Here is a 144,179-nt window from a genome sequence, read left to right as displayed (position 1 = left end):
TGGGAAAATGGAAAAAATACATTTTCTTTATTTTATTATTTTTCCCTAACTAAGGGGTTGATAGGGGGGGTATTTACTATTTTTCATATTTTGATCACTGTGATAGGGTCTATCACAGTGACCAAAATGAACCAATAGGAAAAATCTCGGCGAGCGCACTGCGCATGCACCCGCCATTTTCTTACTGGAAGAAGATGCTGGCGGCCATGGGGGGAGGCAGGAGGATCCAGGGACACAGGGAGGTATGGGGGAGGGATTGGGGACCCTATTTCTATGAGAAACTAAATGGAAAATCTGACTTTTTTTTTGCAGTTGACGTTATACAGCAGAGACCCTGGAAAAATTCCGACTCTGGGGTAGCTATACACTTTTTACACAGGGCTGTGAATTCACGGCGCTGTGGTTTAAGTACCCTTAACTGCCGCCATTAAAAGGCGAATCGGCGGTCATTAAGGGGTTAATATAGTCATGTGTGGATTACATGTGTAAAACCAAAATGTGTTTTATTATCTGCATATTTTCAGCATCTAATGTAATTCTTTTGGGAAAAACTGCACATAAAACTCAGTGTAACCGCAGGAAAAATTCACATGTTGCGGATTTCAAATGCCCACTGCAGGTCAGTTTAAGCAGCATTAAAAGAAAGTGTAAGACGATGCATTTATTTTGCAGCCAAAATATGCAGCCTAAAAAACGCACCAAAAACTCATCATGGGAACTTATCCTAAATCTCAAGCATCAAGACATTCATCTGCAAGTCTTACAAACAGCTAATCCATGAGAGTGCCCTTTTTACAATGAACACTTATGGTCACAAACACTTTGGTGCACAAGCTGAGATGGAATTCAGCTGCAGGACTGCTCAGTTAGTTCCCATAGGACACTATACACCATACTTACTAAATTCAGGAGCATATACACAGTGCTTTTTTTGTGCCGGTACACGACGGTACGGCGTACCAGAAATCTGAAGGTGCTGCCGCACACCATAAAATAATAAAGCATTCATTCTTACCCTCCGTTGCTCTGTCACCGCTGCCGTCCTTCAGTCCCTGCTTCTTCCTGCTTGTACCCGGCTATGACCGGCGCAGCAGCAATGATGTCATCGCTGCTGCGCCTGTCACATGACGCCGGCGAAAGCAGGAAGAAGCAGGGACTGGCAGCGGTGGCGGAGGGTAAGAATGAATGGTTCATTATTTTAAGGTGTGCGGCAGCATGGGGGGCTGTAACCTGTGATGGGGGGCTATATGCCACTGATGGGGGGGCTGTATACCACTGATGGGGGCCGGTCTGTTTTGGTTTGATTCGTTTAAATCATCGTTTATATTAATGTTTTAAGAAGTTTTGGACGAGTTCATTGAGTTTTTTTTCGTGAAACTTGTCTTAGATGGATAAAATAACGCACTATTTCTCGGGTGGTGCTGCTCTGGCACGCAAAAAAGACCCCGAACAGTCATGGAGACAGAAACAAATCAGATGATAGAGCAGAACGTGGCCACCGGTTCTTCAACTATCGAACCTGCATCTGCGCCGTGGCTGATGAAAATTTGGTTGAAATTTGGCGTTTCTTATTGAATACAGCCTAGGTAAATCGGTTAAGGAATACGAAAACCATAACCAAAAACGTTTATACAGTATTAGTCATTTTTTATTTTTCTTTTGCAATCTGAATTACATAGTTTTTGATTGAAATTAGCGTACAGACTACAGTGCTGAAAAATGAGAAATGAATGAGAAATGCGTACCGGCAAATATTTTTTTACAAAAAAGCCCTGCATATACATTAGGGAAAATAATTATTTGATACACTGCTCATTTAGCAAGTTTTCCCACCAACAAAGAATGGAGAGGTGTTGTGAGTTTATTTTCCCCTTCACTACTGAGGCCCGAGGAACTCCCTCTTCTGGTAAAGAAAGGTAGTGAGCCTGATTATCAAACACCTGAGTCTGATGATGATGACTGGCTGAGTGGAGTTACTGACTGGATATAAGGCTGCCGACGCCCTTCTGCCCTGCGGGTGATTTCTCTGTGGGATCCTTGGAGACCAGTCTGAATTCCAGCTCCTCTAAAGCTAAGTTTTCTGCTCGGCTTTTTGCATTTGTGCTTAGACTTTGTTTTGCTTTGTTTTTCTGGATTTCTGCCATTCCCTGCTGGGGTGTGCTGAATTCCTTTAGCTCTGTCTTCTGAAAATACCTGAGTGCTGATTTAGTTTTTGAAGCCTAGCTGCTTCAGGGTCTTTTTCATATCAGCTTGTTGGCTTATGTCTTTGATAGGGTTTTGGCAGATTGCAGACAGCAACCTTCCTTTCCTGTTCTGTTTAGCTAGCTTGGGCCCCATCGTTTGCTCAGCCTATCTTTCTATCTGTGTGAGTGTTTTTTCATCTTGCTTCACCATCATTATATGTTGGGGGCTGCCTTTTACTTTGGGGTCTGCTCTGGGGCAGTTAGATTTCCTTTTCTGTCTTTAGGCTATTTAGCACTCCGGCTGTGATCGAGGGGTCTAGGGCATCGTAGGAACCCCCCACGGCTACTGCTAGTTGTGTTGATAGGTTCAGGGGTCTGCAATCTGATAGTTGCCAACTTCTCTGGTTTTCTGGACGTAGCTTCTATTTTTGTGTCTGCCTCCTACGGTGACTCAATCATAACAGAGAGGTCTGTAATTTTTATCGTAGGTACACTTCAACTGTGAGAATCTAAAAATAAAAAACATAAAATCACATTGTATTATTTTTACATAATTAAATTGGATTTTATTGCATGAAATAAGTATTTGATCACCTACCAACCAGCAAGAATTCTGCCTCTCACTGACCTCTTAAGTTTTTCTTTAAGTATCCCTCCTACTCTGCACTCGTTACATGTAATAATTGCACCTGTTTGAACTTGTTACCTGTATAAAAGACACCTGTCCACACACTCAATCACACTTCAACCTCTCCACCATGGCCAAGACCAATGAGCTGTCTGACACCAGGGACAAAATTGTAGACGTGCGCAATGCTGGGATGGGCTCCAGGACAATATACAAGCAGCTTGGTAAGAAGGCAAAAACTGTTGACACAATTATTAGAAAATGGAAAAAACACAAGATGACTGTCATTCTTACTCGGTCTGGAGCTGCATGAAAGATTTCACCTTGTGGGGTAAGGATGATTCTGAGAAAAGTCAGGAATCAGCCCAGAACTACATGGGAGGACCGGGTCAATGACCTGAAGAGAGCTAGGACTTCAGTCTCAAGCATTATCGTTAGCAACACACTACATCATCATGGATTAAAATCCTGCAGGGCCCCCCAGAACCCTCTACCAACCCCAGCATGTCTAGGCCCTTTTGAAGTTCATCAATAACTATCGATCCAGATGAGGCATGGGAGAAGGACATGTGGTCAGATGAGACCAAAATAAAACTTTTTGGTATCAACTCCACTCGCCGTGTTGGGAAGAAGGATGAGTACAAGCCCAAGAACATCATCCCAACTGTGAAGCATGGTGGGGGAAAATCATACTTTGGGGGTGCTTCTCTGCAAAAGGGACAGGACAACTGCACCATATTAAAGGGAGGATGGATAGGGTCATGCATCGTGAGATTTTGGTCAACAACCTTCTTCCCTCAGTAAGAGGATTGAAGATCGGTCATGGCTGGGTCTTCCAGCTTGACAATGACCAGAAACACATAGCCAGGGCAACTAAGGAGTGGCTCCGTAAGAAGCATTTCAAGGTCCTGGAGTGGCCTAGCCAGTCTTAAGAAATGAACCCAATAGAAAATTTTGGGAGGGAAATGAAACTCAATGTTGCCCAGCAACAGTGCCAAAACCTGAAAGATCTGGAGATCTGTATGGGCTAAAATCCCTGCTGCAGTGTGTGCAAACTTCGTTAAAGGAAACCTGTCACCTGGTATGGCCGATATGAGATACGGACATCACCTTTTAGGGCTGATATACAGGATTCTATAGTGCACACAGCCCCCTGAGGAAGCCCACGTGAAATGCGTGTTGGGGCTGCACTCTTCTGACCGATCACTGGGACCAATTTGGGTGAGACTTCACTGTGTGCTGGGTGATTCTTTTGGCAAGTTTTAGGAGGTTTATGGTACCATATGTATGTTGTTATAGATTGAGCTGACTATATACACACTGGTATTTGTGAATACCCAGCACATTGATATTGTTAGTATGTGTCTATGTTTATGTGTAGATTATTGTTATGATTGAGTCACCGAGGAGGAAAAAACAAAACACAAGCTCAGCCCAGAAAATCAGAGAGGTTGGAAACTAGCGGATTGCAGACCCCTAATCCTATCACACAACTAGCAGTAGCCGTGGAGTGTTCCTACGGTGATCCTAGACACCTCATCACAGCCGGAGATCTACATAAGCCTAAAGAGAGAAAAGGGAAAAACTTAACTGCCCCAGAGCAGACCCCAAAGCAATAGGCAGCCCCCAACATATAATGACGGTGAAGCAAGATGAAAACACTATCACCGATAGAAAGATAGGTTGAGCAAACGATGGGGCCCAAGCTAACTAAAAAGGACAGGACAGAAAGGCTGCTGTCTGCAATCCGAGAAAACCCTGCTAAAAATATTACCAACACAACTGATAAGCAAAAAGGACCCTGAAGTCACTAGACTTCAAACCCTATATCAGCACTCAGAATATTCTGAAAGCAGAGCAAAAGAGAACACTGATCAAGGAAAAAGAATCCAGCACACCCCCAGCCGCGGATGGCTGAACTCAGAAAGCAAGGAAAACAAAACCAAAACTAATAAGTTCAATAGCAGAGCAAAAACTTATCTTTGGGAAGCAGGAATCAGACTGGTCTCCAAGAATCCAGCAGAGAAATCACCAGCCACTCAGAAGGGCGTTGGCTGCCTTATATCCAGTCTGAATTCCCATTACCCAGTCACAATCCACCTGATCCGGTGTTTGGTTTCTTTCATCCAAATCAGCCTCACTACCTTCCTTCACCAGAAGAGGGAGATCCTCGGACACAAAAGGTGAATGAACAGATGAGCTCACAACAGTACCTCCCCCTTGAGGAGGGGTCACTGAACCCTCATCCAAGCCACCAGGCCGATCAGGATGAGCCCGATGAAAAGCACGCACCAATCTTTCGGCATGAATATCAGAGGCAGAGACCCAGGAATTATCCTCCTGACCATAACCCTTCCACTTAACCAAATACTGGAGTCTCTGTCTAGCCAGACGGGAATCCAGTATCTTCCCTACCTCATATTCCATGTTACCTTCAACCAACACAGGGTCAGGAGGTGCCGCCATAGGAACCACTGGTTCAACAAACGTCTTCAACAAGGACTTATGAAACACATTATGAATCTTAAATGTGACAGGAAGAGCCAACCGAAAAGAGACCGGATTAATAATCTCCAAAATCTTGTAAGGTCCAATAAATCTAGGTTTAAACTTTGGAAAAGCCACTTTCATAGAGATATTCTTTGATGACAACCAGACCATATCACCCACCTTAAACCGGGGACCAATGGTCCTATGCCGGTTAGAAAACCGCTGAGCCTTTTCCTGGGAAAGAGACAACTTATAATAATAATAATAATAATTTTTATTTATATAGCGCCAACATATTCCGCAGCACTTTACAATTAAGCGGGGACATGTACAGACAAAAAATTCAATACAAGTTAAGACAATTCAAAAAGTGACATTAGGAGTGAGGTCCCTGCTCGCAAGCTTACAATCTACAAGGAAATGGGGGGACACAGTAGGTGAAAAATGCTTGTTAATTCAGGTCTGGCAATTATAATAGGGATTTTCATATAAAGCTGCATGATCCGGTCATCAGCCCGTGTGTTTAAGTGCAATAGACAAGTATCAAGTGCAGTTATCATGTGCATGAAGGGTGTGGAGACAGATGAATAGTAGGGTGCAGATTCAGAATAATATTTGGAAGGAGGGAACAGGGCAAAGTTAGCTTGCTGGGTAGTTGATGTGGTAGGCTTGTTTGAAGAGATGGGTTTTCAAAGCGCGCTTGAATAGGTCAGGGCTAGGTATCAGTCTGATCGCCTGGGGAAGTGCATTCCAGAGAGCTGGAGCAGCACGAGAGAAGTCTTGGAGGCGGAGGTGCGAGGTTCGGATTACGGGGGATGTTAGTCTTAGGTCATTTGTAGAACGGAGGGCACGTGTAGGGCGATAGACAGAGATGAGAGAGGAGATATAAGGCGGTGCAGAACAGTGGAGAGCTTTGTGGGTGAGAGAGATGAGTTTATACTGGACCCTGTAGCGAATAGGTAGCCAGTGTAATGACTGGCACAAGATGGAGGCATCGGTGAAGCGGCTGGACAGAAATATGACCCTGGCTGCCGCATTCAAGATGGATTGGAGAGGAGAAAGTTTGGTAAGAGGGAGACCGATCAGAAGAGAGTTGCAGTAGTCCAGGCGAGAATGAATAAGAGCGACAGTAAGAGTCTTAGCAGTTTCAAAGGTGAGAAAAGGTCAGATTCTGGAGATGTTTTTAAGATGCAGGTGACAAGAGCGACTGAGTGATCGGATGTACGGAGTAAAGGAAAGTTCAGTGTCGAATATGACCCCAAGACAGCGGGCATGCTGCTTGGGAGTTATGGTTGAACCCTCCAGGGTTATTTCGATGTTAGGTAGAGTGAGGTTAGTAGAGGGGAGAAACACAAGAAGTTCAGTTTTAGAGAGATTTAGTTTCAGATAGAGGGAGGACATGATGCTAGAGACAGCAGACAGACAATCCTTGGTATTTTGAATTAGGGTAGGGGTGATGTCAGGGGAAGAAGTGTATAATTGGGTGTCATCAGCATAGAGATGATACTGGAACCCAAATCTGCTGATTGTTTGTCCAATAGGGGCAGTGTATAAAGAGAAGAGGAGGGGGCCTAGGACTGAGCCCTGCGGGACCCCGATAGTCAGGGGACGAGAAGAGGAAGAGGAGCCGGAAAAAGATACAGTGAAGGAGCGGTCAGAGAGGTAGGAGGAGAACCAGGAGAGGGCTGTGTCCTTGAGGCCTATAGAGCGGAGCATAGTGAGGAGGAGCTGGTGATCCACAGTGTCAAATGCGGCAGAGAGATCCAGGAGAATCAGCAGGGAGCAATGACCTTTCGATTTAGCTGTTATTAAATCATTAGAGACTTTAGTGAGGGCAGTTTCAGTAGAGTGTAAAGAGCGGAAACCAGATTGTAAGGGGTCGAGAAGAGAGTTATCCGAGAGATAGCCGATTAGACGGGAGTGGACCAGGCGTTCCAGGAGTTTAGAGATGAAGGGAAGGTTAGAGACAGGTCTGTAGTTAGCAGTGCAGTTCTGGTCCAGGGATGGCTTTTTAAGTAAAGGGGTTATGATGGCATGTTTAAATGAGGAGGGAAATATACCTGAAGAAAGAGAGAGGTTAAATATTTTAGTCAGGTGAGTGGTGACCACTGGTGAGAGAGACTGCAGGAGCTGTGAAGGAATAGGGTCACTGTTGCAGGTTGTAGGCCGAGCAGAAGTGAGGAGCTTGGAAACTTCTTCTTCTGAAACAGGCTCAAAGATGTCTAGTGAGCTTGAGGTGCGGCAGGGAAGGGGATCCAGGCACTGAGGAGATAGGGCTGAGATATCCTGATGGATGTGGTTGATTTTTTCTAGGAAATAAGTGGCCAGATCCTCACCGCTGAGGTTGGTGATGGGGGCCTGTACTTTAGGTTTCAGGAGGGAGTTTAAGGTTTCAAAAAGTCGTCTTGGGTTGTTGGATAGTGAGGTGATGAGGGTGGTGAAGTAGGATTGTTTGGCCAGATGAAGGGCAGAGTTATAGGTTTTGAGCATGAACTTATAGTGGATGAAGTCTTCTGCTAAAAGAGATTTTCTCCACTGCCGCTCTGCACACCTCGAGCAGCGCTGAAGAAAGCGTGTTTGCGTTGTGTGCCAGGGCTGCCGTTGTCTGTGTCGGGTCTTTCTGCGTATAGAAGGTGCTGCTTCATCTAGGGCATTCTTCAGTGTATTATTGAAGTGTGACAATGCTATGTCTGGACAGGAGAGGGTGGAGATGGGGGCTAAAGATGTGTGGAGATTGTCCCTAAGCTGTTGGGTATTAATGGTACGTGTATTCCGATAAGTGTGGTAAGTGGGGGTGTTCCGGGTGAGGAGACAATTCTTGACAGAGAAGGAAAGAAGGTTGTGGTCCGAGAGCGGGAGGGGTGAATTAGTAAAGTCGTGCAGCGAGCCGGGACGGGAGAAAACCAGGTCCAGAGTATTCCCGTCCTCATGTGTAGGAGAATTAGTAAACTGTGAGAGGCCGAATGTAGAAGTTAGAGAAAGAAGATGAGAGGCAGACTGGGAGAGCGGATCATTGATGGGGATGTTAAAGTCTCCCATGATGAGGGTGGGGATGTCACAGGATAGAAAGTGAGTAAGCCAGGTGGTGAAGTGGTCTAGAAACTGGCGGGAGGAGCCTGGAGGGCGATAAACGACCGCCACTCATAAGGAGAAGGGCTTAAAGAGTCTGACGGCGTGGACTTCAAAGGAAGGAAATGTAAGTGAGGGAACCGGGGGGATGACCTGGAAAGCACATTGTGATGAAAGGAGCAAACCAACACCTCCACCCTGTCTGTTCTCAGGTCTGGGGGTATGTGAAAATTTTAGCCCACCAAACGAGAGAGCGGCAGCAGCGGTGGTGTCTGAATGCTGGATCCAGGTTTCTGTAATAGCCAGAAGGTTAAGGGAATTAGAGAGAAAAAGATCGTGAATGTAAGTCAGTTTGTTACACACAGACCGTGCATTCCAGAGAGCACATTGGAAAGTGAGAGGAGAAGGCATGCACTGAATGTTAATTCAGTTATCCACCACTTGGTCCCAAATCTGCTGCATTCTTTCCACCACAGTGTTAACCCCTGGACAGGCAGAAGACTCCACCTGCCCTGAAGAAAATCGAGGATGAAACCCAAAGTTACAGAAAAAGGGTGACATCAAAGTGGCAGAACTAGCTCTATTATTTAAAGCAAATTCGGCCAAAGGTAAAATGAGACCCAATCATCCTGATCAGCAGATATAAAACATCTCAAATAAGCCTCCAAAGTCTGGTTTGTTCTCTCCATCTGCCCATTGGTCTGAGGGAGAAATGCCAGAGGAGAAGGACAACTGAATTCCCAACTTGGAACAAAAGGTCCTCCAGAATCTAGAGACAAACTGAACTCCTCTGTCCGAGACAATGTTCTCAGGAATCCCGTGCAAGCGAACCACCTGTTGCAAAAACAAGGGCACCAACTCTGAGGAAGATGGCAACTTAGGGAGTGGCACAAGATGGACCATCTTAGAGAATATATCACAAATCACCCAGATAACAGTCATCCTCTGAGAGACAGGCAGATCAGAAATAAAATCCATTGAAATATGGGTCCATGGCTTCCTGGGCACCGGCAAGGGCATCAACAACCCACTAGAACGAGAACAAGGCTTAGATCGGGAGCAAGTCCCACAGGACTGCACAAAATTTCTGACATCACGAGACAAGGCAGGCCACCAAAAAGACCAACTCACCAAATCTCTAGTACCAAAAATACCTGGATGACCAGCCAACACGGAGCAATGAACCTCAGACATCACTTTCCTCCTCCACTGGTCAGGAACATGCAACCTACCACTGGGACAACGCTCAGGCTTATCCTCCTGAAACTTCTCCAGAGCACGTCTCAAATCGGGCGAGATGGCAGAAAGAACCACCCCCTCACCTAAGATGGTAGCAGGCTTGGTCACAATAGGAGAATCAGCCAAAAAATGTCATGATCCAGGACGGGATTTCGCTTTGACCCGTCCTGGTTAGACTATGTGTTAATTGTGCTGCCTCTCTCTGGCAGCAGGAGGCTATTTAGTGTTCACCAGACCTGGGTCTGGTGTCAGTTATACTCCTGCCCTCGGCTGAGTTAAGTGACCTCTTGTATACGTGTGCCTTGTGCCTGATATCTTGCTTGCTTGTTCGGATGTGATCTGGTTCTGTCCCTGTTACGAGTTCTGCCTGACCCTCTTGTACTGCGCTACCTCTCGTGTATGACTCTCTGCTTGTGACCCGACTTCTCTCTGCTTGTCCCCTTGGTACCACTGCGCCCTCTTGTGTATGACCTTTGGCTCTGTCTGACTACCCGTCTGCTTGTCCCTCCTGTACCTCGTTTGCCCGTACTGCTGTGACCTCTGTTTTGCCTGACTCTGAGTTGTTTGTGTGGTGTCCTGTCATATCTGAAAGCAGGACGCTAAGCCACGCCCCCTTGCAGTCACATGACCATAGGTCCCGTGCAGATTATTCAGTTTCAGTGTCCGCAGGTCCTATGCCTCTTTACTTTCCGGCACTGACTGGACCCTGATACTATTAGCCTGAAGCACGCATGGTCACCTCTGCTGCCCGTCTCCACAGGTATCTTTTAGCACTGCTTCTGCACTCAGGACACGCGCACTGGCTCTATGAACAAGTGCAGTGCGGTGTCTCTGACAAAAAACTCCTAGAGAGGGCATCAGCCTTAACGTTCTTAGTGCCCGGAAGAAAGGAGACCACAAAATCAAAACGTGTGAAAAACAAGGCCCATCTGGCCTGTCTCGGATTCAAGCGTTTAGCCGACTCAAGGTAGATCAAATTCTTGTGGTCATTGAGGACCACAACTTGATGTCTAGCTCCCTTCAACCAATGTCTCCACTCCTCAAATGCCCACTTCATGGCCAACAGTTCTCGATTCCCCACATCATAGTTGCGTTCCGAAGGAGAGAACTTTCGGGAAAAGAAGGCACAGGGGTTCATTTTAGATGTTACAGGATCCTTTTGGGACAAAACAGCTCCTACACCAGTCTCTGAAGCATCCACCTCCACCTGAAATGGAAGTGAGACATCGGGTTGTCGCAAAACCGGAGAAGAAGTGAACCTCCGCTTCAGCTCCTGAAAAGAAGAAACAGCCTCTGGAGACCAATTCAGCAAATCAGCGCCCTTCTTAGTCAAATCAGTCAATGGTTTGGCAATAACAGAAAAATTGGCTATAAACTTACGATAAAAATTAGCAAACCCCAAAAACTTCTGGAGAGCCTTCAAAGAAGTGGGCTGAACCCAATCATAAATGGCCTGTACCTTGGCCGGGTCCGTTTCAACAGTTGACGGAGACAAAATAAATCCCAAAAATGAAATCCTCTGTACCCCAAAAAGACATTTCGATCCCTTAACATACAGGGAGTTTTCCCTCAAAATCTGGAACACAGTCCGACCATGTTCCACATGAGAGTCCCAATCCCTGGAAAAGATCAAAATATCATCCAAATAGATGCTCAGAAACTTATCCACAAAGTCCCGGAAAATATCATTCATGAAGCACTGGAAGACAGAAGGGGCATTAGTGAGCCCAAAAGGCATCACCAGCTACTCAAAATGTCCCTCCGGAGTATTAAACGCTGTCTTCCATTCATCCCCATGCTTAATGCGAATAAGATTATACGCCCCCCTGAGGTCAAGCTTGGTAAACCACCTTCAACTCTAGAAAATAGGTCAGAAATCAGGGGTAACGTATACTGATATTTAACAGTAATTTTGTTAAGGGAGCGATAGTCAATACAGGGCCTTAATGAACCATCCTTCTTGGCCACAAAAAAACCCAGCACCCAAGGGTGAAGAGGATGGTCTAATGGTCTAATAAGACCCTTCTCCAACGACTCCTTAATCTAAGAACGCATAGCCTCATGTTCGGGTACAGATAAATTAAAAAGTCGACCCTTGGGAAATTTACACCCCGGACTCAGCTCAATTGCACAGTCATAACTCCTATGAGGAGGCAAAGACGCAGACTTACTCTCACTAAACACATAATAAAAATCAGCCAAATAGTCAGGAACCTCATGCGACTGGGGAGAGGTGGAGAAAACAGGAGTGTCACTAAGAGCACACCGACAACCCCAACTCACCACAGACACAGATTTCCAATCCAAAACTGGATTATGGATTTGCAACCAGGGGAACCCCAGAACGATGGTATCATGCAAATTATGCAACACCAAAAATCTGCAATTTTCTTGATGGTCTGGGGTGACCCGCATTACCACCTGGGTTCAAAACTGAGGTTTATTCTTCACCAACGGAGTAGCATCAATACCCCTCAAAGGAATAGGCGTCTGCAGGGGTGTCATAGGGAAACCACAACATTTAGCAAAATCCAAATCCATTAGGTTCAAGGCCGCTCCTGAGTCCACAAAGGCTTTAGCGGAAAATGTAGACAGGGAGCAGATCAGAGTAATTGCCAGAAGAAACTTAGGTTGTACACCACCTACAGCAAATGTGTGTGCAAAACGTTTCTCTCGTTTAGGGCAGACAGAAATAATATGAGAGGCATCTCCACAGAAAAAACACAGCTTATTAAGTCTTCTAAACTCCTGACGTTGCGCCCTAGACAAAACTCTATCACATTGCATAGGTTCAGACATTTGTTCAACAGGTGGCAGCATTTCCCGTGTAATTATACATTCACGTAAACGCCGATCAACCTGAATGGCTAATGACATAGAATCGCCAAGACCAGAGGGAACAGGAAATCCCACCATAGTATCTTTTACGGTTTCTGACAAACCCTTCCGAAAGAGAGCTGCCAAGGCACCATCATTCCAAGTGGTGAGGACCGCCCACTTTCGGAATTTTTGACAGTATAGTTCTGCAGAATCTTGACCCTGGCTCAATGCCAACAGGGTCTTTTCAGCTTGATCAATCGCATTAGGTTCATCATACAACAACCCCAAGGCCTGAAAAAATGCATCCACATTTGTTAGAATGGGATCATCTGGTACTAAAGAAAACGCCCAATCCTGGGGATCGCTGCGCAGCAAGGAGATGACAATTTTAACCTGCTGCGCAGAGTTCCCCGATGAGTTAGGCTTCAAGGCAAGAAATAATTTACAATTATTCTTAAAATTCAAAAATTTAGACCGATCCCCAAAAAACACATCAGGAGTGGGGATTTTTGGTTCAGCAGCGTGTGAATGAGCAAGATAGGTGGAAATTCCTCTCACTTCCGCAGCAAGCTTCTCCACACGATCAGACAATTGCTTAAACTCCATCAGAAAAAATATTCCTCCTACGGCCTCAAAGAAAAAGAGGAAAAAATATACACACAAAAAAAAAATTCTGACACTTTTTTTTCTTTTTTTTTTTTCCTTTTAACAATTCCTTCCTGCTTTTGAGTACCCTAGAATCTGCAGTATGGCTGGTGATTCTGTTATGATTGAGTCACCGAGGAGGAAAAAACAAAACACAAGCTCAGCCCAGAAAATCAGAGAGGTTGGAAACTAGCGGATTGCAGACCCCTAATCCTATCACACAACTAGCAGTAGCCGTGGAGTGTTCCTACGGTGATCCTAGACACCTCATCACAGCCGGAGATCTACATAAGCCTAAAGAGAGAAAAGGGAAAAACTGACTGCCCCAGAGCAGACCCCAAAGCAATAGGCAGCCCCCAACATATAATGATGGTGAAGCAAGATGAAAACACTAACACAGATAGAAAGATAGGTTGAGCAAACGATGGGGCCCAAGCTAACTAAAAAGGACAGGACAGAAAAGCTGCTGTCTGCAATCCGAGAAAACCCTGCTAAAAATATTACCAACACAACTGATAAGCAAAAAGGACCCTGAAGTCACTAGACTTCAAACCCTATATCAGCACTCAGAATATTCTGAAAGCAGAGCAAAAGAGAACACTGATCAAGGAAAAAGAATCCAGCACACCCCCAGCCGCGGATGGCTGAACTCAGAAAGCAAGGAAAACAAAACCAAAACTAATAAGGTCAATAACAGAGCAAAAACTTATCTTTGGGAAGCAGGAATCAGACTGGTCTCCAAGAATCCAGCAGAGAAATCACCAGCCACTCAGAAAGGCATCGGCTGCCTTATATCCAGTCTGAAGTTCCCGTTACCCAGTCACAATCCACCTGATCCGGTGTTTGGTTTTTTTCATCCAAATCAGCCTCACTACCTTCCTTCACCAGAAGAGGGAGATCCTCAGACACAAAAGGTGAATGAACAGATGAGCTCACAACAGATTATATTGTCATATATGCTTTATAGTCTCTGAAGCTTTGGTCTATACAATTTTGTGATTGTGTCAGTTATTCTGTCATGTATCCTTCATTTTTATAATTTTTAAGATGTTTCTATTCTTGGATTGAACATTTATTATTATGTAATAAAATTTATACTGATTTTATGGGTAATTGTACTCCTTCCTCTTTTGTTTACAGGATTCTATAGTGCTGTATATCTGACCTCAACCCAACCTGTAAAAGAAGAAAAATAACTTTTACTATACTCACCTGCGGGGCGGTCTAGTCCGAGGGGTGTCGCTCTTCTTGGTTCAGCGCCTCCCTTCTTCTTGCGATGCCGCCCTCCTGCTTACTTTGTGTGGATGACGCATCCCTGCATCATCCACACAGACTCCCTGGCACCGCACTCCTGAGCGGGTGTACTTCTCTGCCCTTTTGAGTTGTTTAGAGACACACTTGTGGATGTATTTTAATGCAGACCTGAAACACACTGCTTCTTTGTGTAGCATCATTGAAAAGTCTCAAGAAATCAGTCAAGATATCAGGAAGAGAATTGTGGACTTGCACAAGTCTGGCTCATCCTTAGGTACAATTTCAAGATACCTGAAGGTGCCTCATTCATCTTTACAAACAATTATATGGAAGTAAAAACAAGATGGGTATGTCCAGCCATCATACCGGCTCTTAAGGAAACGGGTTTTCTGTCCCAGAAGTGAAGGTGCTTTGGTCCGACAAGTGCATATCAACCCAAGGACAAAAGCAAAAGACCTTGTGAAAATTATGGCAGAAGCTGGTAAGATTGTGTCAATATCCACAGTGAAACGAGTACTGTATCAACATGGGCTGAAAGGCCACTCTGTCAGAAAGTAGCCATTACTCCAAAAGAAACATAAAAAAGTCAGATTAATGTTTGCAAATACACAGAGGAACACAAACCTTTATTTCTGTATACATGTCCTGGGGTCTGATGAAACCAAAATTGGATGTTTTGGGCATAATGACCATCGTCACACTTGGAGGAAAAAGGGAAAAGCTTGGAAGCCTAAGAACACCATCCCAACTGTGACACACGGGGTGGCAGCATCATGTTGTGGGTTTGTTTTCCTGTAGGAGGGACTGGTGCACTTCACAAAATAGATGGCATCATGATGAGAAAAGAAGATTAGTGGCAATACTGTAGCAACATCTCAAGACATCAGCTAGGAAGTTAAAGCTTGGGTGGAAATGGGTCTTCTAAATAGAAAATGACCTGAAGCATGCTGACAAAATGGTAACAAAGTGGTTTAAGGATAACAAAGTCAATGTTTTGGAGTGGCCACCACAAAGCCCTGATCTCAATCCTATTAAAAATTTATGGGCAAAGCTGAAAAGGAAGGTGCGAGCAAGGTGACCTGCAAACCTGGATCAGTTACGCCAGTTTTGTCAGTAGGAATGGGCCCAAATTCGAACCAACTATTGTGAGAAGCTTGTGGAAGGACATCCCAAACATTTGAACCAAGTCATTCAGTTTAAGTGCAATGGTATCAAATACTAATGAAATGTATGTACACTTTGGAGTTTGCAGTAAGTAATAAAAATGCCTTAAACATTCTCTCTCTCATTATTTTATATTTGGCATTATAAATATATATATATATACTGTATATCTCTATATATAAAAACGAATGTGTGTGTGTGTATCACCAACCAATCACGAAGCATCTTTCATTTCACCAGAGCTGTTCAAAAGAAGCTGAGCTGTGATTGGTGGTTGCTATGAGCAACAGTTTTCCTTGCAAACAATCACTAAGGCTATGTGCACACGGTGCAGAATTACCTGCGGGTTTTTCTGCGCGGAACCGCAGGTAAAACCGCAGGTAAAATGACCTGCGGTTTTCCTGTGGTTTGGTCTGCGGTTTCACACCTCTACTATGTTAAAGGTGTGAAACCGTTGCGGAAACTGCCCAAACAATTGACATGCTGCGGTTTGTAAACCGCAGCAAAACCGCGCGGAAAAAACTGCACCGTGAGCACAGCGTTTTTGAAACCCCATAGGGTTTCATTGTACTGTACAATGTCAGCGGAACTGCTGCGTTTCCGCAGGGGAAAAACCGCTGTGGAAACGCAGAAGAATCCGCACCGTGTGCACACAGCCTAAGCATCTCTCATTTCAACAGAGCTGGTTAAAAGTAGCTGAGCTGTGATTGGTTGCTATGACCAACAGTTTTCCCACTTGACAACACCTCAGCAGACACTGATATGGTGGGAGAAATATAGCATCCCTAGGAACATAAGCTCCCAGCCATTGTCTGCCCCCCTGAAAGGAGCAGAGATCACACGACAGAAATGAATCCCCCCTCCCTGTCCATATACCCATCACACATCCTCCATCCCGTAGGCACATCTTCCCTCTTATAGGGATCATTGGAATGGAAGTCAGAGTAAATCCATCCAGTGCTTTGGTACTGACCCCAGGGTCTCTTAAAGGGATCATTGGTATTGAATTTATAGCAAATCCACTATGCGCTTTGGTACTGACCCAAGGCCTTTCTTAAAGGGATCCCCGGTATGGAAGTCAGGGCAATTGCCTTCAAATGCTCTGGTACTGACCCCAGGCTCTCTTAAAGGGATCCCCAGTATGGCAGTTAGGACCGTTCCACTCAGCGCTCTGGTTCTGACTCCAGGCTGACGGGATGATGTGGGATATTAGTGGTAGTTGTCAGGTGGCTCTGGCTGATGGGATGATGTGGGATATTAGGAGTAGTAGTCCAGTGGCTCTGGCTGACAGGATGATGTGGGATATTATGGGTAGCAGTCCGATGGCTCTGGCTGACTGGATGATGTGGGATAATATGGGTAGTAGTCCGGTAGCTCTGGCTGACGGGATGATGTGGGATATTAGTGGTAGTAGTCCAGTGGCTCTGGCTGATGGGACTATGTGGGACATTATGGGTAGTAGTCCAGTGGCTCTGGCTGATGGGACGATGTGGGATGTTATGGGTAGTAGTCCGGTGGCTCTGGCTAGCGGGATGATGTAGGATATTAGGGATAGTAGTCCGGTGGCTCTGACGGGATAATGTGGGATATTAGTGGTAGTTGTTCGGTGGCTCTGGCTGATGGGATGATGTGGGATATTAGGTGTAGTAGTCCAGTGGCTCTGGCTGACAGGATGATGTGGGATATTATGGGTAGTAGTCCGGTAGCTCTGGCTGACGGGATGATGTGGGATATTATGGGTAGTAGTACGGTGGCTCTGGCTGACGAGATGATGTGGGATATTAGGGGTAGTAGTCCGGTAGCTCTGGCTGACGGGATGATGTGGGATATTATAGTGAATGTGGCTATGAGGAATGGGCGGGGCTCTACAATCAGCTTTATATATATAGATATAATCATTATAATTTGTTATAACTAACCGTAGTTACTATGCCCGGGCAGCGCCGGGCTCTTCAGCTAGTACTGTATAAATGTTCAAATTCAATGTTTTGAAATTTTGACTTTCAGACTAAATATCTCACCATCCACTACCACTTTGAATGTGAGACTACCATTATTCTATAGGCAATCATTTTGGCTCTCTCGTACATAAAAATGACTTGCAACTATTTAGCATATGATTATTTATGCAGATTCTTGTCATGTCACTGCATTGCTACTTTTTAACTCTTAAACATCTAAATTTTAATTATTATTTTGTTGATATGTTGGCTTTCAACACTGCCTGAATTCTTCTGGACATGCTCTCTAGCAGATTAAAGCACGCCTCAACCAAAATCCTATTCCAGGTCTCTTCTACCCGTTCTTAAAGTTGGTGCATACTGGTGGACTCACTTAGGCACTTATACAGCTTTTTCTTCAACTCTACCCACAAGTGTTCGACTGGGTTGAGGTCTAGAGACTGTTGGGTGTTGTGAATTCTCTCTCTGGCTTCCCTCTGGTGATTACTGAAGGTAGTGGAGCTGGTCAGATTGACAGAGGGGTTGCAAGTTCCCTTTCTGGGCTCCCTCTGATGGTTACTGGAGGTAGTGGAGCTGATCTGATTGACAGAGGCTTGCCACCTGATAATGAGGAAGACGATTGGAGATCTGGGGTTGGGGTTTCTGATTGGGATTTAAGACAGCTGACTCCCTATATCCCTGCTGGTGATTTTCTTCCTGTGCCTTCTAGGTCTGATGTCTCCTGCTCTTTCCCTGCATGGTTCAGCTAAGTGGTTCATTTGTTATTCTGTTTGCATTTGATCTTGTTTTGTTTATCTTTGCTTTGTGCGGGTCAGGCAGCTCCGGCTGGGGCTGTGCTGAATCACCGCCCATATGTTACTGCATGTGCCAGTTTGTTTTGTCCCCTGTTATATTGGTCTCTTTTTGCTTTGCTTTCAGAACATACCAGAGTGCTGATATTGTGGGGGCGAAGTCGTGCGACTTCAGTGTTTTTGTGCATCAGACGTGTTGGACTTTTTGCAGGGTTTTTTGTGTGATTGCAGACAGTGTCTTTCCTTTCCTGTCCTGTCTAGTCAGTTTGGGCCCCAATCGTTTGCTCAGTCTATTTTTCTGCCTGCGTTTGTGTTTTCATCTTGTCTCACCGACAATATATGTGTCACGCCACCTCTGCATACTTACCGGGCCTCCGCTCCCACGCCGCAGCCCCCCGCCGTCCGACAGCCATGGGGGTCCCTTCTAACAGGCTCGCGGCCGACGGGGTCTCTGCATGCAATGCGCATGCGCCATAGGCCGCGGCCGCGCCTCCCTCCTGTTACTTGTGCTCCGGCAATGCCCTGACCCGGAAGCACCTACAGACCAATGGCAGACCAGACAGGGCCATATCAGGCCATTCCCCCTTGAGGGAGGCGCCTGATCGTTGTGTTTGCTAGCACACTGGGCCCTGCTTCCTTGTGTGCTCTCTGCAGTCTCGCAGTCCTACTCCAGTCCTGCCTCCTGTGTTCCTGCTCCGTCCTGCTAGCCACGCTCCAGTCCTACAGTCCTACTCCAGTCCTGCCTCCTGTGTTCCTGCTCCATCCTGCTATCCACGCTCCAGTCCTACAGTCCTACTCCAGTCCTGCCTCCTGTGTTCCTGCTCCTTCCTGCTATCCACGCTCCAGTCCTACCGTCCTACTCCAGTTCTGCCTCCCGTGTTCCTGCTCTGTCCGGTTGTCTATGCTCCAGTCCAGCAGTCCTACTCCGGTCCAGTCTTCAGCGATCCTGCTCTGTCCTGTTGTCCATGCTTCAGTCCCGCACTCCTACTCCAGCCCATTCTGAGCCGCCCCTCTTGGTACCGGCTATCGTGGTACCCAAACCCCTGGGCCTGCGCCTAACGATCCCTGTATAGGGGTCGTCTCCACCTAGCAGCTCGCCCGGGGCCCCTCGGTGCCACGGTCCAGAGGGTCCACTCCTGGAGATTTGCCTCCTGACCAGCCGTGGTAACAGTACGATCAGGCCACGGACTCCGCCGGTACTACTGCTGCTACTCAAAAGGAGTTGCTCTTTTTGCGGGAGAATCAGGGACGCATCATGTCTGTCATGAAGTCTAAGGACACCCGTTTGTCTGCCCTGCAGGTGGCTGATCCTGGAAATGCCACTCAACTGGCCAGTCTTTAACAGGAGCTGTCAGCAACGAGATACTCAAGCCCATATTTTGAGTTACATGGCCTTCTTTGATAGCCGCTTGTCGACCCTCCAGTCTGCCGCCAGTATCCCTCTGACCGGCCCAAAGTGGCCTTCATTATGTCCCATCTGGAGGGAGAGGGCCTGTCTTGGCTGAATCCTCTCTGGGAATGTGACGACCCCGTTGTCTCGAGTCTTCCGGTCTTCTTGGATACTTTTCGCCGGGTTTTTGATGAGCCGGGTCGGTTAGCCTCTCTCACCGAGTCTCTTTTTAACCTACATCAGGGTTCTCTCACGTTCGGACAGTAAGCGATCCGCTTTCGCACTCTCTCCTCTGAGCTCGGCTGGAATGACGCGGCTTTGGTAGGGGCATTCTGGCGTGGCCTTTCGAGCAGAATAAAGGACGAACTCGCGGGTCGGAATACCCCGACCACCTTGGAGGACCTTATCTCGCTGGCCACCCGCATTGATCTACGTTTCCAGGAGCACACTCGGGAGTCAGCGAGAGACAGGAGGTCCACAAGGCCAGCTTCCCTTTCCACCCGGTATGCCAGTCCCCATCCTGCCGGGTCATCTTCTCCCTCCTCGGTCGAATCCATGCAGGTAGATCGCCTCAAGTTGGCCGAGTTGCGTCTGAGAGAGAGGCGGGCACAAGGTCTATGCCTCTATTGCGGAGGTTTGTCACACTTTGTCCGCACCTGTCCTGAGAGACAGGGAAACTACTCCACCTAGGTCAGGTAAGAGAGGCCTCCGTAGGTGCAAATGATTCCTCTCAACCTCTTACTATATCTGTTATTTTGGTTTCAGGGGAGAGACGTGGGTCCGAGGTGGCCTACGTGGATTTGGGCTTGGCAGGTAACTTCATCCGGCGTGAAGAAGTGGACAAATACCAAAATCCCGTGGTTACCCTATGTAATCCTCACCTGATTGCTGCAGTGGACGGCAAACCGCTACAGGAGACCGTCACCTTGGTCACTGAGGAAGTGGAGTTGCAAGTCGGAGCCTTACATCGAGAGAAGATAGCCTTTTACGTTTAGCCCAAGCTCTCCCATGCGATTCTACTCGGTCTTCCATGGTTAAGGACTCATCAGCCTGTTCTCGACTGGTCTTCAGGGGAGATAATCTGCTGGGGGCACCCATGCCAAGCTCGCTGTCTGACTCCTGTCCGTCTGGCGGCTGCTCCTCGGCCACCTCCAGACCTTCCGGGCCTTCCTTCAGCCTACAGTTCCTACATTGATGTCTTTGATAAGAAGGAAGCGGAGGTTCTTCCTCCACACCGGCCCTTTGACTGCCCAATTGAACTAGTCCCCGGTTCAACCCCCCCAAGGGGCAGAATCTACCCCCTGTCTCTCGCAGAGACCGTAGCCATGTCCGAGTACATCCAGGAGAACCTCGCCAAAGGCTTTAAACGGAAATCCTCCTCGCCCATGGGAGCCGGGTTTTTCTTCGTCAAGAAAAAGGACGGATCTCTACGGCCGTGCATTGACTATAGGAGCTTGAACGAGATTACCATCAAGAACAGGTACCCTCTTCCACTCATTCCGGACCTGTTTGACTGCCTCAGAGGGGCTCGGGTCTTCTCCAAGCTAGACCTCAGGGGAGCCTATAATCTGGTCTGTATCCGCGCGGGCGACGAGTGGAAGACGGCTTTCAACACTCGAGACCGCCACTACAAGTACCTGGTCATGCCCTTTGGTCTCTGCAATGCCCCTGCGGTGTTTCAAGAGTTCGTCAGTGAGATCTTCCTGGACCTCTTTTACTCCTGTGTGGTCGTGTACTCGGACGACATCCTCATCTTCTCTCTGGATCTTTCGTCCGACAGAAAGAGTGTCCGCATGGTGTTACAGCGTCTTCGGGAGAATCGCCTGTATGCTAAGATAGAGAAATGTCTCTTTGAACAAACCTCTCTGCTGTTTCTGGGATACATTATCTCCGACGCTGGATTAAGGATGGATCCCGAGAAGTTGACTGCCATTCTCAAATGGCCTCGCCCCGTCGGAGTAAGGGCAATACAACGGTTTCTCGGATTCGCCAGTTATTACCGGCAATTCATTTCTCACTTTTCTGCAATAACCAAACCTATTTCTGCTCTCACCCGTAAAGGGACCACTCCCAATGATTGGACTCCTGAGGCAGAGGAGGCCTTTCAGACCTTAAAACGGGCTTTCTCCACGGCCCTGGTGCTGCATTGTCCCGAGAGCAACCGACCCTTTGTACTCGAAGTGGACGCTTCCTCGACAGGTGCCCGGGCAGTATTGTCCCAGAGATCCGCCTCCGCACCCCTGTGGCTTCTTCTCTAAGGCCTTCTCTCCATCCGAGTGTAACTACTCGATCGGCGACCGGGAACTCCTGGCCATAAAGTTGGCCTTAGAAGAATGGCATCATCTCCTGGCGGGTGCTGTCCATCCCTTTGTAATCTTCTCGGATCACAAGAATCTGGCCTATCTCCAGTCTGCCCAGAGACTCAACCCTCGTCAGGCCAGATGGTTCTTATTTTTTGCCCGATTTGACTTCGAGCTCCATTTTCGCCCCGGCAGCAAGAATACCAAAGCCGATGCTCTGTCCAGGGTCTTCCAGCAAAACGAAACAGTGGAGGAACCTTCGCACATTATTGACCCCACTAGAATCATCACAGTGGCTCCAGTGAACTGGCTTTCTCCACCTCCTGGCAAGACTCTCGTGTCTGAAAACCTCAAGCGAAAGGTCCTTCTATGGGGGCACTCCTCCAGACTGGCCAGCCATGCCAGAACTAAGAAGACCCTTGCCCTTATCACACGTCACTACTGGTGGCCCTTGTCCCTCCTGTGCAAAAATCAAAGTGCCACGACGACCTCCATCTGGCTTGTTGCTTCTGTTGCCCGCACCTGCGGTTCCTTGGGAACACATTGCCATGGATTTCATCACCGACCTACCCTGTTCTTCTGGCTGTACAGTCATCTTGGTGGTGGTGGATCGTTTCTCCAAGATGGCCCACTTCATCCCTCTGCCCGGCCTCCCCTCGGCTCTTGAGTTGGCCAAGGTTTTCATCCATCAGATCTTCAGACTCCATGGGCTACCACAACGCATTGTGTCTGACCGAGGGGTTCAGTTCACCTCTAAGTTCTGGCAGGCACTTTGTAAGCTCATGGACGTTTCCCTCGACTTCTCCTCTGCCTACCATCCACAGTCCAACGGGCAGGTGGAGCGTACCAACCAGTTGTTGACTAGGTACCTATGTCATTTCTCCAACGCCCACCAGAACGACTGGGTTGACTTACTCCCCTGGACAGAGTTCACCTATCACAACCATGCTGGCGAGTCCTCGGCCAAGTCTCCGTTTTTCATTGTGTTTGGCAAGACATCCTGGTGTTCCCCTTCCGATAACCCCTGCCTCCGAGGTACCCGTGGCCAACGCCTTGTCCTCTGAATTTTCCAAGATCTGGGCTGAGACCAACACGTCACTCAAGAGGGCCGCTGATCAGATGAAGAATTATGCCAACAAGAAGAGATTGGATTCCCCACCGTATCGTATTGGGGACAAAGTCTGACTCTCATCCAAATTTATCCGGTTGAAACTGCCTTCTTACAAGTTGGGTCCACGCTACAGTCCTACTCCAGTCCTGCCTCCTGTGTTCCTGCTCCGTCCTGCTAGCCACGCTCCAGTCCTGCCTCCTGTGTTCCTGCTCCATCCTGCTATCCATGCTCCAGTCCTACAGTCCTACTCCAGTCCTGCCTCCTGTGTTCCTGCTCCTTCCTGCTATCCACGCTCCAGTCCTACAGTCCTACTCCAGTTCTGCCTCCCGTGTTACTGCTCTGTCCGGTTGTCTATGCTCCTGTCCTGCAGTCCTACACCGGTCCAGTCTCCAGCGATCCTGCTCTGTCCTGTTGTCTACGCTTCAGTCCCACTCTCCTACTCCAGTCCGTTCTGAGCCGTCCCTCTTGGTACCGGCTATCGTGGTACCCGAACCCCTGGACCTGCTCCTAACGATCCCTGTATAGGGGTCGTCTCCACCTGGCAGCTCGCCCAGGGCCCCTCGGTGCCATGGTCCAGAGGGTCCACTCCTGGAGATTTGCCTCCTGACCAGCCGTGGTAACAGTATGTTTGGGGGCTATCTATTCCTTTGGGGTCTGCTCCGGGGCAGTTTAGATTTCCCCTTTCTTGCTTTCGGCTTAGTTAGCTCTCCGGCTGTGCCGAGGCGTCTACGATCATCAGAGGCATGCTCCACGGCTACTGCTAGTTGTGTGGACAGAATCAGGGGTCTGCAATCCGCTTAGTTACCAACCTCTCTGGTTTTCTGTGGCTGAGCTTGGGCCTGCTATCCTCCTCGGTGTCCATTCATAACAGTTGGGCCAATCCAGCACCTCTACTTCAATGTTATTGAACTATTTCTTCGGCAATCTCTATATATGCTTCGGGTCATTGTCCTGCTGGAACACTACGCTATGGTACTTGAGTGTATTAACTCATCTTGTAGGATACTCACATGTAGCTCAGCATTGAGACCACCATCGATCCTGATCAAGTATCCAATGCTTTTGGCTGTGAAACAATCTCATATTATGAGATTTCCTCCACCGAACTTGACATTTCCTTCAAATTCTCGATCCTTTAGCCACTTTTTTCCTTGTTCCTTTCAGACTCATTTGCACCCATCAGAGCCTAGTCTATTGACTTTCGTCTTATTGCTCCAAATCACCCATTTCCAATCTTCTGCTGTCCACAATTTGTACTTTTTTGCAAATTTGAGCAGACGCTTCTTATGACGATACTGAATTTTAGGCTTCTTCACCTATTTTTGAGCCACCATTTCAGATTTGTGTGACGTGTGTCATGGGTCACCCTCCCAGGGCTGTGGGGTACTCAGTACCGGGCCAGTCTCTCAGAGGGGATTGTCACAGCAGCGGTGACCCGGTCTGTGGCCCTGGGCACCCATGTAAAAGGGATTGAGTTGGGAATAAAGTTTATAAGTGATTCGTGACGCCACCTGTGGTGTTCAGCAAGGGAGGTGTTAAGCCGACGCTGCAAGCAGATCCTCTGGGACAGATGGTGTAGTGCAGCAATGATGTTGTAGCCCTCCACAGGTAGGGCTGTTGGTCCCAGGGCAGTGTAGCGGAATGTTTAGGAAGAGGGTGCAGTGTTTGGCACGGAGATGTAGCAGTGCTGAGGATGTTGCAGGAAGGAGGCAAGGACACAACAGGGTGCAGTTTCTTTACCTTTACTTGGCAAATGCTGTCCAGGGTCCTGGTTACAGATGGCACAGGAGCAGGCTAGCCTGGAAGCAACTCAGGGATCGCTCTATCAGATGGGTTGTGTAGTCTCCTTCCTAGCGCTGGCTTGAGGTACATCCAGTACAGTGTTACACTGAAGTTCCTCCTTCTTTTCTTCTCTTAGAGCTACATCATATGGCAGACAGCTGTAGCCCTCTATCTCTCTTGGCTCACCCGCCGCTGTTGTGCCTCCGAGTCTTAGGTGGGAATAGAGCATTTACAGCTTCCTATTCCTCTGGTTTCTGTTGCAGGACCATCAATATCCATACAACCGTGGAGACCAGGCTCCAGATCATGCGCTATCACTGGGAGGGAGCTCTCTATCCTCAGCTCTACCTCCAGCTTCTCTTCACACGTCTACACTCTTTGCTCTCCTCACACTAACTGACTAATTTCCCCTCCTGGCCCTCAGAGAGCACTCCTCCCCCAATTCTGGTTCAGAGCTCCCTCTGCTGGCCTGGAGTGGGAACTGTGTTGCATGACATGGTTAACTGTTAGAGAGACCCTTCATTGCCTCCAAGCCTGACATCCCAGGAGGAAGGCAATGCCACTGTGGTGACCATACTCCTGGGGGTGCCACATTCCCCCCTAGTGCAAGTCAGTACTCCTGGACTGATAAAAGAAAACATGAAAAACATATAAACATGTAAACAATATGAAGATTACAAGATTTAAGAAAAATGAAAAATTTACAAAAGCCAAAGGCTCCAAAAATAGTCCTGTGATGATCAACGTCCATGGTCTATTCCTGGGCAAATGGTGAACTATGTACAAGTTGGTTTTTGACCACACAAGTCCTGTGGTCCAATGTCCATCAAAACATGAAACAAGAACTTCAAAAAGGCTTCTTACAGAGTCTCTGTAGGCACAAAGCTTGAGAAAAGTTACATATATACACAATTTCAACATTCACATAAACTTATCTATGCACGATATCTGATGGGCGGTATACCTTGTGTAGTACGGGTAGACCTGCGTAACTCTGGTGTGGGTAAACTAGGTAGTAGTCTCCTACCGACTCTTAGTCTCACCATGGGTATGACAGATTCACCACTGGCAGGGCGAGGGTTCTCTAGCTCCACTGCGGGTATGGCATCTGCTACCTGAACTTCCTGATTTTCAGAGTTCTCCTGAGTCACTTCTTCTTGTACTACCAGTAGGGGAAATGTCAACACTGGCACCACTATTGCAACATTTACTTTAGTCCAATAGGCAGGGAATTCTCCAAGTATAGTGATGACCTTTCCTTCTTCTATGGGTTGGATATTATTTTGTTCTTCCATTCTTTCCTTTAGCTGGTCAGGGCATAATTTCAAATGATCCCTTGATACTGCTGCTGAGGTTTCTCCTCCATCTTTACTAATAAGGCACACCTTGGTATTGTCAAAATTTGAGGGTAGAATGGTGTAGGGTTCAGCTTCCCATTGGTCATCCAATTTATGCAGTCTTCTTTCCCTCTTGAGGACTTGTTCTCCTGGTGACAAGGGAACTGCAGGTGCATGCTGATTGTAGTTCCTCTCTTGTTTTTGTCTTGCCTGAGCTAGACTCTTTTCCACACACTCTTGTACTCTTCTGTACTGTTGCTGCCTCTCTGTATCCCAGTCAGCATCTGGTGATGTCACTTCAGGGGTAAGGACTCCCATATCCAAATCAATAGGCAGTTTACCAGGCCTCGCTCTCATTAGGTAGGCTGGAGTGCAGTTGGTGGAATTCACAGGAATGTGGTTGTAGAAGTCTACAAGATCTGGCAACTTTTCTGGCCACAGATTCCTCTCGTCCAAAGGCAAGGTCTTCAGTAGGTCAATCACTACCTGGTTCATCTTTTCACACATGCCATTGGTCTGTGGATGGTATGGGGTTGTCCTGATCTTCTTGCAACCGTACAAGTTACAGAATTCCTGGAACACTTCTGCCTCAAAAGCTGGACCTTGATCTGTAAGCACTCGCTCGGGATATCCGTGTGGTTGACAAAAGCGCTGTTGAAAGCCTCTGGCTGCTGTCCTGGCTGTTTGATCTTTGACTGGCACAACTACCAGGAATCTTGAGTAGTGGTCCACGATGGTAAGAGCATAGATGTAGCCTGAACGGCTTGGGACCAGCTTCATATGGTTTAGGGCGACCAACTCAAGTGGCTGTTTGGTTATTATTGGCTGTAGAGGAGCTCTCTGGCTGTTTCGATCCTTTCTGCACAGGTTACATTGTCCACACTCCCGGCACCACTTTTCAATGGCTTTCCTCATACCAGCCCAGTAGAACCCCTCGCGGAGCGAAGCTTCCAACTTCTTCCATCCGAAGTGTCCAGCTCCATTGTGGTATGCTTCCAGGACCATTGATGCTTCTCTCTTTGGGACTACCACCTGCCAGACCAACTCATGAGTGCGGGCATTGATACTCCTCCGACACAGCTTTCCTTCATATATGAACAGCCGGCCTCCCTCCTTCCACAACTGCTGGGTTTTTTCTGGAGCATCCGACTCTGGGCCTGAGTCAGCTTGTGACAGTAGCTCCTTCACCAGGTGGACTGCGGGGTTGCTATCCTGCGTTTCTGCCCAGTCATGATGGGGCAATGGATTTAGGGTGACCTCTTTCAAGCCAGACTGTCTGTTTCTCACTCCTTGAGCACGTTGGGCCGCAATTGGCCGGTGGAAGGGAGGCAACTCTATTTCCTCAAGAGCCTCAGGGTCTTCTCCTGCATCTGGCAGATTAGGCATTCTGGAGAGCGCATCAGCATTAGCATTCTTATGCCCTGCCCGGCACTTGATGGTAAACTCATAGTTAGACAGCCGAGCCATTCATCGCTGTTCCAGGGCACCTAGTTTTGCAGTTTCCAAGTGAGTCAACGGGTTGTTGTCCGTGAAGATGGTAAACTTGGCTGAAGCTAGGTAATGCTTGAATCTTTCAGTCACAGCCCAGACTATGGCAAGGAATTCCAGCTTGAAGGAACTGTAGTTGTCAGAGTTCCTTTCAGTGGGACGAAGCTTCCTGCTGGCATAGGAAATCACTCTTTCTTTGCCATTCTGTACCTGTGACAGTACTGCTCCAAGTCCCACGTTGCTGGCATCAGTATAGAACACAAAGGGTTGGTCATAACTTCATCTCCTGTGAGAGCCATCTTCAGTCGGGTGAAGGACCTCTCCAACTCCTCTGTCCATTCAAATGTGGAACTTTTCTGTTTGGCCTTCTTGGACTGCCCCACCAGAAGATTTTGCATAGGAGTGGCTATTTCCGTGAAGCCCTTCCAATCCAAGAAATTGGCGTACCTCATGGAGGTTGCTGGGCTTTGGCCAGTCCCGGATGACTGTGACCTTGTCAGGGTCCGGTGCCACACCTTCTGCACTCACTACATGACCGAGGTACTGAACCTTTGGCTTCAGGAGGTGGCATTTGGAAGGCTTCACCTTCAGGCCAAAGTTGGACAGGGCTTCAAAGACCTCAGCCAGGTGCTTCAGATGGTCTTCATAAGTCTTGGAGAAAACAATGACATCATCAAGGTACAACAGGACTGTCTCGAAGTTCTTGTGCCCAAGACAGCACTCCATTAGCCGTTGGAATATCCCTGGAGCAGTGCAGAGCCTGAATGGCATGTAGTTGAACTCACAGAGACCCATTGGTGTTGTAAACGCTGTTTTCTCCTTGTCTGCCTCTGCCACGGGAACCTGCCAATATCCACTAGTGAGATCCAAGGTGGAGAAAGAGTTAGCAGTTTTAAGTGCAGCTAATGACTCCTCAATTCTGGGTAATGAGTAGGCATCCTTATGTGTAATGCTGTTAATTTTCCTGTAATCAACACACATTCTCATGGTACCATCCTTTTTCTTTACAAAAACTATTGGAGCTGCCCAGGGGCTACAACTGTCTCTGATAACCCCTGCTTCCTTCATCTCTCTCAACATACCTTTGGCACATTGGTATTGTGTTGGGGTATAGGCCGGTACCTTTCTTTTATGGGTGGATGATCTTCAGTGGGGATATGATGTTGAACCCCTTTTGCCTTCCCAAAATCTAGAGGGTGTTTGCTGAATACCCGCTCATACTCCTGGGTCACTCTGTAAACCCCATTCTTTTGGTATGAAGGGGTGGAGTCAGTTCCCACCTGCAGTTGCTGACACCACTCCTCCAGCTGCTTTACAGAGCCATTGTCCTCCACCTGGTCGGATGAGACCAAGGGCTCTGCTGCCTGCATTGCATTATTACTGACAGAGAGCAGCTTAGCAACTGTGACATATCGAGGTATTGTGGCCTCCTCCTCCCCACAATTCAAAAGGCGTACAGGTACTCTCCCTTTTCGTACATCAACTACCCCTCTGGCTGTCAGGACAGTGGGCCTCCTATCAGAGTACACTGGTTCTACCATTGCCTGGTAATCTTTTCCTCTGAGGCCTATGGTTGCCCGACACCAAATCAACATTTCACACCTGGGGGGTAGTGCAATGGGGAAAGCATCACTCACTCGGACACTGTCAATTTCTCCGCCAGAGAGTTCTACCTGCTGTCTTTGCATCAGGGCCTGGATCTCCTTCTGCAGGACTCGTTGTTCACTGGAACCAGCAGTCTCAGCCACCTGTTGCAGCAAGACAATAACCTCGGAAAGACAATTTTCAATTACATTTGTACGAAGAGTCATCATGGGATTACATTCTCGTCGATCAATATCCACAACTATCAGACCTTGAGATTTTAACTCCACCCTCCCCACTTTAAAAGTAATTTCTTTACATCCCACTTGTGGTAAAGACTGACCATTACTGGCAACTACTGTTAGTTCATCACTTGGGCCACGGGTGAGTTCAGAGTCAGCCCAATACCGCTTGTAGAGGATATAGGGCATAGTGGTCACCTGGGAGCCAGTGTCCAGCAAAGCGTTCATGGGGATGCCGTCAGTCACCACTGGAAGGATCGGTCTCCCTCCAACATACTTGGCTCGCCAGTTCCTTGGGCCTTGTAGTCCTGCTCCTGGGGGTTGGCCCTCTGCCCCAGGGGTTACTCGTTTAAAGGACAGAATCTTGCGAGGTGGCCTGCTTTGTGGCAGTTGTGGCGCCCCCAGGAGTATGGTCGCCACACTGGCTTTGCCTTCCTCCAGGGGAGGGTAATGCCAGGCTTGGAAGCAGTGATGGGTCTTTCCAGCAGTTAACCTAATGCATGCAACACAGTTCCACTCCGGGCCACAAGGGGGAGCTCTGAACCAGGATTGAGGAGCAGCGTACTCTCTGAGGGTCAGGAGAAAGGAATAGTTAGATAGTGTGAGGAGGTCCACGTGTGCAGACGTGTGGAGCGGGGTGGAGGTTGAGCTCCGGGAGGAGCGCTCCCTCACCGCTAGAGCGCAAAGACTGGAGCCTGGTCTCCACGGTGGTATGGATACTAACGGTCCTGCCACAGATACCAGAGGAGTAGGAGGCTGTAAATGCCCTGCTCTCACCAAAGACTTGGGACACAACAGCAATTGAATAGAGAGCCAGGACTCAGGAGAGGAGTCCCCAAGAGAGGCTACAGCTGTCTGTCATACAAGTAAAGTTCTAGGAACATCTGAGGAGAGGCATTTCAGAGTAACTAAGTACCGGAGTGCTTCACACTACAAAGCGCTAGGAAGGAGACTGCACAGCCCTTCTGCTGAGAGAGAATCCTGATCTGCTTCCAGGCTAACCTGCTCCAATACCATCTGTAATCAGGACTCTGGACTGCATATACTCAGTAAAGGTACAGAAACTACAACCGCTGTGTCTTGTCTGTTCTCTACGCTTCCAACACTGCTACATCCCCGTGCCAGCTACATCTACACTGCCCTGGGACTACAGCTTCACCTGTGGGGAGCTTTAACATCTAAGCTGCACATACCATCAGTCCCAGCGGATCTGTATGCAGCGTTGGCCTAACACCATATTTGTCAAACACCACGGGTGGCGTCACGAACTATTCTACCATTAACTACATCTCCCCATTGCTTGGGCGCCCAGGGCCACGGACCGGGTCACCGCTGCTGTGACACATCCCCCTGACACCGGCCCGGTACCGAGTACCCCACAGCCCTGGGAGGGCGACCCAGCAGTGATGACAGATGGGACGTCCGTCCTGGTCATAGCGATCGTTGTTCCTCCATCGGAGTGGCGGGGTTCTCCTCTTCCGTAGCCACGGGACATCCTCTGGACTGGAAGCAAGCTGGATCTTCTCTTTGGAGGACACCTGCAGGGACTGCACGGTTTTAGTAAGTGCAGCCACCCCTTTGGTCAACTCCTGGACCTGAAGACGCAGTTCTTCTGTCGGATCTTTATGCAGAGTCTGTGCATCAGCCTCCACAGGGATGGAAGGGAAAGATGTTGCTTCCTGGTGGTAGGTGATCGCTTGGCGCCTAGGGGGCGCTGGACGGCTGACAGTTGGTTCCTGCAGCACCCGGATAGCCCTGTCCTTGAAATCAGCAAAGTCTAGTTCAGGGTTCTGTAGGGCTATGATGCGCAGCTGTGCTCTGTGGGTGCTGGATAGGAGTCCCTCAATGAATTGCTCTTTAACAGTCCGTCTCCATCTTTCACACTGTCAGGGTCAATCTGCTTGATGGCTCGCAGCACCTCCTGCAGGTTAAGAGCATAGTCCCTTATATTGTCCTGCACTTTCTGTTTACATCCAAAGAACCTCATCTTGATTTCAGCTGCAGTGCGGATGTCAAAGATGCTTCTTAGCTTGGCCAAAATCTTTTTAACAGTCTCTTTGTCAGTGTCCTGCCAGGCTTTTACTTCTCTCTGTGCTGCACCTGTTAGCTGCCCAATCAGGATGTTCACCTTCTGGCTTTCAGATAGAGGATACACCTCAAACGGCACAGTCTCTCTTTAAATTCACTCAGGGTATGTGACTCCCCTGAATACTGCGGTAGCCAGGCTGCTCCCGGTATGTAAGGCATAGACAGCGGCATTATGGGGACCGCTGCGGTGGGCGCTGTTTCTTGCGGTGCCCTGGAAACAACACTGGCTGCTGGATTCTGCGGCGCTGTGGGGGCTGCGGGGGCGTCCGCTGCTGCATTGGCATTGTCCTCAGACATTTTCTCTCCCCCCTAGTTAACGATGGCCAGGCCGCAGGGTTGCGCTGTCTTACCGGATGCCGCTCCTCGGCTGTATCAGGGGACGCCGGAACTGCAGGCCTCAGCTTTTTCATTTCCCGCGCGCTCTTCTCCTTTTGCGCTTCTCGGCTGGCTCCGCCCACGAAGGCCTGCCCCCTTTTCTTCCCGCGCGCGCCAATCAGCGGGACAATGGCGGCAATGGCGCCAATGTCGCACACAGTCTATAGTACCAAACACAGTCTCTGGCACACAGGACCCGGGGACACCGGGCTCCGTAATCCTGTTCGTGATGCCAAAATGGGTCGCCCTCCCAGGGCTGTGGGGTACTTGGTACCAGGCCGGTCTCTCAGAGGGGATTGTCACAGCAGCCGTGACTCGGTCCGTGGTCCTGGGCGCCCATGTAAAAGGGATTGAGTTGGGAATTAAAATTTAAAAGTGATTCGTGATGCCACCAGTGGTGTTCGGCAAGGGAGGTGTTAAGCCGACGCTGCAAGCAGATCCTCTGGGACAGATGGTGTAGTGCAGCAATGATGTTGTAGCCCTCCACAGGTAGGGCTGTTGGTCCCAGGGCAGTGTAGCGAATGTTTAGGAAGAGGGTGCAGTGTTTGGCACGGAGATGTAGCAGTGCTGAGGATGTTGCAGGAAGGAGGCAAGGACACAACAGGTTGCAGTTTCTTTACCTTTACTTGGCAAACGCAGTCCAGAGTCCTGGTTACAGATGGCACAGGAGCAGGCTAGCCTGGAAGCAACTCAGGGATCTATCAGATGGGTTGTGTAGTCTCCTTCCTAGTGCTGGCTTGAGGTGCATCCAGTACAGTGTTACACTGAAGTTCCTCCTTATCTTCTCTTAGAGCTACCTCGCATGGCAGACAGCTCTATCTCTCTTGGCTCACCCGTCGCTGTTGTGCCTCCGAGTCTTAGGTGGGAATAGAGCATTTACAGCTTCCTATTCCTCTGGTTTCTGTTGTAGGACCTTCAGTATCCATACAACCGTGGAGACCAGGCTCCAGATCATGCGCTATCACTGGGAGGGAGCTCTCTATCCTCAGCTCTATCTCCAGCTTCTCTCCACACGTCTACACTCTTTACTCTCCTCACACTGACTAATTTCCCCTCCTGGCCCTCAAAGAGCACTCCTCCCCCAATTCTGGTTCAGAGCTCCCTCTGCTGGCCTGGAGTGGGAACTGTGTTGCATGACATGGTTAACTGTTAGAGAGACCCTTCATTGCCTCCAAGCCTGACATCACCCTCCCAGGAGGAAGGCAATGCCACTGTGGCGACCATACTCCTGGGGGCGCCACAGTCACACGGTGCTTGCAAGGACGTATGTTATCTCACTATTTCGAAGCATACAAGCCACTGCCATTGCTGTTTGTTGTGATAGAACTGATAGACCTTGTGATGAGCTACCATGTTGACTCAGATATATTGCCTGGACGTCCACCTCTTGGCTTTTGAATGGATGGACAGACTTTATTTCCATATTCTTCCAACTGTCATGGTGCTAACATGATGCAGTTTGGCAATTTTCTTGGTTGAGAGAAGTCGATGATGTTGTTTCTCTTGGGAAATCTTCTTCATGGATGCGCCTCGATTCGAACCAAGGATCTTTCGCATGGAACTCAACCTAAAAACACACTGAGCTATTAGGGAATCTGAGAACATGTAATTTTTATTATACAGGAAGAAGATTTTTCCACCACAGGAGAAAGAGTAACAATGCAGTGACAAGATAAGAATCTGCATAACTAATCATATGCTAAGTAGTTGCAAATCAAATTTATATATGAGATTACCAAGATGATTGTCTATAAAATGATGGTAGTCTCATGTTAGAAGCATTAGTGAATGGAGAGATATGATGAGCTTGAAAGTCAAAAGTTCAAAACATTGTTACTCTTTTGGTCGTCAGTGTATGGAGTTACAAAGTGATAGCCTAATAATTTAAAAAGGGCACAAAAGGAAGATCATTAATGTAAGGAGCATGATTGCTGTCTGGATGCATAGAGGGGGCACTATATGACACTGTGTTGAGGTAAAGAAGCACTTTTACTTGTGGAGGGCAAAAAACTAGTATCTGGCAAAGGGGGGTGGAATTATTAACAACTAGGTCGCTACTAAGATTGTTTAGAGATGGGTAAAAGTGAAGGGGGTACTGATACAATTATGAGCCAAAGATTTCTGTGTTATATTCTGCTGTAACAAGGAGAATTCATCGTGGCGTTCTGAGACAGATGGCGAACAAGGGCAATGAATGAGAATGATCGGAGAGAACATCACTAGTGAGTTACTGGATATATCTGTGGAGGAAACACATATATTTTATACAGTGTCGGTAAGCAAATGGCAGTTATTACCTTATAGCAGGGGTGGGGAACCTCAGGCCCCAGGGCCATTTACGGCCCTCGATGATCTTTTATCAGGCCCCCGAGCAGATTCTCAGGGACCGCATTCTTGAGCAGGGAGCTGTATTTTGATTGCCACAAGCTCATTAATTTCTTCTTGCTCTGTTAGCACACACACCAATGTTCACTAATGAACACTGAGGGGCATGCAATGAAAGATTAAGTCATGAGACCAGTGCCAGAGTCAGGATGTACTTTGTGGGCGGAGTTTGTACGGCCCCCGAAGGATGGTATAAATATCCAAATGGCCCTTGGCAGAAAAAAGATTCCCCACCCCTGCCTTATAGTCGCTGTATGATGACAATAAGGCTGACACAGTGTTTTCTTTGTTCATGATTAAAGATGGGAGAACTCAAACAGTAAAGTTCAGCGTCGGTGCTGAACACCTACTGTTCGGGCAAGGACACCGAACATGGACTTCACCAGGAAGTCTGTGTTAGGGTTCGGGTGTTTGTCACACTTTCATGTGCATGACAGCGAGGAAAACACAGCTTCTGATCGGCGGTAAAATCATCACCGTCAGTCAGACAGTGAGTAGCTGTGATTGGAGGTATAAAGTTTACCTCCGGTCACTGGCGTCGGCTGATGGGACTACTGATAGTATTCATCAGCTGGCGCCTGCGCTGTAAATAAATGATTTTTTTTTAAAAACGGCGTGGGTTCCTCTGTATTTTTGATAACCAGCTATGCAAAACTCACAGCTTGGGACTGCAACTCTAAGCTGTCAGCATTAGCAAGGCTGGTAATCAAGAATAGAGGGGTCCGCACGCCATAATTTATAACTACTTAAATAATTTAAATCATATATATCCCTACAAATTAACTTTATTGATTAAAAAACCATATACAATGGTTCACACCAAAAAAAATGTGCACAAACAAGAACAAACCGTGTTCCAAAATTACCAATTAAAAATGGGTAAGCTAGAAGTCCCTCTTACGTCAACTAGGCTGTTGCCTTCCTGGCTGCGGAGGTTGGCACCCTAGGAAACGTTGTGGCGCCCCTGCTCCACAATGGCTGACCCTGGGAGCCCTATATTCCCTGCAGCCACTTGGGGAACCCTCCTACCCGATGTCCTAAAGGAACCCCTATCAATAGACATAGACGATCCTATATCTAAGAGGACCCTAGACCCCAATTAAAACAAAAAAGAACACAATAGGCAATTGGTGACGATTGACATAATTTCACAATGTGGTCAAAGGATAACAATACTCCAGGGTTTTGGGCCCTTAGTTTGCTATAATAGACTGTAGTCTCTTAACATGCAGACTAAATTTCAAAAGCTGCTACAGAAATTAGATACTGCTTACACTAATAGCTGGCATAGATGAAAAAATGGTGCTCGGAAAACTATTCCAACCAACTCAGATGTGGTCACTGTAGGAAAAACCTAATGTTGGTTAAATCAGTGTTTTGTAAGCATGCAGTGTATGTTCACACTCTTTCCAATTGCAACAAAAAGACCAACAATGCCACATTTCAAATGTGACAAAAAATGCATGATATTGCCCAAAAGAAGTTATAACCCCATCATTAACCACATGTATAAAATGGAAGTGGTTTCTAAGCATGCAGACTGTGTTCAAAAAACTGCTGCAATAGATACTGCTTTTTAATGGTCACATCACACCAGAATCAGGACACAAGTCTTTGTTACATCAGGCCTCCTGATGAGCCCTAATGGGTGAAACGTGTCGAGGCACATAATTCTCTATGGCTGGTGGCAGTTAACCAGATGAGTACCATCATTCTTGTGGCAGCAATATTCAGCAGCACTCTTTATCATATCTGTTATATGTGGCTGTTTTTCTTTCCTGATTAACAGTTTTGGGGTTACACACAGTGTCAGGATATATTGGTATCTGTGCCACTACAATACAGAGTATAGATTGGATTATAGTCTGCAGTAAACCTGCTAATTATATCTACAGTATATGTGTGCAAACCACATTTTTTTTTCCTGCCATGAATGTGTTGTATCTCGGGTCCTCCATTGACCTCATTGTAGTTTTAAGTTGGTTTAGCATTGGTACTCATCTGTATCATTAACAATTGGCATTAAAAAGCAGTATCTATTGCAGCAGTTTTTTGAACACAGTCTGCATGCTTAGAAACCACTTCCATTTTATACACGTGGTTAATGATGGGGTTATAACTTCTTTTGGGCAATATCATGCAGCATTTTTTGTCACATTTGAAACGTGGCATTGTTGGTCTTTTTGCTGCTATTGGAAAGTGTCTGAACATACACTGCATGCTTAGAAAACACTGATTTAACCAACATTAGGTTTTTCCTACAGTGACCACATCTGAGTTGGTTCTAATAGTTGCACCACTAATCTAATCTAATCTAATCTAATCTAGTCTAACCACTTGCACCAGTGACCCATTTCCGTCACATCTACTCCAGACCCTTTCCCCTGCTGTCACCCCTCACCTAACTAAAATATTTAGCCTCTCTCTCTCTTCTGGTATCTTTCCCTCCTCATTTAAGCATGCCATCATACATCCACTACTTAAAAAACCATCCCTCGACCAAAACTGTGCCGCTAACTATAGACCTGTCTCTAATCGTCCCTTCATCTCTAAACTCCTGGAACGCCTGGTCCACTCCCGTCTTATCCACTATCTCTCAGAAAACTCTCTTCTCGTCCCTCTCCAATCCGGTTTCCGCACTTTACACTCTACTGAAACTGCCCTTATTAAAGTCTCTTTACACTCTACTGAAACTGCCCTCATTAAAGTCTCTTTACACTCTACTGAAACTGCCCTCATTAAAGTCTCTAATGATCTACTAACAGCTAAATCAAATGGTCATTACTCCATGCTAATTCTCTTGGATCTCTCTGCAGCATTCGACACTGTGGATCATCAGCTCCTCCTCACTATGCTCCGTTCCATTGGCCTCAAGGACACCATTCTCTCCTGGTTCTCCTATCTCTCTGACCGCTCCTTTACTGTATCTTTTGCTGGCTCCTCCTCCTCTCATCTTCCCCTTACTGTTGGGGTTCCTCAAGGATCAGTCCTAGGCCCCCTCCTCTTCTCTTTGTATACTGCCCCTATTGGTCAAACAATCAGTAGATTTGGTCTCCAGTACCATCTCTATGCTGACGACACCCAATTATACGCTTCTTCTCCTGACATCACGCCAGCCTTTCTAGAAAACACTGGCAAATGTCTAAACGCTGTGTCTAACATCATGTCCTCACTATATCTGAAACTGAACCTGTCAAATACTGAACTCCTTGTGTTTCCTCCCTCTACTAATGTAACTATACCCGACATTGCCATTTCCGTGTGTGGTTCCACTATTACTCCCCAGCAACATGCCCGCTGTCTTAGGGTCATACTTGACTCCGAGCTTTCCTTTGTCCCTCACATCCGATCACTGGCTCGCTCTTGTTATCTGCACCTCAAAAACATTTCTAGAATTCGACCTTTTCTTACTTTTGACTCTGCAAAAACTCTGACTGTTTCTCTTATTCATTCTCATCTCGACTATTGTAACTCCCTTCTAATCGGTCTCCCTCTTACCAAACTCTCCCCCCTCCAATCTGTCTTGAATGCAGCTGCCAGGATCATATTCCTCGCCAATCGTTACACCGATGACTCTACCTTGTGCCAGTCATTACACTGGCTACCCATCCACTCCAGAATCCAGTACAAACTTATTACCCTCACCCACAAAGCCCTCCATGGCTTAGCACCACCCTACATCTCCTCCCTTGTTTCAGTATACCATCCTACCCGCGCCCTCCGTTCTGCTGATGACCTGAGGTTAGCATCCTCAATAATCAGAACCTCCCACTCCCGTCTTCAAGACTATACACGTGCTGCGCCAATTCTTTGGAATGCACTTCCCAGGTCAATACGATTAGTCCCCAATCCCCACAATTTTAAGCGTGCCCTGAAAACTCATTTATTCAGACTGGCCTACCGCCTCAACACATTAACCTAATCTATCCCTATGTGGCACAGCCAAAAGTTTCTTACCATAACCAGGTTCCCCGCATCATGTTCCCACATGCTTTATGCATCCATTAGCCCTCTGTGTCCGTACTGTTACACACTTAACATTATGGCTGGTCCAAACAATCAGGGCAACTGTTACCACCCACCTTTCGTGTCTCCCCTTTTTTCCTCATAGATTGTAAGCTTGCGAGCAGGGCCCTCATTCCTCTTGGTATCTGTTATGATCTATGTGATTATTGTTATGCTGTAATGTATATTGTCTGTACAAGTCCCCTCTGAAATGTAAAGTGCTGCGGAATATGTCAGCGCTATAGAAATAAAATGTATTATTATTAATATTATAATAGTTTTCTGAGCACCATTTTTTCATCTATGCCAGCTATTAGTTGGCAGTGTAAGCAGTATCTAATTTCTGTAGCAACTTTTGAAATTTAGTCTGCATGTTAAGAGACTACAGTCTATTTTGGCAAACCAAGGGCCCAAACCCCTGGAGTATTGTTATCCTTTGACCACGTTGTGAAATTATGTCAATCGTCACCAATTGCCTATTGTGTTCTTTTTTGTTTTTAATTGGGGTCTAGGGTCCTCTTAGATATGGGATCGTCTATGTCTATTGATAGGGGTTCCTTTAGGACATCGGGTAGGAGGGTTCCCCAAGTGGCTGCAGGGAATATCAGCCATCGTGGAGCGGGGGCGCCACAACGTTCCCCCCTAGGGTGCCAACCTCCGCAGCTAGGAAGGTGACAGCCTAGTTGACGTAAGAGGGACTTCTAGCTTACCCATTTTTAATTGGTAATTTTGGAACACGGTTTGTTTTTGTTTGTGCATGTTTTTTTCGGTGTGAACCATTGTATATGGTTTTTTAATCAATAAAGATAATTTGTAGCGATATATATGATTTAACTGTTGGATACCCTTTTTGGATCAATTTTTGATAATTTTCTAGTTAAATAATTTAAAACAACGGTGTGTGGTCCCCCCCATTTTTAAGAACCAACCTTACTAAAGCTGACAGCTGGGGGCTGGTATTCTCAGATTGGTAAGGGGCCATGGATATTGCCCCCCCAGCCTAAAAATAGCCGCCCACAGACGCTCAGAAAAGGCACCAGTTCTGCCACTTTACCCGGCTCTCCCTACTTGCCCTGTAGCGGTGGCAAGTGGGGTTGATAATTGTGGGTTTTGCTTTTTATCTAGTAGTATTGGTGGCAGTACACTGGGCTTTGTAAAATGCTATTTGTTACTTGTATAGTAGTATTATATGCTAAGATTGTTGTCTGTAAGACTGTTATCTATATATATTTGTGTTATTTGGGGGGAAGAGAAATATATCGCTGTGTACACTAACAGAGTTATGAGTGCGCACGCATTACAATTACAAACTAATAGTTGTAGGGAGGCCTGGGTCCAAAAAGTTGACCTTGGGCCCATAGGACTCCAGTTCTGCCCCTAGTGTCTTAACATAACACAAATTGTGTATTCAATTAATGAACAATATATAATAATATATTTGCCCTGGGGTGGCCCTGCAGGGGGAATAGGACATTTTGATGGTCATAGCTCATGATATTTCAGTTGATCCCTAGTGGTCTCAAAAAGCGATAATAAAAGGCAGACAATGACTAATTACCTTAACCTTTTCAAACATTAACACCCAGAACCCTTACAACTAGCAACAGACAATATAGAGGCTTTTTATGATTGTATGAACATCATAACATGATGAACATTAAAGAGGTCCTCCAGGAATAGAAAAAAATAGATGAATAAAATATCATTAAAATTAAATTGCTAAGTACGTTTAATTAGCAAATTACATAAATTTTGTCTAAAAGAGAATCAGTCACCAGAAAAACTGCTATTAGCCTGCAGATATGTGATTAATATGCAGGTTAATAGTGTTATTATGCTGGCCGGCGCCTGCACACAGTCTAACACTGCAGGGAGAAAATGAACTTTATTTTCCCCAGCAGCTTTCACATTTCAGTCACGGGGTGGCGCCGGCGCTGGTTCAGTCACCACTCTGAGTATACAGAGCGGCAGCTGTATCCATGCTGCCAGTCCTTACTGACAGCCAGCCTTAAAGGGAATCTGTCACCTCAATTTGGTGCGGTATGCAAAATGAGTTGTGTTCGGTCCGATGGGCGATGTTTTGGCTCCTTCCCTCCACCCCTCTTTGGCCGCTGTAAGCAATCTTTCTGGGAATTTCCGTAGTTATCGTCCAGATTACGCGCGTGCGCACTGCAATATCCAATCGCGTGTGCGCAGTATTCTTTGCCCAACTGTGGGCAAAGCTGAAAAGCATTAGTGCGAGGCGCCTGTGAACTATGTCCCGGAAGTACTTGTTGCCCTTTCTGTGTTCCAGGACATAGTTCACCGGCGCCTGCGCACTAAATGCTTTTTGGCTTTGCCCGCAGTTGGGCAAAGCATACTGCACACACGCGATTGGATGTTACAATGCGCACAGGCGTAATCTGGCGACTACGGAAATTCCCAGAAAGATTACGTACAGCAGCCAAGGAGGGGTGGAGAAAAGGAGCCAAAACACCGCCCATCGGACCGGACACAACTCATTTACATACTGCGCCAAATTGAGATTCCCTTTAATGCAGAGCCAGTGTTAGTCAGGTTCGGGGGACCGGTTACAGCCGCCACTCTGTATTCTCAGAGTGCTGACTGAACCAGCAACGGCACCGTCCCCGTGACTGAAACGGGAATGTTGCCAGAGAGAGTAAAGTTAATTTTCTCCTCAAAGCGTTAGCCTTTGTGCATGCACTGGCTTGCATAATAACATTATTAACCTGCAGATTAACCCTATATCTGCAAGTTAATAGCATTTTTTTCTGGTGAGAGGTTCCCTTTAATTGCCTCTTCACAGAGGAAGAGGACCTGAACTCTTGTGGCACCTATTGGAAGGAGCAATCTTGAAAACTCAATATCGACCCCACTTTGCAGTCGCATGTTTCATCGTGTTGCCCTTCCTCAGTGCAAAGCATGAGATCTCATTTGGTTTTATAAAAGACCTCTGACTGGAGTCTAAGGGGTAACATCTCTTCTTGAGAAGAGTGACATGCCAGTTGAAGAAGACCATGCAATGCTCCTCTGGGAAAAAATATGACTGTGGCTTAAGGGGTAACATCTCTCCAAATCAGATATCATGCTTTGCACTGAAGAGGGTCAACACCCCTAAACGAGTGTGATTCTAACGATTGACATTGACTTTTAGGATTGCTACTTCCATTAGGTGGTACTAGAGTCCAAGTTCTCTTCCTCTCTGAAGAGGCAATTTGCATATTTAATTTCCCAAAGGAGCATTGCGCATCCTGAATAGTAAAATTTGCATTACATTAAAATGTCTGCCATCTTACAATACCAGAAACCTGTACTAGAATGCTAATAGGACTGATGCCTGTGAGAACGTTCAGTGGGAAACTCTGCAGATGTAACCTGGAGACAACCAATACTGCATGCTGTCAAGCTGCTAAGCATTCAGAAAGACAGGGTGGACCACAGTGTGTGCAGCCTCTTCTGACCTCAACACCCCTGGTAACTAAAGTGTTAGCTCAGAAAGACAGGGTGAACAGCAGTGTGAGCAGCTTCTTCTTACCTCACCTCTCCTGGTATCGTCAGTATTAGATCAGATAGATAGGGTGGACAGCAGTGTGAGCAGCCTCTTCTTACCTCAGCATCCATGGTATCTTCAGTATTAGATTAGACAGGTTGGACAGCAGTGTGAGCAGCCTCTTCTTACCTCAGTACTTCTGATATCTCCAGTATTAGATCAGAAAGACAGGGTAGACAGCAGTGTGAGCAGTCTCTTCTTACTTCAGCACCCCTGGTATCTCCACTATTAGATTAGACAGGGTGAGCAGCCTCTTATTACATCAGAAGCCCCAGTACCGCCAGGATTAGATTAGAATGTCCCCTGGGAGCACATCTATGCTACATGCTGACAAACACAAATCCTATTAACATTCTGTGAACGCTTTTTGCTTTGTAAGTGTAACAAGACGGCTGCCATTTTAGTTCACTTTAGTGATTCTCTTCTTAGACCAAAAGAGTATGATTTGCTAAGATATTTATAAATGTATTTGTACTGACATTTTTTTATTTATTTTTTAGCTTCCAGAGAACCCCTTTAAAAGGGGTTGTCCACTCTTAGCTATCACCTATTGTATATTCTAAAGGTCGCAGGGTGTTGTATAGCTGGGACCCTCAACAAACATCTATACATTGTGATGGCACCCACAGCAGGTGTTCCTTTGCAGTGCCCCTACAGGGAAAATGAAGCATGCCTCAGGTTTTTTTAAGGGGTAACGTTTCTCCTTATGGAGGGTGACATACTGCCTCTGGCATGCCAATGTAAGGAGGCTTATTCATCATGCAATGCCCCTCTGGAAATTAAATATGTAAATTGCCTTTTCAGAGAGCAAGAGGACTAGAACTTTATAGCCCCACCTGTACTTGTAGGATCGCTGCTTCCAACAGGTGGCGCTATAGAGCACTAGTCCTCCTCCTCTCTGAAGAAACAATTTGCATATCTCTTTTTCTTAGAAATCAATAGACAGTTGCAGTAAAGCATTGATGTGCCAGGTCCCAGTGGCGTAGCAACTGTTTGTGGCGCCCGGAGCGGTCGAAAAATTTGCCGTCCCTTTGGTCAATGATAATCCGGATTCCGGAAGCATCCGAAGAGCCCACACTACACTCAAAGATATAATTTTTAGTCTGCTACTAAAGGTACAGTCACACTTAGCGATCTACCAGTGATATGATGCGGTCAGGATCGCTGGTACATCGCTAAGTGGTCGCTAGTGAGCTGCCACACAGGCAGATCTCACCAGCGACATCGCTGGGGACGGGGGTCGCTACTTACCAGTCAGACGTGGCGATCCTACGTCCTCCCGCCCGGCTCCACGCTCGTCGCTCGTCTCGCCGCAGGAAGCTGACGACAAGAAACAGTCCTGGACGTTCTCGCGCGATCAGCGATAATCAGCGGGGGAGCGGGTCGTAGGTAAGTATCACACATAGCGATGTCGCTAGCAATATCGCTATATCGTCACAAGTTATAGCGATATTGCTAGCGATATCACTTAGTGTGACAGTACCTTTACTCTGCTGTTATTATTTCTAAATTTCTAGACTTTCATCTTCTTGCAGTTCTCTATATATACACGGGTATAGGATGTGTATGAAATCCAGCAGACCTGTGTATGCGGTCATACATGATGAGAGAGGAACCCCGGCCCCTGCACTCGGCTGGGGGCCACCGTACGGCTGTGTACTTAAGGAGCATCCCCAGAATGACAACCGATGGCGGCGGTGTGACATCACATCACTACGACCATTAGACAGGACGGCTAGATGAGGTCTCCACCATCATCATCTACGACGCAGGACAGAACACTGCAGATGATTGGTGGCATTGGACTGGCTGCAGCGGTCACGCGACACCCCTTCCAGACATTGATGACCATAGATTGCCCAAGACTCTGCTGTGAGCGTGATGAGCGGCGCTGATCCAGGGGGCAAGAATAGGATTTGGGGGTCTCGGCTTAATTATTCCACCTTGGACCCAACAATAAGTGATGGAAATCCCCTTAAACTGTGGTGTAGAGATGAGGAGACCACCCAGCACCGGCCTCACTATCAGGGGGCGCAGAGAATTGCCCCATTTATATCACATCAGGACTACAACCCCCAGCAGACACCCCCACAGTAATGTGCCTGCCCCACACCCCAGGACGCAAGTAATGAGGGGCAGAGAACTGGTGACAGTACAGACCCCAAGGAGCCCTTGTGGGGTCCCAGACGAGGACTGTGGGCTGCCAGTGTGTGCGCCCACCTCCACCTGCCCTGCTGTACTGGGCACAGGAATGGCGCTGGTGTCGGGCACTCACACACCACCGGAGACCTCTCACCTTGTCAGACGGCGGCTCCGCCATGAATGAATGGGGCCTCGGCCCATCCTCCCGGGAAGGCTGCCAGCGTCCCCACTTCCTCCACAGCCCCCAGCGCCGAAGCCGCCTCAGTACCGAGGAGCAAAGGCTGGAGGGGGCGGGACGCTGCTGAACAACGTCACAGCCCGCCCCTTCTATCGATGGCGAACAGGCCGCTCTGCTCAGCCTCATGTGCCCGCACACAGGCCGGCCCGATGCTGCTGCACTGTGCCTCCGCGCTTCTCCCACAGAGGAGATGAATTGCTGCTGCTGCCGCGCCGCCCCCACACACGTGCCGCCTGGGGCGGACCGCCCCCCCCACGCTACGCCACTGCCAGGTCCTCAAGAGTGGGAGATGTTCTTTGTAGTCAGAGTCATTTGTATGCCAAGGTGGCTCAGAACACTTTGAATGAATTACAAGGAATCTCCAGCCAAACAATATTTGCTCAATTTTAGAAACTGAACTGGGCCAATATCAATGTAGTTCGAATGTGAACTTGACACCTAACCTACTACTCATATTGGCCCAGTGATGAGCAGGGGGAATGCATATTATATTTTGGGTAATACCCCTTTCCCATGGAGATGTGAAGTTGCCGAGGGATCAATTCTCCTGAACTTCTGCTTAATAATTACTCCCAAATCTGTGCTAAACACTTGAGTGCAGGGATGATTTAGAGCAAATGTAATATAATATTACTAAAAAAAAGATCAGGCCACCGCAACTAAAGAAAATCGGAACTGACAGTTATATTTAGGGTTAAGTAAATTATGATGAAAGGTTTGGACTGGGCACATGCAGACAGGCTATAGGAGTGTGTTTGCCTATGAATTGTAGCTCATGGCTGCCACCTGCTGGCAGGCAAAATTTTGCACTAACTTCTGAACAGAGTCAGCCAATTTGGGGTTAAAAGCCAAAATATGAAACAGATTTCCTGAAGACTGTGAACTTAGTCGGATACATATATCAAAAAACCACAAAGTCACTTAGCTTGAATTGATTTATTAATATTAACATGCCAAGACCAACAAAAGATGAGAATTCAGGCCATCCAGCTGGAGCTTTCTGCCACTGAAATAGATATTTCCGACAGGTCAACTTTGTAAGTGGTGAGCAAGTGAGGACATATAAAGCAAAAGCTTCAACATTTCACGGAAGTGATTCTCTGTCTTGACGCATCTGTATAGGATTAAAATCACCTCGTGTCCACCCTGCAGAAGCAACATTTCACACTTTGAATCAAGATGAAAATAAGAGTAAAAAAAATGAAACTTATCCCGATGGTCTTCATGGCAAAGACAGATTCAGGGTCATTGAAGCGGCGTGCCCTGGTTGGATCTCTTTGCACAGCCAACCTAAAGCCGGCTTTCATCTTGCCCTGAAGCCAGCAATAGTAGGTTCCTTTGTCGTCGTACTGAACAGCCCGAAAGTTCAGATGGTTCCCATGATCGATAAAGACTCTCATAGATGTATTACGCCCAATTAGATACTGTGAGCGGTAAAGCCTATCTTCATCTTTGTCCCAGGCCACCGCATGCTCTGGTTTGGCCCCTGGGCACGCAAGGCTCAGCCTGCTGCCTATTTGGTGGGTATGTATCTGTGTGGGTATCTTGGGTACAAAAGGGATATAATCTTTCAAGCTCATTATACTATGCATTAAAGAGGTAAGTTTACCCAAAACTCCTTTCTTTTTCGTGTGGCATGGAGTCATGCAGCTCCGGATTATGATCTCAGGTCTTCGAGCGGAGGCATACGTTTTGAGCTTGGATGGAACAGCTTCCGAGCCGCAAGAAGTCACATTTCTCAGAGTCGTATGAAATCTGGCATTAAGGTAGTTAGTTTTTATATAGCACAAGCCTACTCTCCTCTGTTCCCCTCTAGCGTCACATCGGTCACACACTGTCCAATCCCAAAAAGTGGTAAAGGTCACAAAGTATTTGGTTATATGATCCGGTTGAGGGTGACTCCCTTCATCTGTAAAGGCTACATAAGCGTTACTGGAATCCTGAATATCAATATTGTATCCATAAAAGAAGTGTTGATCTTGTGAGCCACATATGTAATTTCCAGAATCTTCTAACTGTGCCTTAAATACAATTAGGCTGAACATCCGGATGGTAAACCTGAAGACAATTTCAAAACTGCCTTGAACGCTTTCAGCGTCAAATTGGACTGTGCCATTGAAGTCTGTGAGCACCCAGGTCTTGCTAGAACCAGTTCTCTTCTGATAGTACCACACCACAGACTTTGTTGCCTCAGGCTTGCAATGGCAAGGAAGCTCAAAGGTCATATCTTTAAGGTAGGCAGCTGTGTCAAATATTAGGAAGGCCGGGCACAGAGTCGATCTGTAGATGTCGTCTCTTTCGACAATCTCAAAAGTACTCACTGGAATTAGACAGAGCAGGAACGTAGCAGCAACATAAAGGCGGAGAGGGCAATAGGAAATCATTATCCTCTGCAAGGTAAATAGTTGGCTGACCCAATCTTAAAACCACATCAAATGAAAACTTCTACTGACTACTCTGTTGTAGGAAGTCACCTGAGAGACCCGACTGGCTCGGAATCCTCATTATGCTCTAACATTCCTTTGTTGGCAAGTAACTAGATTCTAAGTTCTAATGGACTTTAGAAATGTAGTATAGGTTCTTCTGATAAGCCCCATGTACAGGGCATTGCAGTTAGTTTAGGTATCTGTGGTTACAACCACTAACTGTCACTATGTGAGTGGTCGTAACCGTGGATACTGCCTAGACAACTGTAGCAAAACCACACCTGTGAGAAGTTTTAGGGTAGGACCACATAGGTCATATACAGATTCTTTGTTGGCAATTTTGGTATTGAAAATCTGCTGCGTATTACAGTTCTAGGCACTGTGGATGAGACTGTATGAAATCGTATCCACATGTGGCAGAGAAAATCCACAGGAAATTGACACCGATCTGATGCAGATTTTAACTTCTTGACAACATCCACCAGACATTTAGGGCAGATGTGTGCATTTATTACATGGAACAGGGTCAGCAGCTGAGCCCATTCCTTCCTGCGGGCTGAGGGTCACTTGCAATGACCATCAGCCTCACATGATGCAATCATGGGGTGCGTATCAGTTGTCACGGCAGCCAAGTGCCTACTGAAGACCCCTGTGTCTGCCACGTTAGTGTATATGCACACATCTTTTTCAGGAGGGCGAACCTGAAAGATTCTCAAAAGACTTGAACGTACAGTGTTTCGAGTCTATTGTGTATATGATTAAGACATTGCAAATTCAATATATACTCAATGTTGGGAAAATAAGTATTTGATACGCTGCTGATTTTTCAAGTTTTCCCACCTACAAAGAATGGAGAAGTCTGTAATTTTTTATCATAGGTTCACTTCAACTGTGAGAGACAAAATCTAAAAAAACAAAATCCAGAAAATCAAATTACCGTATTTTTCGGACTATAAGACACACCGGACCATAAAAAATTTAAAAAAAAATGAAGCAAAAATGTGTTCAATTCTGTACTTAATATCCCCCACCCTGGTATATACGGTCTCCTCATCCCTATCCTGGTATATATGGTCTCCTCATCCCTATCCTGGTATATATGGCATCCTCATCCCTATCCTGGTATGCATTGCCCTTTTCTTCCTCATCCTGGTAGGTATGGCCCCCTCATCCCTATCCTGGTAGGAATGGTCCCCCTCATCCCTATCCTGGTATGCAGAGCCCCCATCTCTGTCCTGGTATGCAGGGCCCCATCAGAAAAACATTAAAAAAAAATAAAAAACATTACTTACCTTCCTGCACTCCTTCGCACCATCTTGTTCCGGTGCCAGCAGCTGCTTTATGCCTTGTAAGCAGCGCATGGCAGGGACGTCATGTGCTGCTTACAAGCCGAAGGATAGCTGCTGGAATACTCACTGCTCCCCATGTGACTATGTGCGTGGAGGGCAGTGAGTATTCATTGCTCTTTAGTAGCGCGCACAGTGTTAGCCACGGGCTTCCTACAGCTGCCGGACGGTCAAGTGCATCTTATAGTCCAAAAAATACAGTAATTATGTAAAAATCATACAAATTGCATTTTATTGCTAGAAATAAGTATTTGACACAATAGAAAAACAGAACTTAATATTTGGTACAGCTGTCAGACAGATCCTGTAGTTCTTGCCCAAGTTTGCACACTGCCGCAAGGATTTTGGCCCACTCTTCCATACAGATTTTCTCCAGATCTTTCAGGTTTCGGGGCTGTCGCTGGGAAATATTGAGTTTCAGCTTCCTCCAAAGATTTTCTATAGGGTTCATGTCTGGAGACTGGCTGAAATGCTTTTTACGGAGCCACTCCTTATATGCCCTGGCAGTGTGTTTTGGGTCATTGTCATGCTGGACGACCCAGCCATGACCCATCTTAGACTTTCTCAGAACCATTCTTCCTTTACGAGGCAAGATCTTGCATGGAGCCCCAGACGGAGGAAGATTGGCAGTCTTCCATTTCCTAGTAATTGTGCCAACAGTTGTTGCCTTCTCACCAAGCTGCTTGCCTATTATCCTATAGCCCAACCCAGCCTTGTGCATGTCTACAATTTTGGAAAGGTGGTGGCTGTATCTCATATCGTTCAAAGTTGGTGACAGGTTCCCTTAAATTAACATTGGTGATATATGTAAATAATGAATCACCAAGGTTGTGCCGGCCTCCAGTTGATCTAACACCTTGCAACTTCTTTTTCTGGGGCTGCATCAAGGTCTCAATGTATCTGCTTCCCCCCAGCCACAGGATCTGATCGACCTGAGACAATGCATCACTGAAATAGTGGAGTTCATATCCAAGGATAAGTTGGAACGTGTCTGGACAGTACCGGACTGCCGCCTAGACATCTGCTTTGTCACCAGTAGAAAGCACTTTGAACATTTGTAGTGTATAGATAAAGCTTGGCTAGACAGTGACTTTTCAAGGTAATAAATCTTTGTTGCATGCTCTCCGTTATGAATACCAAGGCTAGAATTTTTTTGCAGCATCCTATTTTTGAGTCACCCATGTTATAAAATGAATGATGTCATTCAAAACTATAACCTGCCCTGCAATAACAAGCCATCATGACTCTTGGAAGGTAAGGAGGAAAAAAAAATCAAAAATGAAAAGTAACTGTGTCTCAAAAGGGGTTAAAGGTACGGTAATCTGTCCGAAGGTTTTTGCTGTGTAATCGGAGGGCAGCATGAGCCAGAGGCTGAGACACTGATTTCAAGAATGTGTCACTTATTAGGCAGCATGCTATTGTTTTAATACAATGAGTGTTTTGTCATCAGGAAATGATCACTGCCTGGACCAAGTGCCAGACTGTAGTCCAACCACACCACCACCACCACTGATTTGCAGCTTACTGTCATTATATAATGCACACAGAGAGCTGTGGTGTAGACGGTCCCTGATGAAGCTGCGGATGAAACGCGCGTAGGGGCCATTGGACCAGTGCACATTCATTTTCTCCCCATCTGGACACATCATTTAGATGTATGTATTACTTACCGTCATTGCATTACCAGATCCTCTATGGATAGTCATAGCGCTAAGCTTTTAGACTAGTGGTGGTCACCATATGTTTAAAACTTGTTTATTTCTTTTTTCAAGTTTATATACTTATCTACACTTCATGTGTGTACTGGACCATTTGTAGGACTACTCTGTTCTCTTTATGTATGCTTTTCATTTTTTACCTTTATATTAATAAAAGATGTTACATTTTATGAGACACTCTTGCTCCTTCTGCTGGTTGTGCTATTTATCCTACAGTGTGTCTCTAGAGTATTTCTTTATCTCTGCTCATTTTTTGTACGAGTTCAAATATATAATGTACACAGAGGGCTGTGGTGTAGACGGGGTCAGCTTTCTGAGCTCTGCTACACGCTACGTCTGAAAACTCTGATGGTATCACAACCGCTGCATCCAGTAAAATAAGTGATACATCACTGGAAACAAAATTTGCAGAAATTACGCAACTAAATCGGCAGCGATAGGTCAACAGCATATCAGTCCCATGTGGATATAAAGAATTTGAATGTGACAAGAATGGATCTAGAAAATGATAGATACATGAAACACAAAGTTCATTAGAAAGTTGCTTTTTTATATCTATATATACAGTATACAGAGGGAAAAGGAATGAAATCCTGTCTTTACACGGTTCTTGGTTGAAGATTTTACAGAGTAGGCCAGCTTAATACTATAAAATAAGTGAAGACATTGGGGATCAGAGGAATGGTAATTGCAGGTTATTACTCATCCAAATAACGATGACAGTAATTTGCAAGTTACTTTCTTGACTCATTGACCTTATACAGAGTTATTAATTTCTTTAATGCTGATTTCAATTTACCATCTGTTTCATTTTCATCATTTACTAAAGTCGTCAGCTTCATAAACAGCCTCTGGCAGCGGTCCATCTCGTTCTTGCTCAGGAAGACCAAGTTGAGGTTGAAGCGTTGAGTCTCTGCCAAACACTGCAATATTTCCATCACGTCACCCACCTGTCTGTCTTGGAGATGCTCCTCCAGCACATGGAGGAACTCTCCCAGCAGACCCGAGCACACTTCTGCACGGAAGATATGGGACAACTTCTCAGCGCCAATTTCCAAGAGGAAGTCATATCTTTTCTTCCCTTCTATCCTGCGCCAATCTCGGGTAAACTGAAAAGCATTTTTTGGCTCTGACAGTGATTCCTATAATAAAAAGAGTAAAAGACAAGGACAAATACAAGACTTGTTGATTTTCGGAAAAAAAAAAAAAAAAAAAAACAGATGACAAATTTCACAATTTATAATTCAGGATAATTAGTCTTTTTTTATTTAATTTTTTTGCGCCACCTTTACGTTGAAGGTGCGTGAGTGGCGGCACTTCCTGTAGATCAGCGCAGGATGGCATGAGTAGATCTCAGGACTACGACAAGGTAGTGCTACCTAGAGCTGTGACCAAGAGCCCAAAAATGGTCCAACCTCATTGGACCTTTTATCCTGCTGTCCAGACTCCCAAGCAAAGTCATTAAGGACAGCGCAGTGGCAACGACATCACCCATTCTTCTTCACTGTCACATCAATGTAGGAAAGGAAAATCTCAGTGCAGCTTCTTGCTACAAATCATCATAGGACCAAATATAAAGAATTTAGGGAGCGATATTACATTACAGTGACACTCTTTTAGACCAGCACCTGATAATCTAGAAAGTGTGATAAATCAGCATTTGTTCTCAGCACTAAATTGCTACATAATACAGATTTTCACAACACCAGAAGACAGGGAAAATTGAACTAGAAGGTTACTGTGAAAGCTGTATGGATTTGTATGATGTCTTATAATCTAGAATATTTGACAATATGGCACTAATTTGATCCCGCAGATGGCACAATTAAAGGACTTTTTTTTAAAACTACATTTATATATCCTTGCTTTAAAGGGACTCTGTCATCTCATTTTTGGCCTATGAGATGCGGCCACCGCCATCAGGGGCTTATCTACAGCATTCTGAAATGCTGTAGATAAGCCCCCGATGTAACCTGAAAGATAAGAAAAACAAGTTAGATTATACTCTCCAGGGAGCGGGGGCGGTGGGTGTCCCGGTCCGGTCCGACGCCTCCCATCTTCTAGCGATAACGTTCTCCTTCTTACTTCTGCCGCGCTCCAGCGCAGGCGCACTTTATCTGCCCTGTTGAGGGCAGAGGAAAGTACTGCAGTGCGCAGGTGCCGGACCTCTTTGACCTTTCCTGGCGCCTGCGCACTGCAGTACTTTACTCTGCCCTCAACAGAGCAGATAAAGTGCGCCTGCGCAGGAGCCACGGCAGAAGTAAGAAGGAGGATGTCATCGCTAGAAGATGGGAGGTGCCGGACCGGACCGCGACACCCATCGGACCGGACCCCTGGGTGAGTATAATCTAACTCGTTTTTCTTATCTTTCAGGTTACATCGGGGGGCTTATCTAAGCCCCTGATTGTGGTGGCTGCATCTCATAGGCCAAAAATGAGATGACAGAGTCCCTTTAATACTACAATAAATATTATTGGGTTAGCCATACAAGTTAGTGATCTGTATTTGGAATATTGACAAGATGGATCGTCAATGACGGTTTCCATTTTTATGTTTTTAAGTTTGGAGAGAACTGTGGTCCCAGCCAGCAGCATGGCTATATTCACACTGGTAAGTGCTGCAGATCCTAGCACAGGTGGTGATTGGGTAAAGCAGAGCAGGAAAAAACAGCACATTCTTAAAAGCACTGGGGTCCTAGATGCTGATCCCCCATAAATACTAATGTGTATATAGAATCACTTTATAAAATAGGAATAATCTTTTAAAGTGATCTTGTCATTTCATCAAATATACAGTTGTGGCCAAAAGTATTGACACCCCTGCAATTCTGTCAGATAATACTCAGTTTCTTCCTGAAAATGATTGCAATCACAAATTCTTTGGTATTATTATCTTCATTTAATTTGTCTTAAATGAAAAAACACAAAAGAGAATGAAGCAAAAAAGCAAAACATTGATCATTTCACACAAAACTCCAAAAATGGGCCAGACAAAAGTATTGGCACCCTAAGCCTAATACTTGGTTGCACAACCTTTAGCCAAAATAACTGCGACCAACCGCTTCCGGTAACCATCAATGAGTGTCTTACAATGCTCTGCTGGAATTTTAGACCATTCTTCTTTGGCAAACTGCTCCAGGTCCCTGATATTTGAAGGGTGCCTTCTCCAAACTGCTATTTTTAGATCTCTCCACAGGTGTTCTATGGGATTCAGGTCTGGACTCATTGCTGGCCACCTTAGAAGTCTCCAGTGCTTTCTCTCAAACCATTTTCTAGTGCTTTTTGAAGTGTGTTTTGGGTCATTGTCCTGCTGGAAGACCCATGACCTTTGAGGGAGACACAGCTTTCTCACACTGGGCCCTACATTATGCTGCAAAATTTGTTGATTTGGCTTGTATCCTAAGTCATACTACAAGACTCGTTAAAGGGTTGATTGTGACTTGTAGGATCGCTACTACCAATAGGTGGCGCTGTAGAGTAAAAGTCCTCTTTCTTTCTGAAGAGGCAATTTGCATATTATTTTCCCAGAGGAGCATTGCACGGCGAATAAGTCTCCTTACCTTGACAAGCCACAGCTGGCATGTCACTCTCCGCAAGGAGAAACCTTACTTCTTAGACCCTAGTCCAGAGCCTCTCACCTAGCCAAATCAGATCTCATACTTTGCACTGACGAGAGCCAACAGCTCGAAACACCGTGTCTGCAAATTGAGATTCTGATTTGGCTTGTATCCTAAGTCATACTACAAGACTCGTTAAAGGGTTGATTGTGACTTGTAGGATCGCTACTACCAATAGGTGGCGCTGTAGAGTAAAAGTCCTCTTTCTTTCTGAAGAGGCAATTTGCACATTGGTAGTCTTCAGACTTCATAATGCCAGGCACACGGTCAAGCAGTCCAGTGCCAGAGGCAGCAAAGAAACCCCAAAACATCAGGGAACCTCCGCCATGTTTGACTGTAGGGACCGTATATACATAGCCTTATAGCTCTGGTGCATCTCACTATGCACTTATTGAGCACATATCTATGTCATGTTCGTGCAGAGAGTGTCTGAGCAGTATTCCAGGAGTATACATGCTGCAACTTCTGCCCATCTTGCAGTGACCCATGGGAATGCGAGCCCTAAACTGAAAACCCTCCTTCTTCATGTTCCTTTAATTGCTGTGACAGAGGATAGCTGAAGTTTACACACATCAATACAGTGAGAGCCACAGAGATCGAGGGGACAGCACAAGAGTGAGAGCTAGAGAGGAGATTCAGGTGACAGAAGCACAGAGAGAGCTAGGGAAGGAAATCTAGGGGACAGCACAACAGTGACAGCTAGAGAAAGTCAGAAAGGAGATTGAGGTGACACCAGTACTGTGAGAACCAGAGAGGAGCTTGAGGTAACAGCAGGACAGTGAAAGCTAGAAAGGAGATTGAGGCGACAGCAGCAAAGAGAGAGCTAGAGAGGAGATTCAAGTGACAGCAGCACAGTAAGAGCTAGAGAGGAGATCAAAGGGACAGCACTACAGTGAGAGTTAAAGAGGAGTCAATGGGACAGCAGGGTAGTTAAAGCTAAAAAGGGAGATCGAGGTGACAGCAGCACAGTGAGAGCTAGAGAGGTAATCGAGGTGTCAGTACCACAGTAAGAGCCTGAGAGAAGACTGAGCTGATAGCAGCACAATGAGAGAAAAGCGATTTAGTGGAGAGACAGCAGCATGAATAGTTGTGGTTAGACGTAAGTTATGGTTTATTAAATGGGTTTCCTAATCTTGATAGTTGTGGTAGATCGGCTCACTCAGCTGCACACGAAGGTAGACAACAGAACACTGTCTCTTTAAGACTCTCACTTGTTTATTGTGAGTGCTGCATAAGCCAGTGTACAGTTATTAAAATAAAACAAGGAGGAAAAAAACAAAGCAAAACATACAGCACAGTCCATGTGGATGGGGGCATTACGTCCGCTCAGGGAAAAAAAAAAACATTCACAGGTTCAGCTTCCTTGTCAGGACACCTAGCACTGGAGTTCCACTCTCCAGACCTACCGAACACTGAATGACTCTGGAGGCCAACTATTTAAACCCCAGACCACACCTTGGGGTGGAGATAAAGTGAACAACCTCCCACCAGCTCTACAGTTGTCCACAAAAATTCAGCCCTTAAAATGGCCGATTAACCCCTCTCAACACATATTGTGCTGGAGGAAACTTCTGGGTTTCAAATCACTGAAGCTAATAGCCTCAGTGAAACATATCTCCCCTATAACACTTTACCAGTGAAATTCTGTTGTCCTTTTTTTGCTGTGTTATCCTCCTCTGCAAACCTGGTCTGCAGCACCATCATAATTAACTCTCCAATTTCCCCATGCAGCTGTAAGCTACTTTTAGCAGCAGATCAACAAAACTCTCATTGCCTGCACCAGCTCTGTGTCTAATAATATACTGATGTGCAAATAAAGTCCGTGAAGCCTCATTTAAGAGTCTCAAACACAGGACTAGCCAGATCTTCCTCCAGGGAAGGACCAAGCCAAGGAGTGGCTCCTTTCGGAAACCACCATTACCACCATATTAAGTGGATATTGACTTAAAGGGCTGGAGGAAGATCTGGCTAGTCCTGTGTTTGAGACTCTTAAATGAGGCTCCACGGACTTTATTTGCATATTCGTATTTCCCAGGGAGCAATGCGCCTAGGATTTCACTGATTGAGCGCCTTTGCCGGCTGCCACAGTGTTTTCTTTGACCGGTCTCCCTGAGGTCAGTGATTGTTTCGTGATAATAACATACTGAAGCACATGCATACAGTATATAGATGGGATTGTAACTGTACAGTATCTCACAGGGCTGCAAGCTTGCGCATTTTGGCCAAAATATCAAACAATACCTCATATATATTTTTTGCACGTTATATTTTTATTCAGGGTGCAGTCAGGCCCATCAATGTTGGCCTTGTACACTAGAGTGTCTGCCCTGGTGGCATGTACTGATATAGTGCTGGGCAACTCTCCTAATCTAATAGTATGGGCGTCACTAATGGATTATAAGCCAGACACTGTGCATTACCTTTGTGTGACCTGGACTCTACAGTATACAAGCCTTCTTTGTGTGCAATTTTAACATAAGCAATCACCCCCTCCATGAATTAGCAGGTTGTGAGTGGTTGTCTCATCAGTATTTTGCACCTGTGCTGCCTACTTCTTTATTATATGGGTTTGCTGCATCCTGCATTAGCTTTTGTGACCTGGAAAGATATATACTGTAGCCCTTTTTGCTGTGTAAATTCATGAATTTTGGGGAATTGTAATTCCTCTTTTTGTGACTTTGCTTTTAATTTTACTGTATGGGGAGTAAGGTTTGTGGGCAGTGCACAGAGATTAATGTCAGAAGTCACAAGATCTGGACTGTGAGTAAGCAAAAGAGGGAGATCCTCAGCTTTATGTACTGCAGTTGACAACTAGCAGAAGCAAAGTCCCATCCTTGCTCCAGGTATTCGTCTCTACTTCTCTGTTACTAGAGACAGATCTACCTTAACAACAGACAGTGAACAGCAAGCACAGTGGCGGGAGACACCTAATGGAGGGCACTTTAAGGATTTTTTTTTGCAGAAGTAAGACATCATTTTCTACAAGTAATGTGGTTTACAATTTTGCCACCGAGTACACTGACTATGAATATTAAGTTTATTAAAAAGGACAGTGGCCAATTACTACAAGGTGTAATGGTGCATAAAGCAGGTTAAACATCATAACTATAGATCCTATTAAAACCCCAAAAGTAGAGACTAGATTCCAAAATTGTCTATTGGTAAAGGCGTGGCCTAACATGAGACTCAAGCCTTTGCCACTAGATCAGGATAAAATTTATATTTTACACAGACAATGGTGTCACCCTGGGAGCTGGGGAATGCATAGAAGCAAGCGAGCACTGGACTGAGCTCCCTCCTCTGTGCAATACTATTTTACTATTTCACTGGTTTGTGGTGATGTCAGTTCCCTCGATTTGACTTATGCCTACACCAGTGTTTCCCAAACTCCAGTCCTCATGGACCCCACAGGTCATGTTTTCAGGATTTCCATAGAGTTGCATAGGTGAGAGAATTCCTGATGCCTTGATGATACTTCCACCATCTGTGCAATAATAAGGAAATCCTGAAAACATGACCCGTGGGGTCCGTGAGGACTGGAGCTTGGGAAACACTGCCCTACACAATATGGCTGCCTGTGCATTACAGAGAAGCCCTTTAAATATATAATAGTCTATTCTTTTCTTAAAAGGAGCGAGTGTTCACTGTGACAATTTGCTAATCAAGCAAAGGTACACCACAGTGCGGGAAATGCGAATTGCTGGAGGTAATCAAATGGATACATCTGGATTACAAGAGAAGATGGAGTTTCACATAGTGTCATAAAGAAAAGAGCCGCGTGGCCGGGACAAGCAGATGTAATCAATTTCTGTTTCCGCCTCACCTGTAACACGGCACAAGCTGGCTCTTTGGTCGAGCAGCTTGTTGTGGCAGTCGGGTTCCATGGCTGCTTCCTATCGCCTCCAATCTTGTCCTTCCGCTCCAAAGGTTTCAGGTTAGAAGCCGCTACAATATCTCTGCGGAGAACAAATGAAAGTGGAATCTATTGTAGAAATGAAAAAGTGTAATCTAGCAAAAAGGACATCAAACTTTTCTGGAATTTCCACAGGTAAAAAAAGAGAAACAGAAAGAAAAGGAAATGAAAAATAGTTGTATTATAATACAATTGACTTGATTGCTCCCGAGTTTTACCTACAAGATAGCAGAACTAGAATTGAGCACAGTAACCTACACACAGTGTCAGGTTTGCACCGTTATACTGATTAAAATGATACCTTGGTTTATGAAATCCGTCTTCTGATTGTTGTTTAATCTTTATTTTCAGTTTTGTGTTAATGATATGCTCGTACCCCGGGGCGGCCTGTGGGGGTCTTCATGTGGTGCTCTGCTTAGGTAATCATAATGCAGCCTGCTGACAGGTCATTGATCCCTTACGGACCTGCCCCCTAGTTTGCATTATATTATATTTACATATTGAAAAAAAAAACCCTTCTGCATGTAGGTGCCAGCCATTGCACTTGCACTGCAGCATAATCACATGTGTAATGTGCATATAATTATTATGGCTGAGTTTATCCTGATATTTAAAAAAAAAAAAATCCATTTGAAAATGGCGCCCGCCGTGCCTGCGCAGTAGCAGCTATCGGTGTATATAGAGGTGATCCGATAGCTGCTACTGAACATGCATAGGTGGCACCATCTTGGAGGAGGAAATATTTTTTTGCTTCTCTATCAAAGTGGCACCTCCAGAATGTGAACCTTCGGCCACGTCTGAGGTCCAGAGAACTCCGGAAGAGGTTCTCATCCAGGATATCTCTGTACTTGGCTGCATTCATGTTTCCTTCAATTGCAACCAGTTGTCCTGTCCCTGCAGCAGAAAAACACCTCCATAGCATGATGCTACCACCACCATGTTTCACTGTTGGGATTGTATATATATATATATATATATATATATATATATATATATATATATATATATATACACACATACACAGTGCCGGCAAAACAAATCTTTACACTTGCGCAGCAAAAAAAAACTTTACATATAAAATCCACATCATAATTTCACTTTTTAAAAGTGTACACAATGGGGGAGATAATAAAAAACTGTCTAATATTAAAGCTGGCTTTGTTGCAAATATCAACCAATCAACGCTCAGTTTTCACTTCTCTGGTAAAGCGAAAGCTGTACTCTGATTGGTTGTTATGTGCAGCTCAGCCAGTTTTGCTATTAGGCAGACTTTTATTATCTCCCTCAGTTTTTTATTATCTCCCACAATGGGTTGAAAGAAGCTTAACATGGAAGAGAAATCCCGTGCCTTGGCTCTGCTCGAGAAGGAGGATTCGGTGATTGCTGTAGCTAGAGATATGGGAGTGTCAAGAGAAGCAATTTATCAACTGAAGCGGTTGGCGGCATCATTGCCTCCTGGGATGGTACCGCAGAGGACGTCAGGCTCTGGCGCACCTAAGAAGACTTCACCAAGGACTGATAAGCTTCTGAGGCGTGAAGTGATGTCACATCCTTCTATAACTGCTGTTGAACTAAAAAACAAGTACCCTATGCTCCTCCAGAACATCGAAACTAGGAATATTCGTCACCGCCTGCCGAAGGACCTGGGTCTACCAAGTTGCCGTGCCGCAAAGAAGCCCCTGCTCACAGCAGCAATGAAGAAGAAAAGGCTTGCCTTGTGTAAGAAATATCAAGATTGGACATCTGAAGAGTGGAAGAAAGTGATGTTTAGTGATGAGAGCACTTTCAGGCTGGTCAGGGGAGGCTCAAAGGTTGTGTTTCGTCCGAGTACCGTGTCACGGTATGACCCAAAATATACAGTTAAGACTGTTAAACACCCTGACAGTGTGATGGTGTGGGGTGCATTCAGTGGAAGTATGGGCAGGGCAGGTTTGTACATCCTTCCCAAGAATGGAGCTATGAAAGCAAGCAATTATATTACTGTTTTGGAAGAACACATGCTTACATTTTGGGTCACACATCAGTGTGATTACTTTATGCATGATGGAGCCCCTATCCACAAAGCCAAGGCCGTGAGAAAGTTTCTCAGTGACCATAACATTAACATTTTAGAGTGGCCAGGTAATTCCCCTGACCATAACCCCATAGAAAATGCCTGGAATTTAATGAAAAACAAGGTTCAAGAGACACGACGCAGCAACATCAACAATCTAAAGGAGGTGCTGAAGACACTGTGGGTAAACATGGTCTCCACATACTTAGCCAGCCTTGCTGAATCCATGCCTAAACGACTGCAGATGGTGATAAAATGTAAGGGTGACATGACAAAATACTAATTGCAATAAAATATATCCACAAAAAAACACTTGAATCCACTTGAATATTAAGATTTTGTGGTTTCATTGAACTTGTAAAGATTTTTTTTGCCAGCACTGTATATATACATATATATATATATATATATATATATATATATATATATATATTCAAACAATGTAAAAAACATATAGCCAGCTCACCATAAAGGAGTTCCTCTTAATGCAATAGTCGGTGTTCACCTTATATTCTGCACGGATCTAGGCAGGGAGTGTCCCCCAACAAATAGGAATATAAGAGAATTGGGATCCAGCAAAAAGATGAAAGTTCACCAGAATTATAAAATCTTCTTCTTTATTTATCCATCAATTCATATAAAAAATAGATGAGGAACTCCAAACAATTGGTAACATTCCAGCAAGGGACTACATGTTTCAGCACTATGTGCCTTCTTCACGGTCCTATTTGAACTGAGCTCCAACACTGGCAATATATCCTCCTTTGTGAAACATATTCAAATGACCCTTAATTAAAAGCAGTGAAACAAACCAGTTAAAAACACCTGAGTAAATGGTTGAAACTCAGTTCAAAAATATTGCTGGAAAAATACATATATTGAACATATTTTATACATAGACCAATGATATAAACATTAAGTAATAAATCAACAGTGATATGGAATAACTGCCGCAAAAATAAAAAAATTTAACCGCATTGGGAAACTCCAGTGTGTATAGGGAATTAAATGAAAATCCCACTCTCCCTTTTAATAAGGAAATGAAAAAAATCTTGCAGGAAGGTGTATCTACAGGAGCTATTTCAGAGAAATTGAGTGAAGCTATGTATTGTGACCATCCCATTATACCCATTTACCACTCACTCCCCAAGGTGCACAAAGAAATTTTTCCTCCCCCACTAAGACCTATCGTTTCAGGGATAGGATCTTTTAGTGAACGCCTTGGAGAGTGGGTGGATCATTATCTACAACCCCTGGTGGCTTTAACTCCTAGTCACTTGAGAGATAGCAAAGCAGCTATTAACATGGTAGAAAAAATAGAATGGGGGAATGATTTTCTGTGGCTTTCATGTGATGTTATTGGATTATATCCATCAATTCCACATTGTGTTGCATTGGAGAGCCTCAGATATTATCTATCTAAATACAGTGAGTATACATTTGAAATTCAACATTTTTTATTGCTTGCAGCTAATTTTTTGCTCACTCATAATTATTTTATTTTTGATGAGAAATATTATTTGCAGATACAGGGAGTGAGCATGGGGGCCAAATTCTCACCGTCTTTAGCAAATTTAACTATGTCAGTATGGGAGGAGAGGTATATTTTTCATTTTAACAATCCATTTAGACATAACATTTTTTGGTTGGGACGCTTCATTGATGATTTGGTTTTTGTGTGGAGGGGGAATAAGGATTTAGCATCTTCCTTTTTTTCATATTTAAATAAAAATAGTTTCAATCTCAAATTTACATGTCACATGAATGAGCTGTCTATTAACTTTCTTGATTTGACCTTGAAAATAGATTCAAATCGGAAAAAAGTGTTGGTGGAACCTTATCGCAAATCTACAGCTGTGAATAGTATATTGATGGCAAATTCATGTCACGCCAACCATGTAATTAGGAATATACCCACAGGTGAACTGATTCGAACAAAAAGAAACAGTACAGAAAAAGATACCTATATGAAAGAATCTGAATTTTTGGCAAAAAGATTAAAATCCAGGGGTTACCCAAACTGGTCTCTAAAAAGAGCGAGAGGCATAGTAGACAATTTAAATAGACAGGAATTGTTGGAATATAAAAATATCAAAGAACATAACAATGATTTGGGTATAGTTTTGAGCACTAAATTTAGTCCACAGTATCAAGAAATAGTCTCCATTATTAAAAAACATTTACCCATTTTAGAACAAAGTGGTGAATTGAAAGAAATATTAAAAAAATATTCAATTAAATTTGTTGCGAGGAGAGCTCCTACTATAGGATCTATGTTGACGGCAAGCTTATTTACTGATCCAGACAAAAAAATTGAAACAAAATTGGATGAAAAGTGTAGGCTGTTATGGTTGTGGTGCAAAAATTTGTAAGTGTTGCAAATATATTGTTAAAACGAAAACATTTTCTTCTATAAAAAATGGAAAAAACTTTGAGATTTTTTCTCTTATTAATTGTAATACAGAAAATGTAATATATCTTATTGATTGCAATATTTGCGGACTTCAATATGTGGGTTGCACCACTAATTCATTGAAACAGCGTATGCCAAAACATTTGTCGGATGGAGTTAATTTGCCTATTGCAGGAGCCTCTGCGGTTTCCAAACACTTTGCTAATGTGCATAAAGGAGATTTAAAAAGCTTTTCCTTTAGGGGAATAGAGTTGGTTACAAAACCACGTAGGGTTGGTGATTATAAAAGTAAAATCCTCTCTAGAGAAAGTAGGTGGATCTTTTTATTAGAGACTAGAGTTCCTGACGGATTGAACAGTAGAATGGATCTTATTACACAATATTAAGTAAGCAATCATCAATTTTTTTTTTTATTTTTTTTTTTGATAGAGTGGTTATATTAGTTTCTAAAGATTATATCTCTATCTTAAACCTACTCCAATATATTATTCTTTTGAGAGTCATATTTGTGATGGTCTCTGATACTTAGATCGCGCCTACTACATGATGCATTTTTTCATATATGTTTATATAAAAACATTTTTTATTTTTGCGGCAGTTATTCCATATCACTGTTGATTTATTACTTAATGTTTATATCATTGGTCTATGTATAAAATATGTTCAATATATGTATTTTTCCAGCAATATTTTTGAACTGAGTTTCAACCATTTACTCAGGTGTTTTTAACTGGTTTGTTTCACTGCTTTTAATTAAGGGTCATTTGAATATGTTTCACAAAGGAGGATATATTGCCAGTGTTGGAGCTCAGTTCAAATAGGACCGTGAAGAAGGCACATAGTGCTGAAATATGTAGTCCCTTGCTGGAATGTTACCAATTGTTTGGAGTTCCTCATCTATTTTTTATATGAATTGATGGATAAATAAAGAAGAAGATTTTATAATTCTGGTGAACTTTCATCTTTTTGCTGGATCCCAATTCTCTTATATTCATATATATATATATATATATATATATATATATATATATATATATATATATATATGTCACGAAGTGACTAGCCCTGTGTGACATGACCCAACAAGCGGTAGGTCACTAAACTGCAAACAAACAAGGGAACACCGGGGACACAATTACAACGGTGGGCCCTGCGATAGGGAACGGGGAAATGGACACCCCCTGCACTCTCCTGAGGCTGTGCCCTGGTGTATCCTGACGTCCCTATATGGTTTCTTTCAAACCGTCGCCAAGCAGGATACCTTAGCCCTTACTTGCCCTGCACCTATCCCTCAACTGGGAATTGGTAAGAGCGGACACTGGTCCTACCGCTGCACTAATAAACACCAAGGAAAGATAACAGACAAGGTAAAACAAACAACACTTAGCTTTGTCTGCTGCAATGCACCGAACAGCAGAGTAAGGCACCCGATCACAGCATTCAGCTGAAGCACCACTGCACCAGCAACCTCCTGTCTTCAGAATGGATGATTTCCAAAGGACCTGTTATAACCAACAGTCAGCTGATGCACCAGGTGACCTTTTAAAGGAAGGTGGGAGTGGTCTCCACCTGCATCAGCAAAACTCAGCTACCAATGCAATGTAATTACACCAGCGGCTACCGGGGGGAAAAAGAGATGTTAACCCCCGATGGCCTGAAAGGAAAAAAGTTTATATATAAGAATGCAGATCTGCTACAGATCCAAAAATTTTATTGTGACTATATATATATATATATATACACTCACTGGCCACTTTATTAGGTACACCTGTCCAACTGTGTGTTAAGACTTAATTTCTAATCAGCCAATCACATGGCGGCAACTCAGTGCATTTAGGCATGTAGACATGGTCAAGACAATCTCCTGCAGTTCAAACCGAGCATCAGTATCGGGAAGAAAGGTGATTTGAGTGCCTTTGAACGTGGCATGATTGTTGGTGCCAGAAGGGCTGGTCTGAGTATTTCAGAAACTGCTGATCTACTGGGATTTTCACGCACAACCATCTCTAGGGTTTACAGAGAATGGTCCGAAAAAGAAAAAAAATCCAGTGAGCGGCAGTTCTGTGGCCGGAAATGCCTTGTTGATGCCAGAGGTCAGAGGAGAATGGGCAGACTGGTTCGAGCTGATAGAAAGGCAACAGTGACTCAAATTGCCACCCGTTACAACCAAGGTAGGCAGAAGAGCATCTCTGAACGCACAGTGCGTCGAACTTTGAGGCAGATGGGCTACAGCAGCAGAAGACCACACTGGGTACCACTCCTCTCAGCTAAGAACAGGAAACTGAGGCTACAATTTGCACAAGCTCATCGAAATTGGCCAGTAGAAGATTGGAAAAACGTTGCCTGGTCTGATGAGTCTCGATTTCTGCTGCGACATTCGGATGGTAGGGTCAGAATTTGGCGTAAACAACATGAAAGCATGGATCCATCCTGCCTTGTATCAACGGTTCAGGCTGGTGGTGGTGGTGTCATGGTGTGGGGAATTTTTTCTTGGCACTCTTTGGGCCCCTTGGTACCAATTGAGCATCGTTGCAACGCCACAGCCTACCTGAGTATTGTTGCTGACCATGTCCATCCCTTTATGACCACAATGTACCCAACATCTGATGGCTACTTTCAGCAGGATAATGCGCCATGTCATAAAGCTCGAATCATCTCAGATTGGTTTCTTGAACATGACAATGAGTTCACTGTACTCAAATGGCCTCCTCAGTCACCAGATCTCAATCCAATAGAGCATCTTTGGGATGTGGTGGAACGGGAGATTCGCATCAGGGATGTGCAGCCGACAAATCTGCGCCAACTGTGTGATGCCATCATGTCAATATGGTCCAAAATCTCTGAGGAATGCTTCCAGCACCTTGTTGAATCTCTGCCACGAAGAATTGAGGCAGTTCTGAAGGCAAAAGGTGGTCCAACCCGTTACTAGCATGGTGTACCTAATAAAGTGGCCAGTGAGTGTATATATATATATATATATATATATATATATATATATATATATATTACACATACATACACACACACAGTGTGTATATATATATATATATATATATATATCTCAATATGGCCATATGAGGGCTTGTTTTTTGCGGGACAAGTTGTACTTTTGAACGACACGATTGATTTTACCATATTGTGTATTCGAAAACGTGAAATAAAATTCCAAGTGCGTTGAAATTGCAAAAAAAAGTGCAATTCCACATCGGTTTTTGGATTTTTTTAAACATGTTAACCAATTGCTAAAAGTGACCTGCCATTATGATTATTTTGGTCATTACGAGTTCATAGACACCAAACATGTCTAGGTTCTTTTTTAATTAAGTGGTGAAAAAAATCCAAAAGTTTGTTAAAAAAAAAAATTGCGCCATTTTCCGATACCCATAACGTTACCATTTTTCATGATCTCGTGTGGGGTGAGGGCTTATTTTTTGCATGTCGTGCTGACGTTTTTAATTCTACCATATTGGTGTAGATGCGATTTTTTTTGATCGCCCGATCATCAAAAAAACTTAATTCTGGTGTTTTGATTTTTTTTCTCATTACGTCGTTTAGGGATTGGTTTAATTCTTTCTTCATATTGATAGATCGGGCGATTCTGAACATTGCGATACCAAATATGTGTATGTTTGATTTTTTTTAATTGTTTTATTTTGAATGGGGCAAAAGGAAGGTGATTTGAACTTTTATATCTTTATTTTTGTAATATTTTTAAAAACATTTTTTTTTTTAGTTTTGGCATGTATCAATAGACTAGAAGCTGCCATAACCCAATGGGTTCTGCTACATACAGGCGATGGTCAGATAGCCAGCATGTAGCAGAATTACTCAGTTGCTATGAGCGCCGACCATCGGTGACTCGCGATCACATGACGGGGGTCACCGGTGGGCGGATTTCCGGCCCTGTGGCCAGAAGCGCGTGTTAAATGCAGCTGTCAGCGTTTGACAGCAGCATTTAGCGGCTATTACGGGCACATGTCAGCTGTTGAAAACAGCTGACATGTGCCGGGAAAGATGTGGGCCCACATCAAAGGGGGACACACGGCATGCGCAGTACAAGTATGCCGCATGTCGTGAAGGGGGTTAATAACTACTCCATCAGCAATATTTGATTATCTCTTTTTATGTCTGTTTTTAATTCTTGCTTTATTTATGTAGTGTCTCTATGGTTGGACCAATAAGAGGAATTAAGGGGAGTGGTCTACAACTGACTTTTGTATCATTTGTGTACTTTTTTGGGGCTTCATAAGGGGTCTGCGTGGCCTGAAACGTCGTTATTGCTTTAGCTGTGTGTACACTGGTGTCAATAAAACTTTTTTGAAGGAGATTATGTGCTATCTTGGATTTTTGGATTGTTTGCTTCTGTCTTCAGTCACATCATCACTAAACACTAGTATTCCAACACAATGCCATTGGAAGCCATGCAGGCCCATAACATCACACTGCCTCCATCATGTTTTAGGCCCCTTTCACACGTCCATGTCTCCGGTACGTGTGGTGGACATGTCCGTTTTTTGCTGTCATTATGGACGGTAAAACGTCCCGCACACGTGCACATGGAGAACATACATTAATGTCCTCCGTGTGACACGGACAGCCGCCGGGGAAAAAGTGCTACTGTAAGAGCTGTTCCCCAACGGCGGGTGCTGAAGCCGGGGAACAGCTGCTGTCGTTCAGGAAAACCTGCTGTCTTTTGGACTTTAATCTAACGCTCATCATTCTCCCCTGCTCACCAGCAGAGCAGGGGAGAATAAAGACAGCCGGTTTCAGCACCAGCCGCCGGGGAACAGCGCTTACAGTAGCGCTTCTTCCCCGGCGGCTGTCCGTGTGGTACTGATGCGCCATACGGTGGCACACGTAGTACACACACGGACACGGATATCTCCAGTACCAGTTTTTCTGGTACCGGAAATATATGGACGTGTGAAAGAGGCCTTACAGACGATGTGCTGTGCTTTGGATCATGAGCCGTTCCAAGCCTTCTCCATATTTTCTGCTTCCCATCATTCTAGTACAGGTTGATGTTAATTTCCTTTGTCCAAAGAATACTTTACCAGAACTGGTCTAATCTGACCTTTCTATTTTTAATGCTGATTCATGATTTTCATCTTGTTGTGAACCCTCCTGTATTTGCCATCATGAAGTCTTCTCTTTATGCCAGACTTGGATACTGAAACACCTACTTCCTGGAGAGTGTTCTTCACTTGGGTGGATGTTGTGAAGGGGTTTTTCTTCACCATTGGAGGGATTCTGCGGTCATCCACTACTGTTGTCTTCCGTGGACGTTGAGACCTTTTTGAGTTCTCAAGCTCACCAGAGCATTTTGCATTTTTGCAGAATGTACCAAACTGATGATTTGGCCACTCCTAGCATTTCTGCTATCTCTCTGATGGATATTTTCTTTTTTTTTAGCCTAATAATGGTCTCTTTCACTTCCATTAAGAGCTCCTTTCACTGCATGTTCTGGGTCCACAGCAAAAGCTTCCAAATGCAAATGCCATATCTGGAATCATCTCCAGACCTTTTACTTAATTGATAATGGATTAACAAGGGTTAACAAGCGTACGCAGACCATTAAAGGGCTTCAGTTACTAAACATTTATTACAATTATGGTGTGAACACCCTAAAATTAAAGATGAGAGTCTGCACTTTAAGCCCATTTTGATTACATTACTGTATCTTCAATATCTTTTAGTAAACAGCTAGAAAACCAAAACTTGTGTCACTGTTCAAATATTTCTGGACCTAACTGTAGTCTTCGGCCTAATCTGACATGGTGGTGAGACACAACTATGTGTTGGGCGGTAGCGCTGCCGAGGCAAATGAATGATGCCCAGATTGTTAGCTAGAATAGAACCTGTGCATCATATTGAAGAGAATACTAGACCGTCTATGAAGCACTGCGGTTCCGTTGTGTATGCATTTATATTCAATCCCCGATAGAGGTGGTAACAGTTGATCTTGGGGGGTGCAACTAGTTTCATTTCTTCCACTTAAACTAAAAAACAGGCAAAAAACTAGAGACAACATGGTTCATGTCGACCACAATTGATGGTATCTTTACTATCGTTTCCTATAGGATGTGTTCTCACCGGCACATGACGTACCCTCCGTTATTTTATGCTACCCCTGATGTGTGCACAAGAGGAAATTTATTATGTGATATACCTGAACTCCTCGTAAGATGCCACTTTTTGGTGAATGGCGCGAAATTTAGCAGCATTCTCCCTCTGATACTTCTCGTCTGCAGCCACGGCATTGGTCAACTCCCGTTCCAACTCCCGAAAATCAAGCACTTCTGAATCATCCATTACTGAGTGAGAAAAACAGAAGTGTTACGGTTCTCCGCATATCTTATGACAGACATTGCTGCATGTAATTTGAAAAAAAAAAAAGACAAAAATGCCCGTCTACTGGGATAATTGTTCTAATACAAGGGAGGAGACAAATGTTTGGGAAAGCCTTCAATGTGCTCATCTCCCAATGGCAGGAGAAAGATGAGGCCGCGTCTGTGGCTTCAGAGAGGTCAAGCGCAAGCGAAAGTAGCCAGACACACTGCAATCAGCGCCAGATTCATTTTAAAGTTGAAAAGCAAGCGGGCTAAAATAGCTTTCTTTCTAGTTTTTTACATTTCTAACTCCTTGTTTTAGTAAATTATTAAAGCCTAATTTGGGTCACAATAAGTAAATAAAAAAAATGGCTAAAGTACAAAATAATTAATCACCCATATAAATCACACAGACATTTTTAAAAAAATCATTTAGTTTTCATAAGAAAAAAGGCTGTTTTTTCATTCGCATTGTCATCCATATGGCATCAGTTATTATTCATGCTGGCCCTTGATTTTTTTGCATTGCTTTAGTTTCTGGCACCCAGTACATTTGGGGGTGGGCACATTTATCAAGGTACGTCAGTAGAGTTAGGGCTCATTCAGACATCAGTTCGTCTCATACGTGGTTTTTTGCGGATGGCACTCATACCTATGACAGTCTATAGGGCTAGTCACATGTCGGAAATTTTGCTCGGCCCGAGAGGTTAGTTTACAAAAGCGGGGAAACACGCCCGAGGGTCAGATCAGACTCAGCAGTGCAAATCAAGGGGTTTGTGAATAACAAAATGAGATTTCCTTACCTTACCTGGGGATCCAACTCTTTGCCTCCGGCAGTGCTGTATTTTGTTGATAGGCTGCAGCGGTGGCAGTGCATTGACAGTGCTGCAGTCAATCACTGAGTTAAGCAGCATGTACCATCTATATTGGCTGAGCTCAGTAATTGGCTGTAGAGCTGTCCACACACCGTCAATGCTGCTGCCGATCAACAAAGATTGGAGCAACAGTGGCGGCATAGAGTTGGACCCGGGGAGGGTAAGTAAATCTCAGTTTGCTATTTTATACATCACTGAGCCTGTGGGAGAAACAATTTTGACAAAGGCCAACCCCATTTAACCCCTTCACCCCCAAGGGTGGTTTGCACGTTCATGACCGGGCCAATTTTTACAATTCTGACCACTGTACCTTTATGAGGTCATAACTCTGGAACGCTTCCATGGATCCCCGTGATTCTGATATTGCTTTCTCGTGACATATTGTACTTCATGTTAGTGGTAAAATTTCATTCAAATAACTTGCGTTTATTTGTGATAAAAACGGAAATTTGGCGAAAATTTTGAAAATTTCACAATTTTCCAACTTTGAATTTTTATGCCCTTAAATCACAGAGATATGGCACACAAAAAACTTGATAACTAACATTTCCCACATGTTTACTTTACATCAGCACAATTTTGGAACCAAAATTTTTTTTTGTTAGGAAGTTATAAGGGTTAAAAGTTGACCAGCGATTTCTCATTTTTACAACACCATTTTATTTTTAGGACCACATCACATTTGAAGCCACTTTGAGGGGTCTATATGATAGAAAATACCCAAAAGTGACACCATTCTAAAAACTGCACCCCTTAAGGTGCTCAAAACCACATTTAAGAAGTTTATTAACCCTTTAGGTGCATCACAGGAATTTTTTTGAATATTTAAAAAAAATGAACATTTAACTTTTTTTCATAAAAAAAATACTTCAGGTTCAATTTTTTTTATTTTACCAAGGGTAACAGGAGAAATTGGACTGCAAAAGTTATTGTGCAATTTGTCCTGAGTACGCTGATACCTGATATGTGGGGGGGAACGACTGTTTCGGCGCATGGCAGAGCTCAGAATGGAAGGAGCGCCGTTTGACTTTTTCAATGCAAAATTGGCTGGAATTCAGATTGGACGCCATGTCACGTTTGGAGAGTCCCTGATGTACCTAATCAGTGGAAACCCCCTACAAGTGACCCCATTTTGGAAACTAGACCCCCCAAGGAACTTATCTAGATATGTGGTGAGAACTTTGAACCCACAAGGGCTTTACAGAAGTTTATAACGTACAGCGGTACAATTAAAAAATCATATTTTTTCCACAAAAATGATCTTTTCACCCCAATTTTTATTTTCCCAAGGGTAACAGGACCCTAAAAGTTATTGTGCAATTTGTCCTGAGTACGCTGATACCCCACATGTGGGGGTAAACCACTATTTGGGCGCATGGCAGAGCTCGGAAGGGAAGCAGCGCCATTTGACGTTTTTGGCTGGAATTGAGATCGGACACCATGTCGCGATTGGAAAACCCCTGATGTACCTAAACAGTGGAACCCCCCTACAAATGACACCATTTTGTAAACTAGACCCCCCAAGGAACTTATCTAGATGTGTGGTGAGAACTTTGAACCCCCATGGGCTTCACAGAAGTTTATAACATAAAGACGTACAATTAAAAAAAATCATATTTTTTCCACAAAAATGATCTTTTCACCCTCAATTCTTATTTTTCCAAGGGTAACAGGACCCTAAAAGTTATTGTGCAATTTGTCCTGAGTACGCTGATACCCCACATGTGGGGGTAAACCACTATTTGGGCGCATGGCAGAGCTCGGAAGGGAAGCAGCTCCATTTGACGTTTTTGGCTGGAATTGAGATCGGACACCATGTCGCGATTGGAAAACCCCTGATGTACCTAAACAGTGGAACCCCCCTACAAATGACACCATTTTGTAAACTAGACCCCCCAAGGAACTTATCTAGATGTGTGGTGAGCACTTTGAACCCCCCAGTGCTTCACAGAAGTTTATAACGCCCGGGAGTGAAAATAAAAAATTCGTATTTTTTCCACAAACATGATCTTTTAGTCACCATTTTTTTATTTTCCCAAGGGTACCAGGAGAAATTGGACCCCAAAAGTTGTTGTCCAATTTGTCCTGAGTACGCTGACACCCCATATGTGGGAGAAAACTACTGTATGGACACACGTCGGGGCTCGGAAGGGAAGCAGTGACGTTTTGGAATGCAGACTTTGATGGAATGGTCTGCGGGTGTCATGTTGCCTTTGGAGAGCCCCTAATGTACCTAAACAGTGGAAACCCCCCACAAATGACCCCATTTTGAAAACTAGACCCCCTAAGGAACTTATCTAGATGTGTGGTGAGCACTTTGAACCCCCAAGGGCTTCACAGAAGTTTATAACACTCGGACGTGAAAATAAAAAAATCAAAACCAATTTTTTATTTTCCTAAGGGTAACAGGAGAAATTGGAACCCAAAAATTGTTTTGCAATTTGTCCTGAGTAGGCTGATACCCTACATGTGGGGGTAAAACACTGTTTGAGCGCATGGCAGAGCTTGGAAGGGAAGGAGCACCATTTGACTTTTTCAACTCAGAATTGGCTGGAATTGAGATCAGACGCCATGTTGCATTTGGAGAGCCCCTGATGTGCCCAAACAGTGGAAACCCCCCAATTCTAACTCCAACCCGAACCCCAACACACCCCTAACCCTAATCTCAGCCCTAACCCTAACCCTAGCCCTAACCCTAGCCCTAACCCTAACCCTAATGGAAAAATGGAAATAAATACATTTTTTTAATTTTATTATTTTTCCCTAACTAAGGGGGTGATATCGGGGGGTTTGATTTACTATTTATGGCGGTTTTTATTTTTGGCAGCTGCCGCACGCTAAAAGACGCTTTTTATTGTAAAAATAGTTTTTGCATCACCACATATTGAGAGCTATAATTTTTCCGTATTTTGACCCACCGAGTCATGTGAGGTCTTATTTTTTGCGGGACGAGTTGACGTTTTTATTGGTACCATTTTCGGGCACGTGACATTTTTTGATCGCATTTTATTCCGATTTTTGGGACACAGAATGAACAAAAACCAGCGTTTCATGAATTTCTTTTGGGGGGTGCGTTTACACCGTTCCGCGTGCGGTAAAATTGATAAAGTGGTTTTATTCTTCGGGTCAGTACGGTTACAGCGATACCTCATATAGGTCGTTTTTTTATGTTTTGTCGGTTTTATGCAATGAAAACTATTTTATATAAAAAATAATTATTTTTCATCGCTTTATTCTGCGAGCTATAATTTTTTTATTTTTTCGCTGATGATGCTGTATGGCAGCTCTTTTTTTGCGGGACAAGATGACGTTTTCAGCGGTACCATGGTTATTTATATGCGTCTTTTTGATCGCGCGTTATTACACTTTTTGTTTGGCGGTATGATAATAAATCATTATTTTTTGCTTCGTTTTTTATTTTTATTTTTTAAAGGGTTCGCTAAAGGGGTTAACTAATGGGACAGTTTTATAGGGCGGGTCGTTACGGACGCGACGATACCTAATATGTGTACTTTTGTTGTTTTTTGTTTTTTTTATTTCCAAAAAATGGATTTATTGGGGGAATATTTTTTTTTTTTCTAATTTATTTGGCGATTTTGTTTTAATTATTTTAACACTTTTTTTTTATTTTTTTTTAACTTTATTAAATAGTCCCAGGTGGGACATCACTGTCCTGTGACAGATCGCTGATCTGTCACATCACAGATCACTGTGACAGATCAGCGATCTGTCACAGGCAGTGCAGAAGGCTTCCTCATGCCTGCGCTTTGCAGGCACTGAGGAAGCCAGCTTCCTGCAGGCCCCCGAAGGCCCCCGTCGTCATCTTGGATTCGGGGGCCTGCAGGAAAGGAGCCCCCCGCAGCAGCGCTGCACATTGCGCTGCCGTGGGGGGCTCAGGGAAGCACGGAGGGAGCCCCCTCCCTGCCGATGCTTCCCTTTAACCCCCGGTACACCGCGATCATGTTTGATCGCGGTGTGCAAGGGGTTAACGTGTCGGGGGATTGTGCCGTGTGTCAGCTGTGATAATCAGCTGACACCCGGCCGCGATCAGCGGCGCTCACCACGTGGGCGCCGCTGATCGCTGAGACGTACTATCCCGTCCATGGGCATAGGGGCCCGGGTCCCATGGACGGGATAGTACGTCAGATGGCAAGAAGGGGTTAAGTGTACATTTAAAAATGTTTGATAACTTTTTTCTTTTGTTTTAATCACAATCTAAATAAAAACAAATTGCACAATTTCACACGGCCACTAGGTCTAAGGGTCCCGTTTCACATAGCGACGCACCAGGAATCCCGACAACGATACGACCTGGTAGTGATCGTTGGGGCGTCGCTAAATGAGCGCTAGTAAGACGTCAAACAGTCAGATCTCTTCAACGACGCACCAGCGATCCCGACAACGATACGACCTTGTAAGGATCGCTGGTGCGTTGTCACACAGCAGCTATTCTGAACGATTCCAGCCTGCGTCCCTGAGTTCTGCGTCGCCAACGACGTCGGCGTCAAACAGAGCGATGCATGCTGGCCAGCGGGACGCCGACGATGAAAAAATGGCCTAGGACATTCGAGCACGATCAGCGATATCCAGCGGGGGGCCGGTCGCCGCTATGTGTCACATGTAGCGAGATCGCTGTCGCCTCACAAAATCGGTTACGCATCAGCGATCTCGCTATGTGAGACAGGGCCTTTACACTAATCTTTCATCTCCTAATCTGCACAAGAGACCTTTTTAAAATCGTCATTATCAGCACAGATAGGATTATAACGTCAGATTAACGTAAGGTCAATTCGGAAACTCTGCCTATATCAGTAGCCGTGCAGAGGAAGAGACCTATAGACATATAGCGATACGCTCAGCACAGACAGTGAGATTTGCTACAAATGTGATTTATTTTGATCTGGCACCAATGAAACAACAGATATCGTCCAATGTTTCGACCAGCTCTTTATCAGGGACATCTGTCTGGATAGTGGCCGGGTGCATGTATATGGAGTCGGGTGTGTAACATAAAAATCTGATTTAAACAATAAGGTATTTCCTGATAACACACTCCCTTTAAAGACATGCCAGTATGAGGAGACTTATAAGCCATGCATGCCTCTCTGGGAAATTAAATATGCACATTGTCACTTCAGGGAGGAAGAGAACTTAAACTCCAGCACCACGTATTGGAAGTAGCAATCCTAAAAGTCAATATCGACCCTTGCAATATGACTTTGAGTTCAAAACACTATGTTATACAAGCACAGTGGATAGGATTTATAGAAATACCACGCCCAGTGTGCTTCTATTTGACGCTGTGTAAACTCACCCGCGGTGCTGGTTTACGAGCCGCAGCATGTCAATTTCTGATGCGGAGGCTAGCGTCTCCGCAACAGAAATTTCCACTATAGAAAAGTATTGGACGCGGTAAATTCGCATGGTTCAGTGCGGATTAACGTGCGTGATTAATACGCAGCGCTTTGGGCACAGCGAAGTCACACTATGTCTGCCCCTTCCTGATCATGGGAACGTAGCCTTAGGATACAAGTCAAATCAGAATCTCAATTTGCAGACACGGTGTTTCGGGGCATTGCCCCTCATCAGTACATACTATGAGATATGATTTGGCTGAGAGACTAAAACTGGGATCTAAAGGGTAACATTTCACCTTGCGGAGAGTGACAAGCCAGTATGAGGAGACTTAAACGCCATGCATGCTCTTCTGGAAAATTAAATTGTCTCTTCAGAGAGGTGTTTAAGTCTCCTTATACTGGCATATCAGACCTGGTTTGTCACTCTCCACAAGAAGAAACGTTACCCCTTAGATCCCAGTCTTAGCCTCTCACCTAACCAAATCAGATCTCATGCTTTGCACTGAGGAGGGGCAACACCCCGAAGCACGGTGTTTGCAAATTTGGATTCTGGCTTGACTTCTATCCTTAGGGTCCCGTTTCACTTAGCTACGCACCAGCGATCCCGACAACGATACAACCTGTAAGGATCGCTGGTGTGTCGCTAAATGGTCGCTAGTAAGCTGCCGAACAGGCAGATCTCTTCAGTGACGATCCAGCGATCAAACACAGCGATGCGCACTGGCCAGCGGGACGCTGCCGACGAAAAAGGCCCAGGACATTCCTGCACGATCAGCGATATCCAACAGGGGGGCCGGTCACTGCTGTGTGTCACATCATGTAGCGAGATCGCTGTCACGGCACAAAATCGGTGACACATTAGCGATCTCGTATGTGAGACGAGACCTCAAGTCATATGACAAGACTCGTTAAAGGGTCAATACTGACCTGTAGCAGTGTTGCTTCCAATAGGTGGCGCTAGAGTAATAGTCTCCTGCCCCTCTGAAGAGACAATTTGCACCTTTAAATGCAGAAAACTGTCATATGACTGGAAATATTGCAATCACAGACGTGTGCATGACTCTGGTATACGTTGTATCTACGTTTGCATCCTTTGACGATTATTACACCAATATAGCAGAGCTGAATGTCATTGAAAGGGGTGGACAATTTAATATTTGTTACTTTCATGCATGCATCGGGGTCTTTATCAGTAATACACTGTGAGTTATAGGGGAAAGTACTAGCACTAGGTTTCCACACGTTACAGGACTCTCTTACCTTACAGCCCCGACTTCATTTCAGTAGGAACGCTATCACCATGGTAACAAACTTCTCGTCTTTCATTCAACCAATCAAAAGCCAGCAGCGTCATGGCCGCGGCCTCCAGTACTTCCGTATTTTTATATTTGTCTAAATTACTGCCTTCAAAAATATTATTTTTATTTTTTCATATTATTAAAATTCATTTATTTTACAAGGCACCTAAAAGCGACACGATACACAGCATGAGAGAAAACGCAGCGTTTGTTATGTTTGTGCTGCACTTTGGTTCAGGCAGTTGTAGGTAAGCCCGTATTGATCTGGTCGGCGCTCGGGGGCCTTTTTGGCCGTTGTCGCAGGAGGGGAGTGTGTGAGAGCGGCGTGAGCGGAGGAAACGTAGCAGCAACGTGTGATTCCGGGCTGTGAGCGGGAAGCTGCAGGTAGTGTGCGCTCGCTGCTCATGGCTGAGGTGTCCTGTAGCGGCTGTGCTCGTCCTTCCCACCCACCATTGTGCCAGTGCAGCTCCTAGCCATTCATTACATGATATTTGCACAAGTACTGATATCATAGTTTGCTGGGACTTATAGTTCACCTATTTTTTTTTTGTTTTAGTAGTGGCATCCTGGTCAATCTTTTACTTGGCATTGCTCCTACTAGCCAGTTTCCTACTCCACACTGATGAGGGGCAATACCCCGAAACAGCTGTCTGTGGATGGATACCATGTTTTGGCATAGGTGGTTTCCTTCATTGGAGACTGCCCTTCCCGTGGTTGTTCCCTCCTGGGGAAAGACCTGGCTGGTCATTGCTTGCGTTGAGAAACGTCATGGTGTCTCCGCGGCTTGTGTTTTGCATATATTTACATATTTCCCATAAGGGATGGGGGCATTGCTCTAGAATCGCTGCGTTGAGAAACGTGATGGTGTCTCCGCAGTGTTGGATGTTGATCTCCATGAGTTCATTCATCCTCATTTTTCACAGTGTTTTACTTGGCGACATCACCCAATTGTTTTCGTTGAGCATCGCCATCCCCCCAATTTCCGCAGCACACGGCGGGTCTGTGATTTACAGATGGATAAGTCTCATTTGGTTGTATGTAAATAATGCGTATTCATAGAATGTCGTAGGTGTGCGTTTGTAATATTTCTAATATCCCTGTTGGCCATCAGTGACTGAAGACATCCTCGTTTACATCCAGAGGTTGAACAAATATGTACACCCCCCAGCCTGTTGTACATCAGCTGTACAAGTGTTCATAGGATCGCTAATTCCATATCGTCCCTTGTGAATGTCTTTTTTTTGTCCGCTGGTTGCATCGTTTATGATAGTCAGCACCACATATTCCTGTGTAAGCAGGAGGGGCTGACGACAATATGCAACCTGTATGGGGCCAGAAGGATCAGATTAACAATTGTTTGTATCCATGCCGTTTACATCGGCCAATGTGAATAAGTCTTAAAGGAATCTGTCAGCAGGATCCCCCCTAACTATCCATATGTGTATGGAGCTCCTTTAGAGACAAGTCCAGCAATAACTTTACATGGCCACATGGTACCGCCTCGTGCTTGACTGACAGCCTCTATGCTGTATGAGTTTAGGAAAAGGAGTCATCAGTCAAGCATGAGGGCACACGACTGGGTAGTGAATAGAGCTGGAGTGACAGAGCTTTCAGAACCACCAAAGCTCTACTTCCTCATTTGCATATCAATCCAAATACTGATTTCTTAGAAGCGGAGGTGTGGACTGGCCATGTAAAGGTATTATTGGACTTGTCTTTGAAAGAATAACATTCACATAGCATGGTTTCACAACTTTTTATAACAGATTGGGTTGTCCAATATTTAGATATTGTTGGCCTATCCTTAAGCCCCCGTCACACACAGCGAGATCGCAAGCTCCCTGCACCAGCACGCTGGTATCTAAGGTACACTGTGGGTAACTAAGCAACGTGCTTCGCTTGTTACCCGCGTCGTCGCTGGTCCTGATCGCTGCTGAGATCTGCCTGTTTGGCAGCTCACTAGCGATCCTGACAAGGTCATATCGTTGTCGGGATCGATTGTGCGTCGCTATGTGTGACAGGGGCCTTAGGATATCTCATCAATATTTGATCTGTGGGGTCCGGCACTATTACTGATCACCTGTGAGCAGCTTTAGCACCTGGATGCAAACATTGTAGGCAGCAGTAATATCACTGCTCTGTTCATGGTGTCATGGCCATTCTTATGTACTGCAGCTCAGGTCTTATTCACTTCAATAGTAGCTGAGCTGCAGTACCTAAGAACAGCCACTACACAGTAAATGGAGCAGTGATGTTCCAGCGCACCCTACACAGTATACTTTTGTCCATTGAGAAAGCCATAAACAGCTGATCAGTGGGAATGTCCAAACTGCACCAATCTAAGGATAGATCATCAATATCTATGTGTTGAACGAACGCTGCTTTACTTATGTCTTCAATCAGACCGTATGAGTAGAAATCTGACTGTGTGAAATGAACCTTTAAAGCACCACTCCAGTGTTTTTGTTTTCTTATTGTAGCGATGAAGTGGTGCAGTTCCCTGCCCCTACCTTCATACTTACCAGTCGCCATCTTCACCTTTTAATAGCGCCACTCCGGTTGTAGTTTGTGACCTAGATCGCTCCAGTATTCGCTAGAGCGAGATGGATGACACTTTTCGATGCAGGTCTATGAGAGCTTCATTCTGGCTCTCATAGACTTGCACTGAGAGCATGTGACGGTTACTTCTGACGTCCGGCCAGTCAAAAGTTGTCATAAGATGGTGAGACCGTATCGGCGCCAGGATGAGCTGAAAACAGTAGGTGGTGAGTACAATTTTAGGTGCAGGGATATTGTATTAGTAGCATTACTTCAGTGCTGAAATATAGTGCTAGATTGGTCACACAAATGGGATATTTACCTGAAGACTGTTGGTAGATGTTACTAAATTTGGTGACATCTGCTGTCAGTCTGATGTGACTTTTTTTCTTTCACGTTAGAAGGAGACCTTGCTGCTAAAATAAGCTAGATCTGCAGAGAAACATCTCAGGTCTATGGCCAGGTTTAGGCTGGTAACACACAGACAGTTTCTGACTAACAGCTATTCTTCCTGACCCCTTCATATGTGAACCCTGAGTTGACCTGAGCATGCATGTGTTGTGCATAAATAAGGTGAGTAAGTTGCTGTCTGACAACTCCAACTGCAACCTATTTCCCATGAGAACAAGAGGGTCAGTCATAGAAATTCATCCTGATGGTTTCCTCTGTAAATGGTCAGTTGTGCTGAAATGAGAAGGTTCAGATATGTGGCTAGCAATGAGGAGTGATCGTGCTGGGATAAGGTGTTATCCGACTATGCTTGCGTGCTTAGCAAGTGTCTTCGTCATTCTCGAATAATATATTTGATTACCACCGGCTGCATGTCTCGAGATTGTCTAACAAAGAGGCAAGTTTACAGAGAGTGCAAGTGTACCAAGACAGGAATTAATGTGACCCATATTGTACACAGTCACAGCAAACAGGTGTAAGGCTATGTGCCTGTGTTCAGGAATAGCAGTGTTTTGGATCCAGCGTTTTTTAGTTGTGTTCTAGCGCAATTAAATCGGCAAATTCTTAGTGTACCAAGCGGATTTAACGCATGTAATGAATGGCTCTGCTGCCAAAATTAACATGATGTGGCTCGTAAATCCGCACTGCAGGTGAGTTTACGCAGCGGTAAATAGAAGCACAGTGGGAATGGGATTTCTATAAATCCCAACCACTGTGCTTGTCTTGTAGAACGCAGCGTTTTGGACGCAGCACACATGTACGGTGTCCAAAACGCTGCTATTCCTGATCGTGGGCACATACCCTAAGAAGGGGGATAAATTGATGCTCAAATGAGAGAGTTGGAGAACTTGTCATTTGAGTTTCAAATGATTTTTAAACGATCTATTTTGTTTCACTAAACCAGTGACCTAGATTTGGTTTCTATACTTGGAGCTGGGTAAATCTGAATCCCTATCCTACTTTATTCAAGCCCTTTTAAAAGGTTATTCCCTTATTAAAGATAGGAATAAATGCTAGATGCTGGCCACCTGAGGAAGTGGTCACAAAAACAATGGAATGCATGTGTGCCACGCTGTCTGTAGCCACTGGTCCCTAGTATTCCTGTCTCGTCTATGAAAGGCTGAGATGGCAACAACCCTTAAGGCTATGTGCACACATAGATTTTAGTCCTGCGGATTTTTCCATACGGATTTATACAAATCCGCAGGTAAAATCTCAGGTCAAAAGACCTGTGGATTAGCCTGCGGTTTCACACCTTTACAATGGAGAAGGTGTGAAACCGCAGCGGAATCCGCACAAAGAATTGACATGCTGCGGATTTGAACCCGCAGCATGTGCACTGCGTTTTTCAGATTACCATTGAAAACAATGGTAGTGTACAACGCAGCAGAAACTGAAACGCTGCGGATCCGCAGCAGAATCCGCACTGTGTGCACATAGCCTTAATCTCCTCGTGTTACCATTCATACTGGACAAAAATATTGCTCTGTGTGAATTTGGCCTTACAGACAGCAATGGGATATGAGATTGCACAGAGATTTAGAACTAACATTTTAGAATTGAGTTCTTTGAAACTTGTATTTCTGCAGACATGGACGCTGACCCTTATGATGAGTTTGGTAATTATATTGGCCCTGAACTTGACTCTGATGATGACGATGATGATGACATGGGAAGAGATGACAGGGACATAGATGTGGTAAGTCACAGGTTTCCTGCATAATTGTTACAATAGTACAACCAGTTGCCTGTTTTTGGTTACGTGAGCATCATCTATTCCTTCTTGAAGGTGCATAATTTTAAATGGGTGCAATGTAATGTGGTGATCCCATAATTTGAGTCATTTAAATCATTATCACTTTAAAAATGATGGCATAATAATGAAACTACATTATATTGATCAAAAGTCAGATACTGAATTTGCTACAGTGGACATTGATGATACTTATTGATTCTAAAGACAAAAAGAAAAAAGGGGCCACTGGAAGATACGCACACCGGCAACAACATTCATATATAAATGTAACAACAATTTTATTGACAAAATGTTGAAACTGTAATAACACATACATAATCCCCTCCAAATGCATGAATCAACATCAAATAGTCGTAAGACCTGTTTGAGACAATCCACAGTGAAAATAATGCAGCCCCAAATGTACATCCAAATATAATAATGTCAGAAATATACTAATGCAACATTACTGGCATGACCTATCACATAAATCTATATAAATAAATCAATAGAATAGACACACAGCCACATTTATACTGTGAAATATGAATGCTAGAATCAACAGCATGAAGTTTTCCCCTAATGAAGCTGTTTGTATAACAGCGCTATGCGTGGGGTACTGGTTTTTGTCTCTTCCCCCAGGTGCCTCTCCACATGGATTTAGGATGGCTGCATATCACCATTCTTTCTGGCATTTTCCAGGATCACTTGGGCTAGATATTTTTGCTGTGCTTCTTTGAGGAGCTGCTACTTCATGCTTTATTTATTCTTCAGCCTAGAGTTTGATCCTGGGGTGATCACATGGACCTCATTGACTATAGCTGGCACACTAGGTCTGGTTGTCTGCATTAGCTGTTATACACAGCACTAGGGTTTTGTGCAAGTAATCTTATAGCTCTGCACATATTCATCATCTTTTGGTGAGCATGCTGTTTATTCTAGCATTCATATTTCACAGTATAAATGTGGCTATGTGTCTATTCTATTGATTTATTTATATAGATTCATGTGATAGGTCATGCCAGTAATGTTGCATTAGTATATTTATGACACATTATTATATTTGGATGTACATTTGGGGCTGCATTATTTTCACTGTGGATTGTCTCAAACAGGTCTTACGACTATTTGGTGTTGATTCATGCATTTGGAGGGGGATTATGTATGTGTTTTTACTGTTTTAACATGTTGTCAATAAAGTTGTTGTTACTTTTATATATAATGTTGCTGGTGTGCGTATCTTCCAGTGGCCCGTTTTGTCTTTACATGCACATTGCCACTGATACTGCACCCAGTGGTTTATCCTTGATTAGTGATGCGCCTGGATTTTTGTATTTATACTTATTGATTCTAATGATTCCTATTGTTAATATTTTCATCGTGTTTAAAAAATTGAAAATAAAGCCTTTAGGCTAAGTGCACACGTAGCAGAAATTTTCTGCTGAAAAACAGGACTCCCTTCCCAGAAACCGCGCTTTTTTTATGCACATTTTTACCGCGATTTTTGCGCGTTTTTTTGTTGTGGTTTTTTCCGTGCGGTTTCTAGACACATGGAAAAGGCTAGAAACGCAGAAAAAAAATGCGAAATTAATGAGCATGCTGCGTTTTTTACCGCAATGCGTTTTTTTCGCAGTAAAAAAGCGCATCAATGTGCACAAAAAGTGCTAAATGCATAGAAATGAATGGGAAGCCTTTTCGCGTTTTTCCCGTGGATTTTTTGGCAAATGGAAATGTGCCACCAGTTTTCTTGTAGTTTTGTTTTTTTTGTGAAATTAAGCTTAAAATAGTAATTTAAATGTATTAATGCAATGTTTGCAAACATTTCTATATAAAAAATACATATTTTTTTTACAAATATATATATAATTACCACTAGATGGAGCTTTTTTTTCCGTTTTAGAGCTCAAGCAGCTACAGTAAGACTTACCAGCTTTACTGTTATCTGGAAAATTGGGGCAGTGACTGCTGACTTAACCATTTCCCTCCCCTTTTGGGTGTTCTAGTATCCCTGGGGCAGAATGAAGAATAGCATCACAGGGCAGCGCCATTTTGTGGGTGACTGCCCTGTGATCTGCTGTCCCCAGCAGTTACTGTCTCACCCATCAGTCTTCATAGTCTCTCTCACCCTGCTCCACAATGCCTGGCCATTCACTGCAGACCTGCAGCTCCTTCTTATCTTATCTTCTGAGGGAAGAATCACAGCTCCACAGCTCCTGCTCTGATAATGCTGATGGTACACTGTTCCTCCTTGATGTCTTTACAGTCTCTGATACTCTGCCTGAGCTTTTCTCCTGTATTTTACTCCTGTCAATCTAGGACATTTTCTGCTTCTGTTACCAGATCCTAATGACAGGAGACAAATGGAGCCCAGTCGACATCGGAGGGCTCCATGAAAATGGCAGCAAAACAATCCCACTACTGTGAATTGTGCAGCCCACAGAGGCGTGCCCAGTTAACAGCAGTGACAGCTCCATTATAATAGATAGGGTTGGTGTCAGTCTGTTTTCTCCTATGACCATGGGCTGCAGTATTGTGACACTGAGTCATGCTGCTACTGTAAAAACAAGATGTCAGCCCCCAGTGCCTTCTTTAAACTACTAAAAGACACGAAATATGTTTCAAATGCAATCAAAACTTGGTTATAACAGCATGTTATGCTACATTACATTGATTTATTAATAATCTACAAACGTGATACCTTCCCTTTAAAAAAAAAATGATGGTATTATTGAGAACTGGGAACTGGATCTGGGGTGTTCAAGCTCAAAAAAAGCTTTCCATACCAAGCACAAGCGCTCATGTACCCAGGCAGTTCATTGCCCCTTTCTGTCTATTTGTTCTTCATCTATTTACCCCTCCTCTGGTTCTTGTAAAACTAGAACTGCCAATCTAGAAACATGGAGAGCAGAGATTCAGTTGTGTGTAAAAGTTTTGCCCCCTTCCTGATTTCCTATTCTTTTGCATGTTTGTCACACTTAAATGTTTCAGATCACCAAACAAATTTTAATGTTAGAAAAGGATAACACCTGTAAGCACAAAATACAGTTTTTAAATTAAGGTCTTTATTAAAGGAAAAAGAAATCCAAACCTACAGGGCCATGTATGAAAAAGTAATTGCCACCCCCTTTAAGCATAAATTAATTGTGGTTTATCACATCTTTGGGAAGCTGAGTTCAAATTCCCTAGCCACACACAGGCCTGTTTACTGACACACCTGTTCTCAGGAAATCACTTAAATAGGACTTGCCTGACAAAGTGAGTTATACCAAAAGAACCTCAAACGCTAGACAACATGCCGCTGCTATCAATAGGCATTCTGGAACAAATGTGAAATAAAATAATTCAGATCTATCAGTCTGGAAAAGGTTATGAAGCAATTTCTAAAGCTTTGGGACTTCAGCGAACCCCAGTGAGAGCCATTATCCACAAATGGCAAAAATATGAAACAGTCGTGAACTTTCTCAGGAATGGCCAGTCGAGCAATATTACACCAAGAGCGCAGCGACGACTTATCCAGGAGGTCATAAAAGGCCCCACAACAACATCCAAAGAACTGCAGGCCTCACTTGCCTCAGTTAAGGTCATTGTTCATGACTCCACTATAAGAAAGAGACTGGGCAAAAATGGCATGCAAGGCACAGTTCCAAGATGAAAACCACTGCTGAGTAATAAGAACATAAAGGCTCGTCTCAGTGTTGCCAGAAAACATCTTGATGATCCCTAAGACTTTTGATAGGGCCATTTGGATGTTTTGGGTTGTCATTATGATTTAAAAAGAGAAAACACAGTAGTTTGACAGTAAATGGCTTCACCCAACCACTAACCATGAGTGGAGAAAAAGTTTTGGTGTTATCATTCATATTTTCTCAAAAATTCGGCCGGGATATGCAAACTTTTGAGCACAACTGTATGTCCCATTACATCTGGCATAGAAGTAACAAAGGATTTCAGAAAAGGAACATCATCCCAACTGTTTTGCTGCTTCAGGATCTGGAAGACTTGCGTTGGTAAATGAATACATGAATTCTGACATCTACCAAAAAATCCTGAAGGAGAATGTCCGTCCATACTTGGGTTATGCAACAGGGCAATGATCCAAAACACACTAGCAAGACTGCCTCTGAATGGCTTAAGGAAAAAAAATAAAGACTTTGGAGTGGCCTAGTCAAAGTCCTGACCTTAATCTGATTGAGATGCTGTGACATGAACTTAAAAAGGCGGTTCATGCTCGGAAACCCTCCACTGTGGCTGAATTACAGCAATTCTGCGAAGATTCCTCCAGTGCATTGTAAAAGACTCATTACCAGTTATTGCAATCGCTTGAATGCAGTTGCCGCTGTTAAGGGTGGCTCAACCAGTTATTAGGGTTAGGGGGCATTTATTTTTTCACACAGGGCCCTGTAGGTTTGGAATTCCTTTTAAAAAGTTGTCCACTAATAGGACAACATTTTCTAAAGCTAAATGTTAGGCCCCCGATAAAATAATAAAGTCTATACTCGTCACCTCCTATGCCGTCTCCATTCCAACGGTCCCAGGACTGTGAACAGATGGAATGAACGTGATTCCCAGCGCACAATCAGCTCTGGCTACACTGTCTCTTCCTTTGTACAAACTGAACATGAAGAGGATGTCCGAGATGAGTTGCAGCCCTGGCTTCCTCATCATGTTCAGTTTGTCTGAAGGCGGAGACAGTGACGCCGGCACTGATTGGTTGTCGGCGTTATGTGTCACAACACCTCATCACCTGAGGAGAACAAATGCCAACACCACAGGAACGGAGTCGACACGGGAGGTACGTATAGGCTTTATTATTTTATTGGGGCTGAACATTTAGTTTAACCCCTGACATCGGACACAATGATCCTTCCATGTGACATGGGACAATTTGACCATGGACAGATCATTACGTCATCGCTATCGCCCGCGCTCACGGGGAGTGCACGGACGATCGCCGCCGAGTGTCAGCTGATTCTGACAGCTGACACCCGGCACTAGGTGCCCAGGAGTGGTCAGACCGAAATACTGCGATCGAACAAGATTGCAACATTCCGGAAGCTGACAGAGGGCTGACAGCCCCTCTGCCTTTGGATTGGAGACCCTGTGGCGTGACACGGGGTCCCAATCGTTGCCGTGGTGACCCGATGTCGTCATGAGGACTTCTGAGTCACTAGAGCTAGGAAACTTATTGATCATACGCAGTGCATGATCAGCAACTCTCTCTTAGTGCAGCGCTGACAGCTGCTATGGCATGCAGAAGCGATCAGCCTGCAAAACAATGCTTTATCATACCGCCTAACAAAGTGGAATAACATGCGATCAAAAAGACGAATATAAAGATGGTACCGCTGAAAATGTCATCTTGTCCCGCAAAAAACAAGCCGCCATACAGCTCCATCAGTGGAAAAATAAAAAAGTTATAGCTCTCAGAATGAAGCAATGCAAAAAATTTTTTTTCTATAAAATAGTTTTAATTGTATAAAAGCGTCAAAACATAAAAAAAGATATAAATGAGGAATCGCTGTAATCGTACTGACCCGAAGAATAAAACTGCCTTATGAATTCTACCACACACGGAGCGGCATAAACCCCACAAAAAAAGAAATTCATGAATTGCTGGTTTTTGTTCATTTGCCTCCCAAAAATTGGAATAGAAAGTGATCAAAAAATGTCATGTGCCCAAAAATTGTATCAATAAAAATGTCAACTCATTCCGCAAAAAACAAGACATCACATGACTGTGGGCCAAAATATGGAAAAATTATATCTCTCAATGTGATGCAGAAACTATTTTTTGCCGTAAAAAGCGTCTTTTAGCGTGTGACAGCTGCCAAACATGAAAAACCCAGCTCCTTACTCAGGGGGCGTGGAGGAAGGAGCTGTGTGCTCCGAAACGCGCGTCGGGGACAGGCCGATACCATTGCTTCCACTGCTCCCAGGTAATGACACCTCATATATAATGATTCGGTATATATTGCGCATGGCACTTATAATATGAGCATTTGCTCTGTGACTCCTATATTATGTGAAGGGGTTTTGCTGCAGCGTCTGAATTTAATTATGGGCATTTGCTATGTGATGATTCTTCTGATATAATTACTGACAGCTGCATTTACAACATGGTCTTTTTTTGACCTCTCCATAAAATAAAGGTGCCTATTTTATTCCTTTTGCACTTGCATCTGTGTATGGGGTTAATTACTTTGGGGCTGTGTTGCTAAGGCATCTGGCCTTTTTGCCATTGGGCACGCTTGTTTTATACTCCCTTCATTTCTATACACTGTATTGTCCAATTTTATATGCATTACTAATAAAATATTGTCTTTTATGGATTTTTCGACTGCATGTGCTATTGTTTGACCTTAGTAAAATCGCAGTTACCCTGCTTTAATCCAGTCTATATATCTATGTGGTTGGCCATTTCTTTGACCTCTTTGGCTATGTGATTATACTAATTTTGGCCTCCACATATATTATGTCTGTTATGAGTGTGCTTTACTAATTGACATCATAGGTAGACCACAACTATGAGAGTCAAAATGAGAAAACAAATCCAGAAAATCACCTTGTCTGATTTGGCAAGATTTATTTTGCAAATTATGGTGGAAAATTAGTATTTGCTCATTAACAAAAGTTCATCTCAAAATTTTGTTATGTATCCTTTGTTGGCAATGACAGAGGTCAAATGTTTTTTGTAAGTCTTCGCAAGGTTGGCACACACTGTTGGTGGTATTTTGGCCCATTCCTTCATGCAGATCTCCTTTAGAGCATGTTTTGGGCCTGTCGCTGGGCAACACAGACTTTCAAATCCCTTCAAAGGTTTTCTATGGAGGGTTGAGATCTGGAGACTGGTTCAGCCACCCCAGGACCTTCATATGCTTCTTACGAAGTCACTCCTTCGTTGCCCTGGCGGTGTGCTTGGGATCATTATCATGCTGAAAGACCCATCCATGTTTCATCTTCAATGCCCTTGCTGATGGAAGGAGGTTTGCATTCAAAATCTCACGATACATGGCCCCATTCATTCCTTCATATACACGGATCAGTCGTCCTGGTCCCTGTGCAGATAAACAACACCAAAGCATGATGTTGCCACCCCCCATGCTTCACAGTAGGTATGGTGTTCTTTGGATGCAACTCAGCATTCTGTCTCCTCCAAACACAACGAGTTTTGTTTCTACCATATGGTTCTACTTTGGTTTCATCAGACCATATGACATTCTCCCAATACTCTTCTGGATAATCCAAATGCTCTCTAGCAAACTTCAGACGAACCCAGACATGTAATGGCTTAAGCGGTGAGACACGTCTGGCACTGCAGGATCTGAGTCCCTGGTGGCGTAGTGTGTTACTGATGGTAGCCTTTGTTGCAGTGGTCCCATCTCTATGCAGGTAATTCACTAGGTCCCCCTGTGTGATTCCGGGATTTTTGCTCATCATTCTTGTCTTCATTTTGTCCCCAAGGGGTGAGATCTTACATGGAGCCCCAGATCGAGGGTGAATATCAGTGGTCTTGTATGTCTTCCATTTTCTTATTATTGCTCCCACATTTGATTTCATCACACCAAGCTGCTTGCCTATTGTAGATTCAGTCTTTCCAGCCTGGTGCAGGTCTATAATTATTGTTTCTGGTGTCCTTCGACAGCTCTTTGGTCTTCACCATAGTGGAGTTTGGAGTGTGACTGATTGATTGTGTGTTTTATACTGATAACAAGTTCAAACAGGAGCCATTACTGCAGGTAATGAGTGGAGGACAGAGGAGACTCTTGAAGTTACAGGTCTGTGAGAGCCAGAAATCTTGCATGTTTTTAGGTGACCAAATACTTATTTTCCACCATAATTTGCAAAATAAATCTTTCCAAATCAGACAAGGTGATTTTCTGGATTTGTTATCTCATTTTGACTCTCATAGTTGTGGTCTACCTATGATGTCAATTACAGGCCTCCCTTATCTTTATAAGTGGGAGAACTTGCACAATTGGTGACTGACTAAATACAGTCATATGTTAAAGTTTGGGCACCCCTATTAATGTTAACCTTTTTTCTTTATAACAATTTTGGTTTTTTCAACAGCTATTTCAGTTTCATATATCTAATAACTGATGGACTCAGTTATATTTCTGGATTCAAATGAGGTTTATTGTACTAACAGAAAATGTGCAATCTGCATTTAAACAAAATTTGACTGGTGCAAAAGTATGGGCACCCTTATCATTTTCTTGATTTGAACACTCCTAACTACTTTTTACTGACTTCCTGAAGCACTAAATTGGTGTTGTAACCTCATTGAACTTTGAACTTCATAGCCAGGTGTATCAAATCATGAGAAAAGGTATTTAAGGTGGCCACTTGCAAGTAGTTCTCCTATTTGATTCTCCTATGAAGAGTGGCATCATGGGCTCCTCAAAACAACTCTCAAATGATCTGAAAACAAAGATTATTCAACATAGCTTTTCAGGGGAAGGATACAAAAAGTTGTCTCAGAGATTTAACCTGTCAGTTTCCACTGTGAGGAACATAGTAAGGAAATGGAAGAACACAGGTAGAGTTCTTGTTAAGCCCAGAAGTGGCAGGCCAAGAAAAATATCAGAAAGGCAGAGAAGAAGAATGGTGAGAACAGTCAAGGACAATCCACAGACCACCTCCAAAGACCTGCAGCATCATCTTGCTGCAGATGGTGTCACTGTGCATCGGTCAACAATACAGCGCACTTTGCACAAGGAGAAGCGGTATGGGAGAGTGATGCGAAAGAAGCAGTTTCTGCAAGCACGCCACAAACAGAGTCGCCTGAGGTATGCAAAAGCACATTTGGACAAGCCAGTTACATTTTGGAAGAAGGTCCTGTGGACTGATATAACAAAGATTGAGTTGTTTGGTCATACAAAAAGGCGTTATGCATGGAGGCTAAAAAACACAGCATTCCAAGAAAAACACTTGCTACCCACAGTAAAATTTGGTGGAGGTTCCATCATGCTTTGGGGCTGTGTGGCCAATGCCAGCACCGGGAATCTTGTTAAAGTTGAGGGTCGCATGGATTCAACTCAGTATCAGCAGATTCTTGACAATAATGTGCAAGAATCAGTGACGAAGTTGACGTTACGCAGGGGATGGATATTTCAGCAAGACAATGACCCAAAACACCACTCCAAATCTACTCAGGCATTCATGTAGAGGAACAATTACAATGTTCTGGAATGGCCATCCCAGTCCCCAGACCTGAATATCATTGAACATCTGTGGGATGATTTGAAGCGGGCTGTCCATGCTCGGCGACCATCAAACTTAACTGAACTGGAATTGTTTTGTAAACAGGAATGGTCACAAATACATTCATCCAGGAACTCATTAATAGCTACAGGAAGCGACTAGAGGCTGTTATTTGTGCAAAAGGAGGATCTACGAAATATTAATGTCACTTTTATGTTGAGGTGCCCTTACTTTTGCACCGGTCAAATTTTGTTTAAATGCAGATTGTACATTTTCTGTTAGTACAATAAACCTCATTTGAATCCAGAAATATAACTGAGTCCATCAGTTATTAGATATATGAAACTGAAATAGCTGTTGCAAAAACCAAAATTGTTATAAAGAAAAAAGGTTAACATTAATAGGGGTGCCCAAACTTTAACATATGACTGTACTTGTTTTCCTAACTGTAACATAATTCAGTTAAATAAATGCTTTAACCCCTTTCCGACATCTGGCTTAATAATACGAACAGCTGACAAGTACCCGCTATAGGTGCGGGTGGAATTGCGATCCACCTGCGGCTACTATTTATCTAAATGCCGCTGTCAAACACTGACCGACATTTAACTTGTGCTTTCGGATATCGGGTCTGAAACCCTCCCACCGGTGACCCGCTTCACGTGATCGCGGGTCACCGGTTCGTTAGCATGACTGCCAGAGGTCTCCTGGAGACCTCCTATGGTTGTCAGTGCTGGCTTGCTGTGAGCGCCACCCGGTGGTCAGCGCTCATAGCAAGTGAGTAGAGGTGTTTCTGATCATCACCTCTATGTAGCAGTCACACACTGATTTGGTTTCGTCGAGTTCAGAATCTCCCGATCTATCAATAAAAAAAGGATTAACCTGATCGCTAAATGGCGTAGTGAGAAAAAATGGCAAAACGCCAGAATTATGTCTTTTTGGTCCCCGCGACATTGCATTAAAATGCAATAATGGGCAATCAAAAGACCGTATCTACACCAAATTGGTATAATTAAAAACATCAGCTCGACGCGCAAAAAAAACCCCTCACACAGCCTGAAATCATGAAAAATGGAGATGCTACGGGTACTGGAAAATGGCGCAATTTTTTTTCACCACTTAGATAAAAAAAAAAAACCTAGGCATGTTTGATGTCTATGAACTCGTAATGAACTAGAGAATCATAATGTCAGGACAGTTTTAGCATTTAGTGAACCTAGTAAGCCCTCACATGGCCCTATTGATGGAGAAATAAAAAAAAGTTATAGCTCTGGGAAGGAGAGCAAAAAATGAAAACGGAAAAAAGCTCTGGTCATGAAGGGGTTAAAGCACTTATAAACTAAGCTTTTCCTATTCTAATGAGGGCTTTGACTAGTCAATGAGGCGTTAGTTCCCCAGGATAGTCAGCCCTCTTTCCATGTAATCACGGCCCTGTGTGCGTGATAACATAATTTGCATGAGTGCTGCTTATGCAAATCTAGCGCATACGTGCCGCATGTTACGGCAGCGTCAGTGTGTCTCTGAAGCCAGGTATATGCTTCCTGGCTTCATAGCCGCGCACTGCACGTCTGGAAGTTTAGAAGATAGCTTCCGGTCATGCACTCATGCCCCATTGACTAGTCAGAGCCCTCATTAGCATAGGGAAAGATTAGTTTATAAATGCTTTTTTAAAGTGTTTATTTAACTGAATTATGTTACACAGGGATTGGGGGCATGACGGTTCCCTATAAATAATAAAAACATTTAAAAACAGTTATCTGAAACATGTAAGTGTGACAAACATGCAAAAGAATAGGAAATCAGGAGGGGAACAAACACTTTCACACAACTGTACATAAAAAAAAAAAAAAGTAGGTGGGACAATGCATTGATCTGTTCGGTAATGCCATGAAGCACCGAGTGCCTGTGCTTGGTTTGAACAGTAATTTTGTGCTGACAGACTCCCTTTAAAGGGAATCTGTCAGCAGGATTGTGCTCAGTAACCTGAGCCGTTATATTGATTACAATGATACCTTGGGTGATAACCCATCTTGTGGTTGTTGCTTAATCTTTATTTTCAGTTTTTAGTTAATATGCTCGTGCTCCAGGGCGGCCTGTGGGGGGTCTTCATGTGATGTTCTGATTAGGTATTCACCAGTATGGCTTCTGACAGATTACTGATCCCTCACTGACCTGCCCCCTAGTTTACATAATGAATATTATATATATTGAAAAAAAACAACTATCACCTTTAGCAGGCAGCATGATCATGTATAATGTGCATTTAATACTTTTATTTGATTCTACAAATTCATTAAAAAAAAAAAGTCTCAAAATGGCACCGCCTGCTATCAGATCTCCGATAGATGCTGTTGCGCAAGCGTGGCCGGCGCCATCTTAGTGGAGACAATTGATTTTTTTCTCTAGCAACATGGCGCCGCCTGCGCAGTAGTATCTATCGGCGATTGTAATTCTGTTTGGTAACAGCACAGTGAACCTATAAGACTTTTTCCCGCTATGAAGATTCAGTGACATTTGTAAAATGTAGTTCTGTCATATATGATAAGTCTGCGTCATTTGTCTTTTCCTTTGTCTTTATTTGTTCTTCTATCATACTGCTCTTAGGCAGAAGAAGACGATGATGATGAATATATGGGAGATGCTGATGAGGATCGTACAGGGATGGAAGTTGTCCTCCATGAGGACAAGAAGTATTATCCCACTGCTGAGGAAGTGTATGGCCCCGAGGTGGAGACTATTGTGCAGGAGGAGGACACGCAGCCGCTGACAGGTGAGAGGAACATCTTATATAAGGTGACAGATCATCTGTGAGGCTTGTATAATACTGACTAATCTCTGTCTTGCTAGCTAATTATAGACCATGTTCTCTACTTTTACAGAACCTATTATTAAACCCGTGAAAGCAAAAAAATTCTCGATGATGGAACAAGGGCTTCCCACCACAGTGTATGCCATGGAGTGAGTACATTTCGCATCAGCCTCTGTTTTCTAGATTAAATGGGTGGTCCAGTCCAAATTGATAAGTCTGCAGTCACTCTGTGTGACTGCAGACTTATGTTCCCCCCCCAGCGCACGCAATGTGCGCTGCTGCAGGAATACGCTGGTTTTCGAGTGGAGACCGGAAGGTATGTCTGCATTATACATACTCCCGGGCGCTTGTATGGAGCGAGGCTATGCCTACTGGAAGGCCTCGTCACTAGATGGGGCGTGGCCTCAATACAAGTGTCTGGGAGCAAGGCCACGCCCACTAGACTGCTTCTTCAAAGGAGTACGTATGGGTCATACATCAGTCGCACAGCGTGACAGCAGACTTATCTGTTTGAACCAGACAGCCCCTTTAAAGGCAGATTTATTTCATATCATTTATACGCTTTCATTTCTTACAGTTTTTTGGCTGATCTCATGGATAATCCTGAACTCATTCGGAACGTAACACTTTGTGGGCACCTTCATCATGGAAAGGTTAATGTCCTAATATATGTATATTTTTATACTGACCCATTTGCAAGACAGACTATGGGACAGTGCGTGAAGGTCATCATTCCACCCTGCTTTTTATGGCATAAACATTATAATCATTCTCTTCCGACATTTATCCCCAGACATGTTTCGTGGACTGTCTGATTGAACAAACGCATCCAGAGATCCGGAAACGTCATGACCAGGATGTAAGTATATGTATTTGCCTGTACCTTTCATATCAGGGGTGCATCTACATTAGTAGAAGCAATTCACTTCACTCAGTGTCACCAACATAATGCTCTATCTGCCCAGATAGTTCTAAGTGCAAAAGTATTGGAAATTTGTTATAAAATTGGACCCAAAAACAAGTGTGCCCACCCCTTTCAGTGGTGGAGATAAATTGCTTCTATTTGATCTTTTCTGTCATTCTCTGAAACCTGGTTAGTAGTAATGAGCGAACTTGCTTGGATTATGTGTTATCCAAGCATGCTTGGGTGTTATCCAAGTATCTTGGGTGTGCTCGTATTTCTCTATCGCTTCATTGGTGGACACAGGAAACCATGGATGTATGCTGCTGCCACTAGGAGGCTGACACTATGCAGAAAAAAAGTTAGCTCCTCCGCAGTGTACACCCCACCGACAGGAAGTAGGATGTTCAGTTTAGCTTAGTGTCAGTAGGAGGTGGACACGGGTCTTTTACTAGACCCTTATCTACCTCAATGTGCGTCGTTTCTTTCCAGGTTTTCCGGAGGGATACAGTGTGAATGGTCACTACTGTACTCCCACACAGAGACTATGAGTACGGCGTGTACTGCCACCCCGTATCCTCATACGTCTGGACGGCAGGACCCCATCCCCTAGCACAGAAGCGTGCTCAGTTGCTCCAACTCGGTCCTTACCCATTGTCTCCCACCTACTCGCCCACCAGAGCCTGTTGGTTGGATGAGACGTGACATCCTGCAACAAGTTTTTCCGGATATCTGACATCACCGGGAAAAGAGGTACCTTTTTTTTCCCCTAGGTCCCGGCAGGACGACTTCATCATAAAAAGAAGAATGGTTATAGAGGGCCCCCCTTGTCAGGTGTGGGATCCAGAGCAGTCTACCACGGTCACCTTGTAATCTAGGTCCCGGCTTATACTCGGCCCTAGTCCTCCCTTTACCCTTGCCGGTCTCCTGCTGTACTGGTGGGGAGCTCACTTCCCGGCCGAGTGTCGGCGGATCATTCTCCCACCTCTCGCCGGGCGCTGTGCGCTTCAGGCTTCCCCCAGTTAGGAATAGACGACGGTGGGCAGCAGCCTGCTCCCTTCAGGGAGGTGTTCCCACCCCACCGCTTCCTCCCGCACCCGGCTACCTTTCTGGTAGGATCCGGGTGATAGCACCAGCGTTCCGGGCCTCCGCGCCGCCCCCCTCTCCGTTGGCGGTCTCCAGGAAGTAATCTAGGCCCCGGCTTCAATTGCGGCCTAGTCCTCGGTAGCTCCGCCCCCCCCCCCCCGTCCTCTCTGTCTTCGGGCGGGCTTTTTTCCCCGCCCGTCTCCACTCAAAGCTCCGCCCACTCCTCCCGGCCTCGCTTGCGGTGCAGACAAAGTAGCATCACTGCCGTCTTCCTGCACCCAGAGTTGGCGATTAGCTCTGCCCCCTTTCGGGCTGTGCAGAGCCGTGTTTTTCACAGCGCGCCCATTCTATTGCGGCGAGAAGGGTCTTCCTCAGTCCTCGGCATCCACCCAGCGGTCGCATTCTCCCAGCATGGGACCCGGTTAGTGCCTTCACCTGGCAGGACCAGCTCTTTCCTGCCTATCTCTGCTCAGCCTAATCAGGTACGATGCGGAGTATAAGCCCCTCATAGTAAAATTAAGCAGGACCACACTTTCCGCAGGTCCAGTGACAGAGCAGAGAATCCATCTTTGCTATTGTGATCTCATGTGAAATGCGCTATAGTCGTACAGCTCTGGAGCCGTACAGTCACTAACGTAATGGTTTTCTGGAGCCATGCGGTCCCTGATGTAATTGTACTCTAGAGCTATACAGTCACTGACGTAATAGTACTCTAGAGTCGTGTAATTCACTGGCGTAATAGTAACCTTCTGCCACGCAGTCTCCAGTGCATCAGTATGTCTGGTGTCTTAGCACACAGAGCCTTGTAGAGCCACGCTGCTGTCTTCTGTATTTTCCGCATGGCGTTTGCCTGGTAGAAGGTTTCACTCTCACATTTTTCCACGGTGATCTGATTTTGTCACACGGCTGTTGTGTTTTCGGCCATTGCAGATATGCGCCTTGATTTTCAGCGGAGCAGACTCAACCATTGCTTCACACATAAAGATGCTGGAGCCCTGGCATAGCAACTGCTCTCATATCTACTTTACTACAGACTTCGTAGTAAGGCTTACTACACGTGAAGCCGTTATTCTACCTGAAGTCGTCAGGTATCCCAGACCTAGATCGCAACACAGAAGCCGTTATTCTGCCTAATGTCGTCAGGTATCCAGACTAGACCGCACCGCAACACAGAAAAGGCTGTCTCCTGTACCCTTCTCCGGGTTCTCTCCACACTGATTTGTTCACAGGATACTTAGAGCCGATTGCAGCTGTGCTATGTCCGCTATCCAGGCTTCAGACGCACCACCTACCAGGTACAGTAGTTGAAACAGCCGTATTACTGTGGAGACGTGTCTGGGGTTGACTGCTTCAGTGGTACTGGTGTTCTGTACCGTATTCAGGTGAGTCAGACGCTCTCGCCCTCAGGTTCCTCGTGTTCCATTGCAGCAGTATTCTATCCCTTATCGAGCACTTGAATAGTCCTCTACCAGACATGTTTAGTCAATACATGCCGTCTTTCCGGTAACTCAAACGTACCCGAGGTTCATCAACTACAGCGGTCCGGCTCTACTGTCCCATTGTCAGGTGAGTCAGGAGCGTCCTCTCTCACGTTCCTCAGGGGCTTTTGCCTAAGCTCTCATCTAATCACCACTCGAGGTGAGGTGCCGGCATTTATTACTTCTGGCGGGCTGCAGCTGCGATTTCAAGCCTCTTTCAGGTGATTCAGACACCTTTCAGCTGCATATTTCATTGTCAATAACACCTGTGGTTTGTTAACAGTTAAACGTAAGCACTACCATGCCCAAACGGAGCGGATCTCTGTACCACAGAGCGGATCTCGGTAGCAGCATAACTGGATACTCCACCTTCAGGTAGGTCAGACACTCTCGTGTCAGGTACGGATGGTCGCGGTTTTACTGCGGCATGCTCTGGACCCTAAGTGTGAGTTGCTCCACATGAGTTTTGCCACACTTCCTAATCAGTTTACAGTACTGTCCGCAGGGTATCTTTACTGCCGGTGTGTTACGCCTATCTTTAATGTTTGGCCAATAGTAGTTTATAAGTTCTAGTCTGTCCTAAGGGCCTTCGAGCTACCACAATACCTAAGCTCCTTATTTGTTGGAACTTACCTATTCTTTCTTACAGACGCCAGATAAAGCCTCCAGCAGCTCAAAGATGTGACTTCTGACCGTGACTTTAAAAAAGTATCCCACCCCAGACAGGAGTGGGTTCTGACTCTGCGCAAGTATCGACCAGGGCAGAAACCTACTCCAGTCTGGGATCCAAGCATGATTCTGGTGATAACGCGTTTCTTCCTTCAGCTAGAATTGTATCTTTTCATTGTTATCCTCGGGCGCGTGTTGTCTTAGACTTAGGCAATTGGGTCTACACACCGCAATCCCCTCCCTGTTCCAGAGGGTCCAGGATAAATTCGGTCGTTTACATCGTCATACGGACTGACCTGCCTTTCGTCAGCCTAGTTGTCTTCTGGTGTCTATTTGATTTACCTAGAGCCACCTTTCCTTACAGTTGATATACTCCATGTTTTGCATGGACTTACCTTGCTCTACTAATCACTTTTCTAAGTCCAGCTGGACTATTTTTTCCATATCTACCCTCATCCCTGTAGGCTGGGGTTATCTTCCTTTTGATCTCAGTCTGCAAAGTCATCCAGTAGTCTTCGTTCTACCTGCTTAGTTGAGCAATCAGTTGTCTCTTCATAGCCATCCTGAGCCTACATCGCGGCGATGAGATCCAGGTTATCCCCAGATTCCATTCAGCACGTTTTCAGTGTTCGGCTCTTTAGCAGGTTCTCAGTGGCCTGCTCTCAGATTTTGTCATCTTCTCACAGAACGGACTTCAGCCTTTTCCAAACAAGGGGGCGCTTCTGTATATCTCTTTTCTCCCGAGCGCTTCGCAAATTAGACTACTTCTGCGACTACGAACCCTCCGGTTCCAAGTTTTCCACCACTACGGTCCTTCCTCTCCCAGACGTGCATCCCTCAGGGATACCAACGTTGAATTCACACAGTAATTGCCAAGGTCAACCTTGAAAGCACCCGCCGCTATATCGTGTCCTGCCTTAGTCTCCACCCGTGTTGCAAAGTTCTATAGACGCATGGCCTAGCTTACTCATCAAAGCATTGTTTCTGGAGACCGGTCGGAAGATTTGACCGTCCTCACTGTCCAAAAATTTTTCTTGCATGGAGACATGGGTTTTCGCCTAATCGTTCCCATCTAAGGGTCCATTTGGCTTTCGGTTTCACAAGCGAAATTATCCCCAAAGAGGTCCCTCTCCAACTTTCCGTTCCTTCCGTGTGGCTCCAATAGGCCAAATTATTAAGGAGGTCACCGGAAGGACAAGCACTCTCCTTCCTCAGGCTAAACCTCGTCGTTCTTCAGCGCATTTTCCTCAGCGTGACTTTTGGGGATCTAGGATTGAGTCCATCCTTGTTTTTTTTCCAAGAAGAAATTTTCTTCGTTCAACATTTGCCTTCTGTGAATCGCAGGATTTTTCCTTTGTTCATGAAGCTCTTATCCAGGTCCTGATTTCTTCAGGGCTTTTGCGATATCTGCTTTTGCAACGGACGGGTTCATTTTCCTTTTCAGTTGGTAGCCTTCCCTTTCAGACTCTCAACCACTCATGGGGTCTCACAGAGTCTGTAGCAGCTGTGGTGCACTTCCGGTGGATCAAAGGTCCACTCTCTCCATCATCCTGAATTCCCTTTCTTTCGTCCGCCTTGGACTTTTCCTTCGTGACGCTCTCTCTTCAGGCTACCTGGCCACAGCAACAGTACTTATGAAGCTCGGGCTTGAAGTGTAGAGGTCCTCTGGCCTCCAGGTCAGTGTCTGCTCGCGGAATCTGGTCGGCATTAGTAGGGTTGCCGGCTCAGGAAGGACTGCGTTCTTTTGAGTGCGACGCACTCTGCCCGGGAACTGTGTGTCCTCCTCCTGGCGGTCCTCTTTGGGCCTTTGTCTACCACCTCTGCAGTGTGATATGTCCTCCACAGGTCCATGACGTTTTCAGAGCCCATGCCTAGCTTCGGCAAGTGCCGGTCGGGGTAAAAAGACCTCGCAGGTGACCTTGCAGATGACGGGGGTGACTTCCTCGTCCTGATTGGAGTTGTCTGCTGTTCCCTCCCCTTGGGGACTGCTTTGGGACATCCCATGGTTTCCTGTGTCCCCCAATGAAGTGATAGAGAAAACAGGATTTTTAGTTGCTTACCGTAAAATCTGTTTCTCTGAGCCTTCATTGGGGGACACAGCACCCTCCCAAATTGAACAGCTCTGTTTACGGTATAATATTCTTACAGTTTGGATTTGTGTTTTCTGTGGTTTCTATCTCGTTTACAGATTGCTTCTCATACTGCTTTCTCACTAACTGAACATCCTACTTCCTGTCGGTGGGGTGTACACTGCGAAGGGGGAGCTAACTTTTTTTCTGCATAGTGTTAGCCTCCTAGTGGCAGCACCATACACTCATGGTTTCCTGTGTCCCCCAATGAAGGCTCAGAGAAACAGATTTTACGGTAAGCAACTAAAAATCCTGTTATTATGTTCGAGTCCCTGCGGCTGCATGATTTGCGTATGTTAGATTGCCTGTCTGTTAAGGAATCCCCGCATGTGTTATGTCTGTCTAACAGCCACAAGTCATGCAACCACAGGGACTCGAACATAATATACGAGCAATATATTGACCACACCCAAGATACTCTGGATAATACCTGAGCATGCTCAGATAACACAATATACGAGCAAGTTCCCTCCCCACTACTGGCTAGTCTTTTTCTATATCACTTTCTTCTAGTGTCCACTCCTTGTTGATTTATGTTCTCTTTTCAGCTTTGCTACACTGACATCCTCTTCACAGAACAGGAGGTAAGTGACCACATGGCACGTATGACATCATGTTACATTAAGAATTAAGTTTCTTATCCATCTGTAACTTTGCATTAATTCTGCTTCCAGAGAGGCGTTGGTATGAAAAGTACACCTGTGACCATCGTACTTCCCGACACCAAGGAGAAATCCTATCTGTTTAATATAATGGATACTCCAGGTATGGAAGATCCATTGGAGGAGATTATATAGATTAGACGGAGAGCTGGGGCTATTTTATAGTCTGGCACTATTATACCTCATAGTAGTAAAGAAAGAGGAGTGCGGTGGATCACGGGCACCGCTATTGACAAGGATGATTTGAGGCAGTAAGTAAAAAAAAAAAAAATGCCAGTTTATTCCAACGCATTTCGGAGAAGGTTTTACTCCTTTCTCATGCATCTGAAAAAAAAAATTGAGGGTTTTTTATACTTACCGCCTCGAATCACCTTTGTCAGTGGCAGTGCACGGGATCCACCGCACTCCTTTTTCCTTTACTTGATATGTCCTCTGTCCAATTATGTGTGAGCACAGTGGTAGGAGCAGCGGCCACTTTTGTAATATTTATCACTCTTCCATGGAGTTGTTCAGGTGAGTGCCCAGACCTCCATCTCACCTCCACCTGTTGCCTGTGGTGTTACACAGGGAGCAGCTTTTGCCTTTTTTTCTCTCCAGATATCTGATGGTAGAGCAGACTATACGGGCATCAACGGACTTGTGACAGCTATGTGTATATAGTTGGCGTAAGAGGATTGTTGCCGCCCCATGCTCCCCCTTTTCCTTTTTTTATGTTACCACATGCATGCGTCACATTTTTGGCTTCAGTTCAGTGTAACTCATCTGATCATTTTGCAGGTCACGTAAACTTCTCTGACGAGGTCACAGCTGGGCTTCGCATATCCGATGGCATTGTATTGTTCATCGATGCAGCTGAAGGGGTAAGATTTTAAGTTAGTATTATGCAAAAATGTATTACTAATAGCTCACAGGTAGAGGAAATGGCCAACTAGAGCCATTATTTGTCTCTGCTTTCTCTTCATTTATTTTAAGTCTCATTCTAATTGCATTCTTATGTTCTTGGGTTTCTCTTCTTATCGTCTATATTTTTTCCTTACCAGGTAATGCTGAACACAGAGCGACTGATCAAACACGCCGTACAGGAACGTTTAGCCGTCACTGTTTGCATTAACAAAATAGATCGGTTAATTCTGGAGCTGAAGTTGCCCCCCACAGATGCTTATTACAAGCTGAGACACATTGTGGATGAAGTTAATGGACTGCTCAGGTACAGGGGAGATTTGTGTAGTTTTATTAGTAGTAAATGGGTATATGATGCAGCTTCTGGTAGATCTAACGATCCTCTGTGTCTCTGCAGCATGTATTCTACTGATGAGAACGTGGTTTTATCCCCCCTCCTGGGCAACGTCTGCTTTGCTAGTTCACAGTATAGCATCTGCTTCACACTGGGCTCGTTTGCAAAGATCTACTCTGACACATTTGGTAAGTTAACGGTTTTGAATTATAGGGTAGATTGATGGAATATTTAGAATGTTTCATCGTTCCAGAAAAAATGTGGCTATTGGCTACATAAACCTCCCTATATGTTCAGGTATTTGATTGCACATCTATCAGAATCCATCTTCATTTTACCAGTCTCTCGGAAAATAAATAATTGAGTGATATAACGTAAGCTTCATTAGGGACATCTCAACATTTTTTTACAACCTGTCTAGCAATTCCTTTCTCAGAGTCTGTTCTGTCAGTCTGTCTTGTCTAAAGTAATACTGAGTTTGGTTTACACCTGACCAATCATAATTTTGCACCATGTTGTGTTTCCAGTCTGTCTTTTTGGAGGGTGCTCCATTTTCCTTTTCCTATTAGGATTAGTGTATTCTGAAATATTTTATGGATTTTCTTTTGTAACTGGCGACCTCTACTGGAGAGCTGCAGAAGTGCAATAGTAAAAAGCTATGATTGTATCTAAGGTTGGCTCCTCACTGCGTCCTGAAAGGGCAATTCTATGAGATAACTTTGGAAGATAAAAGTGGCAGTATCCTGTGAATACATTAGTTTTGTGTAACTTTAGTAAATTCAGAAAACAATGTTTTACAGTTTTTCTATCCTCTAATCTGTAGGCGACATCAACTATCAGGAGTTTGCTAAGCGGTTGTGGGGTGATATCTACTTCAATCCAAAAACGTAAGTTCTTCTTGAACTGGAGTGTATGTCAGAAATATGGGCAGTAGCCAGTATAGAGTTTACTCTCTGTAGCTTTTCAGCAATCAAATTTTAAATGTAAGAATTATAAAACTTCTGTCACTTTTTTCCAGGCGTAAATTTACTAAGAAAGCCCCAACAAGCAGCTCCCAGCGAAGTTTTGTGGAGTTCATCTTGGAGCCTCTGTATAAGATCCTGGCTCAGGTCAGTACTGCTTTTTGTATCTGAGATATGTTCTTTTGCATAAGACTTGTGTCAGTAGTTAATCATGTCTCTTTTTTTTACCCACTTATAGGTTGTAGGGGATGTGGATACTTCCCTGCCCCAGACATTGGAAGAATTAGGAATTCATCTCACGAAGGAGGAACTAAAGCTTAATATCCGGCCTCTGCTGAGGCTTGTGTGCAATCGCTTCTTCGGGGAATTCACAGGTAACACACCTGCTCTGTGTATGGCTTTCCTGTTTGTACTTTGTACATAGATACTGTGTATATGAAGCCAATCTAAAAGCCACTATAGTTTTGTAGCATATGTAACAATAAAGCTGATTGGTGTGTAGTGCTCCTGACATTTTGATGTAAAGTTATAGGTAATCCATTCCTTATCATACTCTCATTCTGCAGGTTTTGTGGATATGTGTGTTCAGCACATACCATCTCCAAAGGCTGGAGCAAGAGCCAAGATTGAACACACGTATACCGGAGGTGTTGATTCTGAACTAGGAGAGGAAATGAGCCAGTGTGATCCTGATGTGTGTACATCTTCATAATTGCGATTAATTACTAGAGCAAACCCTTCTTGAACTAAATGTTTGGTCCCGATAAAATTTAAAAAAAAAGCTATACTCTCCTCCTGAGTCGGCTCAGTTCCTGCTGCATCTGCACTTGCTCTCCCCGTGGCTCTCGTGCGGTGTTGTAACATGTGACCCCGACGCCCAATCAGCGCTGGCTCTGCCTACATACGGATTGAACATGAAGAAGTAGTCCGGGCTACTGCTGATCTCAGACTTCTTCAAGTTCACTCCATACGTAGGTGACGCAAGCACTGATTGGGCACCAGGGTGACGTGTCACAACACCGCGCCAGAGACCCAGAGAGATCGAGTGCAGGCACTGCGGGAACGGCGCCGGCATAGGATGCAAGTATAGTTTTTTCTTTATTTTATCAGGGCCAAACATTTAGTTTAAGATGGGGTTGTCCTAGTAGTGGACAAGCCCTTTAAGATAGCTAATATTCATAGAGATATATATGTGAACATGCAATATATGTGTTTGTATGGTATTTTAACGTGTGTGTGTTTACAATATACACATATACATATATGTATACATATTACTCATCATTGAAATTGAAACACCAAGAAGGAAAAGTCATGAAATTATGGAAATCACAGGATGGATAAACAAGAGGTTACTGATATGCAAATGATGACAATGGGAACAAAATTTTCAAAACATCTCAATTTATTCAGTATCGAGTGTGAGCTCCACACACAGAAATCCCCACACTTACATGCCTTGGCAACTATCAGTGAGCTTATTAATAGTCGTCTGAGGAATGTTCTGCTATACTAAATGCACTTGGGCACATCTTTAAGATCTGCTGCTGTCTGCTCCTTTTGCAATCGCTAACCAATAACATTCCAGATGTTCTCAATGGGAGACCAGTTCGGAGACGCTGCAGGCCATAGTAGCACATTTAGGACACGCAGGCTGCTCACAGTAGCATGAACAACATGCGGCCTTGTTGCAAAGGGAGCTGCCAGCAAATGATCTTGATTTGTCCAGGTGCTTTCAGTGTGGTAAAACATTCCTCAGACACCCATTGATACACAACTTGGGTGCTAGCAATGAGGTTAAGTGCAGGAATTTCTCATAATGAATCGGGATGTTTTGAACAATTTATTCCAATTTTTTCGTCATTTGAAAATCAGTAACATGTCTGTCCATTCTGTGACTTCCATAATTCTACAACTTTTATTTCTTGAGGTGTGTTTTTTAGCTGCCCCACCATTACTACACAATGATTACATGTTCGTCTTTTTTTGTACATGTGGTCTACAGATACGGTCCTAGCTGTAATCTTTGCAAGTGACATAGTTTGATTCTGATTCATATCTGTTGTGTCAGCAGAACGACATAGCTGCTGTCTGTCATACATTACTATTGTTGATGGTTGTCTCCTTAGGGCCCACTGATGTGTCACACAACCAAGATGTACAGCACAGATGATGGAGTGCAGTTCCACGCTTTTGGTCGGGTGCTGAGTGGGACCATTCACGCAGGGCAGCCCGTTAAGATCCTTGGTGAAAATTATACTTTAGAGGATGAAGAAGATTCCCAGATTTGTACTGTAGGAAGACTTTGGGTGTCTGTTGCCAGGTAAGTGTTGGCATTGTAAAGATATCACTAGCTACTGATATCAAGTTATTGAAAATTGAGATTTTTGTCCTTATTTGGTTTTTTGTTCCTTGTAGGTATCATATTGAAGTTAATCGAGTGCCAGCCGGCAACTGGGTCCTAATCGAGGGCGTGGATCAGCCTATAGTGAAGACTGCTACAATCACAGAACCAAGGGGCAACGAAGAGGTAAAAAATGGCAAATAGTCTTTTATAATCTAATAACATCAGTCAGCTGATTAGATGAGAGGTCCATAAACTTTAAAGAGTTAGTTCTGCTCATTAGGAATGTGTTATGGATTGTAATTTCATCTTCTAGGCTCAGATCTTTCGGCCATTAAAGTTTAACACAACATCTGTCATCAAGATTGCGGTGGAGCCTGTTAACCCTTCAGAACTGCCAAAAATGTTAGATGGTCTAAGGAAAGTCAATAAGAGCTATCCATCTCTCACCACCAAGGTATAATCTCCACTTGCACATAATGTACAGATATCATTTTCTAACTATTGGTGTTTTTTTTTTTATAAAGCCTAGTATTGTTAAATCATTTTCTTGCGTAGTAATTGTCTGCATTATGTAGGTCGAGGAGTCCGGGGAACATGTCATTCTTGGCACTGGAGAGCTGTATCTTGACTGTGTAATGCACGACCTCCGCAAAATGTATTCAGAAATTGATATTAAGGTACGTTTTGGTGCTTGCTATGTCTGCTGAGATATGAGTTTTGCCTTACTGGTATATACCCAAAAGCATTATTGTTATTTTCTTTATTTAACCCCTTTATAATTTTTCAGGTGGCTGATCCTGTGGTCACGTTTTGTGAGACTGTAGTGGAAACGTCGTCACTAAAATGTTTTGCTGAGACCCCAAACAAGAAGTAAGTTTTTATCTATGTGTACCAATTGCCCAAATGTACATGTGTTTCTTAGAATTTAATTTTTTTTCCAGCCACACGGGTGCCACCACTGCTTGCACCACTCTTAACCTTGAACTTCTTCTCGTCTGCAGAAATAAAATCACAATGATTGCTGAGCCATTGGAAAAAGGGCTAGCAGAAGACATAGAAAATGAAGTGGTGCAGATTTCATGGAACAGGTGCGAAGCTCGGTTTGACATTACAGATCGTTTACGTAGAATGACATTGCAGATATTATATATCCTTGTATTAGGAGGTGTATTGTGTCAATGTTATTTCATGTAACATGTTGGATCGTTCATCGATGGACCAAGTTCTTGCAATGCTTGACTGTTTTAGGATTGTCTCTAAATTTTCCTTTGTATTTTTATTCACAGGAAGAAATTAGGAGAATTTTTCCAGACAAAATATGACTGGGATCTCTTAGCTGCCCGTTCTATCTGGGCTTTTGGGCCAGACACTACTGGTCCCAACATTTTGGTAGATGACACATTGCCTTCTGAGGTAAATGCTTGGTCTGTTGCAATATTTACACATAGGGGACACTAAGTCTAGGCAGAATTCTATTGAGACAAGAAAACCTTGGGCTAAACTTATAGTGTAGTATTTATTAGTGTCACACAAGGGTTTTAGCTATGTCTGTTATATATGTGCCTGCGGTGTAGCTTTTGTAAGTTACTCACTTTATTACTTTCAGCATTAGTGAGCCAGGAGTCCTGTCAATGGTGTGCATGAGCTTTAGGAGACCTTATCCATGACCTACGGACCAAGCCTGACCTGACAGCCTCCGTTACAGCCTAACCATTTTCTGCTATGTCCAATAATAGAAAACAGTGAATATTTCAATATTCGGTTCGGATTACGATCACCATATTTGCAATATTAGCCGAATGCCATTGGAGTAGGTGGGAATACAGGTGAGCAAATATGTCCGGAAACGATCGTCAAACATAAATTGGACATGAATATGGTACAAATATGGCAAATTCGGATTCGAAAATCATTTTCCGAACATATTCGATCATCTCTATTCATGAATACTTCGGACTCCTTAATAACAGCTTGATGCGACTGCTGCAAAACAAAGTGTAAATCTCACAGAAAAAAAACACTACAGGCGGAACAATAAGGCCGATTTCACATTTGCGCTTTATAGCACAGCAACGGCCTGCTCACGGCCGCCGCTAAGCCCGGCCCTCTGCCGGCTCCCTGCCCGCCCCATCCGGTCATCGCCGCCTACTAGCGCACATGGACGCTTGCGATCTGCGTACCCTATCTTTAGCATAGGGTGCGCTGGCCGTGCGCTAGCAGGATTTTGCCGTGCGCTGCGCACTTTTGAAGGTGCGCCTGTGCGCCGAACGCAGCATGTTGCATTTTGGCGCGCTCGGCGCCCCTTCAAAAGTGCGCAGCGCACGGCAAAATCCTGCTAGCGCACGATCTGCGCACCCTATGCTAAAGATAGGGTGCGCAGATCGCAAGCGTCCATGTGCGCTAGTAGGCGGCGATGACCGGAAGGGGCAGGCAGGGAGCCGGCAGGGGCGGGGCTTAGCAGCGGCCGTGCGCAGGCCGTCGCTGCGCTATAAAGCGCAAATGTGAAACCGGCCTTAGACACAGCGCTGAAACATAGTCTCTGTCACTATTATGCTGCACGCAGAGAGGTCAACATAGAGGTAGTGATTTCCCATACAGGGTATATGTCCTCACAGAATGACTTCAGACCCAGTACAGGCGCTCGGTGCACCCTTGGTATGGTCAAACTTTTAAGTGCACCTTCGCATCTGCTTGATTTCCCTCTATCTCCGCCCTTCTCTTTAAAAACTCACAGATGTCAATCAAAGAATATCAGAGGTGTAGATAATGTAGATAAAGGGATAACAAGCAGGTGGTAAGGTGCACTTAAGTTTGGCCACACCAAGGGTGCTCCGAGCATCTGTACTTGGTTTGAACAGTCATTCTGTGCTGATGGTCCCTTTAAATCCCTGTTTCATTCACCATGCCCTTAGGTCAGGTCCTCCACTAAATGTAACACAGTTTACTAATATTTTATGGTCTAATTGTTATATCAGGAAACTCTGAGATGCTTATTTGTTCTTATTTTTTTTTTTTTTTTTTTTTAACTGGCACCAACTTTTCCTTTATTGCATGTTCAGGTCCATTCCTGGATCTAATGGCAGATAATTCCTAGGAGTTTTCTTGTAACCTTTTCTTTGTGATGCTGTAGGTAGATAAAGCTTTGCTGAGCTCTGTGAAGGACAGTATTGTACAGGGATTTCAGTGGGGGACCAGGGAGGGCCCTCTGTGCGATGAATGTGAGTACTTTACACTGTTATGGCATGCCAGGAACAAACATTGTCTTGTCTGTAATGGTTTCCGATGTGTCATATTCATTTTTTTTCCATTTAGTGATCAGAAATGTGAAGTTTAAAATCCTGGATGCAGTGATTGCTCAGGAGCCATTGCATCGGGGAGGAGGGCAGATTATTCCCACAGCCCGCAGAGTGGTATACTCCGCTTTCCTCATGGTAAGGTTCTTTGTATTGTTACTTATTAAACAAGATGTGTGACAGTAATGCTTTTGATTGCTTGAGTGGTTGCAAACTTTCTCTGGCAATCCTGTGCACCATTCTATGTATTGTAAACGCTTTACAGGGTCTTCAATTGTGCATGAAGGACCGGAGCAAAACTCATTCAGCTGGAAATGAGCCAAACCTGAGGGAATTAATGAGGAGCTTCCACATTCTCACAAAACAAATGACAACAAGTAATGATGTAATGTTAGCACAGATTCTGCTGCAAGACTGCTCCTTGTAACATTGGCCACTAATTGATAGTTTGCCCTGACAACATTGTGCCTTAAACAGGTTATCCCATAAACAACCTATATCCCCTATCAACAGGATAAGGGACAAATGTATGATCACCATGGGATCCCCAACCATGATTACTTCCACCTATCACAAGAACGAGGTTCCCAAAGCCTCATTTGTGTTTTTTTTGTTTTTTTTTTTAATTCGTTTATTAAACCACAGACAGGATATACAATATACAAACTGGTGATGATGATAAATACCATACAATGCAGATATGTTTCACAAAGCATTAATGTCAAATAGTGTATGTATAACAGTTCTTTACAGAATAAAACATATCATGTCAGTTTACCCTACATCAGTCTGCACGGTATTATTCAAACAGTAAAGCCTGTCAAAACCTCTAAACCTTTACTATAACTAAAAAACAACTATTTGCAGCCTGCGTCCACATAGTTAACTCTTTAACATGCGATATCTCCATCCTACAACGTGAGATGAGAGGAATTCCACCTCTCCCATATCTTCTCAAATTTACCCGGGCACCCTCTGTTTTGGTACAGCGTACGCTCGTATGGTATAATCGAATTTACCAATTCAATCCAGGCCCTAAGGGAAGGATCCGAACCCCCCATCCATCGCAGTGCCAGTACCTTCCGTGCCATGAACAAGGTCTCCCGCAGGAAAATCCCCGTATAATGTCCCCATGTCTCATCATCCCACACCCCAAACAGACAAACCAATGGCTCAGGAGGAACAGGAATTTGTACTAGGGAGGTTAATAATGTCACTTCTTTCCAATAATGTAGTATAATTGGACACTGCCATATCATGTCGATAAAATCTGCATCCAATTTATGGCATCTCAGACATTCCGAAGACTGGAACCGGCCCATCTTAAAAAGTCGAGTCAGAGTCAAATATGATTAGTTTATAATGTAGAGTTGTATCATACTGTTATTAATGGACGGAGACACCTTAGTTGGTGACTTCAGGATTTCCTCCCACTCTTCTCCCTGTGTATCAGGGATGAGCCTTTCCCATTTCCCCCTAACCAAGCATATGGCAGACTCCGCCCCCAAGGACAGCATGTATGTGTACAGAGAGGAGATGAGACCCTGGGGACCCTGTGACTTAAGGATGCCTATCAAGGGTAGAGACGAGATAGCATTATTCACACCCATATATTGTGTGATTGAAAGGACGATCTCAGTTGCAGATATCGAAAGAATTGTGACCTCGGGACATCGCATTTAGCTTGTAATTGTTCAAAGGATAATAGTGTACCACGGTCAAATAGATCTCCTATCGTAGAAACATTGTATTGAGACCAGAATTCAGCAGACGGATGGACAAGCAGTGTCGGAAACTAACTATTATTCCATAAGGGCATCTCAGCTATGATATCGCTAAATCCAACCACCCTCTTAATCTGTCTCCACACTAATCTTGCCAGACGAAGCATGGGCAACAGACGTGGGACATTTACCCTCTCCAACTCCAAAAACCCCAGTGGGCAATCAGCACATGCGGCATGAAGCAGATGGCTTTCAGAGTTAGGAAGATGACCACCGGGCATCCATTTATTTATAGCTCTGGCCTGTCCAGCTAAATAGTACAGAAATAAATCCGGTAGTGCTGCCCCTCCCCCCTTCTTTGGCCTTTGTAGGGTGGACAGCTTGAGTTTTGGCCTGGTTTTCCCCCATACAAAAGACGTAATCTGGGAATTCAAATTGGTAAAGTAAGACTTAGGCACCACCACAGCACTATGTTGGAGAAAATAGCTAATCTTAGGGAGTAGTATCATTTTAATTAAGTTAATGCGTCCGGCTACGGACAGCGGGAGTTTACTCCAGATCGCAAATTTGACTTTAACCATCTCTAACAAAGGATATATATTAAGTTGCAGGTCAAACTTGCTGCATTGAAAAATATGGACCCCCAGATATTTAAAGTGTGGCACAATAGGCCGCAAGGGGAGAGTCTCAAGTCGTGGCATCGGGGTATGGGAAAGAGGCATCAGAGCAGACTTCTCCCAATTTATATACAGGCTGGAGTATTTACTGAATTTGTTTATAGTGGCAATCACTCCCGCCAGTGTCTCCTCCGCCCTATCCATGAATATTACCGTGTCATCAGCATATAGGCCTATGGTATCCACTCGATCCGCTATCTCTATGCCCATAATATTAGGAGAAGTTCTCACACGAATTGCTAATGCCTCTATTGCAAGAGCAAAGAGGGCCGGGGAAAGGGGACACCCCTGACGAGTCCCCCTGTACAGATTAAAGGACTCGGACATGGAACTATTTACAATTACGCGGGCCTTAGGTTTCATATATAATTTGTTAATCCATTTTAGGAACCTATCCCCAAAACCATATCTCTGCAAGCATGCGTGGAGGAAGGGCCACACAAGGGAGTCTAAGGCCTTGGCTGCATCCAACGATGCCAATGCCCACTTATTATCCGGCATCAGGGAACTATATTGGACCCCCGATTGGACCCGTCTAATATTAATGGAGGTGCTTTTACCAGGCATAAAGCCAATCTGGTCAGGGTGTATGAGTTACAAAATTATTGAGTTCAGCCTGGTAGCCAATATTTTCGTAAAGATTTTATAATCCACATTTACTAAAGATATGGGGCGATAAGATCCACAATCTAAAGGGTCCGTCCCCTCCTTCTTGAGCACTATTATATTAGCTTCATAAAAGGACTCCGGCATGCAAAAAATCCCACCATCCAGTCTCAACCTGTCAAGGCGACTACTCATAACCAAATTAAAGTCCCCCATACAAATGACATCCGCGTCTGGATAATTCAGAGCAAAACTCAATGCCTTCTGGAGGATTGACATACCAGCTGGAGGGGGATTATAAACACAGAATAACATATTTCCTATAGTTGATCAGTGCATATACAAATATAAAACGTCCTTCAGAGTCTCTCCGGGCCTCCCGAACCTCCCATCTAACGTCCTTATGTATTAGTAATGAGACTCCCCTGGAATAGCTGGTGTGAAATGCGTGTACAGACCACTGGACCCACGGTTTTTGTACACTCTGAGCTGTATCTCTGGTCAAGTGCGTCTCGACCAGAGCCACAATGTGAGGGTGATAATGCCTGATTTGTGAAAATACCTTAACCTTTTTTCGGTGGGTTTTGATACCCCTCACATTCCATGTCATACATATTAATTCAGAACCCATCTCCACTTATCCGAGCATGTTGCGTATCGGTACCCGAGTAGGATTCAGGGACATCACATAAATAACAGGACTTCCAACGGCTGCAACTTTTACCTAAGTAACGTTTAAAGCTAAAACTAAAGCTTTTGAAAAAAGGAAAAAAAAACGAACATAAACCTAATAACATAGGAGCAAAGTCCCATGCCCCCATTAAAAAATAAACAACGGGATACCATCACTGAACACAGTGTCCGGTATTGTAGATCTCTGGCTGCTTGCCAGGAGAGCTCCGATTAAGCCTGCAATTAAGTAATCCAGATGAAGGTAGACACACTAGGATTCCTTTGCTGGAGATCCTCTATGGGACCACTGCCACTCGGTAGCCTCCGCTGGATCCGTGAAAAACACGGAGGAACCCCCATGGACAATCCGAAGTCGAGCCGGATAAATCATGGAATATACAATGTTCTTTTCCCTAAGCCGCATCTTGACGTCGATGAATTGTGCACGTTGTTTCTGGAGTTCCATGGAGAAATCCGGGAAGATTGAGATCACAGCATTATTGAACTTGATGGGACTCTTTTGTCATGCGAGGCGCAGAATGGTGTCAGGAAGGGTCTAGGAGGGCCTCCCGGAGGCAGAGGTTTTGTGGGAACTCTGTGGGCTCTCTCAACAGCAAACACTGAGGAGCATTCATCTCCCAGAGAGGCCTTAAGCAAGCCCTCTAGAAATTGCTCAGGGTGCTGACCTTCAGAGCGTTCAGGCAGGCCGATGACACGGATGTTATGATGTTATTCTGGCGCATTCTGTTTTCTAGGTCGTCTGCCTTTTGCCTCCAGGCGTTCATAGATCCCACTACCTTGGTTAACTTAGCCTCCATAGGCGTAATGGTGTCTTCCACCTGGGACACTCTTGTCTCCACTTCCGTGACGCGCCCCCTCATGGCCTGCATATCCCGACAGAGCCTCCCCACCTCAGTGTAGACATCCTCTATTTTCTCCGTCAGAGATGTCTTAGTGAGGGAGATAAACAGGCATCTGAACAGTTGATGCAGGCTAAGAGTCATTTCTTCCTGTTCGGTCTCCTCTCCACCCGCTGAGATTGTGAGGGGGTATTCCTTAGAGAACGTGCACTCTCAGCAGGGTCAAGTCTGACAAATTCCTTTAATTTTTCTGCTGCCATCGATCCCTCAGATCGATTCATGATCAAGAGCAGTGAAATACACTGGTATAGTTGGAAATGTACAGTCCAGGAATCTTCCCACTGCAGTTATACACACAGCAGGGACCAGGTTTATTAATTGTGGCCTGGGAGCAGAGTCTGTGTAGACGGAGGCAGCAGATCTCTAAGGCTCTTATGGCAGGGTGGAGGGAGATCCACCCTCAGAGACAGCAGCAATAGGAGGGTGAGCAGATTCCCCCACAATAATGGCACCAACAGGCCAGCGAGTCAATTAAGGAGAGAGAGGGAGTAATGCAGGGCCCGTCTTTCAGGGCACTCACCGCACATCCCTCAGATCCTGTAGGATACAGGTCGCTGCCCTGCGACGCTGCAGCGCTGGAAGCTGGACACCGCACTCCCTCTGATAGAGCGCTCGTCTAAGATGGCCACCGCCTCGTGTGGGGCCCGCCGTCCACCCAGCTTTCCAGGCCTCCTGCTCACCGAAGCCTTCCTGCGCTCTTCCACGGAGCTCCCGGGGGTCCCGGCAACCAGGGGACACCAAGCGCCGCCAGACACACAGCGATATACAGGCGGTATGTACAGGATAGATGAAGGATGGGCAGGAGCTCTTGCAGCACGCGTCTGTCCTCCTTCACTACACAGCCACGCCCCCCAAAGCCTCATTTGTGAGTTGAGTAGTAGTGAGCATTCACACACAGTGCTTTGGGCCCCTCATTCTTAGGATAAGTGGGGGTCCCAACAGCCGGGCCCCGAGCAGTTATCATCTATTCTATAGGACAACCCCTTTAAGGGCCTGCACCTGTAGGCCCTATATGTGATGGCATACTAGAATGCTGTCCACATGTCTTGATCCAACTCCTCCTCTCTTCTTGCTTCGTGTGGATGACCCGTTCTATGCCATCCACACAGTGTCCTTCAGCATCGCACTTCTATGCTGGTGCAACTCTCTCCCCTGCAGAGAGCAAAGTACAGTACTGTAATACGCAGGGTAAAGCCAATGAGCACCGACGTAAGCACACTACAATACTTTGTTCTGCCCTCGGCAGGGCAGAGAAGTGCGCCTACGTAGGAGTGTGATGCTGAGGACACTGTGTGGATGGCGTAAAACATGTCATCCACAAGAAGAAAGGCGCTGGATCAAGAACAGCGACTGCCACCAGACTGCACTGTAGGGTGAGTATAATGAAAGCAATTTTTTTGTTTTATGCAGAGCATATTGGGGATATATATGCAGCATTCTAGTATGCGATCACACAGGGCTTACAGGTGCTGGCCATACTTTATATGGGAAAAATCTGCTGACCGCTTCCCTTTAAACAGTGCTGCTTTGTGCACATATGAAATACCATGTACAGTGTGGCTTTATTTTGCCAATGTTTCATGATCTCTTAACAGTCCTACTTTATGACTTCCAGGCCACTCCGCGTCTCATGGAACCATATTACTTCGTGGAAGTGCAAGCTCCTGCAGACTGTGTCTCTGCGGTGTACACTGTTCTGGCCAGGAGAAGGTTAGTGATCACTTATGATTCTTTATACTTGGTTGGTAAATTATTTTCCACCGTATAATAGTCAGTAACACGTCTCTTTCCGTCATGCAGAGGCCATGTCACGCAAGATGCTCCTATTCCTGGCTCACCGCTCTATACTATCAAAGCGTTCATCCCAGCAATTGACTCATTTGGTTTTGAGACAGATTTGCGCACTCACACACAAGGACAAGCTTTCTCCTTATCTGTCTTTCATCACTGGCAGGTACAAATAGGACTGAAGGGTCAGAAGCATTATTATTGGATAACGCTTATCTTTCCTATCAATCATTGCATTGGAATTTTTTTTTTATTATTGGCAGATTGTGCCAGGAGACCCTTTGGACAAAAGCATAATTATACGACCACTGGAGCCTCAGCCAGCACCTCACCTTGCCCGAGAATTTATGATCAAAACGAGACGTAGGAAGGTGTGTTACAGATGCACTGATTTATAATGTATTATCTATTTGATGTTTTTATACATTACCTTTGATATGTTGTAACTCATGGTGCTCTGCAAAGCATGACTGCCACTTTATTCTAGTAATTACAGTAGGATCCCAAAGATTACTTGCTTAGGCTAGAACACTCCTTAAATTTTTTGTTTAATTCTGACTAAAGTGCCTTAAATTATTCATAACCTGTGAACTTTTCCACATTTTTTTAAAGTTACTTTCACAAACTTAAATGTATTTTATTGGGATTTTGTGATATAGCAACACAAAATAGCAAGTATTTGTGAAGTGTAAAGGAAAATGATACATGGTTTTTTAATTGGTTTTAAAATATGAATCTGAAAATAGTGACGCTCATTTGTATTCAGCCCCCTGTAGTCTGATACGCCTAAGTAAAATCCTGAGAGAACAATTGCCTCCAGAAGTCACATAATTAGTAAACAGAATCCACTGTCATTTATTCTCAGTATAACTACTGCGGTTTTGTGAAGGCCTCAGAGGTCTGTTTGAGAACATTAGGCATCATGAAAAACAATATTGTATCTTACAGTTATTAGGTTCTTTAGAAGGATGTAGATCTGGGGTTTATTCAGACGGAATATAGGCTGAACTGCATGGACAAATGTCTTTTTTCGGCCTCGCTAACTATGTTACTATGTAAGAGACACACCAGACAGGTCAAGGATAAAGTTGTGGAGAAGAGTAAAGGAAGGTTAGGTTATGAAAAATAGCCCAAGCTCTGATGAACAGGTCACAGAGCATTGTTCACTCCATCATCAATAATTACAGTGAAAGATGCTCTTACAAAGTATTCACTCGGAGCTGAACACTAATGCATGTCACCATTTTCGGATTTATATTTTTTCAATTCTGTATTTTTTGGATTATAAGAGGCACCCCACCCCAAATTTGGGATGAAATTGGTTGTGCCTTATACTCTGAAGGTAGCTTACGGGGGGCTTCGGTGGAGCGAGGTCAAAGGAGCCAGGGGTCGCTGCTTTCGGCCGTAGGTTGGGAAGAGGGGATGTTCCAGCGCTTCGAGGCTGTGGGCCCTAGGCTCTCCCAAGGTGTCGGTGGTGACCGGAGTCCTCCTTCTCATTGATTACCTATCGCCACGCTTCGCAGACACCCCTCCCCCCCTGTAAAATAGGACTATAAGGCAAACCACCTCTTTATTTTAAAAAATAAAAATGCCCCCACTTTCCTCCCCAAAACTTGGGGTTTATCGTATAGTCCGAAAAATACAGTATTTAGAAAGCTCATTTCCTTTACACTTGACTAATATTTGCTATTTTGTTATATCATACAAAATCCCAAGCAAATAAGTTTGTGGGTGTAACGTGAAAAAATATTGAAAAATTCAAGGCATAGTCTACTGTGGATGACATTGATATCAATATCTACTGTACTATTATGAAAAATTTTGAGAGCTCTTTTCATAAAAGCCATTAAACTTGATATAGACCAGCACTTCTAATGTACATTGGTTTTCCAGCCATAAAAAAAAAGAATGGGGAAACTGCTTACCATATTATAAATTTCTAGTAATACATACTCACATTACCAATACCTTTCCCGTCCAGTTGTTCAGATACTTCCAGTTTTTCCTAGTCTCTGTATTTCCTGCGCCAACTATGATGTCTTGATGTGTTTGTTTGCACTTCTGTAAGGGATAAGCTGTTGCTGGTACATGTGCCTTTACCCGAAATCATCACCGGAGTAGAAAATGCAGAGACTGGTGGCAACAGTAAGCACCAAAATGGGACTGGTAAGGGAATGGTAAGGTGAGTATGTCTTTTTTTTATTTTATCACATGCCCAATAATGCCCTGGCTTCTCCATGCTTTAAATAATATAAGTGGCTTTTCACATTCCCTAATGCCATCATAATGCTGACCGGTATGGATATGTGGAGATGGTGCACAGAGAATACCCATGACAATTTGACGAAAAAAGAAAAAAAAAATGTATTTTCCATTTGTAACTTTTGCTCTTTCTTGCAGGGTCTAAGTGAAGATGTAAGCATCAGCAAGTTTTTCGACGACCCTATGTTGTTGGAGTTGGCCAAACAGGATGTGGTACTGAATTACCCTATGTGAACTCAATAGGAGGCCATGCCCTAAGGTTCATCATTGGGCTACATTTAACATTTTGTCACCTGTATGGTATCAGGATGGGTCTGTCCATTTTTTGCATAATGAGCCATTGTTTTTGGCCCCATGTGAATCTGTTTTATCTCAATGAAAATTCTCTTTATTCTGAGCTCTTGTGCTGTAGAAAATCTGAGTCTACCCAGTTAATCGTTAAGAGTTAATCGTGTACATAATGTTTATTTTTTAATAAACTTTTTCATGTGTCTACTATATTCTCTGTTCCTTTGTTAATTAGTTCTTTTTTCATGTCTGGTGGCCTTGCTCGGCATCTAACCCCCTTCTGGGCTTGGTGCCATATAGAAGAACAGGGACACTATATGTGAACGATGGAAGGGAATTACCTGTTAATAATAATGTTATAGAAGGATAGGGAAAATGAAGGGAGGTCAGCTCACCAGTCTCGGTTGCGATCCATAATCCTCCTGCGCACTGAGTCACCTTGATCAGGGGCGTTGACTGAAGCAAAATAAAGGATAGAATCTCCAGCGCTGGGCTTCAGTTAAAAATTCATCATTTATTATAAATTCTTAAAATCGGACAGAAAAAAGTATGAATAAGGACATACAGGCAGATGGGGTCTCTGGTGGTCTCCAACCAACGCGTTTCGACCTAGAGGGTCTTACTCATGGTTCACACTAGACCAGTACTGAAGACTACAAATAATACAAAGACTGGTAAATCACAGGTGTTAGACAAAAGAATTAATGAAAATAGGGAGTATCCCTACCAGTTAACTCTTGCAAAACACTCAGCCTAATGTGGAGCTGAAATATACATTAACCCTTTTACCATTAGTAAATGAAATAATATAAACAAAAACTTAAACTTATCGGAAAAACAGGAAAAAATAAAAGCTAATGAAAAGATATCATAAGAATATAATGCGGGGAGGAAACATAAAAAGAAACTATCACTTCAGAAACAGGAGGAGATATCAACATGCCCTGTAATAAATCTTTCAAGCTATATCCTATCAGAAGCTCATATGACTCTCTTGAGCAAAGGCTTGGGATTTAGTCCAGTCAACAAATTTGATATTTATCAGACTCTTCTAGATGTGAATAAGTTTGCCAGAAATTTAACTTTGAAATGTCATTTTGACCACCAGTCCACCTCTTCAGAGACTTTGTCACTGTCTGGATCTACAAATATTCCAGAGTTAATTTTTCCCTATGGAAATTTTTCTTTTAAAGATCATTAATTCTTTTGTCTAACACCTGTGATTTACCAGTCTTTGTATTATTTGTAGTCGTCAGTACTGGTCTAGTGTGAACCATGAGTAAGACCCTCTAGGTCGAAACGCGTTGGTTGGAGACCACCAGAGACCCCATCTGCCTGTATGTCCTTATTTATACTTTTTTCTGTCCGATTTTAAGAATTTATAATAAATGATGAATTTTTAACTGAAGTCCAGCGCTGGAGATTCTATCCTTTGTTAATAATAATGTCACAAGTTGGGCAGTTGAACAGGAAATTTGGCAGTAATCACAATTTGTCTGTTTTTTTTAACAGAAATTCTGTTTTTCTTTTTTATCATATATTTTGGTACAATCATTCTGCATCTATGAAAGCATTACAGCAGACCCTGTCTGATTTACTCTTTTTTTTTTTTCTGCTTAGTCAGCAATTTCTTTCTGAGGCTGGAGCTATAGGTCCTGTGTCACTACACATAAGTTGTATATGGGATAACAAGTGGTGGCGGACAATACACATCATAATCTATATGTTAAGCTTTAAGGCCAAATATAGGTAGGTGTAAATCAGCCTGACTGGTCTTTAGACAGATTACTTTGCTTTTGGTAGACTCTTTCATTTTGCCTTTACAGCTTCTTTTTCGGTTGCCTTTTTCTCCCTGTATTCCTTGTACATGGCGTATGTAGTTCCTGCAGAAATAAAAAGGTTAAATGCATAAGATGCACTTCTCACAATGTAAGATGTGTTATTACCTCTCTATTTGATGACTGAAGAATAAGGGTGTCCCTAAAAGAAAGGGCTTTTTCAAAATCTACCGTTTCACTTACACATGCCATAATGCTCCTACAGCTGCATTGTACCAAACTGAATTTGGGGTTCTACATCAGGGTTGTTGGAACTACAAGTGTCTGAATCTGCAAATTAGTGTATTGTCATGCCATAGGAGATACACTGGTTATAATTTGAATCCATTAATTAAGCCAAAGCTACTGAGGCTGAATGGAAAAGCCCGTCTTGCGCTGGGTCCCGAGACATAGATCATGATATCTCTTAGGCTATGTGCCTACGATCAGGAAATAGCAGCGTTTTGGACGCAGTGTATTTTCTCTGCCTCCAAAATGCTGCATTCTAATCACGCAGGTAAATCTGCACATGTGTTCTTTGAACCATCCACTGTGCTTGTAATGTTGGACGCAGCACAGGTGAGCTGTGTCCAAAACACTGCTATTCCAGATCGGGGGCACATACACTAATCCAGTCTGGATCTTTGAAATGGATTATATGACAAGAAGTGGGGGTTTTTTTCACCTGCTTTGATTGGCCCTTTGTGGTGTAACTATAGACCCTAGGAGATCTCTACTGAAGTAGGTTCACACGACCGAAGTCTCCACATCTGAGAAAAACGGTCCGATTATTCTTATCACAGTGGCATCAGTTTTTCTATGAGGTGGAGAGGGGAAAAAAAAGTTTCTCCACCTTCTCCATTCTGTCACTTTGTGAATATTGGACTGCACTCAGATGTCATCCGATTTTTTTTTTTTTCAGCTACCCATAGACTTGCATTGCCGATTCTGATCCAACATGTCACCAATTTTTTTCGCGGACCACTTAATCCTCTGGGTAATTGATGTGACATCCCATTTTAATAGGTCATAGCATCAGGTTCTCTTAAATGGGTTATCCCATGTGAAAATCTTTTTTACTAGAGTGCAGTCAAATAGCACCTCTCAGTCTCCGAAAACAATAGTTTTCAATCAGCATAGTGCAGTGCTTAACCCCTTCACCCCCAAGGGTGGTTTGCACGTTCATGACCGGGCCAATTTTTACAATTCTGACCACTGTACCTTTATGAGGTCATATCTCTGGAACGCTTCTATGGATCCCGGTGATTCTGACATTGTTTTCTCGTGACATATTGTACTTCATGTTAGTGGTAAAATTTCATTCAAATTACTTGCGTTTATTTGTGAAAAAAACGGAAATTTGGCAAAAATGTTGAAAATTTCGCAATTTTCCAACTTTGAATTTTTATGCCCTTAAATCACAGAGATACGGCACACAAAAAACTTGATAACTAACATTTCCCACATGTTTACTTTACATCAGCACAATTTTGGAACCAAAATTTTTTTTTGTTAGGAAGTTATAAGGGTTAAAAGTTGACCAGCGATTTCTCATTTTTACAACACCATTTTATTTTTAGGACCACATCACATTTGAAGCCACTTTGAGGGGTCTATATGATAGAAAATACCCAAAAGTGACACCATTCTAAAAACTGCACCCCTTAAGGTGCTCAAAACCACATTCAAGAAGTTTATTAACCCTTTAGGTGCGTCACAGGAATTTTTTTGAATATTTAAAAAAAAATGAACATCTAACTTTTTTTCACAAAAAAAATACTTCAGGTTCAATTTTTTTTATTTTACGAAGGGTAACAGGAGAAATTGGACTGCAAAAGTTATTGTGCAATTTGTCCCGAGTACGCTGATACCTGATTTGTGGGGGGGAACGACTTTCGGCGCATGGCAGAGCTCAGAATGGAAGGAGCGCCGTTTGACTTTCAATGCAAAATTGGCTGGAATTCAGATCGGACGCCATGTCACGTTTGGAGAGTCCCTGATGTACCTAAACAGTGGAAACCCCCTACAAGTGACCCCACTTTGGAAACTAGACCCCCTAAGGAACTTATCTAGATGTGAGGTGAGCACTTTGAACCCCCAAGGGCTTCACAGAAGTTTATAATGCCAGGGCATGAAAATAAAAAAAATCGTATTTTTTCCACAAACATGATCAATTAGTCCCCAATTTTTTTATTTTCCCAAGGGTAACAGGAGAAATTGGACCCCAAAAGCTGTTGTCCAATTTGTCCTGAGTATGCTGATACCCCATATGTGGGAGAAAACTACTGTATGGGAACACGTCGGGGATCGGAAGGGAAGTAGTGACGTTTTGGAATGCAGACATTGATGGAATGGTCTGCGGGTGTCATGTTGCCTTTGGAGAGCCCCTAATGTACCTAAACAGTGGAAACACCCACAAATGACCCCATTTTGGAAACGAGAACCCCTAAGGAACTTATCTAGATGTGTGGTGAGCACTTTGAACCCCCAAGGGCTTCACAGAAGTTTATAATGCCCGGGCATGAAAATAAAAAAATCGTATTTTTTCTACAAACATGATCAATTAGTCCCCAATTTTTTCATTTTCCCAAGGGTAACAGGAGAAATTGGACCGCAAAAGTTGTCCAATTTGTCCTGAGTACGCTGACACCCCATATGTGGGAGAAAACTACTGTATGGACACACGTCGGGGCTCGGAAGGGAAGCAGTGCCATTTTGGAATGCAGACTTTGATGGAATGGTCTGCGGGTGTCATGTGCATTTGGAGAGCCCCTGATGTACCTAAACTATTGAAACTCCCAACAGGTGACCCCATTTTGGACACTAGACCCCCCCACGGAACTTATCTAGATGTGTGGTGAGCACTTTGAACCCCCAAGTGCTTCACAGAAGTTTATAACGCTCGGACGTGAAAATAAAAAAATCATTTTTTTTCCACAAAAATGATATTTTTGCCCCCAATTTTTTATTTTCCTAAGGGTAACAGGAGAAATTGGACCCCAAAAATTGTTTTGCAATTTGTCCTGAGTAGGCTTATACCCTACATGTGGGGGTAAAACACTGTTTGGGCGCATGGCAGAGCTTGGAAGGGAAGGAGCACCATATGACTTTTTCAACTCAGAATTGGCTGGAATTGAGATCAGACGCAATGTTGCATTTGGAGAGCCCCTGATGTGCCCAAACAGTGGAAACCCCCAATTCTAACTCCAACCCGAACCCCAACACACCCCTAACCCTAATCTCAGCCCTAACCCAAGCCCTAACCCTAGCCCTAATGGAAAAATGGAAATAAATACATTTTTTAAATTTTATTATTTTTCCCTAACTAAGGGGGTGATAACGGGGGGTTTGATTTACTATTTATGGCGGTTTTTATTTTTGGCAGCTGTCGCACGCTAAAAGACGCTTTTTATTGTAAAAATAGTTTTTGCATCACCACATATTGAGAGCTATAATTTTAAAGTATTTTGACCCACCGAGTCATGTGAGGTCTTATTTTTTGCGGGACGAGTTGACGTTTTTATTGGTACCATTTTCGGACACGTGACATTTTTTGATCGCTTTTTATTCCGATTTTTGGGACGCAGAATGAACAAAAACCAGCGTTTCATGAATTTCTTTTGGGGGAGTGCGTTTATACCGTTCCGCGTGCGGTAAAATTGATAAAGCGGTTTTATTCTTCGGGTCAGTACGGTTACAGCGATACCTCATTTAGGTTGTTTTTTTATGTTTTGTTGGTTTTATGCAATGAAAACTATTTTATATAAAAATTATTTTTGCATCGCTATATTCTGCGAGCTATAAATTTTTTATTATTTCACTGATGATGCTGTGTGGCGGCACGTTTTTTGCGGGACAAGATGACGTTTTCAGTGGTACCATGAATATTTATATGCGTCTTTTTGATCGCGCGTTATTACACTTTTTGTTTGGCGGTATGATAATAAATCATTATTTTTTGCTTCGTTTTTTATTTTTTAAGGGGTTCGCTAAAGGGGTTAACTAATGAGACAGTTTTATAGGGCGGGTCGTTACGGACGCGGCGATACCTAATATGTGTACTTCTATTGTTTTGGGGTTTTTTTTATTTTCAAAAAATGAATTTATTGGGGAATATTTTTTTTTTTTTTTTTTACTAATTTATTTGGCGATTTTTTTTTTTTTATTTTTTTTTTAATTATTTTTACACTTTTTTTTTATTTTTTTTTTTTACTTTATTACATAGTCCCAGGTGGGACATCACTGTCCTGTGACAGATCGCTGATCTGTCACATCACAGATCACTGTGACAGATCAGCAATCTGTCACAGGCAGTGCACAAGGCTTCCTCATGCCTGCGCTTTGCAGGCACTGAGGAAGCCAGCTTCCTCCAGGCCCCCGAAGGCCCCCGTCGCCATCTTGGATCCGGGGGCCTGGAGGAAAGGAGTCCCCCGCCGCAGCGCTGCACATTGCGCTGCCGTGGGGGGCTCAGGGAAGCACGGAGGGAGCCCCCTCCCTGACGATGCTTCCCTTTAACTCCCGGTACACCGCGATCATGTTTGATCGCGGTGTGCAAGGGGTTAGCGTGTCGGGGGCGGTCCGTGACCGCCCCTGACACATAGTGCCGGATGTCAGCTGTGATAATCAGCTGACACCCGGCCGCGATCAACGGCGCTCACCACGTGGGCGCCGCTGATCGCGCTAGACGTACTATCCCGTCCATGGGCATAGGGGCCCGGGTCCCATGGACGGGATAGTACGTCTGATGTCAGGAAGGGGTTAAAGGAGTTTCTCGTTCGCCTTATTGGGGGACACAGAGACCATGGGTGTATGCTGCTGCCACTAGGAGGCTGACACTATGCACAAAAAAAGGTTAGCTCCTCCTCCGCAGCATACACCCCACCAACCGGCAGGAACTTCCTCAGTTTAGCTTAGTGTCAGTAGGAGGTGGACACGGGTCTTTCATTAGACCCATATCTACCTCGGTGTGCGTCGTTCCTTTTCAGGGTCCCGGAGGGATACAGAGTGAATAGTCACATCTGTAGTCCCACAAGAGACTATGAGTACGGCGTGTACTGCCACCCCGTATCCTCATTGCTCTCCGCAGCAGGACCAGGAGCTTTGCACAGGTGCGTGCCAGCTATACGGATGGTCCTTGCCCCCCGCCTCCCACCCACTCGCCTACCAGAGCCTGTCGGTCGGACGAGGCGCGGACACGGGGAAAATAGACTCAGACAGCGTTGGATTTACAAGGTACCTTTATTGAAGACACCACTGGAGGATTCTTCGGAGCGGCACAGGGCAGTGCCGCAGGGTCCTCAGCTGCTTGCGCCTCCCGGCAGCCGCCGCACTTTCTATTGCGCCACATGCCAGGCCCCAGCTGCTGCGCGGGCCTTGTTCCCCCCCCCCGAACAACCCCCCCCCGCCGCCCTCATTCTTATGCGGGCTTATCCTGAGGGCTTTTTTCGGGCGGCGGTTTCTTCTTGGGTGGCCGTGGCAGCGCTGCAGGACTTCCGCGCCGCCCCGCGCTGACAGGCGGCTGCCGAAACTAATTTAGTCCCCGGCTTCATTTCGGGCCTACTCGGCCGTCGCGGCCATGCCCCCCGCCCTCTGTCATAGGCGGGCTGCTCTCCCGCCCGTTCTAGGACCACCCACCCTCCTAGTCTGTAGCTGGGCAGCGGGCGGTCTTCTCTCCGGATCAGGCGGCTAGCTCCGCCCTTCTCTCCTGAACCGCGTGTTCCTTTTACCTCAGGCTGCCGCCATCTTTGCAGCCTGTCAGCCGGACGCCTTTGAAGACACCGGGCAGCGGAAAGGGGTTCCTCGTTATCCTCTACTGCGGCCCTGCATCTCAGACAAGCTGGGCACATCGCCTTTCAGGCCACCGGACTGTGAGTAGCTCTGCAACTGCAGACTGACACCCTCCTCTGCCTTCTTTCCCTCAACCTTCCGGCATCTCCTCAGGGTTCTTTCTTCTTTTCTTTCATTATGTCTAACCCCAAACTCCGGAACGTGCCCGTGCGCCAGCACAGAGAACTTTCCCACTCCCCTCGGTTTAGACAGCAGTAATCCCATTCAGCCCAATGCCGTCCAGGAACCATCTATTGCGCCACGTGAGTGTGAACCCCCCCATTCCTGGCTAGGCCTCTTCTCTATCACAATCTGTGGCAGACCTCACCAGGGTGTCTCAGTCCCTAGTGGCCGTTCTTGATAAGTTGCCCCTGGACACTTTTGCAGGGTCCAGCAGGTCGCAAGGGGTTCCATCTGAGCCAGCCAGCAGAAGCCGCAAAAGACCCAGGCAGGATCTCCGGCCGGAATCCTCTCCTGACCTGGTCTTTCCACAGCGTCCTTCCCAGCAGTCGCCTTCCCGTGCCTCCTCACCCGAGTCAGGTGAAGCGTTCTCAGATGCGTCATCCGAAGAGATTTTAGAGCTGGATTCGGACCAGGATGCGGACATGAAGGTTTTGGTACAGAACCTCATTGCTGCGATTAACCACACCTTCGAAATACAGACTCCCTTGCGAAACGCTCAGATCAGGAGGTTTCGTTCAGACGGGCAGTAACACCTTCCAGAGTCTTCGCCTCCCACTCTGAGTTTGGCAAGATCCTTACCAGGGAGAGAGAAAATCCGACCAGACGCTTTCAAAGAGGGAAGCATCTCGGCGTGCTCTATCCATTTTCAAAAGAGCTCACCGACAACTGGTCGGCTTCCCCCTCTGTAGACGCTCCCGTGTCCAGACTATCTTAGCAACACGTTCCTTCCGATTTCAGGTGTGGCATCGCTAAAGGATTCTAATGGCAGAATTATAGAATCTCTAGCAAGGTCAGTATTCGAAGCGGCTGCGGCGGCGTTAAGCCCAGCCTTTGCTTCATCTTGGGTAGCAAAGGCCATAGTTACTTGGGCGGAGGATCTCCGCAAGGGCAACCTAGATAAAGCCCAACCAGAGCAATCGGCCAAACTGGCTAACCAGATCTCCCATGCAGGGGATTATCTGCTCTCTGCCTCCTTGGATGCCACGTCTTGCGCGGCCCAGGCGTCCAGCAACGTGATGACAATCCGGCGTACAATTTGGCTCAAGGCTTGGCATGCGGATTTGTCTTCAAAAAGTCCCTTACCAATCTGCCTTTTCAGAGAGCGCGTCTCTTTGGATCCCAGCTGGACCAGATTATTAGGGACACCACTGGAGGCACAAGTTCCCTCCTCCCTCAGTCCAAGCCTCGTAGGCCTCCGCTAAGGCGTCAGTTTCGGCCCTTTCGGTCTACCAACAGAGGCCGCAGGCACGCCAGGATAGAAAGAAGGTCTCCTTCAGACCCACTCCCTCCTGGCGATCTCACTCATCCCAGGGCAGATCCTTCAGGTCCAGATCTGGTCAGTCCACATCAGCATGACTATCAAGGAAGTCCCGAGGGTCCTTCCCAACTGGGCGGTCGACTCCTTTTCTACAGAGACGTCTGGCTTGCCTCAGTAGAGGACGCTTGGGTCAGGGAAGTTGTATCCCCAGGATACAACATAGTTAGTTTGTTTCTCGTCCCCGGGATCGTTTCTTCGAGTCCTTCCAAAAGACCCTGCCTTAGTCCGGGTTTCTTCGCATCCATCACCTCTCTCCTCAGTTCCGGGGTGATTTTGCCCGCTCCCGAATCAGAACGTTTCACAGGGTTTTATTCAAACCTGTTTGTAGTGTGGAAAAAGATGGTGCAGTTCGTCCCATCCTGGATCTCAAGTTACTGAACAACAGGGTCCGATTGCGTCATTTCAGGATGGAGTCTCTTCGGTCGGTAATCGCTTCCATGGAGGCGCAGGAGTTCATGTGTTCAATAGACATTCAAGATGCCTATCTACATGTTCCCATCTTTCCCGGGCATCAGAGATTCCTGCGTTTTGCGATTCACCAGGACCACTACCAGTTCGTTGCACTGCCGTTTCGGTCTTGCCACCGCACCCAGAGTTTTTACAAAGATCATGGCGGCGTTGATGGCCTTGTTGAGGATGAGAGGTCTCGTTCTTTCCGTACCTCAACGACATTCTGATCAAAGCTCCGTCTTTTCACCAGGCTCGCCAAAATCTTACCATCGTCCTCTACACCCTGTCCAATTTTGGGTGGCTCGTCAACAAAAAGAAGTCCTGCCTTGTTCCGACACAACGTCTGGTGTTTCTGGGCCTATTGTTCGACACTCGTCGATCGAGGGTTTTTCTCCCAGAGGAGAAGATAGTTCTCTGCAGCAAGATGTACGATCGCTGCAGACCACACGACTTCCATCTCTCCGGACAACCATGAAAGTTCTAGGAATGATGGTGGCGTTGACAGAAGCGATTCCCTTTGCTCAATTTCACTCCAGACCCCTCCAACAGGCCATACTGTCTCGGTGGAACAGGTCTGTTCTTTCCCTGGATCGTCCAATTCGCCTTTCATACCAGGTCAGGCAGTCCCTCATTTGGTGGCGGACGTCACCTCTCATTGCCCTAGGACGGTCATTCCTTCTCATTCACTGGCAGATTGTGACAACGGATGCCAGCCTCCTCGGCTGGGGGGGCAATATTTCGCAATCAAACTGTTCAGGGTCGGTGGTCGACTAGAGACAGCTCTGCCGATCAACGTCGTCGAGATACGGGCGATCTATCTGTCTCTCATTCACTGGGAGAGACTTCTCAGGGGCCTGCCAATCCGTACTCAGACAGACTGCCACAGCGGTGGCAGATATCAACCACCAGGGGGGGACATGGAGTGCCTCAGCCCTAGCGGAAGTGTCCAAAATTCTTCACTCGGCAGAGGTTTCAGTTCCAACAATATCCGCGGTGCACATTCCCGGCATGGACAACTGGGCCGCCGATTTTCTCAGCCGCAGGGGTCCCGCCGCGGGAGAGTGGTCCCTTACATCCGGATGTATTTCATCAGCTTTGCCGTCGTTCGGGAACTCCGGACGTTGACCTGCTGGCATCTCGCCTCAACAGGAAAGTCCCACAGTTTGTATCCAGGGCTCGAGATCCTCTCGCCAGGGGCGCCGATGCTCTGACCATTCCTTGGTCTTAGTTCGAGCTCCCCTACCTGTTCCCTCCCCTTCCCCTTATTCCCAAGCTGTTGAAGAAAATCAAAGCAGAAGGAAGTCCAGTCATCCTCATCGCCCCGAAATGGCCCAGAAGGTCTTGGTTCGCGGACATCGTCAACCTTCTCGCGGACGCCTCCTGGAAGGTTCCAGACAGGGCAGATCTGCTGTCTCAGGGCCCGATTTGCCACCTCAATTCTCGGCCACTCAATTTAACGGCGTGGCTATTGAGACCAAGGTTTTGAAACGATCAGGTTATTCATACCATGATCTGGGCCAGAAAGCCTATTTCACTTGGTGTGAGGCCAATAACATTCCGCCCATGTCATTTTCTCCCCCTTCTGTCCTGGCGTTTCTTCAGGCAGGCCTTGATGCGGGCCTTGCCCTCAGCTCTTTAAAAGGTCAAGTCTCGGCGCTATCCATTTTGTTCCAGAAGACATTGGCCTCCCATCCTCAGGTCAAGACCTTCCTTCAGGGAGTGGCTCATGTGGCTCCTCCTACCGTGCGCCCGTACATCCATTGGATCTTAATCTGGTTCTCGAGGTTCTGCAAGGTCCTCCCTTTGAACCCCTCAGGGAAGTTTCCCTATTTCTCCTTTCATGGAAAGTAGCCTTCCTAGTAGCCGTCACCTCCATCCTGCGCGTGTCGGAATTGGCGGCCATTTTTGGTCGTTCCCCCTTCTTGGTGCTCCACCAGGACAAGGTAGTTCTACGGACTCCGCCTTCTTTCCTTCCTAAGGTGGTGTCCACTTTCCATCTGGATGAGGATATTGTTCTCCCGTCCTCTTGTCCGGGTCCAGCTCACCCTCGGGAGCGCTCCTTGAACAAGCTGGACTTGGTCAGGGCAAAGAAGGTCTACCAAGCTAGAACGACTCGTTTGAGGAAGTCAGACTCTCTTTTCATCATTCCAGATGGGGCGCGGAAAGGTCAGCCAGCCTCCAAAGCTACTATTGCTCGCTGGATCAGGTCGGCAATTTTGGAGGCCTACCGGATCAAGCATCGAGTGGCCCCTCAGGGAATTAGAGCTCACTCTACCCGGGCAATGGGTGCCTCCTGGGCGGTGCGCCACAGATCTTCCGCGCTGCAACTTTGCAAAGCTGCAACCTGGTCATCTGTTCACACGTTTGTGACATTCTAGAAGGTCCACACCTACGCTTCGGCGGAGGCCAGCCTAGGTAGCAGGATCCTGCAGGCAGCGGTGGTGAGTCCACTGGCCTGATGGAAGTTTGTTTCCCACCCCAGGGACTGCTTTGGGACGTCCCATGGTCTCTGTGTCCCCCAATAAGGCGAACGAGAAAACAGGATTTTTGGGTTGCTTACCGTAAAATCTGTTTCTCGGAGCCTTCATTGGGGGACACAGCACCCTCCGATGTTCTACAACTCCTGTTCTTATGTTGTTGGTTATGTACAGTTGAGTTGTCTGTTCTGTTTCAATCTATTCTGTTACTTCTCCTACTGCTTTCTCACTAACTGAGGAGGAAGTTCCTGCCGGTTGGTGGGGTGTATACTGCGGAGGAGGAGCTAACCTTTTTTTGTGCATAGTGTCAACCTCCTAGTGGCAGCAGCATACACCCATGGTCTCTGTGTCCCCCAATGAAGGCTCCGAGAAACAGATTTTACGGTAAGCAACCCAAAAATCCTGTTATTCCCATCTCCAAGATTCTATCCCAATATGTAATAGGTATAATAATATTAGCAAAAACCTCTAATTAGAAAAGTAGTATAATTCATCTGATTCACTATGTCGCTTACCTCATGTGCAGGGCATTGCAGTGGCTTAGGTATCCATGGTTACTAACACAAACAACTAACTTATATGAGTGGTCGTAACCTTGGATACCTAAGCTACTGCAATGTCCTGCACATGGGGTAAGTAACATAGCAAATCATAAGAACTATACTACATTTCTAATTGGAGGCATTTGCTAATATTATTGTTTTTACACCTTCTAGATATTAAGATATCTAGATGACCAGAGGTTAGCATCCTCAATAATCAGAACCTCCCACTCCCGTCTCCAAGACTATACATGTGCTGCGCCAATTCTTTGGCATGTACTTCCCAGGTCAATACGAGTAGTCCCCAATCCCCACAATTTTAAGCGTGCCCTGAAAACTCATTTATTCAGACTGGCCTATTACCTCAACACATTAGCCTAATCTATTCCTGGGTAGCACAGCCAAAAGTTTTACCATAACCAGGTTCCCCGCATCATGTTCCCACATGCTTTATGCACCCATTAGCCCTCTGTGTCTGTACTGTTACACACTTAACATTATGGCTGGTCCACACAATCAGGGTAATTGTTACCACCCACCTTTCGTGTCTCCCCTTTTTTCCTCATAGATTGTAAGCTTGCGAGCAGGGCCCTCATTCCTCTTGGTATCTGTTGTGATCTATGAGATTATTGTTATGCTGTAATGTCTATTGTCTGTACAAGTCCCCTCTGAAATGTAAAGTGCTGTGGAATATGTCGGCGCTATAGAAATAAAATTTATTATTATTATTAAGATAGGATCTTGGAGATAATAATCCTTTAATGAGGTTGACTCCTCTACAGGAATACACAACTTCTCTGCCTCAACGCTTGCTGGTGGTGATTAATGATGAGCGAGTATACTCGTTACTCCGGTGTCCTCAGAGTATTTTGGCGTGCTTTGAGATTTCGTTTGTGGATGCTAGACAGCCTGAATACATGTGGGAATTCCCTAAACAGGCAATCCTCACATGTATTCAGGCTGTCTAGCAGCCGCAACTCATGCCGCTGCGTCGACACAAACGAAATCTCCAAGCACTCCAAAATACTCGGAAGAGGCCCGAGGAACGAGTATACTCGCTCATCACTAGTGTTGATGCGTTCCTGATGATTGACAGTTCTAACCAGTGGTCCAAACTGTGCCCTCTGACGATGCATGCACAGGCAGATCTCTCTGCAGCAACAAAGGAATGCAGGGGCACTGAAGCAGGCTGGATCTAGTGATCAGGCTAGCGTCAGAGCTGTGCTTGCACGCTCTATTACAAAAAGTCTGCCTAGAAGACCAATTACTTCTGATATTAATAATAATAATAAATTTTATTTTTATAGCGCCGACATATTCCGCAGCACTTTACATTTACAGGGGATTTGTACAGACAATAGACATTACAGCATAACAATCACATACAGTAGATTATAACAAATAACAAGAGGAGTGAGGGCCCTGCTCGCAAGCTTACAGTCTATGAGGAAAGAGGTAGACACGAAAGGTGGGTGGTAACAGTTGCTCTGATTGTATGGACCAGCCATAATGTTAAGTGTGTAACAGTACAGACACAGAGGGCTAATGGATGCATAAAGCATGTGGGAACATGATGCTGGGAACCTGGTTATGGTAAAACTTTTGGCTCTGCCACACAGGGATAGGTTAGGTTAATGTGTTGAGGCGATAGGCCAGTCTGAATAAATGCGTTTTCAAGACACGCTTAAAATTGTGGGGATTGGGGACTAATCGTATTGACCTGGGAAGTGCATTCCAAAGAATTGGCGCGGCACGTGTAAAGTCTTGGAGACGGGAGTGGGAGGTTCTGACTATTGAGGATACTAACCTCAGGTCATCAGCAGAACGGAGGGCGCGGGTAGGGTGGTATACTGAAACAAGGGAGGAGATGTAGGGTGGTGCTGAGCCATGGAGGGCTTTGTGGGTGAGGGTAATAAGTTTATACTGAATTCTGGAGTGGATGGGTAGCCAGTGTAATGACTGGCACAAGGTAGAGGCATCGGTGTAACGATTGGTGAGGAATATGATCCTGGCTGCAGCATTCAAGACAGATTGGAGAGGGGAGAGTTTGGTAAGAGGGAGACCGATTAGAAGAGAGTTACAATAGTCGAGACGAGAATGAATAAGAGAAACAGTAAGAGTTTTTGCAGAGTCAAAAGTAAGAAAAGGTCGAATTCTAGAAATGTTTTTGAGGTGCAGATGACAAGAGCGAGCCAGTGATCGAATGTGGGGGGCAAAGGAAAGCTCGGAATCAAGTATGACCCCAAGACAGCGGGCATGTTGCTGGGGAGTAATAGTGGAACCACACACGGAAATAGCAATGTCGGGTATAGGTACATTAGTAGCGGGAGGAAACACCAGGAGTTCAGTCTTTGACAGGTTCAGTTTCAGATATAGTGAGGACATGATATTAGACACAGCGTTTAGACAATCGCCAGTGTTTTCTAGAAAGGCTGGCGTGATGTCAGGAGAAGAAGCGTATAATTGGGTGTCATCAGCATAGAGATGGTACTGGAAACCAAATCTACTGATTGTTTGACCAATAGGGGCAGTGTACAAGGAGAAGAGGAGGGGGCCTAGAACCGATCCTTGAGGAACCCCAACAGTAAGGGGAAGGTGAGAGGAGGAGGAACCGGCAAAAGAAACAGTAAAGGAGCGGTCGGAGAGATAGGAGGAGAACCAGGAGAGAACGGTGTCCTTGAGGCCAATGGAATGGAGCATAGTGAGGAGGAGCTGATGATCCACAGTGTCGAATGCTGCAGAGAGATCCAAGAGAATTAGCATGGAGTAATGACCATTTGATTTAGCTGTTAGCAGATCATTAGAGACTTTAGTGAGGGCAGTTTCGGTGGAGTGTAAAGAGCGGAAACCGGATTGGAGAGGGTCGAGAACAGAGTTTTCTGAGAGATAGCGGATAAGACGGGAGTGGACCAGGCGTTCCAGGAGTTTAGAGATGAAGGGAAGATTAGAGACAGGTCTATAGTTAGCGGCACAGTTTTGGTCGAGGGATGGTTTTTTAAGTAGTGGATGTATGATGGCATGCTTAAATGAGGAGGGAAAAATACCAGAAGAGAGAGAGAGGTTAAATATTTTAGTTAGGTGAGGGGTGACAGCAGGGGAGAGGGACTGGAGGAGATGTGACGGAAATGGGTCACTGGTGCAAGTAGTTGGGCGAGAAGATGCAAGGAGCCTGCTTACTTCTTCTTCTGTGACTGGTTCAAAATCAGAGAGTGAGTTAGATGCAGTGGGGGAGGGAGGACAGTGCATGATATGAGGGGATTTGGAGATAATTTCCTGTCGGATCTGGTCAATTTTTTCTTTGAAGTAATTGGCCAGATCGTCAGCTCGGAGCTCCGTGGTTGGGGCCTGTACTCTTGGATTGAGTAGAGAATGAAAAGTGTCAAAGAGACGTTTCGGGTTGTTGGACAGTGAGGTGATGAGGGTGTTGAAATAGGTTTGTTTGGAGAGGTGAAGGGCAGTGTTGTATGTTCTAAGCATAAACTTAAAATGGATGAAATCTTCGTGTAGATTGGATTTTCTCCACAGACGTTCGGCGCACCTGGAGCACCGCTGCAGGAAACGTGTTTGCACCGTGTGCCAGGGTTGTCGCCGTCTGTGTTGTGGTGTTCTATTTATAGGGGGTGCAAATTCATCCAGGGCACTTTGAAGTGTTTCATTGTAATGCTTCAATGCAGAATCAGGACATGAGAGGGAGGAGATAGGGGCCAATGAAGACTGCAAGTTCTTCAGAAGTTTCTGGGTGTTAATGGCCTGTATGTTTCTATAAGTCTGGACAGTGGGGGTGACCTGAGCATCCTGGCAGTTCTTTATAGAGAATGAAAGAAGATTGTGGTCAGAGAGCGGGAGAGGGGAGTTTGCAAAATCATCCACTGCACAAAGCCGAGAGACCAAGTCGAGGGAGTTTCCGTCTTCATGCGTTGGAGAATTAGTAAGCTGCGAAAGGCCAAATGAGGAGGTTAGAGATAAAAGGTGAGTAGCAGATGGGGAGAGGGGAAGAGCAATGGGGATGTTGAAATCTCCCATGATGAGGGTAGGGATGTCACAGGAGAGAAAATGTGGAAGCCAAGTGGCAAAATGATCCAGGAACTGAAGGGAGGGGCCGGGAGGACGATACACCACCGCCACTTGCATGGAGAAAGGGGTGTTGTGTCTGACGGCATGGACCTCAAAAGAAGGGAAGACAAGTGAGGGTACTTGAGGGATAACCTGAAAGGTACATTTTGGTGATAGGAGCAGACCAACGCCTCCACCAGCTCTATTGTCTGATCTTGGGGTATGAGAGAAGTGTAGCCCCCCCGTATGAAAGAGCAGCAGCAGCGGTAGTATCTGACTGCTGGATCCAGGTTTCAGTAAGAGCCAGGAGGTTAAGAGAATTAGAAAGGAAGAAGTCATGAATGAAGGAGAGTTTGTTACACACTGAGCGAGAATTCCAAAGTGCACAATTAAGAGAGACAGATGGCATGCAGGGAATATTAATAAGATTAGAGGGGTTTCTGAGTGTAGCAGTGGGGGGGTTTGACTTTCTATAACATGGGGGACCAGGGTTGGGAGCAATGTCTCCTGCGACTAGGAGAAGGAGGATAGAAAGAGTGAGCAGATGGTTAAGTGATTTGTGAGAGCGTCTCTGGTGTTGAATGGTGGGACTGCCTGGATCTGTGCAATTTAACAATGTGAAAAGAGCGTGAGTGCTATACATAGGAGAGGAAAGAAGCGAGGGGCCAATATGGATGGAGTGTGGAGAGTTAATGCCAGGGCGGTGGATGTGTGTGAATGCAGCGGCAAGGATATACATTACACAAATGCATATGGTATATATTTGTTGTACTCCAAATGTACAGGGAGTAGATGTATATAAATGTCTTACCTGTCTCCTGCCCTGTCTAACTGCCATGTTATAACTGCCAGAAGTACTTTGATACATGTACTTCGATTACATGTGATATTCTACAGTCCTGGCCGGTAACCTAGGAACTATAGAATTTAAAAATCCCTCTGTTCTTGAGAACGGAGATAATTTATAATGGGAAGTTATTTGCAAAGTCTCGTTTTTTTCAAGCACTTTGCAATCTTACCCATTTATCAAGATGAGACATCCCCTTTAATTTCTCCATTTGTGACGCTGACACTTCATAATTGACTTAAGGTACTGTCACACTTAGCGATGTACCAGCGATCCCGACCAGCGATATGACACGATCAGGATCGCTGGTACATCACTAAGTGGTCGCTAGTGAGCTGCCACACAGGCAGATCTCACCAGTGACATCGCTGGGGACGGGGGTCGCTACTTACCTGTCACACTAGGCAATCCTGCGTCCTCCCGCCCGGCTCCACGCGTCGCTCGTCGTCACAGCAGGAAGCTGACGACGAGAAACAGTCCAGCCTGTTCTCGCGCGATCAGCGATAACCAGCGGGGGAGCGGGTCGTAGGTAAGTATCAAACACAGAGATATCGCTAGCAATATCGCTATAACGTCACTAGTTATAGCGATATTGCTAGCAATATCTCTTAGTGTGACAGGCCCTTTACTGTCATGTTGTTGGGATTGTCCAAAATGAGCAACCCTCTAAAATAAACAAATCGCTCCATAACGTGTGTGTGATAGTCCTAAATCATGAAGGACCTAAGGATGTGCATTATAGTCAGTTAGACCAGTGATTTTCAACCTTTTTTGAGCTGCGGCACACTTTTTATACGTAAAAAATCCCGGGGCACACCACCAACCAAAATGGCACAAAATGACACTAAAACAGTACATATTATACATATAGTTAATAATATAGATTCTAAATGTATTTTTACTCAGTGTGAAACCTGGGCCTGTTTCGATAAACACAAAAGGGATATCCTGGCAGGAATGGTGGAAAGACACACACGAAGCTCTTCCTCAACAGTTCTCAGTCTCTCCCTGTTTTTAGTTTTTATCGCAGTCAAGCTTGAGAAGCCCAGCACACATAGATATGTGGTTGAAAATGGGAGCAATGTCAAAATAGCTTTGTTGGGCAGAATGGGGAACTCCTTGGCAACAGATAACCAAAAACTGTGCAAAGGAAGATCAGCAAACTTTAGCTTTAAACCGCGGTCTTGCTTCAGTTCAATGAGTTCCTCTTGCTCCTTTAAAGTCATGTCCTTTCCAGCAACGGATAATGAGCTGTATGGGTCCCTAACCCAGTCAAGGCATTCTGTGAAGGTTGAAGAGAAATAAAACGATAACTTCTCCTCAAGAGTTTTCAAATGTCTGCCAATCACCTCGCACATTGCAGCAGTGTTGTCATCATGCAGTTTCTCGGTGAGCGGGAACATCTGAAGGTTGCCACCCTGCACATGTCGCTGCCAGAGCTGCACCTTTAAACGGAATCCGTTCATTTTATCAGTGCTTGTAAGCAGGTTTTCATTTCGGCCTTGCATCCGTGTGTTTAGTTCATTCAGATATTGAAATATATCAGCCAGGTATGCCAGCTTTGCACACCACTCATCACTTGCAAGCAGCTTTGAATAATCGGACCTCTCGTTTGTCAGAAATATTTTAAGTTCCTCTCACAACTCATACACACGGGCCAGCACTTTGCCGCGTGACAGCCACCTGACCTCCGTGTGGAGCAATAAGATTTTATGTTCCGCTCCCATTTCTGTACACAAAGACGCAAATAAGCGACATCTCAAAGGTCGCGTCTTCACAAAGTTCACTATGCGCACAACATCATCCAACACAGGAGCTAGATCTGCTGGTAAGGTCTTTGCAACGAGGGCCTCACGGTGCAAGAAACAGTGGGTAACAAGAACATCTGGGTTTCTTTCTTTAACCCTACTTACAAAGCCTTTGATGCGCCCGACCATGGCTGCGGCTCCATCAGTGCAGACACCTGTGCAGTTTTCCCATGTAAGCCCACTTTTATCAAGATATTCCGATGTGACCTGGAATATTACCTCTCCTGTTGATTTTTCTGGCAGTGCCTTGCAAAATAGGAAGTTTTCTCTAATGGCTTCTCCATCCACAAAACGCACATTGGCCAACAGCTGACAATGTCCACTGATATCCGTCGACTCATCAAGTTGCAAGGCAAATTTCTTACTGATGCGCACCTTTTCCAAAACAACAGTTTCAATGTCCGCAGACATGTCATCAATCCGTCTGGCAATTGAGTTATCAGAGAGAGGCACTTTAGCTATCTCTATGGCTGCGTCAGGGCCAAGCATCTAATTTACAATAGCTTTACAAGCTGGCAGTATTAATGTTTCTGCCACAGTGTGGGACTTTTTTGATTTAGCTATGAGTTCAGCAACAAGGTAGCTAGCTTTGAGGGCTCTCTCATTTACCTTTGTGCTTTTTCTCAAAAAAGTTGCCCCTTTCTCATTGTTTGTACGTAAGCGTACAAAATACTCCATCGGCTTGTTTTGAACGGAAGGGTGTTTCGTTTGGAGATGGCGTTTAAGCTTGCTTGGCACCATGGCGCTATTGGAAAGCTTCTCACCACACACCAAGCACAGTGGTGTTGGTGCTGTCGCATCCCCAGCGGAAGTAAATCCAAATGAAAGATAGCTTTCACTGTATTGCCTTGAGCTCACTGTCTTGTCTTTTTTCTTTTGTCGACCTCTCATACTAGGGCCTTCATCTGGGTTAGAATTGTGTCCAGGGTCCTGTTCGGCATTTGCCTTTTCCATTCTCAAATACTTCTCCATCACTGCTGAGATAGTGTGTGTGCAGCCACACACTAAAATAGAAGAGTATTACATTATCTGCCACACTTAAACTTTAAGTCTGAAAGGACCTCTGCCAGGCATATTTCACTCTTGAGGGCTTAAAAAGCAGCTCTTGTGGTGATAAGAAGCTGATTTAAAACCCCCAAGAGTGAACTTCGTGAGAGCTGTATGTGTGTAATAATGACTTATATTACTACGGTCTGCATTTCCTGCTTGAATTGACACTAGTGACGTAGCACTCAGCTTTCTCTATAAGTAGAATAGAGCCGGCTGCAAAGTGCTACGAGCTACACCACTAGAGTCAATTCAAGCAGGACATGACTGCTGAAGACCGGCAAAATATCATTTATTATTCCACACATACAGCTCTCACGGAGTTCACTCTTGGGGGTTTTAAATCAGCTTCTTATCACCACAAGAGCTGCTTTTTAAGCCCTCAAGAGTGAAATATGCCTGGCAGAGGTCCTTTCAATAAATTATTTATTTTAAAAAAAGTTAAATAAAAAAGGATAACCCCCTCATATATACAATCCCATGTAACCTCATACATACAGTCCCATGTATTCCCATATATATATACAGTCCCATGTAAAGTCATACATACAGTCCCACGTATATGAGCCACATAATTATCAGCATATACCATATATAGTATATGAGCTGGCGCTTGTACTCCAGCCTCATGGCCATAGTATTTCTCATTGTACCCCTTTATATTGCAGTATATGAGCCACATAATTATCCCTTTCTTTTAGTAATATGCCCCATCATTATCCCCTTCTTTTAGTAATATGCCCCATCATTATCACCTTCTTGTAGTAATATGCCCCATCATAATCCCCTTCATGTAGAAATTGCCCATTCCACTACCTCCATCATTTCCTTCTCCCCACCACCCCATTACTGCCCTTTCGACAACCCCATCATTGCCCTATCCCCACCACCGCCTTCTTATTACCCCCATCACCGCCTTCTCCATTGCCCTCTCCCCATCACCGCCTTCTCCATGACTCCCATCATTGCTTCTCATCACATCCATCAACTCACCTACACACGCACACAAACACACACCTCTCACCTAGACACACACACACACACACACCCCTCACCTCTCCTCACCGGCAGCTTCCTCTCACTGGCACAGCAGCCGCGGGGCTGAATGATGATGTCATCCAGCCGCGCCGCTGACTGCTGTGTCAGGGAGGAAGCGACACAGGAACACGGGACTGCTGCCTCTCCGACCCGCCGCCCTGCTTGCCTCCACATGGCTAATTTGCATCGCATGTAAATTAGCCATGCGGACACGCGGCACACCCGACCATGTGTCGCGGCACACTAGCGTGCCGCGGAACACTGGTTGAAAACCACTGAGTTAGACCATGTTACTTTCTAAGGAATTCCAAAACCTTAATATCTGTATAATCGTGAAATTGATATGTAACTTTGATTGGGTTGGAGGAAAAATCCATTTAAAAAAATGTAAAAATCCAAATGATTACGGTACTTCAGTAGAGCGTATTATCTATTTCTGAGCCCTATGTGATGAGTTGTAATGATCTTGTTTCCACTGACTCTCTGCTGACACATGCTCCTTCTGTGCCCTTGCTCCAGGCTCAATGATGCATATTCTGGAATTTTCCCTCTTCCTGGGATCTTGCTTTTTTTTTTTTTTTTTTTGCATTTCCTGAACATTAACTCTTGGTCTGTCATAATTGTGAATCGTGCGGAATAGTCAAAAAGAGAAGTGATGTGCAGACATCAGCTGTGACTGCTGCAGACAGACGGGTAATGCTATAAAGCTTTACTAATACTGATAAAATGATCGGCCTGGACATGCACATAAGGCTGGTTTCACATTAGCGTTTTTTTGCGCAGCGCATCGTGCGCGTGCATGCGTCATGCGTACCCATGTTTAACTTGGCGTGCGCCTGGTCTTGCATTTGCACGCGTTCGTATGCGTTTTCGTGCACATGAGTTTTTCAAAGGTGTGCGCCAAAGACGCGCCAGACGCAACCTGTTGCATTTTTGGGTCCGCCAAAAAGCGTAAAAAAACGCATGCGCACGCTTGCATACAGAAGGCAGCAAAATATTGCATTACAGTCTATGGGAAAGCAAGCGTGCGCACGGACATGCGTTTTCGTGCGCATGTGTTTTTGGCGTAAATGTGTACACACTGGTTTTAACCCCTAGAGAACGAATGCGCATAAAAAACTCAAACGCATGCAAAAACGCATGATACGTTTTTGCATGCGTTTCTATTGTGCACGATTGTATTGTGCAAAAAAACGCTAATGTGATATTAGCCTAACAGGGTACCAGCGTTGCCACCAGAGGTGTCTGGCATAAGAAGAACCGTACAGATAAGAGAATATGCAATGCTGGAGGTAAAAGATGCAGCGACCATGAGAATCACCTTTCCATGTCTCACGGCCGATGGAGGTCATTAGATTGTGACACTAGTCGAAGTTTTGCAAGATTTCTTGTGATCCTATTTACATAGGTCTACTGCTGTTACAGCTGCTCACTGCTCTGGCCAAATATCTAAGATGTCATTATGGTCCCTAACAGAGCTTGCAGACACTGTCAGGTGTGGACAATCTAAAAGAAAAAAAAATGTTATGTATATGGGCAAGTGTATGCACAAGTATGGACTTATACAATACCCACAGCACTTTGTGAATCCCTACTGTAAATTCTTCCAGCTAGGATTCGCTGCGATCAGAAGTTAGGGGGTCCTATCAGTCCAAGACCCCACCTGTTCCTCCTTACTTGCACAATCATATAGTGTGAATGGAGCATTCATAGGTAAAACATAGCGACTTGGTTTGATACTGAGGTAGATGAGCATTGCGGCATAGACTTACCCAAAGCAGTGGCCCCTACCACACAGGCCTGTGCAGCTACCCGGGTATGAATTAGGTGAACGGACATTTTTACGTTGCCTCTTTGTTTAAGTCTGTAAAGTCCATAAATGACAATCATAGCAAATCCAGCCAGACCTGCAGAGATCAAAACATACATTTAGATAGCTTCCTTCATTTTCAAAAAGGGGTCTCTGGGGAAAAAAGCAGATCAAGGATTTGATTGTTTTATTCCAGGTGCGACACTTTTCATTTGCAAATTGTCTCTTCAGAGAGGAAAAGGACTTGAACTCTTAGCATCACCTATTGGACGTAGTAATTCTAACAGTAAATATTAACCCTTTAACAAGCCTTGCCACATGAGTTAGGATAAAAACCAAACTAGATTCTCATTTTGCAGATACAGTGTTTCGGGGTGTTGCCCCTCATCAGTGCAAAGTATGAGATCTGATGTGACTTTATGAGAGGCCTCTGACTGGGATGTAAGAGGTAATGTTTCTTGTGGAGACTGACAAACCAGGCCTGGCATTGTCAGAATGAGGAGACTTATATGCCATGCAAGCTCTTCTGGTAAATTTAATATGCAAATTGCCTCTTCAGAGAGGAAGAGGACAAAAACTCTAGTGCCACCTGCACACATTTGGGATTACTTTCTGCCAGGAGATTAGTTCTGTTGTTCCATGAAATAACACAACCCTGAGTATATCTCATCTGACCATTTGGTGTTCAGTTGTATAAACTGCTAGGACTTGGCCTACATTTGTACTATACTAGTAACAAACCAGTAGATGTTATACTGTAGATATATGGCATTCCTCTGAATAAGAATGGGGCTCAAGAAGGGTTCCACTACATCAAAAAGCGTATAGAAAAAGGATCGATTGTTAACGTTTCGGTCCCTGTAACATGGACCTTTATCAGAGACCGATTGCAGTGAGCGTCATAACTAGTCCTGAGATGATAAAGGGAGTGGAATTCCAGCCTTAGTCGTTGTAAGAAAAGCATTCTTCATACAGCTAATAAAGGTGCAATTCCACAGCGCTCATCTTCTCGGCACTGTTTAGAACATTCACAGCAATCTGTACCTCATGAAGGTCCATGTTATAGGGACCGAAACGTTAACAATACATTCCTTTTTTATTGCTTACGAAAATAATAAAGAAACCTGAATACATTTTTTTCTTATCATCCCTTTGAGTGCCAAATACTCTTCATATGCCTATTAACAAATTTGTACATTTTCTCCTTTATCCCAAGCTTTATAGCTATAAGACTTTCCCATTATAAATCTGTACAAACAGCTGTATGTCCCTGATTTATCATTGCTGTTTGTGTAGTAATTGGCTCCGTTTTAGTGGCTTTTGTATTTCCACCTTATTTTCTATGGCCCTGATTCATCAATACCGTCAAATTTCTTGATGGGGCTTGTAGGAGTCAGACGCTCCTGATTCATTGAGAGGTGCATGTCTCTTTTTGAATTAGGAGTGTCAAGTGGCGATAGCCTCCATGCACCACACCAGGAATTTTACACCAATCCATGACTGTAGTAAGATTCCAGTAAAGGAAAAACACCGTATGCACAACTTCAGAAGCTGATCACGTAGGGCCCCACACCATACATGAATAATAAAGAAAACTTGGCACTCAACTTCTAGAATATATTTTTAATGCAGCCAGAAAATAATAGACGTTTCGGCCTCACTGGCCTTCATCGTTAACAGACTGCAGTACAGTAGTTAATCGCATTCAGTGTGATAATAGAAGTGACACCATAGTCACTTTAAGGGTATGTGCACACGTTGCGGATTTTGCTGTGGATCCGCAGCAGAATCTGCTGCATTGTAGAGTACCATTTTACTCTATGTAAAATGGAAACCACTGTGCACTTGTTGCGGAATTTTCTGCGCGGTTTCAAATCCGCAGAAAGAATTAACATGTCACTTCTTTTCTGTGGATTCTGCTGCGGTTTACCATCTCCTCCATTGTGATAAACCGCAGGGCAAAACCGCAGCCTAATCCGCAGATAAACTGCAGGTCTTTTGACCTGAAATTTACCTGCAGATTTTACAAAATCCGCAGGGAGAAATCCGCAGCACCTAAAAAATACGTGGGCACATAGCCTTTATGTGCCTGGTCATGCACTAGGTGCTGGGCATGGAGCCTGAATCAAATAGTACCTGGGTGGGTGGGGGTGCTGGCATGCAGACTTCAGCGACACAGTATCCACGCCGGCACCCCCACCTACCCAGGTACTATTTCATAGAATCGTAGAGTTGGAAGGGACCTCCTGGGCCATCTGGTCCAACCCCCTGCTCAATGCAGGATTTGCTGAATCATCCCAGACAGATGTCTGGCCAGCCTCTCTTTGAAGACTTCCATTGAGGTAGAACTCACCACCTCCTGTGGCAGCCTGTTCCACTCATTGATCACTCCAAGGCCCTGTGCACACGGTGCAGATTCTGCAGTTCTGCAGCAGATTTGGCCCTGCAGAACTGCATGTGATGTACAGTACCGTTTAAGGCTATGTAAAACAAAAAATGCTGTGCACATGCTGCATATTTTTCTGCGCAGATTTGGTGCGGAATAAAAGCAGCTTGTCGCTTCTTTTGTGTGGTTTTGCTGCAGTTTTCCACCTGCTCCATTATAGAAATCTGCAGGTGAAAACTGCACTAAAACTGCAGGTAAAACACAGGTCATTTTACCTGCAGATTTAGCAAAATCTGCGCGGAAAATTCCACAGCAGAATCCGCACTGTGTGCACATAGCCTAAAGGCCCCGTCACACTAAGCGACTTACCAGCAATCCCGACACCGATATCAAGGTGTCAGGATCACTAGTAAGTCGCTATGTGGTCGCTGGTGAGCTGTCACACAGACAGCTTCACCAGCGATCAGCACAGCGATGCCGAGCGCCCGGCATCGCTGGCCATCGCTGTAAAAAATAGAATCAAAATATCTCACCTTCCGACGTCCCGTTCAGCCATCCTGCCTCTCTCCAACGCTCCGGTCCCAGTGATCCTTTGCACGAATGACTGCGAGATGTCACGGTCTCGAGGGATAACAAAGTCTCGCGGTCATTCGTGCAAAGGATCACTGGGACCGGAGCGTGAAGAGAGGCAGGATGGCTGAACAGGACGTCGGAAGGTGAGAATAACTATATTTTTTATTTTTTTTATTATTTTTTACACCTGATCGCTGGTCTCCCGCCTGTCACACGCAGCGATGCATGCTGGCCAGCGGGAGACCAGCGACCAAAGAAATGTCCAGAGGTTTCTTCCAGCGATCAGCGATACCGGCAGGGGGCCGCTCACTGATCGCTGTCACACACAGCGATCTCGCTGTTACGTCACAAAAGTTGTGACTCAGCAGCGATCTCGCTACCGAGATCGCTTAGTGAGACGGGGCCCTTACTGTCAAAAAGTTTTTTCTAATATCTAATCTGTGTCTCCTCCCATTCAGTTTCATCCCATTGCTTCTAGTCTTTCCTTGTGCAAATGAGAACAAAGTTGATCCTTCTACAATGTGACAGCCATTGAGATATTTGTAGACAGCTATTAAGTCTCCTCTCAGTCTTCTCTTTTGATTCTCAATAAATTATAAATTATGAAATGGATCATATATCTATAAATTATAACCAACACAGATAACAAAAAGAAATTGTACTAGGACTTGGTAGTTGGACCACATTCACATATCCCTGTGACACATCCTGTCCGTTTTTTCCCAGACAGCACATGGACCCATAGAGTTTCATTGATCCATACACACATCCGTTTTAAAAATGGATCTGTGTCTCTGGTCCATGAGCTTCACAGCATGTCCTATCCTCATCTGTTCTGTGAATTAGACTCTGCCATTAAAGACTATGGAGATCCATGTAAAACGGATGACTCGCAGAAGACAGAATTTGTACTTCAGACGTCATTTGTTTTTACAGCTGATATATTGCTAAGGCTCAGTGGATAAAAAAAAACAAAAAAACTGTTCAGTCTACTTGCTCCAGTCAAAATAACAGATGAGAAAAATCGGTCCATTTCTTATATATGTGTGAATGTAGCTGTAATCTCTATGACTCTGGCCCCTAAGATAGAGGATAACTCATAAGTAAGAATGGATATATTTTGTTGTTACTCACCCACTGGAACAAGAGGAGACTGCTTCATTTTACGCTGTAATTTGCTGGGTAAAGATTCCTGCTCCTCAGGGACCCACTCGTCCCCACCTGCGGACATCTTGCCACCTTCACAGAGTTGCAGCACTGGGTTACATTGTGGATGGCACAGGGCTGGCATGTGAGCAGTGCAAGATATAAAAATGACATAAGAGCTAAGTCAGCAGTGTATGTATACAAGCCTATATTACTTTACTAGGGCATTTGTAGGCATGGTAAAGGTGCATAAAACAGGCATTGGGCATGCCAGAAGTGATTATGACCAACAATAATTTCTATACAGCCATTGATGAATTAAACTATGTAACCAGTGGAAAAAACAGCTATGCTTTCAATACCCACCTACTAGCCGTACATCTGTAGAGCGTCCAGCCTTGTTCCCTTTCTGGGTCACTCACTAGGACTGAATGCTGTTCTCACAGAGGTGCTTTATGTACAAGGGAGACTGGGCTTCTTTCCATGAAGAGCCTGGGAAGGGTAGTCAGGGTCGCAGGCTGCGCCTCTATCACACACATGAAACAAACAATGATGAATGTTGAATTTGGCAAACACCTCTTGCCTTAACCCACTGGCATCTTCTAGACCTTCCACAATGGAAATAAAGAAGTGTTGCTTACTTAATCCCAACACTTTACATTTAGTACGTGCGTTCTGCCTCATAAAATATTTTTGACCAGTATAAGTAGTAGGTCCCAAGGTGTCACTTAGAGCTCCTGAGTCCAGGAGCCCTTTACCTATACATGTTTGATGATGGGCATTGTATATATCATCTGTGTATCCCAATATAGAGGAGTT

General features: G+C 44.8%; 4 protein-coding genes across 4 annotated transcripts; 1 reads left to right on the top strand and 3 right to left on the bottom strand.

Annotated features, from left to right (window-relative positions):
* Positions 1-45,391: 45,391 nt before the first annotated feature.
* FAM187A (family with sequence similarity 187 member A) lies at positions 45,392-46,645 on the bottom strand. Its single transcript, XM_073572893.1, has one exon. It carries the CDS (start codon positions 46,643-46,645, stop codon positions 45,392-45,394), a length of 1,254 nt encoding a protein of 417 aa, XP_073428994.1.
* A 3,635-nt stretch (positions 46,646-50,280) lies between these two features.
* Positions 50,281-75,660, bottom strand: DNAAF19 (dynein axonemal assembly factor 19). The gene is made up of 4 exons (XM_073572865.1): positions 75,568-75,660; positions 67,916-68,060; positions 57,191-57,323; positions 50,281-50,893 (listed from the first exon to the last, which is right to left on the bottom strand). The coding sequence occupies exons 2-4, from the start codon at positions 68,056-68,058 to the stop codon at positions 50,486-50,488; spliced, it is 684 nt and encodes a 227-aa protein (XP_073428966.1). The 5' UTR covers positions 68,059-68,060; positions 75,568-75,660; the 3' UTR covers positions 50,281-50,485.
* A 191-nt stretch (positions 75,661-75,851) lies between these two features.
* EFTUD2 (elongation factor Tu GTP binding domain containing 2) lies at positions 75,852-116,251 on the top strand. Its single transcript, XM_073572863.1, has 28 exons — positions 75,852-75,989; positions 80,183-80,292; positions 92,137-92,302; positions 92,412-92,490; positions 92,919-92,994; positions 93,135-93,200; positions 99,153-99,188; positions 99,279-99,369; positions 100,044-100,126; positions 100,307-100,473; positions 100,564-100,688; positions 101,324-101,387; positions 101,519-101,609; positions 101,701-101,836; positions 102,029-102,156; positions 103,592-103,785; positions 103,881-103,992; positions 104,123-104,263; positions 104,385-104,486; positions 104,597-104,679; positions 104,811-104,897; positions 105,096-105,222; positions 106,940-107,027; positions 107,122-107,240; positions 113,317-113,411; positions 113,502-113,655; positions 113,753-113,860; positions 115,890-116,251. The coding sequence occupies exons 2-28, from the start codon at positions 80,185-80,187 to the stop codon at positions 115,983-115,985; spliced, it is 2,922 nt and encodes a 973-aa protein (XP_073428964.1). The 5' UTR covers positions 75,852-75,989; positions 80,183-80,184; the 3' UTR covers positions 115,986-116,251.
* A 1,324-nt stretch (positions 116,252-117,575) lies between these two features.
* Positions 117,576-143,852, bottom strand: HIGD1B (HIG1 hypoxia inducible domain family member 1B). The gene is made up of 4 exons (XM_073572864.1): positions 143,727-143,852; positions 143,349-143,498; positions 139,218-139,352; positions 117,576-117,922 (listed from the first exon to the last, which is right to left on the bottom strand). The coding sequence occupies exons 2-4, from the start codon at positions 143,443-143,445 to the stop codon at positions 117,849-117,851; spliced, it is 306 nt and encodes a 101-aa protein (XP_073428965.1). The 5' UTR covers positions 143,446-143,498; positions 143,727-143,852; the 3' UTR covers positions 117,576-117,848.
* Positions 143,853-144,179: the final 327 nt, after the last annotated feature.

Source organism: Dendrobates tinctorius, unplaced genomic scaffold (assembly GCF_039654945.1).
Source record: "Dendrobates tinctorius isolate UK_male_01 unplaced genomic scaffold, ASM3965494v1 ptg000032l, whole genome shotgun sequence".
Classification (NCBI taxonomy): domain Eukaryota; kingdom Metazoa; phylum Chordata; class Amphibia; order Anura; family Dendrobatidae; genus Dendrobates; species Dendrobates tinctorius.
This window is presented reverse-complemented; position numbering and strand designations above follow the sequence as displayed.

What these genes read in the sequence shown, in the direction of transcription:
- HIGD1B (XM_073572864.1), bottom strand. Translation starts at nt 143,445, where the DNA reads ATGTCCGCAGGTGGGGACGAGTGGGTCCCTGAGGAGCAGGAATCTTTA. An exon ending in GTCTCCTCTTGTTCCAGTGG is followed by an intron (nt 139,353 to 143,348) that starts GTGAGTAACAAC and finishes TGATCTCTGCAG; the next exon opens with GTCTGGCTGGATTTGCTATG. An exon ending in GGTAGGGGCCACTGCTTTGG is followed by an intron (nt 117,923 to 139,217) that starts GTAAGTCTATGC and finishes TTATTTCTGCAG; the next exon opens with GAACTACATACGCCATGTAC.
- DNAAF19 (XM_073572865.1), bottom strand. Translation starts at nt 68,058, where the DNA reads ATGGATGATTCAGAAGTGCTTGATTTTCGGGAGTTGGAACGGGAGTTG. An exon ending in GCATCTTACGAGGAGTTCAG is followed by an intron (nt 57,324 to 67,915) that starts GTATATCACATA and finishes TGTTCTCCGCAG; the next exon opens with AGATATTGTAGCGGCTTCTA. An exon ending in CAGCTTGTGCCGTGTTACAG is followed by an intron (nt 50,894 to 57,190) that starts GTGAGGCGGAAA and finishes TTTTTATTATAG; the next exon opens with GAATCACTGTCAGAGCCAAA.
- EFTUD2 (XM_073572863.1), top strand. Translation starts at nt 80,185, where the DNA reads ATGGACGCTGACCCTTATGATGAGTTTGGTAATTATATTGGCCCTGAA. An exon ending in ATGACAGGGACATAGATGTG is followed by an intron (nt 80,293 to 92,136) that starts GTAAGTCACAGG and finishes TACTGCTCTTAG; the next exon opens with GCAGAAGAAGACGATGATGA. An exon ending in ATTCAGAAATTGATATTAAG is followed by an intron (nt 104,487 to 104,596) that starts GTACGTTTTGGT and finishes ATAATTTTTCAG; the next exon opens with GTGGCTGATCCTGTGGTCAC.
- FAM187A (XM_073572893.1), bottom strand. Translation starts at nt 46,645, where the DNA reads ATGATTTCCTATTGCCCTCTCCGCCTTTATGTTGCTGCTACGTTCCTG.